At 41.5% G+C, this 144179-nt stretch overlaps 1 protein-coding gene and 1 long non-coding RNA gene across 7 annotated transcripts; one reads left to right on the top strand and one right to left on the bottom strand.

Annotated features, from left to right (window-relative positions):
- Positions 1-26409: 26409 nt before the first annotated feature.
- Positions 26410-132771, bottom strand: znf827 (zinc finger protein 827). Of its 6 annotated transcripts, XR_010017726.1 has the most exons (17): positions 132338-132771; positions 114760-115770; positions 113997-114169; positions 110754-111240; positions 85425-85640; positions 72320-72553; positions 66729-66773; positions 62870-62927; positions 53491-53582; positions 44897-45034; positions 44570-44741; positions 44259-44425; positions 40654-40899; positions 36098-36275; positions 35011-35127; positions 29972-30061; positions 28877-28918 (listed from the first exon to the last, which is right to left on the bottom strand). XR_010017726.1 is itself a non-coding variant. In XM_063046441.1 (16 exons), the coding sequence occupies exons 1-15, from the start codon at positions 132381-132383 to the stop codon at positions 35040-35042; spliced, it is 3351 nt and encodes a 1116-aa protein (XP_062902511.1). In that variant the 5' UTR covers positions 132384-132771; the 3' UTR covers positions 28787-28918; positions 35011-35039. The 6 variants fall into 6 exon arrangements, 4 of the variants coding, with proteins under 4 accessions (XP_062902508.1, XP_062902510.1, XP_062902511.1 ...); XR_010017727.1 differs by lacking the exon at positions 35011-35127 and having other exon boundaries at positions 28781-28918; positions 132338-132770; XM_063046441.1 differs by lacking the exon at positions 29972-30061 and having other exon boundaries at positions 28787-28918.
- LOC134345575 (uncharacterized) lies at positions 132491-134389 on the top strand. Its single transcript, XR_010017728.1, has 3 exons — positions 132491-132627; positions 133499-133593; positions 134003-134389. It is a non-coding gene; the product is annotated as an uncharacterized LOC134345575 (long non-coding RNA).
- Positions 134390-144179: the final 9790 nt, after the last annotated feature.

Genomic DNA, 144179 nt, shown 5'->3' with positions numbered 1-144179 from the left:
TATCAATTTGGAAACACCATCAGTAACTTCTTTTCCCCTAAAGTCAATTTGCTTTTCAGGTATTTTATCTTTTACGCTAAGTAAAAGGTAATAGAACTTATTTGAGATTATTCATAGAATTGTACTGCACCGAAACAGGATAGTTGTCCATGGGACCATTTGGTAGCCATTGTGCCAATTCTATTTACCTGCACTTCCACGACATGGCAGTTCAAATGGTCAGCCAGGTAAGTACCTGTCTCCGTCACCCATGAGGGCAGTGCATTCTAGAGTCCAAACACAATCTTGGTGTAAAGTTTCTTCCAAACAGCAATTATATCAATAAAGTGGATATCCAGGAATCACGTGGCCCCCATGACAACTGACGACAGTAGGTGCTAACTACTTTGCCTCAGTATTTACAGTAGTGGAAGAAGACAAATAAATGAAGAAAACTAATAGTGGACAAGGAGACATAATTTTCACAATTAATGAAAGCACATTGAAAATAATGAAGAAAATAATGGTATAAGGGATGAGAAGTACCCAGGATTAGATGGTGATTTCCATCCTTTGTTTTTGAGAGATACAGTATTATCAAGGATCCCACCCATCCATCCAGCATCCTCTTTGACTTTCTGCCATCAAGCAGGAAACTATGATGCATAAAGACAAGAACAGTCAGGATGGGAAACAGCTTCTTCTCTCAGGCTATTAGGCTTCTGAACTCCCTGCCACATCATATTCAAAGTTTCACCAGATTTTTACTGTACCCTACAATATTTAATCTATGCACTTCATTTTGTTAATCTATGCACAATTCATTTGTAGATTTAATTCTTACTTTCCAAAGTTATTGTGTGTTATGTGAACTACTGTGCTTTACATCCTGGTAAATATACCTATACATGTACACAGTTAAATGACAATAAACTGGACTTGACATCACGGATGTTTGAAATAGAATTATCCAAGTTTCCTTTCACTCTGGATGTATTCCTGGTGGCTAAAACAATTTGTGTGTGATTTTTCTACCTCAGAAAGGCGAGAGAAGGAAAATCAGAGCATTTTAGAAGACATCCATTATCAGGAAATTATTAGAGTTTATGGTTATGGAGAGAGTGAAGGATCATTTTGAATGAACCAGCAAAGAAATATAATGTGATCCTTGCTTACATTGCCCATTTTTATACACTTTTCTTGGCAAGGTTGCAAACATCTTTCAGATTTCTCTTATGTTCTTCACCTTAGATTTGAGATTTTGTCACCAGTTGACCATTTCATTCATCTTAATTGAGAGAGAGAGAATTTTTGTGTAAGTGGACCAACTCAGAAGGCAAATATGGAAGATGAAGATAAAAGTAATTGTGCTGCCCCTATCAATGTGTATTGATATGTGTGCATCACGTATACAGCTATTTGATCTGCTTCCTTCTCATTCATCCACCAAACCTTGCTGTAGGCTTATGGCTCGGCCACTAATTCCATCGTTCTGCATTTCTCTGTGTGAAGATGCTTACCTTGTTACATTTTATAAATCAGTCTTTCTTAATCTTCATGCTTCTCACCTGCCAGGAAAAGAACAGTTGTGTTTATTCCATAATATATGTTCATAATTTTCAATACAAAGCAGAATACTTGATTATTGAAAGATACATACAGTAATTGTAAAATTTCCAACATATTGCTTGGTGAAAACCTTTATATACAAGGAGTTGGTACTCTAATACAAATTCTAACCCTCATCTTTAGTATTGAATGAACTACATGGTGGCCTTAGTACAAAGTACCCTGCTTACAAATTCCTTCCATTGACTTCAGGTGTAACGTTAATTGCCTCTATGTAACAGGGTGGGACAGTGGCACAGCAGATGTTACTGCTCCAACAACCTGGATGCAGTCCTGACCTCTGCGTGGAGTTTGCAATATTGTCTGTAATCATCTGGGTTCTTCAGTTTTCTCCCACATCACTGCTGCTTCTTGCTGAATTAGATTCTGTAACTTATCCCCAAGAATGGAGTTGATGAGAATAAAGCAAGTGAGAAAAATGTAAACACGTGAGGAAGTGAGAGTGACGGGGTTTTCCTGAGCCTCTCTCTCACATGGCACAAGTAGAGTGCAGGACAGTGAAATGCTCCTCTTGCAGGAGGTGGGAAGACAGGGAGACCTCCAGTGTCAAGAAGTGCATCCTGAAGCTGGAGCTGGAACAAGCTCTGGGTCATTCGGGAGGCAGGAGGCTCAGGGGATGATTGACAAGAGATACTGGGAAGCAATTACACCTAAGGTGCAGGCCACAGGGACCATCAGCAGAGGCAGAGTGGATAAGGACCCAGTGCAGTGTACCGTGTGTGTGTGTGTGTGTGTGTGTGTGTGTAAAAATGACCTGGCACAGGAAATCCACAGCAGTCAGGTCTCCGGCATGGAGTCTAGCTCTGTGACTCAGGAGGGGAAGTGGAAGGAGAGGTGAGCAGTTAGCAATAAGGGATTCATTGGTTAGGTGAGAAGACAAGAGGTTCTGTGGAAAGGTGCCACAGTCAGGGACGTCTCAGATCAAGGCCATAGCATCTGTAAAGTAGAGGGTGAACAACCAGAGGTCGTGGTCCAGATCGGTACCAAAAACATAGGCAGGAAGGGTAACAATGTCCTTCAAAGTGAGTTCAAGGAGGGACAGTACCTCCAGGGTTGTGATCTCAGGACTGCTACCTGATCATGTGTTAGTGATGCAAGAAATAGGAAGATAATACAGTTTAACACGTGGCTGTGGAGAATATACAGGAGGGAGTTTCAGGTTTGGATCGTTGGACTGTCATTATTCGGTAAGATATGGCGCACTTGGTCGCAGCAGCCTCTCTGGGTCTAGCCAATCGTGTAATTTCATTGTTATGATTGCAAGACACTACTGGATATTAAGACGACCAAGTATTGCAGGTCTATCCCAACAGCAAGTTACTCAGCATGGGCTTGTTGCGTATAGCGTCATCACTTGTTTCAGCCACCCAGGGAAGAAGGCATTGGGGGTGGTGCACAGTCCAACAAACAGTGCAAGTGATTGTCTTGGATGTTTTTCTTGTGATCGAAAGACCCTGTTGAATATTGGTAGACTACCAATTCATTGGTGAGACTGGTGGCTGGGTAGCTGAGTGTCCTCAGTTACTGCACAGACCAGGCCCTCATGCCATCGCCTGTGGTGGTGCCCGAGGAGGGAGAGGCTGGTGGCAGTGTGATGGAGAGCAGAGGTGTAGCAGGCATGCTGGAGTCTGTGCTGGGTTGCATGCTGGCCTATCAGTCAGCGCTGTCTCCAGTGTTTGCTCAGTGGAAGATCATCTGGACTGTGTTCATCTGCGGCTGCACTAGTGCGTGATGAGGAACTGCTGCGTGCTCGTTCTTACAGAACCGTGGCTCCAGGACAATATCCTGTGCACCACCATTCTACAGGTCATGACACTCAGGGACTTGGGCTATATATTTTTCTGTTTTTCTGCCATGGTAACCATATGCTCTGTGTGCTGTGTGCAATTGTTGGCACTCTGCTTTGCACCTTGACCCTGGAGGGACACAGTTTCATTTAGCTGTATTTATACAGTACATGTGTGTGGCTAAATGACAATTAAACTTGAACTCTTCCAAAGAAAGTGGGATCTGTACAGACAGGATGGTCTGCACCTGACCTGGAGGGTGACCATTATCTTTGAGAAGGGTTTGCTAGTGTTGTTCTGCGGGATTTAAACTAGTCTTGCATTGGGTTGGGAGCCAGGATGCCAGGGTAGATAGTGGAGTGGTTGTGAGGGTTAGATGATGTTAAGCCAACATACAAAGACAGCAATCGAAAGGGTGAGCATGGTGGAAATAATGCTGACAGCTGCATCCATGTTAGTGCAAGGAGTACTGTAGGTAAGGCATACGAGCTTAGAGCATGGATCGCCAAGTGGCATTGTGATTTTGTAGCTATTTCTGAGATTTGGCTGCAGGAGTGGCAGGACTGGCAGCTTGACCGTCCAGGGTTCAGAGTTTTAGACATGATAGAGGGGGAAGTGATAAAGGGCGAGAGGTGGCATTACTAGTCCGTGAAAATGTCACAGCAATGCTCAGACAAGGGCTCGCCCGGAAGGCTTGAGAGCACACCTACTGAGGCTGTGTGGGTGAACCTGAGGAATAAGAAAAAGATGGCCATACTAATGGGATTATATTATAGACCACCCAATGGTCAGCAGGACTTAGAGAAGCAAATTTGTAGAGTGATAGCACACAGTTGCAAGAAAAATAAGATTGTGACAGCAAGTGATCTTAACTTTTCATATTTTGACAAAGACTCTTATTCTGTAAAGTGACTGGATGGGATAGAGTTTGTCAAATATTTTCAGGAAACTTCCCTTAATAGATATATAGAGGTCCCAACTAGAGAGAGTGCAATACTGGATCTCTTATTAGGGAATGAGACAGGGCAGGTGACAGAAGTGTGTATATAGGGGATCACTTTGGATCTAGTGATCATAATTCCATTAGTTTTCAAGATAATTATGGAGAAGGCTAGGACTAGTCCTTGGGTTGAGATTCTAAATTGGAGAAAGGCCAATTTGGATAGCATCAGAAAGGATTGGTGTAGTTTAGGATGGGTCGTTTTCTGGCAAAGGTATACTCGGTAAGTTGTAGGCCTTCAATAGTCAAATTTGAGAGGACAGAGTTTGTTTGTTCCTCTTATAATAAAAGGCTAAGTTACAGGTTTAGGAAACTTTGGTTTTCAAGGAATTTTGAGGCTCTGGTTAATAAAAGGAAGGATGTGCATAACAGGAATTGACAGCAAGGAACTAATGAGGCACTTGAGTGTAAGAAAGGCAAGGGAACACAAGAGGGAAATCAGGAGGACTTAAAGAAGGCATGAAGTTGTGCTGGCAGACAAGGTGAATGAAGATACAAAGGATGTCTACAGCAACGTTAAGAGCAAAAAATTAGCAAGGGACAACATTGGTCTACCTGAGGATCAAAGTGGTCAACTATGTGTGGAGTCAAAAGATATGAGGGAGATCCTAAATGCTTTTTTTAAAAACTTATGTACTTGCTTGGGAAATGGACACAGAGACCATCGAACTGAGGCAAAACAGCAGTGAGGTCATGGACCGTATCCAGATCTGAGAAGGCAGGTGCTTGCTGTCTTGAGGCAAATTAGTGTAGGCAAGTCCCCAGGGCCTGTCAAGGTGTACCCTTGTACCTTGCAGGAGGCTGATTCAGAAAATACAGGGGCCCTGACAGAAATATTTAAAACAACTTTAGCCATGGATGAGGTGCCGGAGGACTGGATGATAACTAATGTTATTCTGTTGTTCAAGAAAGGCTCTCAGAATAAATTGGGAAATTATAGGCTGGTGAGCCTCGCACAGTAGTGGCCAAGTTTTTGGAAAGTATTCTAAGGGACCAGATTTATCAGTATTTAGATAAACAGGACCTGATTAGGGATAATCAACATGGCTTTGTGCATGATAGGTCATGTCTAACCAAATGTTTTCAAGGAAGTTACTAGGAACATATGAAATAGGAACACGAGTAGGCTATCTAATCTGTCTGGCCTGCTCTACCCTTCAATAAGATCATGGCTGATCTGGCCATGGACTCATCTCCACCTACCTGCCTTTTCCCCATAACCCTTAATTCTCCTACTATGCAAAATTCTATCCAACCTCGTCTTAAATATATTTACTGAGGTAGCCTCTGCTGCTTCATTGGACAGAGAATTCCACATATTCACCACTCCTTGGGAAAAGCAGTTCTACCCCATCGCCATCCTAAATTTACTTCTCCAAATCTTGAGGCTATGTCTCCTAGTTCTAGTCTCACCTACCAAAGGAAACAACTTTACTGCCTCTATCTTATCTATCCTTTTCATAATTTTATATGTTTCTATAAGATCTCCTCTCATTCTTCTGAATTCCAGTTAGTACAGTCCCAGGTGACTCAATCTCTCCTTATAGTCTAACCCCCTCAGTTCTGGAATCAACCTGGTGAACCTCCTCTGCACCGCCTCCAAAGCCAGTATATCCTTCCTCAAGTAAGGAGACCAGAACTGCACACAGTACTCCAGGTGCAGCCTCACCAGTACCCTGTACAGTTGCAACATAACCTCCCTGCTCTTAAATTCAATCCCTCGAGCAATGAAGGCCAATATCCCATTTGCCTTCCTGATAGCCTGCTGTACCTGCAAACCAACCTTTTGTGATTCATGTACAAACACTCCCAAGTCCTTCTACACAGCAGCATGCTGCAATCTTTTACCATTTAAATAATCTGATGTTCCCTTTTTCCTTCCAAAGTGAATAACCTAGCATTTATCAACATTGCACTCCATCTGCCAGACCCTTACCCACTCACTTAACATACCTACAACTCTCTGCAGACTCTCTGTTGGTGAAGGTAAAACAGTGGATGTTTTCTCTGTAGATAAGGCCTGTGACAAGGTCCCACATTGGAGATTGTTCAAGAAGGTTCCGTTGCTTGGCAGTCAGGATGAGGTAGTAAATAGGATTTGACATTGGCTTCATGGGAGAAGCCAAAGGATAGTAGTAAATGGTTGTCTCTCTGACTGAAGGCCTGAGGCTAGTGTGTCACAGAGATCGGTGCTGGGCCTGTTGCTGTTTGTCATCTATATCAGTGATCTGGATGATGTGGTGAACTGGATCAGCAAATTTGCATTTGATGCCAAGATTGGGATGAAGGCTTTCAAAGCATGTGGTGGGATCTGACCAGCTAGAAAAATGGGCTGAAAATACCAGATGGGATTTAATGGAGACAAATGTGAGGCGTTGCAGTTTGGGAGTACAAACCAGGGTAGGACGCATGGTGATAGACAAGGCACTAAGTGTGCTAGAACAGAGAGGTCTAGGAATATAGATCAATAATTCTTTAAAAGTGATGTCACAATTAGACAGGGGCATAAAGAAAGCTTTTGGCACATTGGCCTTCATAAATCAAAGTATTGAGTACAGGTGTTTGGGTGTTATGTTGAAGTTGTGTAAGACCAAATTTTGGGTATTGTGTGCATTTCTGGTCACCTTCTTACAGAAATTATATCAATAAGTTCGAAAGAGTATAGAGGAATTTTACAAAGATGTTGCTGGGACTTGATGACTTGAGTTATAGAGAAAGACTGAATCAATTAAGACTTTATTTCCAAGAAGGTAGAAGAATAAAGGGAGATTTGAAAGAGGTACACACAATTATGAGGGTTATACTGTAGATAGGGGAAATGCAAGCAGGCTTTTTCCACTGAGGTTGGCTGAAACTGGAACTAGAGGTTATTGGCTATGGTGAATTGTGAAGTATTTGAGGGGAACCTGAGGGAGAACTCCTTCACTCAGATGGTGGAACAAGCTGCCAGAGGAAGTGGTGGATGCGGGTTTGATTTCAGTATTTGAGAGAAGTTTGGATAAATATATGAAGGGGGGGGGGTATGGAGGGCTAAGGTCGAGGTATGGGAAGAATAAGGGTCTGTTTCTGTACTATATGTTCAGCATTACTGGCTGAGAACTCTATTTTATATATTTTGAGATACAACGCAGAACAGGCCCTTCTGCCCTTCAGCCCTGCCACCCACAACTCTCAATTTAACCCGAGCCTAATCACAGGACAATTTACAATGACCAGTTAACCTACCAAACAGTAGGTCTTTGGACTGTGGGAGGAAGCGTGGAGAAAGCCCATGCATTCTGTGGGGAGGACATACAGACTCCTTACTGATGTAATCAGAATTGAAACCTAGAAACATAGAAAATAGGTGCAGGAGGAGGCCATTCGGCCCTTCGAGCCTGCACCGCCATTCAGTATGATCATGGCTGATCATCCAACTCAGAACCCTGTACCAGCCTTCTCTCCATACCCCCTGATCCCTTTAGCCACAAGGGCCGTATCTAACTCCCTCTTAAATATAGCCAATGAACTGGCCTCAACTGTTTCCTGTGGCAGAGAATTCCACAGATTCACCACGCTCTGTGTGAAGAAGTTTTTCCTAATCTTGGTCCTAAAAGGCTTCCCCTCTAACCTCAAACTGTGACCCCTCGTACTGGACTTCCCCAACATCGGGAACAATCTTCCTGCATCTAGCCTGTCCAATCCCTCTAGAATTTTATACGTTTCAATCAGGTCCCCCATCAATCTTCTAAATTCCAATGAGTATAAGCCTTGTCGATCCAGTCTTTCATCATATGAAAGTCCTGCCATCCCAGGAATCAATCTGGTGAACCTTCTTTATACTCCCTCTATGGCAAGAATGTCGTTCCTCAGATTAGGGGACCAAAACTGCACACAATACTCCAGGTGTGGTCTCACCAAGGCCTTGTACAACTGCAGTAGTACCTCTCTGCTCCTGTACTCGAATCCTCTCGCTATAAATGCCAGCATATCATTTGCCCTTTTCACCGCCTGCTGTACCTGCATGCCCACTTTCAATGACTGGTGTATAATGACACCCAGGTCTCATTGCACCTCCCCTTTTCCTAATTGGCCACCATTCAGATAATAATCTGTTTTCCTGTTTTTGCCACCAAAGTGGATAACCTCACATTTATCCACATTCAATTGCATCTGCCATGAATTTGCCCACTCACCCAACCTATCCAAGTCACCCTGTATCCTCTTAGCATCCTCCTCACAGCTAACACTGCCGCCCAGTTTCGTGTCATTCGCAAACTTGGAGATGCTGCATTTAATTACCACGTCTAAGTCACTAATATATATTGTAAACAACTGGGGTCCCAGCACTGAGCCTTGCAGTACCCCACTAGTCACCGCCTGCCATTCTGAAAAGGTCCCGTTTATTCCCACTCTTTGCTTCCTGTCTGCTAACCAATTCTCCATCCACATCAATACCTTACCCCCAATACCGCGTGCTTTAAGTTTGCACACTAATCTCCTGTGTGGGACCTTGTCAAAAGCCTTTTGAAAATCCAAATATACCACATCCACTGGTTCTCCCCTATCCACTCTACTAGTTACATCCTCAGAAAATTCTATGAGATTCGTCAGACATGATTTTCCTTTCACAAATCCATGCTGACTTTGTCCGATGATTTCACCGCTTTCCAACTGTGCTGTTATCACATCTTTGATAACTGACTCTAGCAGTTTCCCCACCACCGATGTTAGGCTAACCGGTCTATAATTCCCCGGTTTCTCTCTCCCTCCTTTTTTAAAAAGCGGGGTTACATTAGCCACCCTCCAAGCCTCAGGAACTAGTCCAGAATCTAAAGAGTTTTGAAAAATTATCACTAATGCATCCACTATTTCTTGGGCTACTTCCTTAAGCACTCTTGGATGCAGACCATCTGGCCCTGGGGATTTATCTGCCTTTAATCCCTTCAATTTACCTAACACCACTTCCCTACTAACATGTACTTCCCTCAGTTCCTCCATCTCACTAGACCCTCGGTCCCCTAATATTTCCGGAAGATTATTTATGTCCTCCTTGGTGAACACAGAACCAAAGTAGTTATTCAATTGGTCTGCCATGTCCTTGCTCCCCATAATCAATTCACCTGTTTCTGTCTGTAGGGAACCTACATTTGTCTTAACCAATCTTTTTCTTTTCACATATTTATAAAAGCTTTTACAGTCAGTTTTTATGTTCCCTGCCAGTTTTCTCTCATAATCTTTTTTCCCTTTCCTAATTAAGCCGTTTGTCCTCCTCTGCTGGACTCTGAATTTCTCCCAGTCCTCAGGTGAGCCGCTTTTTCTGGCTAATTTGTATGCTTCTTCTTTGGAATTGATACTATCCCTAATTTCCCTTGTCGGCCACGGGTGCACTACCTTCCCTGATTTATTCTTTTGCCAAACTGGGATGAACAATTGTAGTTCATCCATGCGATCTTTAAATGCTTGCCATTGCATATCCACCGTCAACCCTTTAAGTATCATTTGCCAGTCTATCTTAACTAATTCACGTCTCATACCTTCAAAGTTACCCTTCTTTAAGTTCAGAACCTTTGTTTCTGAATTAACTATGTCACTCTCCAGCTTAATGAAGAATTCCACAATATTATGGTCACTCTTACCCAAGGGGCCTCTCACGACAAGATTGCTAATTAACCCTTCCTCATTGCTCAATACCCAGTCTGGAATAGCCTGCTCTCTAGTTGGTTCCTCGACATGTTGGTTCAAAAAACCATCCCACATACATTCCAAGAAATCCTCTTCCTTGGCACCCTTACCAACTTGGTTCACCCAATCTATGTGTAGATTGAACTCACCCATTATAACTGCTGTTCCTTTATTGCATGCATTTCTAATCTCCTGTTTAATGCCATCTCCAACCTCACTACTACTGTTAGGTGGCCTGTACACAACTCCCACCAGCGTTTTCTGCCCCTTAGTGTTATGCAGCTCTACCCATATCGATTCCACATCCTCCCAGCTAATGTCCTTTCTTTCTATTGCATTAATCTCCTCTCTAACCAGCAATGCTACCCCACCTCCTTTTCTTTCATGTCTATCCCTCCTGAATATTGAATATCCCTGAATGTTGAGCTCCCATCCTTGGTCACCCTGGAGCCATGTCTCTGTGATCCCAACTATATCATATTCATTAATAACAATCTGCACTTTCAATTCATCCACCTTGTTACGAATGCTCCTTGCATTGACACACAAAGCCTTCAGGCTTGCTTTTACAACACTCTTAGCCCTTATACAATTATGTTGAAAAGTGGCCCTTTTTGATTTTTGCCCTGGATTTGCCGGCCTGCCACTTTTACTTTTCACCTTTTTGCTTCTACGCTCATTTTACACCCCTCTGTCACTCTGCACTTGTTCCCATCCCCCTGTTGTGAACTAACCTGCTCTCTCCTAGTCTCTTTAATTTGATTCCCACCCCCCAACCATTCTAGTTTAAAGTCACCTCAGTAGCCCTCGCAAATCTCCCCGCCAGGATATTGGCCCCCTAGGATTCAAGTGTAACCCGTCCTTTTTGTACAGGTCACACCTGCGCCAAAAGAGGTCCCAATGATCCAAAAACTTGAATCCCTGCCCCCTGCTCCACTCCCTCAGCCACGCATTTATCCTCCACCTCATTGCATTCCTACTCTCACTGTCGCATAGCACAGGCAGTAATCCCGAGATTATTACCTTTGCAGTCCTTTTTCCTCAACTCCCTTCCTAACTCCCTATATTATCCCAAACTCCGACGCTCCGAGTTATAGTAGTGTCGTGCTAACCACTACACTACTGTGGCTGGAACAGTAAACTGTATAACAATACTTTCTTTTTCTGGACTGTACCACAATACAACTACATTTATGGGTTATTAATTTAATAATGTAACAGGTTGTTAAAAATAGCTATTCTGATGCAAGTATCGAAATGACACAAGTGCTAATTAGGCACAGGTTTTGCAGGACAGTAGATCTGGGCTTCTCCCACTCACTCCCTCTGGGAATGTTAGGTGATGTGACTGACATTTTCACAATGGTTCACAGAACACATGAAAAGAAAACACACAATGTCTCAATCATTAACCTTGCTTCTACCAAGGCCATGTTGGAGAAGTTGTGGGATGTTGTGTACACACAAGGTGGAAGTAGTCTACTTTGTCCCCTCCCTTATTGCAACTAATGCTTCTCTATTCTTTACTATTTAGAACAACTCTTCCAATTGTTCTCAAATGCTTTCCAGCAGTACAGCACTTACTTCCCTGATTACCTCTTATCAATGAGTTTCATAATGTGCAACATATTCTACTCTGAGTGATCAATTGCAACCGTGAAAAATTGTGTAGAATGGTGGTCCTGTTAATTTCTATCAGCTATTGAGAGAATTAGAGACCCATCATACAGAGGAGGCCATGGAGCATTCCCTGTGGAAAGCAGAAAGTAGGAAGAGAGGGAAAGATGTGCTTGGTGGTGGGATCCCACTGAAGATGGCAGAATTATGTGCTGGATGTGGAGGCTAGTGGGGAGGTAGGTGAGGACAAGAGGAAGCCTATCCCTGTTGTGACAGCGGGAGGATGGGGTGAGGGCAGATATGTGTGAAATGGAAGAGATGTGGGTGAGGGCAGCTTTGATGGTGGAGGAAGGGAAGCCCCTTTCTTTGAAGGAGGACATCTCATTGGCTCTGGAATTAAAAGTCTCGTACTAAGAACAGATGTGGTGGAGATGGAGGAACTGAGAGAAGGGGATGGTATTTTTACAAGTCACAGGTGGGTAGAGGTATAGTTATCCTCCCGCTGCCACACCAGGGATAGGGATCCTCTTGTCTTCTCCTATCACCCCAATATCACTTTCCGTGGGGTTCACTCCCTCTGCACGCCCTTATCTACTTGTCCCTCCCACTGATCTCCCTCCTGGTACTTCACCTGTCAGTCTGTTGGAGTTATCTGCTGTATCTGGTGCTCTCAGTGTGGCCTCCTGTGTATTGGTGAGACATGACGTAGATTGGGAGATCGCTCCACCAGAAAAAGTGGGATCTCCCGGTAACCACCCATTTAGTTCTACTCCCCATTCGCATTTCGATATGTCAGTCCATGGCCACCTCTATTTTTGCGATGAGGCCACACTGGGTAGCCTCCAACTTGATGGCATGAACATCGATTTTGCAAACTTCTGGCAATTGTCCCTTCTCCCGTCATCATTATCTATTCCTGTTTCCCTCTCTCACCTTACCTCCTTACCTGTCCATCACCTTCCTCTGGAGCTCCTCCTCCTTCCCTTTTTTCCATGGTCTTCTACCCTCTGCTATCAGATTCCCCTTCTCCAGCCCTTTATCTCTTTCACCAATCAACTTCCCAGTTCTGCGGGTTCAACTGTACTCTTTTCCATAGATGCTGCCTGGCCTGCTGAGTTCCTCCAGCATTTAGACAGATTTATCCACTTGTCCTACTAGCTTCTAAGGAGTAAATTCATCCACTTCCTTCCATGCCCTGGCTTATTAGGTTAAGATTCTCAAATTCCCACTGCTTTAGCTTACATCTTCAACTTCTTTCTTCAGCCATTTTCCCTTTTGGATCTTGCCATGTCCAGGAGACCTGCCTGGTGCTTTGTTGACCAAGTTCTAACAAACTATTGGCCATTCAACTTTCTTTGCCAGGACCATGTTAGCTGATATTAGTGTGATTTTCTCTCTGGAATTACTTCCCTCTTTCAAATGATCTAAAAAAAAATTTACTACATGGATCTTCTGATGAATTACCATCCCATCTCAACCTCTTTAATGTTCTTCTTCACATTGTCAAATTCAAAATCTGTGCCCTTCTTTCCCAGAAATCCACAATTGAATTCACTCAGTCATGTTTCTTCTAATCTGACCATCAATAATGGCCTCTTGTGCTGTTTGTGTCACAGCTCTTCTGACAGATTTCATCTGTGTTGTCCATGTGGAGTTTGTAGGGTCTATCTGTGACCACGTAGGTTGCCAGTTTCGATCCATACCCCAAGGACATGCAGATTTGTAAGTTAATTGATTGCCATAGACTGCCCTCAGAGTGTAGGCAAGTGGTAAATCTGAGGGAAGTTGTTGAGAATGTGGGGAGAATAAAATGGTTAGTATAGTGTTGTTATGAATTAGTGTTTGATGGTCAGCTGAGACATGATGTGGCAATAGGTTGTGTTACAGGCTCCCATATAAAATTAACAAATAAAATCCTATTGACTGTGATTCTGGGAAGCTCATTCTCATCTGCGGATCTCCCAAAAGACTGAATTAACTTTACCTGTCATACGTACATAGTGAAATGTGTCATTTGTGTCAATGACCAACACATCATGCTCTGGGCAGCCTGCACGTGTCAAAATGCTCCCGGTGCCAACATTAACTACCTACAACTTACATGTGGAATGTGGGAGGAAACTGGAGCACCCAGAGGAAACACAAGCAGTCATGGGGAGAATATAGAAACTCATTACAGACAGCTGCGGAAACTGAACCCAGATCTTCCAGTGGATGGCAGGCACGGTGTAGAGTGTTATGCCATCCGCTGCACTCCTGTACCACCCTTCTCTGTATCCTTTCTGCACCCTTTTATGCTGCTAATCAAACAAAGTTTTTTCTCTCATTGAGATGGGTTCGATTCTTTTTCCTTTACCATCGGCAACTAGAAACTCATTCCTTGTTGCAACAGTGTTTGCTTAAATCACACAAAACTCTATCCTCTTCTTCCTTTTACGTGCTGTGCCTGGATGAATTAACACAAACACATGGGGTTAGTTCTCAACTGTACATTGACAACCCACCTTTGATGCTTGCACTGTCCAAATTGTCGCACTGCTTTATCCATAGGTTTATCAAAGAGCCTGAAGCCAATGTCTTCAGTTCCTGCTACAACCTCCATTCCTTAATCAATAACACATTCCCCCTCACAGGGTACAGTGTCAAAGACTGAACAAGACTATTCTCAACACTGGAATCCTACTTCTTGAATTAAGCTTCAAATCTCATATCTGTTTTATTATCACAGCAGATTACTTTCACCTCTATGGCACTACCAATCTTTATTTAATATTCAGTAACAATTTGTATGTGTCACTTGTATTTTCTGTTGATAAACATTATTGAAATAAGGATTCGTTCAATTAGCTTTCTCTCTAACTACAATATTTACTGCAAGTCACCCCTGGAGAAGCTTTTACAAACATATCCAGCAGCTTCAAGATTACTATTACTGCAATTAGTAATTTTTTTCTCAAATTCATCACTTATTTAATTACTTGCATTTAAGTTCCCCAGCTGGTATAATACCCTAAGAGACAGGAGCAGAATTAGGCCATTGACTCTGCTCCACCATTCCATCATGGCTGATTTATTATCCCTCTCAAACCCATTCTCCTACCCTTTCCCCGTTACCTTTGACACCCTGATTAATCAGGCACCTATCTACCTCTTCTTTAAATATACCCAATGACTCGGTCTCCACGGCCATCTGTTGCAATGAATTCCACAAATTCACCACCCAATGGCTAAAGAAATTCCCCCTCATCTCTAAATGTACATCCCTCTATTCTGAGGCTGTGCACTTTGGTCCTAGATTCCCCCACTACAGGAAACATCTTCTCCTCATCTACTCTATCGAGGATGTTCAATAATCGATAGGTTTTAAAGAGATTCCCCCCCATCCCCCAGTCTTCTAAACTCAAGCGAGCACAGGTCCAGAGCCATCAAATGCTCCTCATAACCTTTAACCCTTTCATTCATGGAGTCATTCTCGTGAACCTCCTCTGGACCCTTTCCAATGCCGGCTCATCTTTTTCTTAGATAAGGGGCCAAAACTGCTCACAATACTCCAAGTGCGGTCTAACCAATGTCTTATAAAATCTCAGCATTAATTCCTTATCTTATATTCTAGTTCTCTCGAAATGAATGCTTACATTGCATTTGCCTTCCTTACCACTGACTCACCTTTTGGATATCCTCCATGAGGACTCCCAATTCCTTTGCAACTCGGGTTTTTGAATTTTCTCCTCAGTTCTAAAATAGTTTATGCCTTTATTCTTTCTATTAAAGTGCATGGCCATACACTTCCCTGCACTAGATTTCATCTACCATTTCTTTGCCTATTCTCCCAATCTGAATACAGACTCCCTGCTTCATCAACACTACCTGCCCATTTGACCTATCTTTGTATTGTTGCAAACTTGGCCACAAACCATCAACTCTGTCATCCAAGTCATTGATATATATCATGAAAAGAAGCGGTCCAAACACAGACCCCTGCAGAACACTAATAGTCACCGGCAGCCGACTAGAAAAGGTGTTCTTTATTCCCACTCTTTGGCAATGTGGGATCTGAACACATATCATCAGATTATTAGTCCAGAACTCAGGTTACCAGTCAAACAACTTAATCACTAGGCTTCAGTCTGTTTGCCGTGCTCCCTCTTGAGGAGACTCATCTTCAATTGCCAGGGAAATTCTGGAAATTCACTCTTTATGTCTCTCCATCCCTTTATCCCTCCCTCCACCTGCAAGTGCTCCTTAAGTTGTTCCAAACTTTTGCCTTTAGTTTTCCTTTCTCTTTACAGAAACCAAGGAAGTGGAACGGCTATTGAAAACTCCTTCTAGTAGCAATCCTCGAAATGTGCAAGTGCAAGGTCCTCGTTTTCAGCTTGCAAACCGCGCATGTGTCTGTGAGGCGATTTCCAAACCATACGCCGATGATTATCAAATACACCCAGAATGGGTGACCCAACCCTGGCACACTCGGTACAGAAAAAAACAAACATGAACTGGGTATAATTCTAGATGTCATAAAGAATTAATTTATAATCAAAATTTATGAAAGGAAAAGTTATTAATTAAATTGTTTATAATTTTTGTCCTGTAATTGAATGCAATAAAATTCTCATAAAGCTTTTTTTAAGCAGTGATTATTGATGCCAGCCATTTGCTAGTTTGAGAATATTACTAAGCTCAGGAGTGTGAAAGCATTTAATTTAACAGTAGCACAGATCAGGGCCATAAACTTGGCATGCTTCAGCCTTAAAGATATAATGTACTTCATATTCTTCCAATTCTCATGCAATTGTACTACAGAATATGAGTCACTCAGCAGCGAATTAGACTCTTAAGCCTATTATATCCATTAAATATTTCCACGTAGTATCTTAATGCCTTTGCAAATTAAATAGCACTTGATCTGCACAAGGACTCCACTATCAGAAACTCTTCAGTATCAACAGTCATTTTGCTCTATTCCGGTTGATTATGTAAAAAATGTTAACATGTTATTAGGCATTGTCCTAGAACCCCAACTGAAAATGCAGAGGCAAAATTGAATATTAATTCTGAATCAGTATTAGAACATAATTGTGTTGATGTTTTATTAATGTTAATATTAATTCAATTTACTCTTCAGTGAAATACTTTACCTGGTGTCTAAATATTCCAAGACTAAGGCAGTGTCCCATGAACACAGATGAACAGATTTCAGTTCTGGCCATCAGTCATTATCCATTCCAGGTACCAATCAATTTCTGTCTCCACTATGTGGAAAACTTACCTTCCAGATACCTGGAATGCACAGGAGCACAAAAGGCAAGGTTTGAATCATTTTCACAAGAAAGTCTGCAGATGCTGGAAATCCAGAACAACCCACACACAAAACGCTGGAGGAACTCAGCAGGTCAGGGAGCACCTATGGAAATGAATAAACAGTCGACGTTTCAGGCCGAGATCTTTCATCAGGACTAGAGAGGAAGGGGGAAGAAGCCAGAATAAGAATGTGGGAGAGAGGAAGGAGTACAAGCTAGAAGGTGATAGGTGAAGCCAGGCGGGTAGGGGAGGTGGGAGAATAAAGTAAGAAACTGGAGGGTGACAGGCACAAAAGGTGAAGGACTGGAGAAGACAGAATCTGATAGGAGAGGAGAGTGGACCACGGGAGAAAGGGAAGGAGGAGGTTGCACCAGGGGGAGGTGATAGGCAGGTGAGGAGAAGAGGAGGGGTGAGAGGAGGGCCAGAGTGAGGAATTGAAGAGGGAAGGGGGAAATGGAATGGCTACACCTTGAGTTTGGAGGAAGTGGGAAGGGCCGAAAGAGAACTTTTGGAGAGTGAGGCAGAGTTCCAGACAGAGGAGACTGCTGGTGGAGGGCAATTGGTTGGGTCTATTGTCGAGAAGGAAACGGAGAGCTTTAGGGCCTTCTTGATGGGGGATAGAAGTGAACAGAGATTAGGCATTCATGGTGAAAATGAGGCAAGCAGGGCCAGGAAAGTGCAAGATTTTGAGGAGATCAAAAGCATGTGAAGTGTTGTGGATGTAAGTGGAAGGGACTGAGCCTAGGAAGACAAAATGGAGTTGAGTTATGCAGACACTATTTCAGTGGGGCAGGAGCAGACAGAAACAATAGGCCTACTCAGTCAGGCAGGTTTGTGGATCTAACAAACTGTTGGCCATTCAACTTTCTTTGCCAGTGCCACATTAGCTGATATTATTAGTGTGATTTTCTCTCTGGAATTACTTCCTTCTTTCAAATGATCTAAAAATCATTTACTACTTGGCTCTTCTGAGAAATTACCATTCCATCTGTCATGGTTCTGTTTGGCTGTTCCCCTTTAATGCTCCTTTCTCCCTGATTATGCCCTAATTTCAGTCATTAGATTTCCAATTGCTGCTAGTTTATTTAATTACAGTACACCTGGTTTTCATCAGAGACTGTGAGATAAGTACGATGGCCTCACTATCACCGGTTGCCAGTTTGTTGGTCTATTCTCATGTGATACTTTGTTCTCTTGTCTGATTAGAACCGTTAGTTCTAAGTTCAGCTCTAGTTTCAAGATAGTCCCTGTAAATCCCGTCTCCTTGTCAAGATTCTTCTGGTTTGCTGTTCTACGTTCACGTCTACACCAGCATCCCCAACTCAATCGACGTGCCGGTGTCCTGCACTTGGGTTCTCCTCAGTCGCCCCATGCAACACCATCTCAACCTCTTTAATGTTCTTGTCCACATTGTCAAATTCAAAATCTGTGCAGGAGGTAGAAACGAGCATTGTGGGGTAAGGGAACGATGAGGTTCGTGGCAGTGGATGGGGGATCTCCAGCATAGGCCCCAGCAATGCTTGCCTTTTCATTGGTTATATGGAACAGCCCAGTTTTTAAGAGTTCCCTGATAATGCTCACCAACTCTTTTTGCATTACATTGACAACTGCATTGATGCTGTTTCATGCACCAATGCAGAGCTCAATTTCATCAACTTTGCCTCCAACTTCCACCCTGCCCTTAATTTCATTTGGTCCATTTCTGACACCTCCTTCCCCTTTCTTAATCTTTGTCTCCATCTGTGGACACAAACTGTCTACTGAATTTTTGTTTTTATAAACCTACTGACTCTTATGGCTACCTTGACTATACCTCTCCCCACTAAAATCTCTCTTTGCTAGTTCTGATGAAGGATTTCTCAACCTGAAACATTAAATATTGCTTCTCTTACCACAGATGCTGCCTGGCCTGCTGAGTGCCTCACCATTTCCTGCTTTTGTTTCAGCTTTGCAGCATCTGCAGTTTTATCAGTTTTCACTAAGGAAGAAATGGTGTGCTTCAGTTAGGGTGCTGGGTATGGGACATGTGGAATATTGTGCATAGTATTGGCCTCCATATTCATGAAAGGATCTTGATGTTTTATAAGCAATTCAGGAATTCAGGGAAGGTTTCCTACTTCAATAACAAGAGTAGCTTCAAAGCGAGAAGGGATTTGATTGAAAAATACAAGAATCATAGAGTTATACAGCATGGAAACAGGTTCTTTAACTCCATCCTGACCAAGATCCCAATCTTTGCTAATCCCATATCCCTTCAAACCTTACCCCACCATGTACCTGTCCAAATGTCTTTTAAATGCTGTTATTGTACTCGCTCTACAACGTCTTCTGATAGCTCATTCCATATACTTACAATCCTCTATGTGGAAACATTTCCCCTCTCATCTTAAACCTATGCCCTCTTCTCCTAAAATTACACTACCCTGGGGAAAAAAAACTGATCATGCACCCTATATAAATGTCCTGTAATTTAAAAAACCTAAGTAAGGTCACCCCTTCAGCTCCCGCTCACCAGGGAAAACAGTCCTAGCTTGTCCAATCTCTCATTTACGTACTTGTACTATTGAATAAGAATTCCCAGGGGCCTACCATTCACATTGTATGACCTAGTCTGGTTTAATTTCCAAAATGCATCACTTTGTATGTAAATTACAACAGCCATTTATTTGCTTACTTTCCTAGTTCATCTAGATCCTGTTGCAATAGTGGATAACCTTCTTTACTGTCCAATTTTGGTGCCATTTGCAAACTTACTAATACCACGCTTTTCCAAGATATTAATACACATGACAAACAATAATAAAGTACCCAGTATCAATCCCCACAGCACATCACTGTTTACAGGTCTCCAACCGAAGAACAAACCTTCAATGCAACTCTTTTCCACCTACTCCCAAGCCAATTTTTCTTTCAATTTGTTGTCTCACTTCTAACCTTCTCCACAAGCCTATCATGCTGGATTTTATCAATGATCTTGATAAATCCACAAAGGCAAAGTGCATTGCCCTGCCCAGTCAATCCTCTTGGTCACCTCCTCCAAAAACTCAATCAAATTTATGAGATACAATTTCTCACAAACAAAGCCATGCAGATTATATTTAATCAGTCCTTGGTTTTCCAAATCAACTGCATACTAACCCTTAGAATTCATGCCAGTAGCTTTCCCATCACTGCTGTTAGGCAGAATGGCCTATAGTTCCTTGACGTGCAGTTACTGCTTCAATTAAGACAATTTGGCTATCCTCAGTTCTTCTGGGATCTCACCTGTGGCTAACCAGTTTACAAAAATCTCAGTCAGGGCCTCATCAATTTTCTCCCTTGCTTCCCACAGCATCTTAAACTTACTTGGTCAGATCATTGGGATTTATCCACTCTTATGTTGTTCAAGAATGGCAAAATGCTTCAGGATATCACTGTTGTTATCCACAAAATCACTAGCTTCCATGTCCTTCTCTACTGTAAGTAAAGACATTTTCTGTGGTTCCACACATAGATGACTACATTGATCCATAAAGGGATCTGCCCTCTCCCTAGCTACTGTCAGTATATTTAGAGAATTTTTTTACAATTCTCCTTTGCTTTATTTATCTCATAACCTCTATTTCCCTCCTAATTTCTGTAAGTGTAAACCTATATTCCTTATACTCAAGGTTGATCTCAGCTGCCTACACCCGCCATATGCCTCCTTTTTCCTGACGGGAGGTACAGTAGCCTTCGTTATATCGGTTCTTGAATCCTGCCAGCCTTGTCCTTGAACAGGAAAATGCTGGTCGTGAACTCTTCCAATCTCACTTTTAAAAGTCTTGTACTTGCCAGACATCCCTTTACCTGCAAACAGCCTCTCTCAGTCAACTTTTGAAATCTCCTGTCTAATCCTGTAATCATTAGCTTTGCCCTAATTTAGGACTTTAACTTGTACAACCAGAATCACAGGTGCATGCAATCCTCCAGTAAGTATAATATTCTTGGGGTCCTGAAAATACTTGCTTGCCCTGCTTTTACTATCAGAAGGGCAAACCCCATTCATGATGAGCTGTAGATGCAGCAGCAGGAGCAGAAGAAATGTTTGGGAATTAGTGATGATTCATCCCTGATTGGACATGTCCATTACCTGGAAATTCTCCTGTGGATTCCACTCCATTGGTTCCATGCTCAGGCAGGGAAGGACAAGCTCAGGCAATGATGTATCTTGACACTAGAGATTTGGGACTCCCATAGCATAAACAGTTCTCCATCGGTGATGATCTTCATCAAGAGCAGTAGAAACACATTCACTTGTTTACCAACAACATGAACAACATTGAGACTACATTGTACAAGCACTTTGGAGGAACGTACTATCAGGCAATAATATCTATAGAAATAAAATCAAAAAATACTGAAAACTACTCAGCAAGTCAGGCCATACTTATGCAAAGAGAAACTGAGTCTGTATTTCAGGTCAAAGTCCCTTCGCCGAACAGGAGGCTGTTGGTGTCCATTTGGACACTGGTTTTTTTGTTGATGCTGATAGAATTTTTGCATCAGATTCAAAGTTTGTCATTCCGTCCATCAAGGAGGTCAGCAGTGCTGACATAATTTGCGTCTTTGACAGCAACTTAGGACATATATTGAAACATTAATTCTGTCAGCTTGAATGCTGCTCTCACCTACACTTGGCTGTCAGATTACTGCCCACGATATGAAGACCATAGGTGTACCTCACTGAGGCAGACTATCCGACATAAACATTTTCTCTGATTAGCTGTTCAATGGCAAGCACTTTTAGACTTGTATTGCGAAAGACAGGTTCAGAAAATTTCTTTGTACAGCAGCATTGCTTGATTTGCCAAAATAAATGGTGGGAGCAGAAACCACTGTATCTTTCAAGGATAAATTTGATAAATATTGAAGTTGAGGAAGATCTGCAGTTAGTTTAGTGGCTGGTTTAAAATAAGAGACAGCATAATGGCTTTGAATTGCTCTACTAGAGCAGCTACACACTTGCAAAGGGCTAAATGATACCGTAAAACCCTTTGGAAGCTTCCTTGTGATCATGTTTTCTACGGTGTTCAATTCCAGACTGGTGCCGAGCCAACCTAGAGCATTCAGAATTGGCTTTTTGGCTCTTGTTCCACCTCCTTTATTCAATGAAATTATGGCTGCCATGAAACCTCTTCATCACATTCCTGCACTAATACCATATTGCTGCATTTCCAAGAAGTTAGAACAGAACAGTACAGCACAGCACAGGAAAAGGTCCTTCGGCCCACAATGCTGTGCTGAACCAAATAAATTAGTAATCAAGTAGCCAACTAATCTTTCATGCCTGCACAATGGGCACCAATGTAGCGTAGTGGTTAGTATGACACTATTACAAGATCGGGGAGTTCAGCGTTTCAATTCTGGCACAGATCTGTGAGGATTCTCTGTACGTCCTCCCCATGGAAAGTGTGGGTTTTCACCTAGTGCTCTGGTTTCCTCCCAGAGTCCAAAGACATACCAGGTAGGTTAATTGGTCAATGTAAATTGTCCCGATTAGGTTAGGGTTAATCAGGGATTCCTGGGATGGCGTAGCTTAAAAGGCTGGAAGGGTCTACTCCACAATGTGTCGCTAAAATAAATAAAATTTTAGAATGTCTACCACCACAGGCAACACATACCAGGAACCCAGCACTCTGTATAAAAAACTTGCCCCTCTCACCTTCAATGCATGGCCACTGGTATTAGACATTTCAACCCTGGGAAAAAGATACTGTCTCTGTCTACTTGATCTATGCCTCTCATAATCATATAAACCTATATCAGATCTTGCCTCAGTGTCCACTGCTGCAGAGAAAACAACTCAAGTTTGTCAAACCTCTCATTATAGCACATGTCCTCCACCAGGCAACAGCCTGGTCAACCTCTTCTGCACCCTCTGCAAAGCCTCGACATCCTTCCTATAATGGGGCAACCAGAACTGTAAGCAATACTCCAGACATGGCCTAACAAGAGTTTAATAAAGCTGCAACACAACTTCCTGGCCTTTGAACTCAATACCTCGACTAATAAAGGAAAGCATGCCATATGCCTTCTTAACCACCCTATCAACCTGTGTGGCCACTTTCATAGAGCTATGAACTTGGACTCCAACATGCCTCTGCTCATCAACACTGATAAGGGTCTTGCCCTTAACAGTGTACTGCCCCTTTATATTTGACCTACCAATTGTAACACTTCACATTTAGCCAGGTTAGACACCCTCTGCCCATATCTGCAACTGATATGTAATCTTTGCTAATCTTCAGTGCTATCCACACCACCAACAATCTCTGTATCATCTGCAAACTTACCAACCCATCCATTTACATTTTCATCCAACTCATTTACATACATGTACGTCACAGAACACCACTAATCAGACTTCCAGCTAGACTAAGTCCCTTTGACCATTACCCTCCGTCTTCTAAGGGCAAGACAGTTCTGGATCCAAATGGCCAATTCACCATGGATTCCATGTATCTTATCTTCTGTTTAAGACTCTGATGAGGGACCTTATCGAACATCTCACTAAAATCCATGTAGATAACATCCACAGCTCTACCTTCATCAATCACCCCACCATCTCGTCAAAAAACTCAAAACAAGTTAGTAAGACATGACTTACCCTGCACAAAGCCATGCTGGCTCTCCCTAATTAGGCCGCGGATTTCCAAAAGCTCATAAATCCTATCCCTAAAAATTCTCTCCAGTAACTTCCCTACCACTGATGGGAATCTCACTGGTCTATAGTTTCCAGGATTAAACCGGGTTCCCTTCTTGAATAAAGGAACAAAATACACTGCCTCAACAACTCTTCAGGACCTCGTCCGGAGAACACACAGATATTGGTCACCGCCCCAGCAATCTCTTCTCTTGCCCATCTTAATAACCTGGGATATATCCCATTAGGCCTTGGGGACTTAATGCTCTTTATGAGACCCAACACTACTTCCTCCTTTACCTTAAACTGCCCTAGCATATCAATACACTCGGTACCAATCTCCCTACCCTCAATGTCCTTCTGCTTGGTAGATACTGATGTAAAATTCTCATTAAGAGCCTCACCCACATGCTACCACCCAAGCAAATGTTCTTCCCTTTATCCTTGAGTGGTCCCAACCTTTTCCTAGTTATCCTCTTGCTCCTGATGTACATACATAACACCTTGGGATTCTCTTTAAATCTACTTGCCAAGGATGTTTCATGGCTTTCCTAATTCCCTTCTTGAAATCTCTTCTGGCTTCTTTATAAACCTCAAGGGCACTGTTTGATTTTCCTTTCTTCTTAACTAAATTCAACACCTTTCTCGACATCCAAGGTTCTCTTACCTTGCCATCCTTCTGACTGGAACATATCTGTCCTGTTCTCTGTGCAGTTGTTATTTAAGTAGCTTCAACATGTCGGATACCTATGTGCCCATAAACGGCTGTCCCACCTAAAACTCTTGCGCTAAGAACGCCCCGCTTTATATTAGGGAAGTTGAGATACCCCATGACAACAACCCTATTTGTTATACACCTTTCTTTATCTACCTGTTTCTCAATGTTCCAGTGGCCTTTGTAAAGTCTGCAGCACACTCCCATTAGTAATTACACCCTTCCTATTTACCCATATAGACTCAGTGGATGAGGCCTCTATTATGTCCCCTGTCGGTGCAGCTGTGATATTGTCCCCGATTAGTAGTGCAAATCCCCCACCTGTTTTAACTCACTATCTTTTCTTAAACATCAAAACCCTGGGGCATTAAGCACCCATTCCTGTCCCCCTCTCAACCAAGTCTCCGTAATTGCCACAACATCATAGTTCTATGTCTTGATCCATTCTTGAAGTTGATCACCTTTACCCATAATATTCCTAGCATTAAAATCCACACACTTCAAACTATTGGTCCTATTATATCTATTACATTGCTCCCACCTGTTTTACTGGCCCTGACATCTATCCACCGTCCTCTGCATCTGTCTATATGCTGACTTCGTGCTCTGGTTCCCATCCCCCTGCAAAATCATCTTTGTCTGAAATATACTTGGAAGACGAGCCTCACAGCCCTCTTTGGTCGAGTATTCTAAAGAACCATGAGCCTTGGCTGAAGAACTTTTTTCTCATCTGTCCTGAATGGCTAACCCTTATTGAGAGAACAACTAATAGTTCTTTTGGCAAAGGATGGAAAACTATGCAAGGAGAAATTGGAACGGGAAACATGAGTAGAAACAAAATGTAGGAAGGAAAAAGCAAATGATGTCAAGAGGGACGAGGTATACTTTAAAAAAAAACAAGCTTTACAAGCCTTTATCTTAATGCATTGACAATAAGTTGAATGAATTAGATGTGAAAACTATTAAGTACTGGTCACCCTCTGTGCACAAATACACCCGAATCCTTCGCTCTCGGCTGATTTTATATTATTTTCTACAAATTATGTATCTTTCATCTGTATTACCTCCTTGTACAATACAGACTTTACCAGAATTAAATGCAATTTGTCATTGCTTAGCTTGAGAACAATTAAGTTCACCAGGCTAATTTCTAGAATGGTGGTTTAGTCATATGAGAAGAGATTAAGCAGATTTGGGTCTATTCTGTCTTCAGTATAGAGAAATGAAAGGCCAGCTCATTGAAGGTTTTAAGAATGCTTTTTGAGTTTGACAGGATAGATGTGGAAGTGTAGTTTCCCCTTGCTATAGTGTCTAGAACCATTGGTCATGCCCTCAAAATAGCTGGTTGACCACTTAGAACAATGATGAGTACAAAAGAGCAGGAAAGTCACAGTGTATTTAAGACAGATCAGTAAGTTTTTAAGATATTGATGAATTGAGGGTATAGAGTTTGTGTGGGAAAGTGTTCTTGAGATAAAAGCCATGAGTTGAGTCAAATGCAGTATGGGAACAAGGGACAAAATAACTTACTCCTGTTTCTATGTCCTTATATAAATCTGGAAAGGATTTATGCCCTGTTCATTACCAAGCTTGTTATCTCACAGTTATGGTCCCTAGGATACCCACAAGTGGAAACATCTCTCTGCGCCTATCCTATTAAATCCTTCATAATCTTAAATATTTAAATTCAGTTACTATTTTGCTGTCTCATTTCTAGAACAACATTTTTCAGCCTTTCCTTATGGGTATAACCTCAGATCTTCCAACTTCTTTCTTCTAGCAACTCTAGTTAAATATTATCATTTACAGGACAATGAGTATGCAGAATGGCAACTCAAAGTACATTTTTGATAAATTGAAATGGAACCATGCAGGAAAAGCTCGTTGGGAAAACAGAAGATCAACTTGTGAATTATTTGACAGTCTGCTGTTGATTCAGGACCATGGACAAACAAATCTTCACAGGAGTCAGCAATACAAATACTTCTGTTTGCTTTGTATGGGTCTGGGGACAATTGGCCAATATAGGACCAGAAAATTTCCCAATGGTGCAAAATGTTTTATTGTAAGTTAGAAGAATAAAGAAGAATAAACTGTGGCTACACAAATCAGAATCTTTGATACACAGAAGTCACAAGTTATTGACCCATAACAGGTCATAATAGGTAGGAATTTATTTCAAAGAAATATTTGAAATAGTTGTATTATTTATTTTCTGATAGCAATTACTTTTTTGGTGCCATATTCAATGCAATCTGAATTATAGTTATCAATGGAGGCTGGGTAGCTCAGTCTGAAATAGATCAAAGTGCAGGAATTTAAAAGCAGACAAATAAGTCTTATAACATTCAGAAAGCTAATATTAGTCTGCTGTGTTTGATACTACCTACAAGTAAAAGGCAGTTTAAAATTGTTCATACCATAAGTCATGTACAAATCATTTCTACTTGGAACAAAACTATTTCTACATTAGATATTATTCTTCTGGAATGAACCGTTTTTCCTTCCTCAATTTTCACCACATTCAAAATATCAATTATACAAAGCATTGCCACAAATTATGTAGAACGAAGGGAAAGCAGTTTATAACTTTCAGAATTCACCAGTTGAACAGGGTTTGGCCACAAAGAGTAGCACTAACTGAAAGCAAAGGTAATGTTTCTGTGAAGAAATCTGGATGCCATTTTGATGCACGAATGATGTCAAATATGCAGGCAGAAGGTAGGAAATCATCATTCTCCCCATCACAGATCGTGTCTGCCAAGAAATTTAACAGACTCAGCAGCATTAATTCAACCATATGATTCAAGAGGAACAAAAAGGAAAATATACAACTGGCACCCTGGCAGGATCAAAACTAAGTACTAGGAAACCAAAATAATGCAGATTTATTTTGAATATACTGCAGGTTACACTTAGTAATGCAACTGAACAGGAAATAGAGCAAAAAATCTAAGTGCCAATCACTGTCACAAACAGCCTTTTAACAGCTTTTTTTTAAATGCAGCAAAGCATAATCAAAGCAAAATATATAAATATATATTATGTACATACACACAATAATATATATAAATATATATTATTATATATTAGTACACACACACACACACACACACGCACGCACACACCCACACACAATCTACACGGTTCAAAATACTGAAAACAACAATGTTGCATTTTGAAAAAAAAACAAAATACTGGAACTCAGTTGTGTGATTGAGGATGAACTCCATAGTGCAGGGATCATTTCTACTGCATTGAATGCAAAAATGTCAATGTGCCAGTCCAAAGCTTGAAGATGAAAAATGCTGAAAACTCAGCAATGCCATGCATCTTTCAAAAAGTGCCAATGGTTTCACTAAAATTAATGGGGGCCGATCACTATCATCACGCTGATCAAATTTAATCAACACACTGCTGTTCTGAAATTAGTAACACTAGGTAGAAAATGATACTACTTTAAGTAACGCAAAAATGTGCAAGACTAAGCATTGTGCAAAATTCTGCCTCATCACATAACTTCTCCTTTTTTTTAGACTGGGCGTTTTTCAGCCCAGAGTTCAACTATCCCTTTCCATTACTTGGGCTTCCATACAAATATGGACATATAAGTATTTATATATAATTCAAGCAGCACTTATAGGAATACAAGAAGCATTTACAGCCACTTCTACGCATTCTACTCTTCTACAATAATAAACATTTCTGAAAAAAAATCTTATATTGCAGCAATGACCACGATTTGCTCTGTGGCTAAAACCTAAACGGGGTTTGTCTGTTCAGTTAAGCCAAGGTAGGCTAGGAACGAGTTTTTGGGTGAAACAGTATCTGCGGGTGCAGTCTGCTGCTGTGACGAATGGAATGTAGTTTCACATTTGTTTTGTGGAAAAAGTGTAGTCAGTGGAATAAGGTGGGTGAGATCACAGTTCCTGTATTTACTGAGATGTGCAGAAATGCCATTCAAGCCAAATAAGCCAAATGATCCCGCTGAAATTCCATTCTTGCCAGTCACTGACAGTGCAACAGATTGCAAAGCCTGTGATGCTGACATAACTGAAAGTGGTGAAAGGAGCTTCCTAGGACTGCCCCTGTTTAATACAGAGTTACTTTCTTTCCCAGGCACAGGTTGGACCTTCTTTTCTCCTTCCAAATATTCGCCATTTTGATGTTTCTTTACGTGCCGGCTGAAGACAAATGGATGTGTGGTTGTAAAGAAGCATTCTTCACAGCATAGAGTCTGCCTGGGAGAGTGCTTCAACTTTTTGTGCAGATTTAGATTGTCTTTGCGCTTGCAGCTGTAACTGCACTGGTCACAATGGAAAGGACGCTCTCCTGTGTGGACACGCACATGCTCGATAAGCTTATTGGCTGTCTTGGAGAGATAACCGCATTGATCACATTTATAATGATTGCCAAGGCGATGTTCACGGATATGAATCTCCAGCTCCAGCTGGTTTGCTTTAACCACCTGACAGATTCGACACTTGAATTCCATTTTGTAGTGGGTCCTTAAATGGCATTCCATGGCTGAAGGACGGTTTGTGGCGTAAACGCAAAATGGGCACCTAGTGTACAATTAAAAACAAAGAAGTAGTTTAAAACAGATTTAATAATGGTATAATACTGTGTGTCATAACATGTTTGACACGAAGACTGTGACTAAATGAACTAAACTGCTCAATAGTAAAAGATGATACACTCACTGAAACACCACTGACTTGGTTTCATGTCCATAAATCATTAGGTCAACAATAAAAGTTCAAATTAAGCTTTAGGTAGAGGAGAGGAAGTAATGATTTCAGCAATAAACTATACTTATAGTTTATAAGTTTGTAATATAGACCAAAACTTATTTGTTAGAATACTCCCAGAAGGGGACTAACATAGGCTCCCACATCAAATGCTATTCCTCAAGTTACTGGGAATTAGAGCACTCTTCAGTCCCACCGTATATGTACGAGAAACACATAATTGAGAGGGCATTACAAGTACTTGCTCCTCTGTAGTGATAAAAGATGTCAACAAGATTGTGCAATTGTGTTAGGCGTTACCTTTTATTTAGGAATTTTCTAAATTTAACATTTCAAATGATATTTAATACTGCAGCATTTTCACTAGCTAGAACCATTTTTACTCTTAAAAGGATTTTCTTATCATACTTTATATAAAATGGTATAATTTCAAAATTCAAATCATTTATAAATTCCTCTTATTACTGGCCACCCTTCTTTTGATACAACTAATTTTCAACTCACCCCACTCCATTATTATTGACCACTATGGCCCAACATTCTGCAATGTCCTTCCCAAACCCATTTGCATTACAATATTTCTTCCCACCTTAAAGCTTCTGAAACTCTAGTTCTATGTCCATACCTTTGGCACCTCCACTAATTTCTGCCTGTGTGAGATAAGCCCTTCAACGAAGTGAAGTTGGAAGTTCTGCTATGAAAGAAACCCTAAGCAAGCATAAATTTGTTAAAATTCAGCACCATTAATGATTAATTTGGCATAATCTCAAACGAGAATGAGATTCTATGTTTCATACTAAAGTTTTATGTACAAGAGGATATACAACAAGGCTTAGTGGTTTACCAAAAAAAGTTTTTGCAACTCACCAATGCCACAGTAAACCATCAAGTCAAAGTTGTGCATCCGATTTATACCACATCACTTTAGAGAAATTGTAACTTCATGGTTCAAAGTATCTGTTCAAATAAATATTTAGAGAAATGAATAAGGAGACCAAGGACTTATTAATTTTGGAGTTGGGTAGAAGGAAAGGTGGCTGCATAGAATAGGCTGATAAAAGATTTCCAGCACAAAAAATGGCTGGTTCAGATAAGTTCTGGAAGTGTGTGGTAAAGCTCTAGACATGGACACCAGATGGATTAGTGTAAGTGATGTAACCTGCAAATATTGATGCAGCAAGCTGAACAATAGGTGAGCACAAATAGACAGACGGAGTTAGGAAATCAGTCAGGGTCATAGCGAGAGTGAGGATATTAGGAGATTTGGGCCGGTTACACAATATTACAGCTACAAAAGACAAGAGATGATGAACTAGCTGACTGCTATTGTTTAGCAACAGTATGAACAGTGGGCAGAATGGCCTCCTATGCCGTAAACTTTGTGATCTATAGCAGAAAAGCAGAAGTTTGCACAAGTAAATGCTGTATAATTTAAATAAGGAAAACTTTGTATTGCTGCTAATCAGAAATCCTCATATAAGCCACAGTGAAGAGAAAAACTTGAAAGAACACAAAGGTAACTTTAAAATATGGGCAAAATGAATGCTGACAAAGTACACTAAAAGTACAAAACAAAGTCAATCCCCAATTATATCATTTAACTAAATTAGTATAAGAAAGTAAATCTTATACTAATTAGCACACAGCAGGAGTAAATATATTTTCATGTGCTATAGCCATGAGGAATCTACAGGGACCAGTCCAATTCAGTTGAACAGACTGCAAACATGAGCACAGTATACTTAAAGAGAGGTTATAATCCAACATATATCAAACTTTTTCATTTTTATTAAAATTCAGTGATTTAAAACTTCCTTTCTGAAAACTTTCCTTGCTGCATTTCTCCTGCCCCAAATTACCACTGTGAACACTAAAAGTAAATGTCAGTGATTATTCGGTATATCTGATCTTGCTGCTAAAACTAGTTCAGACATGCCCATTTATATCAAGAGATATCAGCTACAGGCAACAAGAGGGAAATCTGTCAAATCTTCCCCTCTAAAACAAGGTGCTTTCACAGCAGAGTCAAAGCAGGATTATTCATTATTACAGTTATGTTTCAATCCACATTCTTTAAAACAAAATCAAGTTAATTCAGCAAATAAAATTCTGTAAGTTTCAACTCCTTGCATTGTGCATTGTACTCTGCACGCTGCATTCCTGAGCATCGCTTGAACATTTTACATTTAGGGAAGAAGGAAGAAATGAAATGAAGATATTGTAGGAGGATTTCTGTCTGAAGCCCAGTTTCGTACTGTATCCTGTCCAAGTTGGTATTCCCAGCTGAAGTCTCAGCTTCCAGCATTGGCATGAGCCTAACACAGTACAGGTTGAATACCCTTATCCAAAATGCTTGGGGCCAAAAGTGTTTTGGATTTTTGAATATATAATGAGATTGCTTGGGATCACCATTACTCCTGACTCTGAATTTATGTGCTACCGGCAGTCTTTGTCTTTCACTTGTTCATCACACATACAGTATGCAGGGATGCAGTTGCTCAGTGTGTAAGATTTTCATCAGCGATGATCTTCACAAACTCATGAATGGGTTTCTCTGCTGCTTTGTGATCAGCAGACAACATGTTTAAAAATGTAATGCTGTGCCTGTTCTTAAATTTCTGCAACCAGTCTGCTGAGTATTCACAATTACCGCAATTTTCAGTTCATCATGATAGATCTTTGCTCGTTTCACGTTCAGCGTAATATTAAGCAGCATATGTTCACTCCCAATATTGACGAATCCACTCTTTCAGTACACTTTCAAGATCTTCATTTTTTACTTTATGCAGTTATTTATATTTATTCATTAACTTCTGTCATTACATATATATCTGTAGTTACTTCTCAGAACAGTCTATGGTGTGCAGAGACCTGTACCATCTGGGAACTTTCCCAGCACCTTGTAGAATTTTCCTTTTGTGACATCATATCAGTGCTCTAAAAAACTTCTGGATTTTGGAGGCTTTCGGATAAGGAGTACTCAACCTGCAATATCTTCTCCCCGCTGCTGCTGGCTGCAGCTACTCCTGTGGATTCTCTTCATAGAGTCTGAGAGGGCAGCACGAACTTTCACAGTTCTCAAGGTGGGAAGCTACATCTAAAGCCTTCCCAGTTTAATAATGTAAATACAGCATTTCTCATTCCAATGAAAAGGAGTCAAGGCCTACTAGGTGTCTGTGTTGCACTCAGCCATGCTGCAGCATTAGGAATGAAGCCTTGGAGCAAGTGGTCAGTGATTTTGCAACTACAGAAAGTCTGCGTCATTATTTAATCTCCCCTATTCCCATTTTATCAGTTCCTCTGGCTGATCTTCTTCCCCAAATATGCTGATTCCCAGATTTCTTGGAATAACATTGAGGAAATACCTTTTACTAATTAGCATCCATTTTTTATTGGCTAAGTGTCCAGCTTCTGGCTCCCATTTTGTACAATTTTTTTAGTTGCTGATTTGTGCAAACTTTTTTCTCTCCTATGCTCTTGCCTCTAAGGTAAACCTACAAAACTCCTATTTCAATTGTTCCCCCGGTCTGGCGAATCTTGTTTATTCATCCGTTGGTCATAGATCTGAATGTTTCTGCTTCAAAACTACTTTAATTATTCAGGGCCATATCTTGCTGGATCATATCAAATATGTCAAGCCTATTCCTTTCACTCCACATTGTTCACTTCACTTCAAGGTCAACCTAGAGAGCAAGACCTCAACTACTTTTCTCCAAAGCTGGCAATGTTTAAATTTCTCCTCTTTGTGCATTCCTTCCCCATTTTCATGCACAGGGAACTCACGGACAACTTCAGCACCAAATCTGAGGCATCATTTTCAGCTACACAGCTACTTGCCCTCCTCCTGCTGTCTAATAAGCCACACCTCTCTCCTGCTGTGCTTAACTGTGAACCTGTTTCTTTCCCTATTTCTTGTTACTCTCTTTCATAACATAAAAGCCAAGTGATCACCACCGTCTTCTTGGACTTCATTCCATCTAAACTGATGAGCACATCATTTCTTATTCTGGGTCTCATACCTGTCACCATTGTTGAAGATTTCCTCTAAACTACTGAGTTGTCCTTTCAAAAATGCCAGCATATTTCAAAAAAAGTTATGCTCAACCTCCTACCAATACTTCAGGGTGCTAGAGGCACTTGATAAAATAGGCCAAAGTCAGCAGGGAAATTCTTACATGACAAATCTGTTGGAATTCTTAGAGCAAATAACAGGCAGGATAGTCAAAGAAGAATGGATGTTGTTACTTGGATCTTCAGAAGGCCTTTCACAAGATGCCAACGTGAAGCCGCTAAACAAATTAAGAATACTGGCTGACTGGCAGGAGGCAAAGAGTGGGAATAAAAGGAGCCTTTTCTGGCTGGCTCATAGTGACTAGTGGTGTTCCACAGGGGGTTGGTGTTGGGTCTACTACATTTCACATTATATGTTAATGATATGGATTCATGGAACTGAAGGTTTTGTGGTCAAGTTAGTGGACGATAAAAAGATATTGGATAATACAAAGGGGCAGGTAGTGTTGAGGAAGCAGGGAGTCTGCAGAAGGAGTTTGGAAAGATTAGGATAATGGTCAAAGAAGTGGCAGATACAGTACATGATTATGCACTTTTGTAGAAGGAATACATTTTCTAACTGGGGAGTAAAGTTAGAAATCTGAAGTGCAAAGGGACTTGGGAGTCTTAGTGCAGGAATCCATAAAGGTCAGCTTAGAGGCTAGGTTCAGTAGTAAGGAAGGCAAAAGCATTGTTATCATTCATTTCAAGAGGACTAGAACATAAAAGCAAGAATATAATGCTGAGGTTTTATAAGTCATTGTTCAGACCACATTTGGAGTATTGTGGACTGTTTTGGGCCCCGTATCTAAGAAAGAATTTGCTGGCATTGGAGAGGGTCTAGAGGAGGTTCATGAGAATGATCCCCATGATTGAAAGGGTTAATGTATGAAGAGTATTTGATGTCTCTGGGCCTATACTTGTTGGAGTTTAGAAGAATGAGGGGAGTTTAGAAGAATGAGAGGAGTTTAGAAGAATAGAGGGGAATTGCTTCGAAACCTACAAAATATTGAAAGGTCTAGATAGAGTGGATATGAAGAGGATGTTTGTAATAGTGGGAGAGTCTAGGACCAGAGGGCACAGCCTTGGAATGGAAGGGCCTCCTTTTAGAACAGAGGCGAGGAAGAATTTCTTTAGCCAGAGGTGGTGAATCTGTGGAATTTATTGTCACAGACAGCTGTGCAGGTCAAGTCATTGGGTATATTTAAAGCAGAGGTTGATAGGTTCTTGATTAGTAAGGGTGTCAAAGATTATGGGGGGGGTGGGAGGCAGGAGAATGAGGCTAAAAGTAAAAATACACCAGCCATGACTTGATGGGCTGAACGGCCTAATGCTTTGACACCTCATCTTTCATGCAAGCACTACTTTGAAGGCCTTTGATTAATTTTCCATCCCTATCACAGTATTGAAGCATTTCTAATCATAGCATTAAAGGATATCCCAGTTTTATCATTTTGGCACAGCATCCTCCTTTAATTTCTCTGCAGCCTCTGGCAAAAGCAGCGACACTATCATATTTTAATACAAACTCCATATTTCATTTCATCCTGTCCTGGTTGAACTATATTGGCTCCTGGTCAGGTGATTCAGTTTAAACTTTACATCCTTTTGTTTAAATCTTTTTAGGTTTCTCCAAGCCACTACCCACATACATTAACATAATTCAGTCTTACAAACTTTCCCTCCTTTTTCAACTCAGTTTCTCTTACTTTTTACTGGTGTGCATTTCCTCTTGCCCTCATCCATACTGGAAGAACTGACTTCAACTGCCAAGATCCATTCCTCTAAAAGTCTCTCCCTAAATCTCTCTGAAACCCCACCTTCATCTCTCCTTGAAGGCCCTCCTTAAAACCCACCTGTTTGACCAATCTTTTGTTCAACCCTCTTAATATCTCCTTTGTTGGCTTGATGTCCACTTTTGTCTGTGTATGCCTCCGGGAAGTGCCTTGAGACGTTTTTCTACGTTAGAGGGACTACATAAATGCAAATTATTGTTATTGCTGTCATTATTGCTTACCCTTTGCATTCCATTCTTTGTAACACTATGCAGTAAAATCTGGACTAAATGTGATTACCTATGATACAACATTGAATGAATCAAAGCACTCAAATAGAAAAAATATTTAAAAAATTATAATTCTCAAGATCAAAGGATATCAAAGTGACGAATGCTACGCAAGTTTCACCCAAACCTCCATAATAAAGTTCAATACAAAAATTCTTCTCTTCAAAATCTAGTCTAGTTAATTAGTCTAGCTAGTTTTTCAGCACTGGACACACTGTAACTACCTTTGGGGATGGAGAAAATAAATCAACAAGGCTCTATTCACTTCATTGTTACAGAACCTCACTGAAATTTGCAAAGGTAAGGCAGTTAGATGAGGACAAGATTCAATTTAGCAATGATAATTCCCACTTCAATCTTAACTTTCTACTATCTCACTGGAATCCCAATACTTTGTATGCAAAAGTCAACATTTTTCTTAAGTTTCTACCTGTTCTAAGTAAACTAATTACTGTGAGGACATCACGGTGTTCACTATTTAACAGTAACATCAACAGTTGATATTAAAAATAAAAAGGAAATGCTGGAAACCCTCATCAAATCAGACGAAGTGTGTAGAATAGGGAAAAAGTAGTTTAAGTTTCAGATCTCTGATTTTTTGTCGGAGGATAGTGCTGACACAAATCATTATGCCAACATTTTTTCTTTATGGAGATTGATGTCTGACATGCTGGAGATTTGCAGCATTTTCCATTTTCCTGTATTTTTGTAGTTCTGACCAAAACTGGCTAATTTTCTCAATCAATACTGGAACAATTTTCTTAAAGCCAGTCTAGATTTAGCTGCTTCAAAACCAAAACTATGCAAGGAATTAGTGCAGAAAAGTTCCTTAAAAGTCAGATCCCAAGAATGGTAGTCTAGATTCCAGCTTTCCTTACTTGAGTCCTCCGGTGGAAACATTATGGCATTTTTTGTGTTCCAAAAGCTGCTCAGATGTTTTCAAAAACTTGTGACAGATGTCACATTCATACATCCTGGTGATGAGGTGGATCTGCAGATGTCGTTCATACATCATCTTTGTTTTACACACAAAGTTACAGAAGATGCACTCAAAACCTAAGGATTAACACAAGCACCACAATTATAAACTACAAATGAACACAAGAAGACAGAATGGATTTAAAAAATCTTTAAACAGTCAGTACATACAATAACATTGTTCTAAGTGAGTGACAAATTACAAAACAGTAATTAGGTTAATTATGAAGTAGGACCACCCTTGGTGACACATAGCACAAGGAAGGTGTGAGCACTACCCCAAACAAAGATTAGCCACTGGTTATAGTACAGTACAAGTATTGATCCCAGCCATGCAAGTCTCGTCCACAGGGAGCAATCGCAAAATAATCTTATCAATTCATCTCATTTGACTTCATAGGTGAAGGGTGTCACTATGCAATGTCCCACAAAAACAGGGATTGAATACAAAAAGAAACAGGTGTTGAAGATGCTGTCCTTTCCAACTCCTCTTCAAATGTATTTTATGATGTCTGTGTCAAGTACAGTTTCAGGAGGCAACAGATGAAATGGACCTACATACACTCCTGCCATATTGGTTACTAGAATGCAATGCAAGCATCAACTCTTCTCTAAGTATGAATTGTTCACATTCCTCTGCTGGCACTTTTTAAAGTTCAGGCACCATACTGCAGGATCACAGCATGTAATCTAATATCTCCCAACTACATAGTGCCTATAAAATACTCTGGGTGCTCTGCTAGATTGTTCTCTAACAAAGATTAAAGGCAGAGTGTGAAAAGACTGATAACCAATTACTCAATCAATGAGGGAAGCTTTAAGGTTTTCTAACCAGCAGAAAGAGGGAGAAAAACAGAGCAAGAAGATTTAGGGAAGGAGTTTTAGGGTTTGGCAGCTAAAGTTTTTGAAAGTTGGGAATGATTAAGAGGATCTGATCAGGGGAACACAGATATTTAATGGTAATAGGGCTGAGGAAGTTACAGGAAGGCAATGGCAGATTTGAAAACTAGGGGGAAAGCTTTAAAGTTAAACACCCTTTATCAGGGACCCAATGCTGGTCAGTGAGCACAGGAGTATTGGCAAGTTAAGATAACATTCATGAGCAGAAAGATAAGTTAGATCAAAAACAGAATATAACTAAATTTAAAATATACAAGAGTAGGCCTGCTTAAAGAGGCAATATGGTTGCAAATCAGTTACTATTTATGGACAGCGATAGATCTGGGATCTCTGGCGCTGAGCTTCCACTGCTAACCAATAAACAATTCCTTAATTAACAAATTATGAGGATCCTTCAAATGTCTCCCATGCCACAGAAGTCACAGAACGTTTTCCTGGATTGAGGATGAATGCTATGTTTTCCTTCACAAAGTCTTTTCATTATTTAAAACATAATGAGTATGTTTCTATATTTATATCAAGTGTTGCAAAGTACTGTTTCATGCTGAAATCCCAAATGGGCCCATAACTCCCACTGCATGAATATGTATGCAAAGTTATACTGTGTTCACATACACTACTGATGCCAGAGATACACTTATTAAGCCTTGTAGACATGGTTCTTATTGCTTCCCATAATAAATATTTAGAAATAGGTTGGCTACAATGGAGGAATATTCTTTGTCCTCTAATTGCTTGGAGCACACAAGTTTCACTGTGAAACACATGGTGAGTTTATAAAGGCAATCAAGGACATTTCTGGCTTTATATTATGCTGCTTCATATAATTAAGACAAATATAGCTCAGCAACACATAAATAAATGAATTCATAGAACAAGAATCCGTTTGCTCTACTGCAAGACATGCAAGAAGCTGCATGATCGTCCTGCGACTGCATAATTTCTCCCAGGTGTTCTAGTTTCTTCCCACATATCAACAGGCTAACAGGCTGACAGGTTAAACAATTACTGAAAAATCTGGTTAGTGCAGGTAGGTGGCAGGAAAATTGGAGTTAATGGGCATGTGAAGAATAGGTTTTAGGGAAATAAGTCTGGGAATGGGACAGATAGGACTGCTCCGAGAGCTGGCATGGACGCAACGGGGTGAATAGCCACTTCACTGGCATAATGAAATATAAATAAAAATAAAAATAACTTATTATATTCTAAAATAAACTTAACATAAATTATTTTGTTTGTTCCATATGCATTGAGCCACATGAAGTTTTGAACCATTAGAGCAACCAACATTGACCAGTGCTGAAGAGAACGCAATTTAAACAAAAGTAATGAAAAAATGTCTTTCATTTGTTTAATATTTTATCATCTCCCTTACAATTATAACAAAGTACTCTGCACACTTACAGTGGCATGCAAAAGCTTGGACACACCTGGTCAAAATTTCTGTTACTGTGAATAGCGAAGCGAGTAAAAGGTGAACTGATTTCCAAAAGGTATAAAGTTAAAGATGACAAATTTATTTAATATTTTAAGCAAGAAAACTTTTTTATTTCCATCTTTTACAGTTTCAATATAACAAAAAAGGAAAAGGACCTGAAGCAAAAGTTTGGGCACTCTGCATGGTCAGTACTTAGTAACACACCCCTTTGGCAAGTATCACAGCTTGTAAAAGTTCTATTTTAACTTCATCAGTTCACAGGACTTGTTTCCAAAATTCATCAGGCTTATTTAGATGTTCCTTTGAACCTTCCGAATACAACTTTTTGGCCGCAATCAGCAAAAGTATGTTTGGAGAAAAATGGGTGCAGAATTTCATGAAAAGAACACCTCTCCAACTGTTAAGCACGGGGGTGGATCGATCATGCTTTGGGCTTGTGTTGCAGCCAGTGGCACGGGGAACATTTACTGGTAGAGGGAAGAATGAATTCAATTAAATACCAGCAAATTCTGGAAGCAAACATCACACCGTTTGTAAAAAAGCTGAAGATGAAAAGAGGACGGCTTCTACAACAGGATAATGATCCTAAACACACCTCAAAATCCACAATGGACTACCCCAAGAGGCTCAAGCTGAAGGTTTTGCCATGGCCCTCTCAGTCCCCTGACCTAAACATCATTGAGAATCTGTGGATGGACCTCAAAAGAGTAGTGTATGCAAGACGGCCCAAGAATCTCATGGAACTAGAAGCCTTTTGCAAGGAAGAATGGGTGAAGACCTCCTAAACAAGAATTGAAAAACTCTTAGCTGGCTACAAAAGGCGTTTACAAGCTGTGATACTTGCCAAAGGAGGTGTTACTAAGTACTCCCGTGCAGGGTGCCCAAACTTTTGCTTCAGGCCCTTTTCCTTTTTTGTTATTTTGAAACTGTAAAAGATGAAAATAAAAAAGTTTTCTTGCTTAAAATATTAAAGAAATGTGTCATCTTTAACTTCATGCCTTTTGGAAATCAGTTTATCTTTTACTCGCTTAGCTATTCACAGTAACAGAAATTTTGACCGGGGTGCTCAAACTTTTGCATGCCACTGTATTACAAGTGTGGCCCCTACCACAGAGGCATTTGCTCATATTCAATGCTATTCCATGAAAATGGTTAAAATCTCATTTCTTAAGGCATTAGGTGTATTGAACTACTGTTACATTTCCTCAGGGGGAGAAAAACGCAAGTAATAAGAGCAAGTCTCAATACATTAATTGATAGCAAATCTAACAATGCAAATCCAGAAATGAATTAGTTTGCATCATCAGTACACTCATCATGAAAGTTCACCAAGAAACAAAATAAGTTTTTCAAATTAAAAGATGCTCACTACCTGTGCTAACTTCTGGACAAATTTTGTGTGCAAATTATAAATTCACATATTTTCATTAGTCACATTATGCGATTTTTTTCTATTATTTAAGTCATTTATATAGTCTAGCTGTTTCGATCTGAATATGTGAACTGTTTGCATTTCCAATGACATTTACACCATAATTATAAGTTATTATTAAATCTAGGTCATTTATTCCATGCAGTATACATGTAGATTGAGATCTCAGATCCTGATAGATCTGGTGTGTTTACTGAAAATTAACTACTATTCGTTATCATAAAGCAGTAAAATTCTAAACTTTAATACCATAGAACATTGGAAAAAATATTTAATATTTAGAATTGGTGGATTTGAGACACATGAACCAGTTATGCACTTTGATATATTTAGTAACTGGAAATCAAGTTTCCAAGTTGCTCACTGCTCACTTCATTGCTTTTACTAGCAATTCGTGAAATTTAGTACAGATTATTTTTATTTAGACACTTAATGAAAGTCAGCTTCTAACTAAATTCTGACTAATCATGACCCACTTGGACTTTTCATACATAGATGGACATTTGCATCTGAATATTCAGCTTTATGACATCAATGACAGGGTCTCAAGATAATTAGCATCAACTTCAGACTACGATGCCACTCTAATTTGACATAAAGGAAGTAAAAAAGAAATTAAGTACAATAATAGAAAAAAAATTTCAGTTGGATTATTATCATTAAGGCAATAAACAGATCCACCCTACCTTTATCATTTTTTTCTTCAGATCCTGATGTAGATGACCCACTGAGTGCCACTGGAGGGTTGAAGGAAGAGCTTTGCTCTTCAGTGGTCACGTCCGAGTGGGGGGTTTCAGATTCAATGACAGCATCGCAAAGTGCTGAAGATGAAGACAACGATGATGAGGACGATGATGATGAAGAAGAGAATGTGGTAGCTGCCTTGGATTCACTGGAGGGGCTATGACAAGAGGATGTTTGGACTTTATCATCTGTAGAAATGTCAAAAGCAGAGTGAAGACGTGAGGAAGTTCTTCCATTAGTTGACAGCATCTATTTTTTGACAAGTACAACCATAAGCCAAAGCAATAGTTTAATTTGACATGAATTCTAGGGCTTTTCTCTGGCTATTTGGGCTAGAAGCACGTATCCATGATAAAATGTTGAAGGGAAATGTCTGAAAACATCCATCTAAAGATACTCTGGGATTTTGGATAAAAACTTTAGAAAATGATGGCAATTTTTCAAATTGATTTATTATGGATACAAAAGGGCACTTGATTATAAGTCATAGAGTCATAGAACAGTATAGCACAGAAACAGGCTATTTGGCCCATCTAGTCCATGACAAACTATCTATACGCCCATTCCTATCGACCTGCAGCCAGACTATAGTCCTCCGTACTCCTTTCATCCAAGTATCTATCCAAGTTTATTTTAAAAGTTGAAATGAAGCCCAATTCCACCATTTCCACTAGCAGACTGTTCCACTCTCACTACCCTCTGAGTGAAGAAGTTCCTACTTATGTTCCGTTAAACAATTCACCGTTAACCCATGGCTTCTAGTTCTAGTTTCACCCAACCTCAGGGCAAAAAGCCTGCTTGCATTTACCCTATCAATACCCCTCATAATTTTGTATACCTACATTGAATCTTCCCTCATTCTCCTATAGGTCTAGAGAATTAAGATACAACCTATTCGACCTTTCCCAATAACTTAGATCCTCAAGTCCTGGGAATATCCTAGTAAATTTTCTCTGCACTCTTTCAATCTTATTGACATCTTTCCTGCAGGTAGGTGACTACAGCTAGACAAATTAGGCCTCACCAACATCTTATACAACATCAACATAATATCCCAACTCCTGGACTCAATACTTGGACTTATCAAGGCTAATGTGCCAAAAGCCCTCTTTACAACTCTTCCTACCTGTGACGCCACTTTCAAGGAATTACTTGACTTCTCTGTTCCTCTGCACTCCTCAGTGTCCTGCTTACCAAGCCAGTCCTACCCTGTTTCGTCCTCCCACGCTGCTGTCACCCTTACACCTGTTTGCATTAAATGCCATTTTTCAGCTCATTTACCCAGCTGGTCCAGATCCTGCTACAAGCTTTGAAGGCTTTCCAAGCTGTCCACTATACTGCCAATTTTGGTGTCATCCACAAATCTGCTGATCTAGTTTACGATATTATCATCCAGATTGTTGACATGGATGACAAACAACAAAGGACCCAGCACTGATCTCTTTCGCTCACCACTAGTCACAGGCCTCCAATTAGATAGACAACTACCTACTAACGATTCTATGGCTTCTCTTGTGAAGACAATATCTAATCCAATCTACTACCTACCAAGTGACTGAACCAAATTCCTACTGGTACATTGTCAAAGGCCTTGCTAAAGTCCATGTAGACACCATCACTGCCTTGCTTGCACTGACTTTTCTGGTAATTTCCTTGAAAAACCAAGATTGGTTAGACACAACCTACCAGCACAAAGCCATATTGATTATTGCTAATCGGGCTCTATTTATCCAAATGCTGATATATCTGGTTCCTTAGAATAGGTAGTGTTGAGGAAGCTGGGAGGTTGCAGGAGGACTTGGACAGTTTAGGAGAATGGGTAATGAAGTGGCAGATAGAATACAGTGTCAGGAAGTGCAAGGTCATGCACTTTGGCAGAAGGAACAAAAATATAGACTATTTTCTAAAGGGGCAGAAAATTCAACAATCCAAGGTACAAAGGGACTTGAGCATCCTCAAACACGAGGAAATTTGCAGATGCTGGAAATTCAAGCAACACACACACAAAATGCAGGCCAGACAGCATCCACAGCACAGTTGACGTTTCAGGCCGAGACCCTTCGTCAGGACTAACTGAAAGAAGAGATAGTAAGAGATTTGAAAGTGGGAGGGGGAGGGGGAGATCCAAAATGATAGGAGAAGACCGGGGGGGGGGGGGAGAGAGATAGAGCTAAGAGCTGGAAAGTTGATTGGCAAAAGGGATACAAGGCTGGAGAAGGGAGAGGATCATGGGACGGGAGGCCTAGGGAGAAAGAAAAGGGGGAGGGGAGCGCCAGTAGAAGATGGAGAGCAGGCAAGGAGTTATTGTGAGAGGGAGAGAGAGAGAAAAAAAAGGGGGGAAAAATAGATAGAGAAATAAATAAATAAATAAATAAATAAATAAAGGCATGGGGCAAGAACATTAACAGAAGTTAGAGAAGTCAATGCTCATGCCATCAGGTTGGAGGCTACCCATACGGAATATAAGGTGTTGTTCCTCCAATCTGAGTGTGGCCCCATCCTGACAGTAGAGGAGGCCATGGATAGATATAACAGAATGGGAATGGGATGTGGAATTAAAATGTGTGGCCACTGGGAGATCCCACATTGGCAAAAGGGATACAAGTCGGTGGTGAGGAACGCAAATTGTAATGTTAGCATTCATCTTTAGAGGACTCGAATATAAAAGCAAGGAAGCAATGCTGAGGCTTTATAAGGTACTGGTGAGGCCTCACTTGGCGTATTGTGAGCAGCTTTGGGCCCCTATCTAAGAAAGCACATGCTTGAGATTGGAAAGGGTTCTGAGGAAGTTCACAAGAATGATTCTGGGAATGAAAGGGCTAACATATGAGGAGCATTTGATGGCTCTGGGCCTGTAATCACTGAAGAATGAGGGGGATCTCAATGAAACATATCAAAAGTTGAAAGGCCTAGATAGAGAGGATATTTCCTATAGTCAGGGAGTCTAGGACCAGAGGGCACAGCCTCAGAAAAGAGGGACATCCATTTGTATCTATTGCAACACACACAAAATGCTGGAGGAACTCAGGTCAGGCAGCATCTATGGAAATGAATAGATAGTCGACAGTTTACGCAGAGACCCCTCTTCAGTACTGAAGATGCTGCCTGACCTGCTGAATTCCTCCAGCATTTTGTGTGTTGCTTTGAATTTCCAGTATCTGCAGACTTCCTCTTGTATCCATTATCTCCTGTACATTTCAAACAAAGCCCAACAGAAGCTAATGAAATAGCTTTTGACTGGGCATTTTAGAGCATACTGAACAAAATTCTTTTACTGTGTGCTCCTTTATTCCTTGTTCATCTCCTTTCCCCTACCTCTCTGTTTAATTAAAACTTGTCATATATCTAATTTTTTCCTTTTCAGATGAGGTCATCAGCCAGAAATATTTCCATTTCTCTCCCGAACTGCTGTGTATTTCCAGAACTTACCACTTATATACTTACGTGGTTATTGCAATTTATTAGAGAAAACTACCTGAAAAAAAATTAAAAACATACTAAACCAAATAAGCCAGCACCCAGAACGACAGTTAATTGCCTTGGTTACCTGCATGTGTTGCATGTATGTGTGCTTTCATTTCTGTTTCATCCATGCAGGAAAAGTTGCAAGTATTGCAGCACAATGAAAACATCCACTGCTCCTTATCTACATGTAATGACATGTGGCTGACAAACTGCAGATTCACCTCGGTCTCAAATCCACAAACATGACAGCTAGATAGAAAATTAGGCAACATGAAAATTATTACTTTTCATCTTTTTTATTCAGTGCTCAGTATTTTAAAGAAAGTAACATCAGCCGAGCGTGACCTTGAACTGCGGTGAATTAGCATTCTGCACAGCAGAAACATAATTTACCTGTAGTAATAGGGGCTGTTCTTACGATCACAACTGTTTGAGGTTACAGCAGTAGCTATTTCCTCAGAATCTCCACTCACTAACTTCACTGAATGGATTGTCAAATGCTGGTTTAAGTTTGCTCGGCACTTGGCAGCATACGGACACAAATGACACTTGTACCTTCTTTCTTCTATGAAAATAATATTTTGCAGTGGTTAGTTTTTATACACCCTTGCAAAACAAATAATCTCTGACAAGAGAAGCTCTTTCAAATTTAGTGACAGCAATGCGTGTGTTTAGTTTATATACAACTATAACTGACAGTGCTGTTGCATTATCGCTTACCTGTGTGCAAAGAAAGATGTCGTGACAACGTTTGCTGTCGACCAAAAACTTTCCCACAAACCTTACAGGGAAAAACTTGCTCACAGAATTTCCATGGCGGATTTACAGTCCCCGACTCAGTTGGTAATTTTCCTGATTCTGTAAATGGATAACAGTTCTTTAATAAGTTCTGATATCAGTATTATTCCGAAAGCTGGAAAGTATAACAACATAACCAATATTGGTTCTATAAAAAGTGGAGCTTCTCCACTTCAATACATTGAAGATATTCAAAATCCTTCACATATTTTCAACTGATATTTCCTTCTAACAATAATATTTTTTCCTTTTCATCAGGATTACATTTATGCCTCTACAATGCAATGAAATAAAAAAAATAACCACTGCAGATATTTCAGTGACCTACAAAGGAAAGTAATATCAACATTCTTAGCAGATCTTCAACAATTTTCACTTGCATAGCACAAACTTGGTAAAACTTTCCATTTCATTCCACAGAATGTCACTAAACATAGAAAAAACCTGGTCAAAGACTGTGAGTCTTATTAGTTGAGAGAAGCAGAGTGGTTTAGGCCAGAGAACGCCCAAGCCTGTGCCCTTGGCAGCTGAAGGTATTGCATCTAGCAAGAGAATGATTAAACCGGGGCTTACAACAGACACCCTGGAGGATTGTACTGGCCTGCTGCACAGGTAACAAAACTCACATAGGAGCCAAATAGCAAAAAGTGAGCAAAATATATATTAACAAGAAAGAAAAACATTTCTAACATTCTGATGTGATAATCAGTAATGCACAATATTCTGATATATTCAGTCATTGCAAGGTTTAAATGTTTTACTAAGCCTTATGTTTTCTCCTCTCCTCTCTTGAAGGTACCAAATCTTGCTGGGGTACAGGTTTGACTGCTAACCGTTACCCTGGATCAGAGCCTTAAACAGTCTAAACTTGGTAGAATCATATGGCAAATAAAATGATCCACCTCACCCTTGCTGACTGTGATGTCTATCTACACCAGTGCTGTTTATCTGCATTAGACCAGCATTGAGCTATTCTTATCCAATTATCTGTCCAAATGTTTTTAAACATTTTAATTGTATCTGCCACTATCACATCCCCTGGCAGCTTGTTCTGGATGATCATCATTCTCTTTGTGAAAAATATATCCCTCCTTTAAACTGTTTTCTTCTCGCCTTAAATCAGTGTCCTCTAGTTCTCAACTTCCCTGCCTGGGAAAAGACCACAAGACATAGGAGCAGAATTAGGCCATTTGGCCATCAAGTCTTAGATAGATAGGTAGATATACTTTATTGATCCCGAGGGAAATTGGGTTTCATTACAGCCCCACCAACCAAGAATACAGCATAAATATAGCAATACAAAAACCACAAACAATCAAACAACAAAATGCAAACTGTGCCAGATGGCAAATAAGTCCAGGACCAGTCTATTGGCTCAGGGTGTCTGACCCTCCACGGGAGGAGCTGCAAGTTCGATGGCCACAGGCAGGAACAACCTTCCGTGCTGCCCAGTGTTGTATCTCGGTGGAATATGGCTGAAGTCCAACAGTAAAAAGTTCAATATCCGGTCTACAAACACGTTCCTCAATCGTCATATGACCTGGATTGCACCATCTGTTGTTAACCAGAACAGTAAGCACCCAACTCCTTTACGCTTACCGCTCTCAGTGCACTTCCGGTCAGCCCGAATGGTCTGGAAGCCGTCCATGGAAAAGTTTTGATTGGGTATGTCCTCGTGCAGCCCCGTTCCAGTGAAACACATAACACTGCACTCCCGAAATGTTCTCTGACGCCTGGCTAGCGCCATGAACTCGTCCATTTTATTACCCACCAAACTCCTCTTCTCCATAAGTCTCTGTTGTCTCGACCTGGTCCTCTTTCCTCGACTTTGAGACCCCTCTCTGCATCCTCTGCGTTTTCCTCCAGATTTCAGCGGGGGTGTCCGCCACTCTGCTCGCTAAACTGGCCCGCATAAGCGCAAGCAGCTGGTCCCTGGAATAAACAATGCGACCATGCTTCTGTCCCGCTAATGAGACGTGTCGGAATGTAACTATTTCCAGCGCAACTATTTCTTCTCTGCCATTCAATCATGGCTGATTCTTTTTTTTTCTCCTCAACCCCAGTTCCTGGCCTTCTCCCCATAACCTTTGATGCCATGTCCAACCAAGCATCTATTAACCTCTGCCTTAAATACACCCAGACCTGGCCTCCACAGCTCTACGTGGCAACAAATTCTACAAATTCACCAGCCTTTGGCTAAAGAAATTGCTCTGCATCTCTGTTTTGAAAGGGTGGCCCTTCATCCTGAGGCTGTGCCCTGTTGTCCTAGACTCACCCACCATGGGAGACATTCTTTCCACATCTACTCTGTCTAGGTCTTTCAATATTCGAAAGGTTTCAATGAGATCCCCCTCATCCTGGACTGCAACGAGTACAGACTCAGAGCCATCAAACGTTCCTCGTATGATAACCCTTTTATTCCTGGAAGCATCCTTGTGAACCTCCTCTGGACCCTCTCCAATGCCAGCATATCTTCTCTAAGATGATGGATCTAACTATCTATCCTATCTGTACTCTTCATAATTTCATAAATCCTTATGTCACCCTCAGCTTCATTTGTTACCACATCGTTCTGTACTTTGGTGAACCAAAACTGTACACAATATTTCAAATGTGTTCTAACCAGTATTTTCTACATCAACAACAGGACATTACTCAATACCTTGGTCTATGAAGGTAAGCATTCCAAAGTCAATTCTTCATCCATGTTGCCACTTTCAAGGAGCTATAGGTTTGCATTACAAGGTCTCTCTGTTCACCAACACTCCTGTGTCCTTGCTAATATGCCCGACAAGTATTTGGTATCACATTATTCCTTTTGTTTTTTCATGAGTTATTTTGTAATTTATAATAATTTTTATGTCTTTACACTGCACTTCTGCCACAACACAAATGCCACGTCACCTAAGATTGTAATAATAAATCTGATTCTAATTTCCCAAGTGCATTACTTCATATTTGTCTGGATTAAATTCTGTCTGCCACTGCTCTACTCAATTTTCCAGATGATATATGTTCTGCTGTATATTAGACAACAGACTTCACCATCTATGACTCCACCAGTTTTCATATTACCTACAAATTTATTAATCAGATCACCAAGATTCTCATCCATGATTTCTGTACATACAGTAATATACAGTACATTACAAAATCCTTGCACTGATCCCGGCAGTACTCCACTTGTTACAGACGTCCAGTCAAACACCCATCCATCACTACCTTTGCCTCCTACCACTTTTGGATTCAGTATGTCAACAAAGCTCTGTGCTGCAACGCTCCTGTCCACCCTACAATGTGACCTTGTCAAAAGCCTTGTAAACCATGCTTTGCATGGTCTGCCTTCAACTGTTTACTTAGTTACTTCCTCAGCGGTATGAGACATGATCTCTCCTGCACTAATTCAGCCTTTCCAAGTGAACATAAATTCTGCCCGTCAGCATTCTTGCCCTCAACTTCCCCAAGGACTGATGGCATGGTTCACTGGCCTGTGGTTTCCAGGTGTATTATTACTGCCCTTTTGGGACAAGGGGACAACATTAGCTACTTCACCCAGCGGTAACAAAGATGCAAAATTCTCGGTAAGAGCCCCAACAATCTGTTTCCTTACCCCCCTAAGCATACTAGGATATTGTCAGGCTGTGGGGGTGGGGGGGGGCATTACTCACCACAATGCCTTACAATATCTCTAACACTTCCTTCTTCTGATATGGACATTCTCTAGAATATTAGCAAACCTGTCCCTTAACTGTCCAGCTTTCACATGGTCTCTCGGTAAGAAGTATTTAATTCACACCTTGTTCATATATCTTTGTTCCACACATGCTAAGGGTAGCTGCTCTTTGCTTACCTAACATTTTGTTTCTAATATAATTATAACACGTTTAGGATTTGCCTTAACTCTACTTGCCAAGATCACTTCATGGCCCTTTTCTCGCTCTTCTGATTTCTTTAAGTTTACTCCTATATATTCTAAAAACCTCAAACAACTGCAATTGGTACTAATTTCCTATCCCTGACATAAGCTTGTCTTTTCCTTGATCAGACGTTTAATATCTTCTGTTAACTAAGGCTCCCTAAGAACAAAGTCATAGCACATACTGGTAGGGTGCCAACGACTTTTGCACAGTACTGTAGTCATTTTATGTATTGCACTGTACTGCTGCCACATAAAAAACAAATTTCATTACATACAGTGGCATGCAAAAGTTTGGGCACCCCGGTCAAAATTTCTGTTACTGTGAATAGCTAAGCGAGTAAAAGATGGCCTGATTTCCAAAAGGCATAAAGTTAAAGATGACACATTTCTTTAATATTTTAAGCAAGATTACTTTTTTATTTCCATCTTTTACAGTTTCAAAATAACAAAAAAGGAAAAGTGCTCGAAGCAAAAGTTTGGGCACCCTGCGTGGTCAGTAATTAGTGACACCCCCTTTGGCAAGTATCACAGCTTGTAAACGCTCTTTGTAGCCAACTAAGAGTCTTTCACTTCTTGTTTGGGGGATTTTCGCCCATTCTTCCTTGCAAAAGGCTTCTAGTTCTATGAGATTCTTGGGCCATCTTGCATGCACTGCTCTTTTGAGGTCTATGCACAGATTTTAGGCCATAAGACAAGACAAAGGAACAGAAGACGGCCATTCGGCCCATTAAGTCTGCTCCACCTTTTTATCATGAGCTGATCCATTCTCCCATTTAGTCCCACTCCCCTGCCTTCTCACCATAACCTTTGATGCCCTGGTTACTCAGATACCTATCAATCTCTGCCTTAAATACACCCAATGACTTGGCCTCCACTGCCGCTCGTGGCAACAAATTCCATAGATTCACCACCATCTGGCTAAAAAGATTTCTTTGCATCTCTGTTCAGAATGGGCACCCTTCAATCCTTCAGTCATGCCCTCTTGTACTAGACTCCCCCATCATGGGAAATAACTTTGCCACATACACTCTGTCCACGCCTTTGAACATTCGAAATGTTTCTATGAGGTTCCCCCCGCACTTCTTCTGAACTCCAAGGAATACAGTCCAAGGGCAGACAAACGTTCCTCATATGTTAACCCTCTCATTCCCAGAATCATTCTAGTGAATCTTCTCTGTACCCTTTCCAATGTCAGCACATCACATTCTCGATGATGTTTAGATCGGGGGACTGTGAGGGCCGTGGCAAAACCTTCAGCTTGCGCCTCTTGAGGTAGTCCATTGTGGATTTTGAAGAGTGTTTAGGATCATTATCCTGTTGCAGAAGCTGTCCTCTTTTCATCTTCAGCTTTTTTACAGACGGTGTGATGTTTGCTTCCAGAATTTGCTGGTATTTAATTGAATTCATTCTTCCCTCTACCAGTAAATGTTCCCTGTGCCACTGGCTGCAACACAAGCCCAAAGCATGAGCAATCCACCCCCCATGCTTAACAGTTGGACAGGGGTTCTTTTCATAAAATTCTGCACCATTTTTTCTCCAAACATACCTTTGCTCATTGTGGCCAAAATTCAGCGTCAGAAGTTTGCAAAGGAACATCTAAACAAGTCTGATGCATTTTGGAAACAAGTCCTGTGGACTGATGAAGTTAAAATAGAACTTTTTGGCCGCTGTGATACTTGCCAAAGGGGGTGTTACTAAGTACTGACCATACAGGGTGCCCAAACCTTTGCTTTGGGCACTTTTCCTTTTTTGTTATTTTGAAACTGTAAAAGATGGAAATAACAAAGTAATCTTGCTTAAAATATTAAAGAAATGTGTCATCTTTAACTTTATGCCTTCTGGAAACCAGGTCATCTTTTACTCGCTTAGCTAATCACAGTAACAGAAATTTTGACCAGGGGTGCCCAAACTTTTGCATGCCACTGTATGTGAGTGATGATACACCTGATTCTGATGTGGGTCTCTATTGCAGCCTGAGAATGGGAAAGGGGCAGGGAGAGGGAAATCATGTTTGGGAAAAGGAGAGGGAGCAGGAAGCACTAGGGAGGCATTCTGTAATAAACCAATTGTTTGGAATCAAATGACCTTGCCTGGTGTTTCAGGGCTGGGTGTGTCTGCACTAGCACCACCCCCTGACCCTGGCACTTCTTCTTTGTTACGTGTCTCACACCCCTCCCACAGCGCTCTACCCTTGCCAGTCCCAACATCTTTTGCTCCTACCAGATTTACAAACTGGCACTGGCTCTCTGCTCCATGTTGACAAGTACAATATTATGCAAAAGTCTTAGGCATGAGAGAGAGAGAGACAGATAGAGAGGTAGAGAGAGACAGACAGAGAGACAGAGATAGAGAGAGAGATAGATAGATAGAGATACACACACATACATATATATACACCCCCACGACTTTTGGACAGTTCCGTATAATGTTTGTTTCTTACCATAACAGGGACACGCCGATTCATCTTATAACATCTAAAATCTGCTTTCCCCCAGTTTTGGGCCCAATCCAAGCCTGTCTTTTTCCATGTCTACGTTAAAGTTTACCAAGAATGGTCACTAATCCAATGGCCCCCTCTACAGAAATCTCTTGCCAATCCTCATTCCCCAAACATCAGTAAAGCCCTAGTTTTACTCCCTAGATAGTAATACTTTCACTTTTTAAAAAAAAACCCTCTTGGATACATTTTACAAATTTCACCTTATCCCAGCCCCTTTCACAAAGGCAATTTAGTCATTATTACGTTATGACTTCGTAATGTACCAGCAGCAAGAGATGACAAATTGAGTTGGGTTTTAATATTAAAACCACTATATTTATTCACATCTACTCAAAAATATAGAAAATTAAATAAACTACTTTCTTAAACAGAAGTTAACAGTGTTATGCGTCTATAGCTCCCTTACAGTCAAACTTAGAACCCGTTCTTAACTAATCTTACTCAAGTACAGTCTTACAGTGGCAGTTCAGAGTCCCAGTAATTCATGAAATAGGTGAGATGAGCGACTTGTGGATTCACAATACAGCGATGAGGCAATCACGACGAATTCCAAAGATTCCACGGCTAGCGAACGAAGAAACAGTCACCAATCCCAGCCGAGGAATACTGTTCTGAAGTCCACGAAAAGCGACTTCACAAAGTGACTGTCACGAAATCCACACCCATGGATTATATGAAGGACAGACGTGTCTCCACAATGCATAGTGCGCCGCTGATTAACCCATTCCTTTGGGTATGGGTAAGCATTAGACTTTACCCTTCTCAATCGTGAGCTGTTCCTGGATAGCTCGAAGCCTGCACTCTCTCTCTCTCTCTCTCTCCTTTTACTCCTTCTCAGCACTATGCCCACATTTCTTTTATACTGTCGGCATACGTCATAAGGTAATGCTCACAGAAACGAAACTGCGGACCCCCAGTAAAACGAAACTGGGGACACGTGACGCCCACAGTAAACGAAACTTGGACTCCCAGGAAAACGAAACTGTGGACATGTAACAATTAGTAGAGTTAAAATCTCCTAATACTACGACCCTATTGCTTTTATACCTCTGTCTGCATATCTGTTCTCCTAATACCCACCTAACTATTTGGAAGCCTAAAACACAACCTGAAATAAATACCCCACTTTTGTTCCCAAATTCTATCCATATTAACCCATTTGGCCAATCCCTCCAGATATTCACTCTGAAGTACTGCTGTAATGCTAATTCTGATCAGCAGCACAATGCTTTCCCTAATCAGATTCTCGGCACTGATACGACTATTTCAAAAAGTTCTTTACTGTGCTAACTGGCAATTTATGATAGCACTGCAGTGATTACATTTTCCCTCAATTATCCATGCAAAATACCCAGAGATAACCTATCTCGAATAAATAGAGTGATTCTTATGAATGCATCAACATAAATTTCATCTGCAGAAAGGAAGCATGTTGGATATCTCGACCATAAGATAATGCTCAATTAATAGAGAGGGAGGAATAACACTAAATCTATGAACGGTTGGCATCACGTGATAGTTATTTCACTCATTATCTTATATTCTTTGTTTAAATTCCTAATATATTGTCAATGTTTGAATGCTTTAGCTTTAAAAGAGCTCTAAAGCCAAATGAAGTTCTTCTTTCTCGTATTACAAAGCCAGCAATAGACATAAACTTGCAGAAGAATTTTGACACCTCCAAATGTATCACAACTGCAGCCATTTTTATAGCTTACAGCTTGAGACCATTCTTATTGCATATTGTGGACAGACTCCCTGTGTTAAAAACTGAAAGCTACCCATTTTTCTTGGGTAAATTAACTTATGCTTTGTGGTAGCAAGGAACTATATATGTGGAAAATTATATCAGAGAATTACATGAGTGGATCAGAGATACAGTTATAGCAATTTCTGTTACCCACATAATTTGATGTATGCATGCACATCTTTTCATTTTCAAATTTGCACATTTTAAAAACACCATTCAAGTATTCAATACAAACAAGGAAACTGCATTTTAATAATCAAATTCCTGGTGGATTAATGTAAAGCACACCACCATAACATGTAAATAACATGAAATAGGCAGAAAATGAAACAGTACAGAACATCTACCTTGTGATGATGGTCTTGCATGGAGATTAGATAAAGAATCTCTCAAGTTTGAAGCAAATGGTGATTGTCTAAATACCTCTTCACATGAAGAACTGCATCAAAAGAATACCAACCCCCAAGAGTTAATTTTAATGAACTTTCTAATATGGACTATTTTACTTAACTACACACTTAAAACATTACTTTTTAAATTGCAGTTCAATGATTAGCAGCAAGTTCAAGGAAACTGGGTGGTAGAGGAACACATAAGATTATCCTGTTTCATCAAGGGTCAGAGTGTGAATCTAAACTTGGTTAAAATTAACAGAGCACTTCACAATTTCACACAATGATTTCATATAAATAAGAATCTATGATTGTTCAAGAGTTCAATAAATTAAACTTTACATGCAAACCAGTCAGCTGGTTATTTGACTATCTGATGCATAAAAGCCAGTTTAATTCACTCCTGCCAGACATTCTATCTTCATACACTTGCACAAAAATTACAGATAGAATTACTAAAGCAACACACATCAAAGTTGCTGGTGAACGCAGCAGGCCAGGCAGCATCTATAGGAAGAGGCGCAGTCGACGTTTCAGGCCGAGACCCTTCGTCAGGACTAACTGAAAGAAGAGTGAGTAAGGGATTTGAAAGCTGGAGGGGGAGGGGGAGATGCAAAATGATAGGAGAAGACAGGAGGGGGAGGGATAGAGCCGAGAGCTGGACAGGTGATAGGCAAAAGGGGATATGAGAGGATCATGGGACAGGAGGTCCGGGAAGAAAGACGGGGGGGGGGACCCAGAGGATGGGCAAGAGGTATATTCAGAGGGACAGAGGGAGAAAAAGGAGAGTGAGAGAAAGAATGTGTGCATAAAAATGAGTAACAGCTGGGGTACGAGGGGGAGGTGGGGCCTAGCGGAAGTTAGAGAAGTCAATATTCATGCCATCAGGTTGGAGGCTACCCAGACGGAATATAAGGTGTTGTTCCTCCAACCTGAGTGTGGCTTCATCTTTACAGTAGAGGAGGCCGTGGATAGACATGTCAGAATGGGAATGGGATGTGGAATTAAAATGTGTGGCCACTGGGAGATTCTGCTTTTTCTGGCGGACAGAGCGTAGATGTTCAGCAAAGCGGTCTACGCTCTGTCCGCCAGAGAAAGCAGGATCTCCCAGTGGCCACACATTTTAATTCCACATCCCATTCCCATTCTGACATGTCTATCCACGGCCTCCTCTACTGTAAAGATGAAGCCACACTCAGGTTGGAGGAACAACACCTTATATTCCGTCTGGGTAGCCTCCAACCTGATGGCATGAACATTGACTTCTCTAACTTCCGCTAGGCCCCACCTCCCCCTCGTACCCCAGCTGTTACTCATTTTTATGCACACATTCTTTCTCTCACTCTCCTTTTTCTCCCTCTGTCCCTCTGAATATACCTCTTGCCCATCCTCTGGGTCACCCCCCCCGTCTTTCTTCCCGGACCTCCTGTCCCATGATCCTCTCGTATCCCCTTTTGCCTATCACCTGTCCAGCTCTCGGCTCTATCCCTCCCCCTCCTGTCTTCTCCTATCATTTTGCATCTCCCCCTCCCCCTCCAGCTTTCAAATCCCTTACTCATTCTTCCTTCAGTTAGTCCTGACGAAGGGTCTCGGCCTGAAACGTCGACTGCGCCTCTTCCTATAGATGCTGCCTGGCCTGCTGCGTTCACCAGCAACTTTGATGTGTGTTGCTTGAATTTCCAGCATCTGCAGAATTCCTGTTGTTTGAGATAGAATTACTAGCTAGCAATTGGAAAATAAAACCCCACGAAGTGAGTGGTGCCTGTCAGGACTTGATTGCAGAATGGGAGAACGCAGGGAGTGTCGGAGACAGCTCCTTGCAGAGTTTACACGTGAATTTTAAAAAGTAAACGATGCCTGTTAGGACATAGAGTGAGAGATCACAGAGAGCATTGGAAATAGATCCTTGTGAAGTTTACTTGCCGGTTTCAAAAACTAAGCGGTGCCTGTCGGGACTTGTCTGCAGTGCAAGAGATCGCTTGGGTTATTAGTAACTTAGCAAAGGCCAATAAAAAGAAGTTAGGTTCAAGCTGAGCAGCCATTGTGGGAGTGGGCCAATGTTAGAGTGGTCAGGCTTTGGTTCAAAAGGCTTCAGTGAGAACAGGCAGAGGTTAAGGATGCTGATTCTTTCAGAGTTATTTATTTGATTATATAAGTCAGAGCCAAAGTCATTGTATAACAAGAGTAGGCAGGATGGTATTAAGGCAGTGGAATGCTCCTCCGATAAGACCATAAGATATAGGAGCACAATTAGACCATTTGGCCCATTGTGTCTGCTCTGCCATTTCATCATGACTGATCCATTTCCCTCTCAGCCCCAATCTCCCACCTTCACCCTTCATGCCTGACTAATCAAGAACCTATCAGGTTCTGCCTTAAATATACATAAAGACTTGGCCTCCACAGCTGCCTATGGCAAAGAAGTCCACAGATTCACCACTCTCTAGCTAAAGAAATTCCTCCTCATCTCCCTAAAAGGATGCCCCTCTATTTTGAGGCTGTGCCCTCTGGTCCTAGACTCCCCCACCATAGGAAGCATCCTCTCCACTTCCACTGGAGGCTTTTCAAAATTTGATAGGTTTCAATGAGATCCCCCTACCTCCTGATTCTTCTGAATTCCAGTAAGTACAGGCACAGAGCCATCAATTGATCCTCATATAGTAAGGCTTTCATTCACAGAATTATTCTTATGAACCTCTTCTGAACCTTCTCCAATGTCAGCATATCCTTTCTTAGACAAGGGGCCTTAAACTGCTCACAATACTACAAGTGAGGCTTTACCAGTGCCTTATAAAGCCCCAACATTAAATGTTTAAGATACGGTATTGCAGGTTACATAATGGTCTCTCTAATGACTACACCTGCAGAAGTGCACCCAACTTCAGCACCAGACTGACAAGGTGAAGGAACTGGAGCTGGAGCTGAATGTACTGAGGACTATCTGGGAGAACGAAGCCTCATAGATGAGACTTTTACTGAGGTGGTCACACCCAGAATGCAGGCTTCAGTTAGTAGATAGATGACCACTAGAAGTGAGGGGACTATGCAGTCAGTGCAGGGTTCCCCTGTGGCCATTCTCCTCAGCATCCCCTTGGGTACTGCTGTGGTGATGATCTATCAGGGCACAGCAGTAGCAACCAGGCCAGTGGCACTGTGGCCGACTCTGCCTTACCCTTCTTGGCTGAGTCTCAGAGATAGGTAGGAGGACAGAAAGGATACTCTGGGGCCGTGAAAGATAAGCCAGGATGGTGTGTTGACTCCCAGGTGCTAGGGTCCAGGAGGTCTCAGAATAGCTGCAAATAGTCTCAGAATATTCTCAAGAGCTGGGTGAGCATCCAGAGGAAGTGGTGCACATTGGTATCGTTTACATAAGTAGAAAGGGGGAAGAGGTCCAACACAGTGAGTATAGGGTGTTAGTAAAGAGGCTGAAGAGGAGGACCTCCAAGGTAGCAATGTCAGGATACTCGGTACTGGTCAGAGCAGGAACAGAATGATAGTACAGATGAATGACTGACAAAGGACCTGGTTCAGGGGAAAATTTTCTGGGGTAGTGGTGACCTGTACAAGAGGGTCAGGTTGTACCTAAACTCGAGGAGAACCAATATCCCCGCTGGGAGGTTCGCTAGTTTGTCAGGGGGATGGGAACCACAGCACCAGATAAGAAAATGAAGGGTTGAAAAAAGGGAGATGTTAGAGCCAGTAAAAACAGGCAGAAGTAATAGATATGATAAGACAGACAGTTTTAAGAGTGTAATGTTAAGATGCTAGGATTTCTATGGGTAAAAGTGATGACCTCAGAGCATGGATCATTACATAGAACTACGATGTAGTGGATGTTACAGAGACTTGCTTGAGAGAGAGAGTCAGGAAAGGGTGCTTAATGTCCCAGGGTTTTGAGGGAGGTAAAGGGGTGGAGTGGGCAGTTGCATTACTATTTAGGGGGAAGAATCTCAGCTGCACTCAGAGGAGACATAATGAAGGGCTTGTCCTCTGAGTCTACATGGATAGAATTGAAAAAATAGAAAGGGTGCAATCACTCTGATGGGACTGTACTACAGACCCGCCCCCCCCCCCCCAAATAACCAGCTGGACATTGAGAAACAAGCATTCAGACAGATTAAAGCGATAAGGAGAAGTGTGAAAACAATACTGCAGTTATCATGGGGGACTTCACCTTCTCTAATATAAACTGTGGGATATTCTTAGTGCAAGAGCTTTAGGTGGGACAGAATTTGTTAGGTGCACCCAGGAGGGTTTCTTTAATCAAAATGTAAATAGTCCAACAAGAGGAGAGGCTATAATGTACCTGGAGTTGGGTAATGAACCTGGAGAGGTTACTGACCTTCCAGTGGGCAAACAGTTAGGGAACAGTGACCACAACTCCTTAAGTTTTAAGATTGCTATAGGTAAGGATAAGTATGGACCTTGCCGGACAGCATTAAATTGGAGCAGGGCAAATTACGAGAGCATTAGGCAGGAACTAGGGAAGCCGTTTATGGGCACGTCCATATCCGACACGTGGAGGGTATTTAAATAACAACTGCACAGAGTACAGGACAGACATTTTCCAGTCAGAAGGAAGGACAAGGATGGCAAGGTAAGAGAACCCTGGATATCAAGACAGGTGATGAATTTAGTTAAGAAAATCAAACAGTGCCCTTGAAGATTATAAAGAAGCCAGAAAAGATTTCAAGACGGTAATTAGGAAAGACAGGAGAGACCATAAAAAGTCCTTGACAAGTAGATTTAAAGAGAATACCAAGGCATTCCATACATACACCAGGAGTACGAAGATCACTAGAGAAGATTGGGACCACTCAAGGATAAAGGGAAGAACACTTGCTTGGGTGCTAGCATGTGGGTGATGTCCTCAATGAGTATTTTACATCAGTATCTACCGAGCAGAAGGACGCTGAGGTTAGGGAGATTGGTACCGAGTGTATTGATATGCAAGGGAATTTCCAGGTAAAGGAGGAGGTAGTATTAGGTCTCATAAAGAGCATTAAGGTGAATGTCCCTAAAGCCTAACAGGATATATCCTAGGTTAAGAGGCAAGAGAAAAGATTACTGGGGCCTTGATCAATATCTTTGTGTCCTCTAGGCAAGGTCCTGGAGGACTAGTGAGTAGCCTGTTTTGTTCCATTATTTAAGGGAACCAAGGATAATCCTGGTAACTATAGACTGGTGAGTCTCATGTCAGTGGTAGGAAAGTGACTGGAGAGAATTTTTAGGAATACGATTTATGAGCTTTTAGAAATCCATGGCCTAATTAGAAAGAGCTAGCATGGCCTTGTGCTGAGCACGTTGTATCATGCTAACTTGACTGAGTTTCTTTGACAATAACAGGTGATTGTTGAAGGTAGTACTGTGGATGTTGATAACATGGATTCTAGTAAGATGTTTGATAAGATTTCCTCATGGAAGGCTCATCCGGAAGATGAAGATACACGGAATCTTAATTGGCTGTTTCGATTCAGAACTGGTTTGTCCACTGAAGACAGAGAGTGATGGTCGAAGGGACTCATTCAAGCTGGAGTGCTTGATTAGTGCTATTCCGCAGGAACCTGCACTGGGACCTCTGCTGCTTGTGATGCATGTAAACCAGCTGGATGAAAACGTAAATAGGTGGGTTGGTAAGTTTGCAGATTGTTGATGCTGTGGATAGCGTTGAAGATTGGCATAGATTGCAGTGGGATATAGATCAGTTGCAGATACAGGCAGAAAAATAGCAGTTAGTGTTTAACTCAGCTAAATGTGAAGTGTTGCAGCCTGGTAGGTCAAATGTAAAGATACAGTACACTGTTAAGGACAAGATCCTTAACAGTGTTGATGAGCAGAGGGATCTTGGAGTCCAAGTTCACAGCTCTCTGAAAGTGGCTATACAGGTTGACAGGGTGGTTAAGAAAGCATATGCCACGCTTGCCTTTATTAGTTGAGGCATTCAGTTCAAAGGTCAGAAAGTTACGTCGCAGCTTTATTAAGCTCTAGTTAGGCCATGTCTGGAGTATTGCTTACAGTTCTGGTTGCCCCATTATAAGAAGGATGTCGAGGCTTTGCAGAGGGTGCAGAAGCAGTTTACCAGGCTGTTGCCTGGTAGACAATATGTGTTATAATGAGAAGTTGGGCAAACTTGGTTACTTTCTCTGTAGCGGCTGAGACGAGATGAGAGACATAGATAGAGTAAACAGAGACAGTATCTTTCTCCCAGGGTTGAAATGTCTAATACCAGTGGACATGCATAGAAGGTGGGGGGAGGGCAGGCAATTTCAGAGGAGATGAGAGGAGCAAGTTACTTTTATGTAGAGAACACGGTGTGCCTGAAATGCACTGGCTGGGGTACTGGTACAGGTAGAAACATTAGGAACTCTTAAGAAAAGCTTAGATAGACATATGAATGAGAGAAAAATGGAAGGATATGGCCATTGTCCATAAGAAAGATTAGTTTAATTTGCAATTTGATCAATAACTTAATTGGTTCAGTACAACACTGTGGGTTGAAAGGCCTGTTCCCAGTACTGTACTGTTCTATGATATAGTATTTGTCTTTGCCTAAAACACCAGCCAGGAAGCAGCTTTCAAAGGACAGAGATCTTGCCGACTCTATATTAAGTTGTTACAACGAAAAAGCAATCCATGTATGGCTTTAAAACTGTATGGGCAAACAGTTGACTAAGCACAAGTGAAAGCTCCATGTGAGCAAATGTTGAATCATTATAATAAATGGATGGGGTATGCACAGAAACACATTATTGCATTGCTATGCTGAACTGTGAATCAAATATAGGCAGATAGTATACTGCAGGTAATTTATCAAACTTGATTTGTGTTTATATTTAGATACTTACTGCAAAGCCTTATATAAATGTAGCGTTCTTTTTGGAAGTGCCAAGGTCGCATTAGGCCATTTGTTTGTTTTGCTGAGTCTAACTGAGGCACAAAGCATGACAGCTGGGCAGTCAGTGTTTTTCTAGGTCTCAACCAGGATCATCCTGAATCTTCCATTTTTTATTATTTCTTGAAACATAGGAGGAAGTCATTTGGCTCATCGCTCATCGAGTAAATGCCAGCTTTTAGCACAATTCCACTTTCCCATTTTACTTCTGGTAATATTTTATCTGACACAAGTTCATCAACTTGATCCTAATTCTACCATCAATGTTAGAGGATTCACAGTAGTTAAATAACCTACAACTACCTCATCTCGGAATGTAGAAAGAATCCAGAGGGTACAGGAAAATTCCTTGTGCAGGGTTACAGATGACCTGTGTAAAGTTCTTCTAAGCATTTTTAAAGCATTTTTCAAGATAGTAACAGTAACAAAATATTTTGTGGTATGCATTAATGACGATACAGTTTAATTAAGGGTAGTATTAGGGTGAATATAAAATGAAATTAAATAATTATAGCATACACAATGGACACTTCAGACTTGAGAAGACATCAGCTTAAAGACTATTCTCAGGAAAGGAGCCCTTACATAACCCAGGAACTGCCAGTACACACACTAAGCATGTGCAATATATACACAGATAGCACCAGAGATCGGGAATGAACTTAGTTCCCTCGAGTTGTACAGTAAGTTGTACTACCAACTGCTGTGCCATTGTGAACAGAATAACTTGCCATGCAGCTCTGTTTCAATGTAAAATTTTACATACTTCTCTCTTTTTCCCTGCCTTTCAAAATAATGTTTTGGTTTCTATCTGTGCCACGGCTTCAAAAAAATGCTGCCATCAAATGTAAAATGGGAGAAAGCAAATGATAGGAGGTAGTTGAATAGCAACAAGCTTGCCTTTGTAGTATCAAATTTAGCTGGAGGAAAAGAGTAAGAAAAATGCAGTTTCGCAATTCCACTGAAATGTAACAAAAACTGAGTTTAATTCCATTGCAATTTTCAAGTGACATTCTCACAGATAATACAGATTTTATGCCTTTTCATAAGAGGTCTAAATCACTGTGAGATAAAGGCCAGTTTTAAGCTTACCCTTTGCTAGTAGACACATGATGTTAAATAGTGCCTTAACAGTTACTGACTAAAATCTCCATTTCTTCAAGATTCAATCAAATTATTGATCAGAACTCAGGATGCAGTACCTCTGCCATCCTGTACCATTTTTCAGACAAGACAATGGACCACTAAGCTCCTGTTAACTTCATTAAATGACACTAAGTTAGAACTCATCGGAACCAGTTCCATACCATTGATACATTACTACTGGAAACCGAACGGAGCCCAAGGTTTCACAAATAACTTTACCTATTTCTAGCATTTAAAGTTTCTAGCACTTTCCCCCCTCCTCTGATCTCATTCATCATATTTACATTTCTTCCACACAGATCAGCTGTAATTATAAGTCCTAACCACCTTCTCATAGCTACAACCATCATCTCTACCACTTGTGTCATTCATTCTCTTGCTCTCTACCTTACTACAGACATTTGCTTTGTTCTCTCCATCCTACTTAAAACAATTGATTTTCAACCATTCCTAGTCCGGATTGTTGTTCATTTCCACACATCTGGCAGCTACCCATTATTTGCCATTCACCGAGACATGAATACTCATGCATACAGCCCAATGAAAACACCATTCTTCCGGGGTCAAGATGCTAAACACAGTACCAACAGTCATACACAGCACAAGGCACACAAGGTAGCAGTAAACGCACAGTCACAGAAAAAATAGGTAATATACTGTAGCTTAAGTCCCTGAGTGATACGTTCTGTAGATTGATGGTGCAAGGATGTCATTGGCAAGAACAAGTCGTCAGGAGTCTGTAGATGAACGCACACATGCAGACAAGCAAGCAATCTAGCTCATCATCCACCAAGCACTTTTGGGAGGGAGCAGCCACGCCACACTGCCTCCGGCGCCTCCCCTCCTAGGTGGCTGCAACAGGTGACACCCCAACACCCCAACGTGGCCAAATCCTTGCAGCTATCCCAGTGAACCGGACTTGCAGTATTCTACATTGTTGTTCCTTCCTGCACCTTGAGGCACATCGGGTGGCAACCTTGCTATTTCTTTAGCATTTTTGTCTGTGTTTTTTTTAAAATGAGGCCAGACTGCTAGCTCAACACTCAAGCATGCAAGCAGCTGGCCTGATTTGAATCCAGGACCACTCGCCTCAAAGTCCAGTGCAGATACCACAGCATCACTGGCCAGCTCTAGTCCTGATTAAAGCCAACAAACTGAAGTATTAGCTCTATTTCTCTCCATAGGTGCTACCAAGCATTTCCAGCAATTTTATTACAGTGGAAAGACTCTGTTAATTAGCAATTTTGCCATGCAGATAGAAGTGCACTGAAACTGGAATAAAACAATGATACTTACTTGCTACTACTCAACTCTGAAGCTTCCTTTCCTTGTTCTTGTGCTTTGCTTACTTTTTCTACAAAGGGACAAAACAGAACCAAAGCATTACAAAATGCATTTGATTTTGAATAAAAGTTAAAGAAATTACTTTTTGTTTGCCGCTTGTGACTTAAAAACACAAATACAAATTTTAAGAACATGCCAATTCAAGATCAGAAATGAGAAGTGATTTAACCCTTCTACTGTCCTGTTATTTAGTTTAATACCATCTCTTTATATATTGATAGAGGCCTTTACCCATCCAAAAAAAATCCACCAAGGTCTTGGAAAATTTTTAATTAAATCAGGCGTTCACTAGAATTACAGTCCTTACTGATTTAAACTCTGAAAGACCTACCTTCTGTTCTGAATTTAAGTCCTAACAAAATTCCAGTTTCTTTCTCGTGTCTCTCCCCGCCCAACCTTCCTTTTCAGTCCTGAAGAAGGGTCTCAGCCCAAAACATTGACTGTTTATTCATTTCCATAGATGCTGCCTGACCTGCTGAGTTCCTCCAGCATTTTGTGTGTGTTGCTTTGGATTTCCAGCTTGTACAGACTTCCTCGTGTTTAAAATTCTACCTTATCACTTCTAAGGCTATCATATCTTTCCTAAGTTGTGGTGAACAAAACTGAGCATGTGGGGTCTGATAAAAGGCTCTGACTAAAACATTACTTCCTCATTTTTATATTCTGAACAAATCTTCATTCCACCAGCTTTTTTAATTTGTGCAATGCATTCCCAAGTTCCTTTTCTCCTTCCTAATTTCCTCTAAGAAAATATTTTAATTTCTTTCTCAGATGCAAAGAGAATGCCTCTTGGTTCCCCACAGGGAACACCAATTTTGCTTACTTTCATCTAAACATGTCTCTTTTCACCTTATGCATTTAATTCTCAATTAAGCCCTGTAGATAGACACATAGGGCCAGATCTTTCAGGTTTACTGTCTGGAGTCACTACCCATGGACCCTGCACAGCCCTGGGTTTGATGCAGCGTGTCGATCCCAGAGTTCACCTCACCCTGGAATTAGTGGACAAAGTCTCAGCAACAAGGCATCAGTTGGCAGAGAAGCCCAGCACAGAAATGCTCCTAGAAAAAGATGGTACGTTACCTTCTGTTATACCTACATGGCATTTGAACAGCATTTTTAAAAGCTTCTGACACTGAATTTAAACAGCTGAAGGATGGCAGTTCTGTTTGGCACCACCATTTCCAGACTGAAAAACTCGCTCCATTCGGCCACGTGTTACAAGAGCAGCACAGCGTCTACACCTCTCTGCTGACTCAATTTCTACACACTACATATATTTATCTAACGTATAAAAATAAAATTGAGTATGAAGATGCTATAATACAAGCCATTTCTCAAAGTCAGTGATAACTCTGGCTACCCACGTTCTCACAAGAAAGCAGCAGTGTATCTTATGGCATTGTTCTGTAGCTGTACGCCATTTAGGGTTATTGGTGCCTTCTGGATGAAGTCCTAGGCTTGTGGTGCTCTTGCCTGTTTAGGGTTGGATGGGTTGATTGCCCTTTTGGTGAAATGATAACGAGCAAGGTTTCTAACACTTCCTTGGAACTGGCTGTTGCAGGCACCAAAACTTGCATTTTTCTCCGGGTTCAGGGTGGTGGTTTTCCATGTGCTTGTCTAGCTAATACCCGTTTATCATGTGTAGATTTTTCCAAGTGGACATTATTATATGAATCTCAGAAGTTAATAAATATAACCATTGATGTCACTTTATTCTTAAAATCAGCTTAAACATATTGCATAAGATTAAGCACCTGGTCAGCACATGACTTACCTTATTGGAAACTAACTTGCTTGAGAATGAGTCATTTTTCAAAAACAGTGACAGCCAATTTAAAAAAAAAGCAAAGTTTGCCAGTAGTGGCAAGGCAAAAAAAAAAAATCGGACGAGGGCTCTTTGGAATGGAAGACACTTCATATAAAGTACAACACATACTCATGTCCAGATCCTGGAAATATGATCAGATTTTGCACAAGTGCTGAACAGTTTCAACGGCTAGTCATTTGTTGCTAGCCAGAACTTCCACTCAGTATGCATGACATCAAAGTTGATAGTTTATCCAGTACTTATGACATTGATAGCTTTTCCCATTTCACCGGTTGTGAAGTGACTACTGAAATTGCTTTTTGTAGATTATTATTCAGTTTAATTTTTGACCAAGTTCTTTCGTCATTACATCATGTTTGCTTCTTCAAAGTTTCTGTCATGTCTTGTTCTTCTACCAGGCCAGAATTTATCCCTTCTACTTTTACAATTGTGTCTTCTACAAAAGGATCAGTTGTGAAACTGAAAATGTCACTGTTCTTTGTGGAGGCAAAATTCCAACACATAACTTGTTCTGCAAGCTACATAACGGGATCTGGCCTCCACAAATAACAACAACATTCTCAGGTTCTTGCTTATAGAATGTGTTTTCTACCAGTATGCTTTATCATGTTTAGAAACTGTTCAAATTTCTGGAGAAAAGTGGGTGTTTATCATTGTTATACCTTCACTGTAGTATTGCCACATAACAACAAGTTCCATGACTAATGACAGTGACAACAAACCTCTATTGTGATGCTCTGTTGGGTTAGGTTGAGAAATTCTGCCAGCTTAACCATCTGAATTTGGGCTAATGAAAGAATGGTATCATTTTTAGTATAAAACTTGATGGACTGTACTCCATTGAATAGTTGTGACAATCTGGGATTGGTTATGTTGCAGCTATATGCCGTGTTTCCGCATTTCTGTTCTTTTTCTGCTGAAGTGAGAAAGCTCATTTCTCAACAGTCCCACATCTCCCATTGTTGTATATTCACTCAGCCTCATCGCTAGCCACATTCTTACTTAGTATTGCACATCAAAGAACTTGGAAATATTAGCTTCAATCAATATAGATTGCAAATAGTTAGGGTATGGGCACCTATCCCTGCAGTACTACACGAGTCACTGCCTGATCATCTGAGAAAAACCTATTTATTCAATCTCTCTAATTTCAACCCATTAACAAATTATCAATCTGTGCTGCTACAGGACACTCCTTCCACATACTCTAATCTTGTTCAACAGCCTCATGTGTCGGACCTTCTTTCAGATTATAAATTTGCCACGTCCATTGCAAAATCTTTTTTCTACCTTACTAGATACATCCTTATAGAACTCCAATAGATTAGTCAAACATGATTTCCCTTTTATAAATACACATTGACTCAATTCAACTGTAATGTTATTTTCTAAGTCTCTTGCTAGCACTTATAAATTCTAGCATTTTCCTAATCACCGACAAGAGGTCATTTGTTCCCCATTTTCTCTCTCTCTCTCTCTTCTCAAACTTGTCTACCTACAATCCGCAGGAATCATTTTAGAATCTGTACAATTTTGGAAGATATTCAGAATATCTACCATCTCTATAGCCAACTCTTTCAAGAATCCGGGGTGTCCAATCAGGTTTCTGGAATTTTATTAGTTTTCAGACTCACAACAAGTATTTTTCCACTAATACCAATTTTCCTTGTTTTTTCATTTTCACCAGTGGAAACCCTCAAATCTCCACTATTGCCACACAGTTTTTTTTAATGAATTTTCCGATGAAGAACATGTTCAGTTCCCCTGACACTTGCTCATTCCCCAGATTGTGTAAGAGCATTCAACAGTCTTTCCCTTTCATTATAGCTGTAAACACTTACAGTCCATCACATTTCTTACTAGTTTACCTTCATGTTTTACTTTCCCTACCTTTATTAATCACTTGATCATTTCAAATCCTCAAACTTACTTCCCCCACCCCAACATTTAAAAAAAATTTTTCTTGAGGTTTAATACTACCTTTAATTTCTCCCTTATTCCATGGGACCACTTTCTGTGTTGTGTCTGTGTGGCATAAAGGAACACAAATTTGTTAGAAATTAATTAAGTCAGTCATTGCCTATCCACTGTTATATTTTTTAATGGAGCTTCCCAATTTATCACAGTCATACTAATTTACAACCTAAGCACAGGAGTGTGTTATTCAGTCCATCAGTACAGTTTGGCCATTTCACAAGATCTAATTGTAACCTCATCACTGCATTTTGACTACATACAGTAGTCTTTCTCCTTCACTATACTGCTTCCACTGCGTTAATAATCTTCCTTAAATAGGAGCCCTGTGCTGTTAATTGAACTTGAGATGTGTTTTCAACAATGCTCTACATAACAGAAACATATTTCCTTACTTTTTATTCAATTCACCTTGCAACTTTGTTAGTTTTCCTAATTACTTGTGATATAAGCATACTAGCCTCTTCTTAATATTTACCAAGACTGCCAGATCCCTCTGCATCTCAGAGCTTTTCAAGTTCTCACCATTTAGATAATATCCCTTTTTCATTTTTCTTGGCAAAATGAACATTCACACGTTTTCTATCACTATGCTTCAATGACTGACTTAACAATGACCCTTCTCATTGCAATGGTACATCAGGCATTCTCACTTGATAATGGATTAGGTCATAAATAGTAACAGCAGGCTTAGCAGTCAGGAAGCCTTCCAGGATTATAACATGAACATGCCTGCTGTGGTGGCAGCAGGAGTCTCCACGTGGTAGCCATGAGACTTTCCAACTGCCAGCCTTGCAATTAATCATTCACTGAATGGGCAGTATCACTTAGTCTTGTTTCTGATCGAGTTGAATGTCACATTAAAGGATGCTGGTTCTTGAACACAGGAACAGAGTTCTACATACAATTTCAGACATCTCCAGTATCCTACAGACAGTCCTTTGAAAATAAATTCAATGGGGATACTTGTGAAAAAATGATCCAGGAGCAGATTCACAAGTGAGTAAAAGGTTACAACTGAACTAAACAGAAGCATTAAAACCACATCAAGCCCAAGGGTTTGTTCTCGAGAAATAGAATTCAAATGCTGAAAGTAATGTTACACCTGCATACTGTCCTAGATAAGCTAGTACAGTAATCGTTAGGCAGCACTGCGATGATTATTTTCAGCATCGCGTCATCCTAGAATCTCAAAGGTTTCAAAGGTACATTTAATGTCAGAGACATGTACACAATATACATCCTGAAATGCTTTTTCTTCACAACCATCCACGAAAACAGAGGTGTGCCCCCAAAGAATGGACAACAGTTAAAGGTTAGAACCCCAAAGTCCCCCCCCAGCTCCCCTCCCTCCCACGCATAAACGGCAGCAAGCAACAATCCCCCCCCACCAGCAAGAAAAGCACTGGCACCCGCCACCGAGCACTCAAGCGTGAGCAAGGCATCAGCAAAGACACAGACTTGCAGTTACTCCAAAGACTACATTGTTCACCTGGCATTCGACATACCGCAGGCTCTCTCTCTCTCTCCCTAATAAGCGAGAAAGAAATGTCTCCGTTTTACACCGAGAGGGGAGACATAACAAACAACTCGCTGGTATACGATGTTAAAAGTCTGTTTGGTTGCTTTTTCCAAGCTCTGTGTCCAAAGATCTTGGGTCTCTGGGCACACAGCCAGAGATCTTCTTTCTCCAACGACACACGGATCCACTGCAAGGGCACTGACCTCCAATTCCCCCATCTCCAGAGCCACGCGATCCCGGGCCTCTGAAGCTGAGCGGAGCTCTTAGGCTGAGCCCTTGTCGTGCCAAACAACGCCCAGTTGTGAAACCCCGAGAGCAGGTCCCATTCCCACAAAACTGTGTACGTTAATCTATTTTGTTATCTACTGTTTGATGAAAATAAAATTGTAAACTCTTGTTCACAAATAAAAGCTATATTTCTATCACATGCCACTCAAAATGTAACCAAGGAAAAGCTCCGAGGATACCATTTTATTTAGCAAACAGATGTATAATTTCTATTGATTAATACAAGTAAACTGATTATTCCCTTTAAAACTTGGATACATCTTCTCCTTGCTATTTTTCTTCTAATCAACTGTACGATAGAACATCAACAACCTACAACTTACCCCTATTCTGTTATCTGCTACCTTGATAAAAGGAAATTAAAACTTTCTTCATACTTCATACAAAGTCAACTGTCACTACATAAATTTGCATCAGTCCCAAAAAGAATGTCTCACTATAAATGATGAACAGATGTTACCTGTTACTAGCCTAATGCCCTGGTTGTGCTGTGGGTATTTCATTTTAGTAGTTTTCTGCAAAAGCAGTGTGTCCTGGTGGCAGAATGTTTCAGTTTCGGCTGAAGATAAAAAGTCCTTTTATTCAACTTGGGAACCTTGTGTCAGCCAATCAGGCTGGAGGGATCTGGAGAAGGTTCTAGAGAGAGCGGGACGAAGAGAGATTTGTGATGGACAGTAGTCTGGTTTGGAGTCTTTTGGCAGGAGGTGCAGAATGCCTTTGGAAGGACAGTCCCTGTTGCAAGTGCTCTGTGCAGATGAATGGCTCCAAGGAGGAAGGGATAATACTCCTAAAAGAGAGCCAGTTTATTCAAGAAGAACTTTGAGGGAAATTCGGACTATGGCGGATGCTTTCACGTACTCTGTGGGTTGGGCATCATTATGGTCCTACCCAGCTTTTGGAAGAGGTGAGCTCCAATGGTCATGTGCACACTAAGACTGGTTTAATTGTAATGAGCCCTTTTATCCCCTTCCTTTTAATAACTATTTGATAAAGTTGAAACAGGCAAACATACTTGTTTTATAATCTTATGCAGTGTACGATATTATTTCTTGCCAACCGATAACTGTGTTTGGGCAGTATTTACACCAGGGTTTCTCAACAGGAGTTCCATGGAACTATAATGTTCCGTGAGAGGCCACTAGGGGCTTTGCAAGAGATCATGATTGAAAAAAAAAGTTTCTTGAACTTGACGCAAAACGCGATGCTAGTGCTCGCGGTGCTGGGCAGTGACTGAGCAGCCCCGTTATCAATCTCGTTGGTGGTCTCTGAACCCAGTATAGCAGTGCACAGTAGGACCGTGTTTACTTGCTTGAGTCCATTCTCAGTGTCTGATGTGAGATAGGGAAGGCAGCTGATAATTGGTGAGCGCTGTATTGCACAGAGAGGACCCAAAGTGAATTGAACAGTTTGGTAAGTATGGTAATAAATATCTTTACGCAATTCCCATTTTTTGTCTTTTATAAAATATATTTAAACATTCTGATTTATGTTCCTTTCTCTTTGGCATCTTATAGAAAAACATGACAGAAGAACATATTCTTCCTGCTCTTTAAACTTTTCTAATAATATTGAAGGATGGTTGAATTGAAGCAGAGACCTTTCCAAATCCATTCTGTTAGCTTCCTTTGTAAGACCCTGTATAAGGCTGGAAATAAAATCAGGGGTCACTGTGGCAATATTCCAATGTCTTCCCCTCCCTTTGCATGATAACAAGAGGGAAATTTTAACACCAGGAGGTGTTTAAGTATGCAAATCTACAGTATTTCCCATCATTTATGTTGCTCAAAATTTAAGTTTTTCTGATCTCAAACCTCTTTTGCCTTGTGGTTATTCCCACTCATCAGGAAGGCTTTGGAAGTAAACCCTAAGGAAAATTCCAGAGATGGAATCCCTAACGCAGTCCTTCAGTGAGTTCAACGCTGGCTGGTAACTCCTGTGATGCCGCTGGTGCCAAACTGTATCAGTCCGTGCCGTTCCTTTGGATTCATCAGCTGCTACCTGGGCAACAGCTTGCTCTCCATATCATAGAGCAGCTAGGATACAACATCCATGGTCAACCCCAACCAATAGAGGGCCTTAAGGATATGTTGCTCCATTGATGGCTTTGGTGCTTCCAATAAGTCATAATATTCATAGGATTTCCTTGTGGACCAGGCTAAACTATGAACTAATAGCTTTGAGCAAATTGGTCTAGAATATAGCAATATGCTAGTTACTGTAGGACTTTTCTCTCTCTCACACTGGTACAACCTCTTTACAGACATACGCAAATAAAATTCACGTAAAAACGTAGCTAAGAACAAGAGGCATTTCAGTGTTGCATCTTAATTAAGGTAGCAGTGATGAAAAGCTTATGACAGCATTTGAAGTAGGGAGAGGCATGCTAATGTTTCAAATCAATTCTTCATCAGCATTCAAAATTGAAAGACAGCCTAAATGCATCAGGGAAACCTATGTTTTGAAAAAGCAGTGTATTATAAAAAATGATATCCCTTTACTGGAAAAGGAATAGGAGAGATAGAGATAGGGTAAAGTATGTGTGTTTCCTCACTACCCTCTCTCACATATTTACATCTTTACAACAGTTGATTCCAATGGTTCACATCCACATGGAAGGTGCTCATATGAAGCATACACTTTCCTTTTATTTGTTTCTTTGCTCCCTTTTCCCCACAACCCTTAAGTGCCTCTGTGCCAGACTGATAGAGAAGGCAGATGAAGTTGCAACTAAGGATGATATTTGTTGCAGATCTAGCTGTCAAAATATCCCTGAAAACAAGTTGTGAACATTAGAGCAATTAGTACTGTACATACAGTAACTGTATGATCAGAAAGCCAATAACTAACGAAAATATGGTTTTACACTGGCTGAACCAGCCCGAACAGACATGTACAGAGTGAACCAACAGGGTTTCTGGAACAAGATTTTAAAACTTTTTTATATATAAAAGTAGCAGTCACCAGTTATTTATAAAATGACTTAGTGAGTAAGTGAAATACTATACCAATTCGGCTTTTATTCTGGTTTTGAAATTATTTGTTTTGACATTTTTATTTTGCAGAGGTAAAACACAATTTAAATGTTCATTCCAAAAGGAACACAGTAGTTTCCATCACATCACCCGCTACCACCAAGCACCCTCAAAAGATTTTTCTCTCTTCCTCTTCTGATATCACTATGTGCTGAGGTGCCATTCATATTTGTTTCAATTGGAATCTGCATGCCTTAAATAATTGAGCAGAGGAAATAAAGAATTAATGAATGATCGGGATCTATAATGATTCAGATGAAAAAATAACCATCAAAGGAAATGTGAAAATATAATCACTGCAGAATATACCAGCAACAATCTGTAGATGGTAAGAAAATCTGAAAACTACTGCAAAAGCCAAAGAAAAATACTCACTGATGCTTATGTATTCTAAGAGGATTGGTGGTGTCAGCAGCAATGAATAATCAGTTAAGCCTTTGGATCAGGTCCCAGCTAAGCAACTCAGCATAGTTGATTCCTATGAATTCATGGAAGCAGCTATGTTTTAAATGGTACTCAACCTTTTTAGTGATAGCAGCACCTTTTAGTGCAAGTGATCATGAGGTACTGGTCATAATTTACGATAATCACTGTATTCTTACTGACTGAAATCATATTACAATATCAAAATAAAGAGAATCTGAAAGGCATACAAGTTAGAAAATAAATGTTGGCACATTACTCTCTTCACAGTACACTTCAATCATTATTCTCTGGCACAAGATAGTACATTTATTGAACAGCAATACAAATACCTGAGAGTTGATAAAGAAGCTCTGATGCCATCTTCACTGATATGTCTTGAGTGAAAAGCTTAATTTCTGTGAGAGGTACAACTTCAGGTGAATTCTGCGACCGTTCACTTTTTACTGCCTTGCAATTAAATGAAAGATTAGGAAGTCGTGACAACGTGGGATCGGGTATTTCCAGTTCCATTGGCTCCTCTTTTATTATTACGGCTTGTGTTCCCTGTTCCTTTTTATTTTCAGCTGTGGCAGATCAAGAAAGAAATAAAAAAGTGCTAGAAATAAAAATAGATTTTGTACAAGTAATATAACTGCACAAACAATACTGCATCCTGTTTGAACTGAAGCAGGCCATTCAGCCCATCATGGCCGGCCATATAAGGCCTAAGTATTGCTTTTTTAAACTCCCAATTTCACATTCAATTCTTATTTGTAAGTTCCTGTTAAATCTGCTTCTATCAACCTTTCAGCTGTAATCAGTAGTATGTATTGTTTGTTAAATCAATAGGCTGATGCAATTGGTGACATTTCAGTAATGGTTACAATAGGACAGGTGTCTCAGGCAGAAGTTTTAGTATCTGGTTTCCAACTAAACAGAAAACACAAACATATTATGCTTATGATCATACAGATGTTGAGTGATAATAAAGCAACAGGCAAAAGGTGAAAATACAATTGTAGGAATTTAATGTGGGCTTATTTACAATTTTAGTAGTAATTGAATTTTATAGTTTCATCAGAAAATGTACAGTACCAGTGAAACCTGCCAACATCTCAAAAACCGGAACTAGCTCAGTCCAACAAGATTTTCTATGAATGGTTTGCTTTGAAGTGTTTTGAAGTTTGTTGATTTCTGAACATATGCTGATCAAAAAGACTAAGGACTCAAAAGATGACATTACAGAATTCTACAGGTTTTTGAATGTTGATTAACATGCTTCTAGCTTGGTATGACAACCTAGGGCTTGATATTTTGGCTGAGAAAAGAAGAATGTTTATGAAGAATGCTGAAAAATACAGCAAGTTCATACAGTTGAAAATGGGCTCTCCCCAAACAATTCTACAATGCTTACAATACTGCTGAGTATTATCATTACTTTCCAGAATTAACATTGCAAACAAGAAAACAGTGTCTGGCTTTAAGCAAAATAAGGATTGTCTTACTGTCCTCACTTATACCAATGTGGAAGTATATAAGGTTTGATTCATAGAAAATACGACAAAGTAACTCCACTTCAAAAAGTAACTTCATTCACATCCCTTCTCTGCTCGTTTCTTAAAGTGATGACCGTGCCTTTAAGACATTAACTTCTAGTTGTAATATACTTTCATATATTGGTACTGTGCCCAGATAATAAACACGAGATTTTGCAAATCAAGAGCAACACACACAAAATGCTGGAGGAACTCAGCAAGTCAGGCAACAACTATTAAAATGAATAAACTGACGATGTTTTAGGGCGAGACCTTTCATCATGGGGGTGGGCAGGGGAAGGAAGACAAGCTAGAAGGTGACAGGTGAAGCCAGGTAGATGGGAAAAGTACAGAGCTGGAAAAGTCATCTGACAGGAGAGGAGAGTGGACCACGGAAGGAGAGACACCAGGGGAGGTGATAGGCAGTTGAGAAGAGGTAAGAGGCCAAAGTGGGGAATAGAAGAGGAGGAAAAGGGGAAGGAAGAAGGAAAAAAAAAAGAAAAAAATTACCAGAAGGAAAAATCAATGTTCATGCCACCAGGTTGGAGACTACCTAGACAGAATATGAGGTGTTGCTCCTCCACCCTGAGAGTGGCCTCACTGTGGCAGAAGAGGAGGCTGTGGATCGATGTGACGGAATGGGAATAGAGATAGGAATTAAAATAATTTGCCACCAGATAATTCTGCTTTTGGCGGATGGAGCGAAGATACCTGACAAAGCAGTCCCCCAACTTATAATGTGTCTCACCGATGTAGAGGGGGCCACATCAGGACCACTGGATACAGTAGATAATCCCAACAGATTAACCGGCGAAGTCATGCCTCACCCGGAAGGACTGTTTGGGGCTCTGAGTGCAGGTAAGAAAGGAGGTGATTGAGCATGTGTAGTATTTGTCAGTTGCAGGAATATGTGCCAGGAGAGGGATTAGTGGGAAGGGCCAAATGGACAAGGGAGTTACAGAAGGAGCGATCCCTGCAGAAAGTGGAAAGTGCGAGAAGACGGAAGTAAAGATACGTTTGGTAGTAGGATCCCATTGAACATGGGATCTTCCCCCTTCCTTTCCAGTCCTGAAGAACAGACTCGGCCCGAAACATCGACTGCTTATTCACTTTCGTAGCTACTAGATGACCTGCTGGCTCCGGAATTTTGTGCGTGTTACCTTGACCTGTTATTTTTTTCATATTGTAAACATAGGTAAAACTGTTGCCAAGCTAGTAGGACTGTTGAGTCTGATTCTCATTCTCTCATTCACTTTCACACATGCAGTCACATGGGATTGCTGGATAATGGTCGTCGAACTTTTGGCCAAGCCTTTCATTGCTGCTGTTAGCTAACAGAGAGACAGGATATCAAGTTGTCTAAAGTAATAACTTGAAAATCACTCCAATGAACCAAAAACAGTAGCATATTTTACAACTCATTCTTTCTTGTAAGGCTAAGGAATATTTTAGAACTAAATAATATGCAATTAAAATCCGGAAACCAAACACAAACAGAAAAACCGAAGCTGGAGTATGCCATCTGATCTTGAACCTGTTCCAACACTACAACCATACCTGACCCTATATCCCAGTCTCATAGACCTGTTCTCTCCAAATATCTTCAATGCCTGTTGTGATGAGAAATTCATCTACTTCTTAAATACGTTTAGCAATTTAGTTTCCTTAGCCTTTGTGGTAGAGAATTCCATAGGTTCAATCTTAACCCATAACCTGAGCCTCTTCTGGCTCTGAAACCTCCCATCCACCTCTCAGCCAACAGAAACATCCTCCTCACATACAGCCTGTTAAGATCTGTCAGAATTTTGTACATTCAATTAGATTTACTTTTATTCTTCTAAACTTTAGCAAAACCTGCAAAGTTAAAACTTGTTTATGACATGAGTACCAGAACCTTCAATTTTGATGTTTTATAATTCAGTTGCTGCCACTACATTGTTGGATTAAGGTTCATCATCTACTTCTATAATGACACAGGATTTCTGTGGAGTGAAAGAAAGAAATGTTTAATGCATAAAAGCCATCAAACATTTAGTTCTCCAATCCTGTAAAATGCTCTTTTGTATTTATCGTTAAACTATTACAAGGATTAATGATAGCCCGTGCCACGTAAATAACTATTTTAATCTGGAGTATTATACTCCAGTAGAAAATTCAAATTATGAAGTAAATGGCAAAGATATTGCTGGAACAAGGAGAAAGGCCACGTAATTGAATAATTTGGTCAAACAGAAAATCAAAGTAGCTCAATAGCTGGTTTCTGCCACTAGAGGTCAGAAGAAGGTTTACAAAGTCAAATGACAATTGTTCTCTGCCTCTAAATCTTGGACTGCGGTTCACCCAGGAACAAATAGGCTTAAATTTCACAATGGCAACATCATGAGGCTGTGCTCCTTTGAGTGTATAATTTGAACAAATCCTTTGCTTTACAACCAGCACCTTACTTATCAGTTTTAAGTATTATTTTTAACAATTTTGTGAATAAGTGGGTGCAAATTCAATTATCTGAAGTTCAACATGTTATTTCAACAAGAGTGTGAAATTGTATTCAGGAAAAAAACTAATAAAAATGCATGAAAGCATTAACAATTTGCAGAAATTCATCAACTCCTTTTAAAGTAGGGAGGAAGAAATTATAAAGAGCAAGGCAATAGAGATTGTGTTCAAGACGTTGAACATCTGGATCCATGCAGTATTGTTACTCAGAAGGGTACCCAACAAATGAACACTTACATCCTGGCGACCACAAATAACTCAAGCACCTACTTCAAATGATTTATTTTGTGCACAAAAGAAAGTTCCACATAAAAAGAGCAAATCTACATGAAAATAATTACACTTTACGAAGAAACTTTTTAAAAATTATTCTAGCAGCTGTGAGTTCTTTCTTATAAAGGTAGATTACACACAAAGGTGGTCATAGCTTGTTGGATATTGGGTACCTTGTTTTTCCTCAGTCTATTTCTTTTACTGAAATGACTCCAAGGACTTAAAACATGGTAGTTTATCTCAGATGGTACTTGCCTTGTGGGCTAAATCACCAAAAGCAATTTGACCACATAATCCAAGTGAGCAAAGCAGAAGGCTGTCATCCAATGTAACTTCAGGTCCTGTAGCCACCTATTCAGATGGATATTAAAGATTTTTTTGGCAGTGTTCAATGTAAGTTTCAGAATAGGCAACATTACCTTAGGAAAACAGATATTTATTGGTAGAGATGTGTTTCAAAAGGTTTTCTGGTCTGCTTCCTGCATTGTTGCCTCATTCCAAAAAGTAATTTAGTGTACGTGAAGGACTTCATGTATTAAATAAATAACTTGTGCTTTAAGAGTTGCAGAAATAACCAATGGGAAGTATTTCTTCTGACCTTGTCATGCAAGGAAGCATACCCTCTAGAGTAAAACACTGAGAAGGTGAGGTGGTGAGGAAAGTGGAAATTTAAGAATTAATGGAACTTTGTCCAGGAAGGGAGAAAAATTACAAAACCCTGCATCTAAATGCAAACAATCCAATATTTTAGCTAAAGCTGGTTGTCATCTTTTATTCAATCACCTCTTTGGTGAAAAAGAGATCAATTACAAATCAATTCCACAGCCAACTTGTCATCTTGAATTAACGTACGGTTTTAGTGAAAGTACATCCCACTCTAGAAAACTAAAGAAAGCACAATGTACAAGTACTTTACCTGGCAAATTTAATGGCTACATAAGAAAGCAACACATTTCAATGGATATTGCTTATCTATACGTGAACAACTGGTAACATTCTTTATTAAGTGAGAGTAAGAGATTGTCCTTTGAAAAATAAGTGAGTAAAGGCATAACAACGTGTGGTCAACAGAGTAGTTAAATTTGCCACTCTGCTTAGTTATCGACTGCAACAAACAGGGCTGCATAGTGATTTCTTAATGATTTGGTTACATGACTAAATCCAGAAAGTGTACATTTGAGAGTTTAAAAAAGCTTGGAAATAATCCAACTGGATCGCTAATATCCTGAGGGAAAGAGTGCTGCAAGCCCGACCCAGTCTACCTTCCATATCATTCCATCGCACTCTTAATTGCTCAGTTACATCAAATAGCTGATATGAACAGCAACAGTCCTATAAGTATAATGGCCACCCCCACTATCTGCAAATGAATAATGAGGAATCCAAAATAAATATATGGCTCAGTCAGCAAATCACAGCTCCTGAGTGAGAATAGAAAGAACACTTGTGCATTATCTCCTGGAGGCAGAGGTAAGTAAAGACAAGAGAAATAGAAATCATTTGGCAAGCTGTCAGTGAAGATCAGTTTGCACAGCTGTCGATCGTTTGGGATTTCCCATTCAATTTTCAGTAAAAACACAAATCTGGAGGCAAAACTAAACAATTTTCTGAAACAAAATAACTTTTATTCCAGTTCTGAATACTTCTGAATATTAACTAACATGGTGGGTCACAGTATGGGGTATTAATATTTATTAATAGATAGATACTTTATTGATCCCAAAGGAAATTACAGTGTCACAGTAGCATTACGTGTGCAGAAATACAAATATTAGAAGAGAAATATATATTAATGACTTGGATGAGGGAATTAAATGCAGCATCTCCAAGTTTGCGGATGACACGAAGCTGGGTGGCAGTGTTAGCAGTGAGGAGGATGCTAAGAGGATGCAGGGTGACTTGGATAGGTTGGGTGAGTGGGCAAACTCATGGCAGATGCAATTTAATGTGGATAAATGTGAAGTTATCCACTTTGGTGGCAAAAATAGGAAAACAGATTATTATCTGAATGGTGGCCGATTAGGAAAAGGGGAGGTGCAACGAGACCTGGGTGTCATTATACACCAGTCATTGAAAGTGGGCATGCAGGTACAGCAGGCGGTGAAAAAGGCGAACGGTATGCTGGCATTTATAGCGAGAGGATTCGAGTTCAGGAGCAGGGAGGTACTACTGCAGTTGTACAAGGCCTTGGTGAGACCACACCTGGAGTATTGTGTGCAGTTTTGGTCCCCTAATCTGAGGAAAGACATCTTTGCCATAGAGGGAGTACAAAGAAGGTTCACCAGATTGATTCCTGGGATGGCAGGTCTTTCATATGAAGAAAGACTGGATGAACTGGGCTTGTACTCGTTGGAATTTAGAAGATTGAGGGGGGATCTGATTGAAACGTCTAAGATCCTAAAGGGATTGGACAGGCTAGATGCGGGAAGATTGTTCCCGATGTTGGGGAGGTCCAGAACGAGGGGTCACAGTTTGAGGATAGAGGGGAAGCCTTTTAGGACCGAGATTAGGAAAAACTTCTTCACACAGAGAGTGGTGAATCTGTGGAATTCTCTGCCACAGCAAACTGTTGAGGCCAGTTCATTGGCTATGTTTAAGAGGGAGTTAGATATGGCCCTTGTGGCTACAGGGGTCAGGGGGTATGGAGGGAAGGCTGGGTTCTGAGTTGGATGATCAGCCATGATCATAATAAATGGCGGTGCAGGCTCGAGGGGCCGAATGGCCTACTCCTGCACCTATTTTCTATGTTTCTATGTTTCTAAATAGAAAGAATAAAAAATAAGTTACTACAAACAGTCTAACAGGAGGGGGTCATCACTTCCCCAGCTATTGATTGACTCTATTATAGAGCCTAATGGTCGAGGGTAAGAATGACCTCATATAGTGCTCTTTGGAGCAGTGCAGTTGTCTTAGTCTATTACCAAAAGTGCTCCTCTGTTCAGCCAAGGTGGCATGCAGATGGTGGGAAACACTGTCCAGAATTGTCAGGATTTTTTGTAGGGTCTTTCATTCTACCACAGCCTGCAGCGTGTCCAGTTTGACTCCTATAACAGAGCCAGCCTTTCTTAACAGTTTATTGAGCCTGATGACATCATCCGTGTTGATGCCATTGCCCCAGCACACCACACATTGAAGATTGTACTGGCGACAACAGACTGGTAGAACATGTAAAGGAGAGACCTGCATACTCCAAAGGACCTCAGTCTCCTCAGGAAGTAGCGACAACTCTGGCCCTTCTTGTATACAGCCTCTGTGTTGGTGCTCCACTCAAGTCTGTCATCCAGGTGCACCCCCAGGTACTTGTAGGTCCTCATCATCAATAGTAACAGGGAGCAATGCAGGCTTAGTCTTCCTAAAGTCCATCACCATCTCCTTTGTCTTACTAACATTGAGCTGCTGATGATTCAGCTTGCACCATTTGACAAAGTCCTCCACCAGAGTCCTGTATTAATCCTCCCATCCTCCCTTTATACACCCAACTATTGCTCAGTCATCAGAGAATTTCTGCAGATGACATGACTCAGTGTTGTATCTACAGTCTGAACTATACAGGGTAAACAGGAAGGGAGCCAATACAGTGCCCTGTGGGGCCCCAGTGCTGCTTATAGCCATGTCTGACACACAACTCCAAAGCCGCACAAACTGTGATCTGCCAGTCAGGTAATCCATTATCCAGGATACAATGGAAGTGCAACCTGCATTGAATGTGGCTTTTCCTCAGCAATGAGGGCTGTATGGCATTGAAGGCACTTGAGAAAGCAAAACACAGTACTGTCCTGCTTATCCAAATGGAGCAGGCTCTGTCAGCAGGTAGCAGTGAAGAACTCTATTGTACAAGGAGATAATAAATCTTCCACAAGACCATTAGTCAAATGTGAAATAGTGACTAATTGGTGGTAGTTTCTTAGACTTATGATTGCTATATGCTCTCACAATAATTCTCCTGTCAAATATAATCAGTCATAGTAGTATAAATTAGCAGGATCATTTTAACAAGCAAGCTGGATTGTCATATCTCATGACAGGCATTAAAAGAATTGTTCTTGTATTAAATGCAAAACATTCTCCCTTATGGGTTTCCTCCAAATGATCCACTTTCCTCCTACAGCCCAAAAAAATGCAGCCTGACAGGTAAATCGGGCACTGTAAATATTCTCTAGTGTGTAGGGGAGTGGTAAAATCCTCAGGGAATCAAAGAGAGTGTGGGGGAATAATAAGACCTTAAGACAAAGGAGCAGAAGTAGGCCATTTGGCTCATCGAGTCTGCTCCGCCATTTTATCATGAGCTGATCCATTTTATCCTATTTAGTCCCACTGCCCCGCCTTCTCACCATAACCTTTGATGCCCTGGCTACTCAGATACCTATCAATCTCTGCCTTAAATACACCCAATGACTTGGCCTCCACTGCTGCCCGTGGCAACAAATTCCATAGATCACCACCCTCTGACTAAAAAAATTTCTTCGCATTTCTGTTCTGAAAGGGCACCCTTCAATCCTGAAGTCATGCCCTCTCGTACTAGACTCCCCCATCATGGGAAACAACTTTGCTATATCCACTCTGTCCATGCCTTTTAATATTCAAAATGTTTCTATGAGCTCTCCCCTCATTCTTCTAAACCCCAAAGAATACAGTCCAAGAGCGGACAAACGTTCCTCATATGTTAACCCTCTCATTCCCGGAATCATTCTAGTGAATCTTCTCTGTACCCTCTCCAACGTCAGCACATCCTTTCTTAAATAAGGAAACCAAAACTGCCCACAGTACTCCAAGTGAGGTCTCATCAGCGCCTTATAGAGCCTCAACATCACATCCCTGCTCCTATACTCTATTCCTCTAGAAATGAATGCCAACATTGCATTCGCCTTCTTCACTACTGACTCAACCTGGAGGTTAACTTTAAGGGAATCCTGTACGAGGACTCCCAAATCCCGTTGCACCTCAGAACTTTGAATTCTTTCCCCATTTAAATAATAGTCTGCCCATTTATTTTTTCTGCCAAAGTGCATAACCATACACTTTCCAACATTGTACTTCATTTGCCACTTCTCTGCCCATTCTTCCAATCTATCCAAGTCTCTCTGCAGACCCTCCGTTTCCTCAGCACTACCGGCCCCTCCACCTATCTTCGTATCGTCAGCAAACTTAGCCACAAAGCCATCTATTCCATAATCCAAATCGTTGATGTACAATGTAAGAAGAAGCGACCCCAACACTGATCCCTGTGGAACACCACTGGTAACCGGCAGCCAACCAGAATAGGATCCCTTTATTCCCACTCTCTGTTTCCTGCCAATCAGCCAACGCTCTATCCACGTATGTAACTTTCCCGTAATTCCATGGGCTCTTATCTTGTTAAGTAGCCTCGTGTGGCACCTTGTCAAAGGCCTTCTGAAAATCCAAATATACAACATCCACTGCATCTCCCTTGTCTAGCCTACTGGTAATTTCCTCAAAAAATTGTAATAGGTTTGTCAGGCAGGATTTTCCTTTAAGGAATCCATGCTGAGTTCTGCCTATCTTGTCATATGCCTCCAGGTACTCTGTAACCTCATCCTTGACAATCGACTCCAACAACTTCCCAACCACTGACGTCAAGCTAACAGGTCTATAATTTCCTTTTTGCTTCCTTGCCCCCTTCTTAAATAGCGGAGTGACATTTGCAATCTTCCAGTCTTCCGGAACCATGCCAGAATCTATCGACTTTTGAAAGATCATCGCTAATGCCTCCGCAATCTCCACAGCTACTTCCTTCAGAACACGAGGGTGCATTCCATCTGGTCCAGGAGATTTATCGAGCTTTAGCCTATTCAGCTTCCTGAGTACTTTCTCTGTCGTAATTGTGACTGCGCACACTTCTCTTCCCTGCCACCCTTGAGTGTCCGGTATCCTGCTGTCTTCCTCAGTGAAGACTGATGCAAAATACTTGTTCAGTTCCTCTGCCATCTCCTCATCTCCCATTACAATTTCTCCAGTATCATTTTCTATCGGTCCTATATCTACTCTCACCTGTCTTTTACTCTTTATATACTTGAAAAAGCTTTTAGTATCCTCTTTGATATTATTTGCTAGTTTCCTTTCATAGTTAATCTTTTCTCTCTTAATGACCTTCTTGGTTTCCTTTCGTAAGGTTTTAAAAACTTCCCAATCTTCTGTCATCCCACTAATTTTTGCTTCCTTGTATGCCCTCTCCTTTGCTTTAACTTTGGCTTTGACTTCTCTTGTCAACCACGGTTGCATCCTTTTTCCACCCGAAAATTTCTTCTTTTTTGGAATATATCTGTCTTGCACATTCCTCATTTCTCGCATAAGCTCCAGCCACTGCTGCTCTGCCGTCTTTCCCGCCAGTGTCTCTTTCCAGTCAACTTTGGCCGGTTCCTCTCTCATGCCACTGTAATTTCCTTTACTCCACTGAAACACCGACACATCAGATTTCGGCTTCTCTTTTTCTAATTTCACAGTGAACTCAATCATGTTATGATCACTGCCTCCTAAGGGTTCCTTCACCTCAATCTCTCCAATCACCTCCGGTTCATTACACAATACCCAATCCAGTACAGCCGATCCCCTAGTGGGTCAACAACAAGCTGTTCTAAAAAACCATCTCGCAGACATTCTACAAATTCTCTCTCTTGAGATCCAGTGCCGACCTGATTTTTCCAATCTACCCGCATGTTAAAATCCCCCACAATTATCATAACACTGCCCTTCTGACAAGCCTTTTCTATTTCCAGTTGTAATTTGTAGTCCACATCCCTGCAGCTGTTTGGAGGCCTATAAATAACTGCCATCAGGTTCCTTTTACCCCGCTATTCCTTAGCTCAACCCATAAAGATTCTGCACCTTCCGATCCTATATCACCTCTTTCTAATGATTTAATATCATTTCTTACCAATAAAGCCACGCCTCCCCCTCTGCCTACCTTCCTATCCTTCCGATACACCGTGTATCCTTGGACGTTCAGCTCCTAGAGACATGCATCCTTTAGCCAGGTCTCAGTGATGGCCACAATGTCATACCTGCCAATCTGTAGCTGTACAACAAGATCATCCACCTTATTCCTTATGCTGCGTGCATTTAAGTACAACACCTTAAGACCAGTATTTGACACTTTTTGCTTTGATTTCACTGCAACTTTATTGCACTGCAACTCATCCCAATGGCTACACATTTGCCCCATCACCTGCCTGTCTTTCCTGACATCTTTACTGCTCACAATCTTAGATTTATTTCTGTTTTCCCCTTCCTCCGCTCTATCATTCCGGTTCCCATCCCCCTGCCAAATTAGTTTAAACCCTCCCTAACAGCTCTATTAAACTTTCCCGCCAGGATATTGGTCCCCTTCGGGTTCAGGTTCAATAATAATTGAAACGAATGTAGGTTTACAGTAAAATGGGTGATTGGTGCCAACTCAATGGGCGTTTTCATGACTCGACTTTCATTTAACACAATACAATTGTAAAATAGAGGCAATGCAGATTTTGACCAGATAGCTTGAGGGAAGAAAACAAGCAGGGAAATGATTCTTCATCACACTTGTTTCCACATATCCTATTAAATACACTCTGCACTCCTTTTCTGCTAACTTCAAAGTTAATTGATTATCAATTAATTTTTATATAAGTACATATAACATCACCAGATACAACCCTAAGATTCATTTTCTTGCAGGCATACTCAATAAATCCATAATAGAATAATAACTATAACAGAATCAATGAAAGACTATTTGTCTTTTGTTCAACCAATATGCAAATACAAAAATAAATAAATAATAATAAATAAGCAATAAATATCGAGAACATGAGATGAAGAGTCCTTGAAAGTGAGTACTAACTTGTGGGAACATTTCAAAGCAAAGTTATCTCCTTTGGTTCAAGAGCCTGCTGGCTGAGTGGCAGTAACTGTTCCTGAACCTGCGGGTGGGAGTCCTGAGACTCCTGTACTTACTCCCTGATGGCAGAAACAAGAAGAGAGAATGTCCTAGCTGGTGGGGGTCCCTGTTGATAGATGCTGCTATCCTGCGATGCCACTTTGTGTAGATGTACTCAATGGTGGAGAGGGCTTTATTCGTGATGGACTTTTTGTAGGATTTCCTGTTCAATGGTGTTTCCATACCCATCAGTCAATATACACCCACTACACATTCATAGAAATTTGTCAAGGTTTTAGATGTCATGCTGAATCTTCATAAACTTATAAATAGAGGCACTGCTGTGCTTTCTTTGTAATTGCATTTATGTGCTGGGCCCAGCACAGGTCTTCCCAAATAATAACATGGAGGAATTTTAAGTTGCTGACCCTCACCAACTCCATCCTTCCGATGAGGACTGCCTCATGGATCTCTGGTTTCCTCCTCTTGAAGTCAATAATTAGCTATTTAGTCTTGATGGCATTGAGCATGAGGTTGTTGTTATGGCATCATTCAGCCAGATCATCAATCTTCCCTCTGATATGCTGATTCTTCACCAGCTTTGATTTCGTGTCCATCAGCAAACTTGAATATGGCATTGGAACTGTGCTGAGCCACACAGTCACAAGTGTAAAGCGAGTAGAGCAGGAAGCTAAGCACACAACCTGGTGCTGTAGTTGTTTTGATGGTGATCACGGAAATGTGGCCACAACACTACTGATCAGCTAAGTATCCTACATTACCAATGTCCAACAGGGTCTTGCGATCACAAAAAAAATGTCCAAGACAATGACTTGCATATTGCCTTCATGCCCCCACTCTGACAACTTTCTGTAGCAGACAGCAACACGGTCCACACCAAGGGCAGTTCCTCCACTAACCAGCAACTCACTGATGGGGTAGACCTGCAGTACTTTTAAGTTCTTAATGTCCAGCAGTTTTGCGATCATAAAAAAAAACATTTAAAAAAGACAAAAACACCTCTAGTTTGCCTCAAAGAGACCGCTGCATCCAAACACGTTGCTGGACTACTGGAAGCTGAAAATGCTTCACAATATGACTTAACCAGGAGCTCAAAGTTACACACCCTCTGCTACAGTAGTAAATTTTAGCTCCAACCTTTAAAAGCAACTTTTCATAACATACCAAACTAATTTGTTCAAACCAAACATTTTGCTCAGTATTAGAAAAATAAATTGAGCAGTTACACAGTTGCAATCCAAGTCAATGGACAAGTACCTGATAGTTTAAACAGGAGTTCTGATGCCACCTTACAAGACATGTCCTGGTTGAACAGCTCTGAAGCAGGAGGAACTTCGGATAACATCTTCGCCGGGGTCTCATTCCCAATAAAATTACCTGATCGTGGTGACTGAATAGGATCAGGTGTTGTCCTCTCTTTAGGCTCATCTTTCACTTTAATCTTTGGAATCAAGGGCCCCTTTTGATTTGTAGCTGTAATTTTAAAAGAATAAAACACATTAGAACAACACTCTATATGGACCATAATTCTGCTTTATACATACAGGGCATTTACTATTTCACTACCCACTCTGTTAGCTATCTTATTATGAACATTACTTCTGTTGCATATGAAAACAATTTCCAGATAGTTCCATTGGGATCAGACACCCCTAAATACTTTCACTAAAAATAACTGTTGCTCTTTTCCCCATGCATAAACAAAGAAAGTCGTGTTGGTGTCGGCTGTTTTTAATGCTTTTAATAAGGTATTAGATGAATTAATGCAAGACTAAAATTGTATATTTTACTAACACACTTCATATTTTTAACTTGTGGCAGCTCGCCCACATGGCAAGCGACCCGGCTCCAGCAGTCGCGGGCGAGTCCGCAGCCAGCAGCAACCGAGAGGGCTCTGAGTGTGGGGCAGACCTTGGCCCGGAAGCCGACGTCACTTCCGCCCCGCAAAGAGCGGGGGATGCTGGGAGCGGGCACTTAAGCACACGCGGAATTAAATAGTAAACAGTTCAACCAGACCCTGCTCGACTCAGGGTGTTGCTTTCACTCGTTGCGTATCAGCACGACCACATTGGTGACCCTGACGGCCCAACGGCATTGGGACCCAGCATGAACGACTCGGCTCTGAAGAATGCAGTTTCCCTTAAACTGCCAACCTTCTGGACCACTCAACCCCTGGTCTGGTTCGAGCAAGCAGAGGCCCAGTTCCAGGTCAGGCAAATTGTCTCAGACATCACCAGGTATTACTACATGGTGGGCGCCCTCCACCAGGAGACAGCAGACCACGTTATCGACTTTCTGCATCAGTCCCCCGCAACAGACAGGTACGAGGCACTCAAGGCCTTGTTAATGCGCACATTTGGCCTCTCCTGCCGCGGGTACTGCATATGGATGGCCGAAGCGACCTCGCGCCATCAGCCCTGATAAGCGACATGTTAGCACTGGCAGACGGCCATAAGCCTTGCCTGCTTTTTGAACAGATCTTCTTGAAGCAAATGCCAGAAGACATCCGCCTCCTGTTAGCAGATGAAGACTTCAGAGACCCGCGCAGAGTGGCTGCCCGCACGGACGTGCTTTGGCATGCCAAACAAAATGGCGGAACCACCATAGAAATTAGTGCTGCTGCACAGCTGGAAGCCCAAACCTTCCACACCCCAGCAGCGGAGCACGTAACACCCACACCAAGGGACGGCACCACTTCTGAGTCTTGGTGTTTTTATCATCAAAGGTGGGGCTCCAGGACCCGCCACTGCCAACTGCCATGCTCATTCCAGGGAAACGCCAGGGCCAGCTGTCGCTGATGGCTACAGTGGCTGGTCACCGTGATAGCCTCCTCTACGTTTGGGACAAGCACTCCAGGTGTAGATTCCTGATGGACATGGGGGCGGAAATCAGTGTCCTACCCCCCTCGAGCCACGATACCCGAACTAGAAGAACAGGACCAGAACTTATGGTGGCCAACAGCAGCACCATCCACACCTATGGCCCAAGAACCATCCCCTTGCAGTTCGGTTCCAACCGCTTTACATGGACACTTACGCTGGCCGCAGTATCACAGCCATTGCTGGGTGCAGACTTCCTCTGTGCGCACCGCCTGCTTGTGGATTTGAAGGGACGACGATTGGTTGATGCAAAGACATACCAGACTTTCTCCCTCGGTGAGGCCAGGTTACCGGCCCCGCACCTGGACTCCATCATTTATTCCGACAATGTGTTCGCCAGAGTGTTATTGGAGTTCCCATCTAACATCACGCCGCAGTTTTCCTCAACAGACCCCAAGCACGGTGTGATGCACCACATCCCCACACAGGGACCTCTCCTTCATGCCCAGGCCCGCAGGCTACTGCCCAACAAGCTCCCCCTCGTGAAAGAAGAATACAAGAAGATGGAGGAGATGGGGATTGTGCGGCGTTCTGACAGCCTGTGGGCCTCCGCACTCCATACGGTGCCCAAGTCTGCGGGAGGGTGGAGACCGTGCGGCGACTATAGGAGGGTGAACGACACCACCACGTCCGATCGTTATCCAGTACCACGCATCCAGGACTTTACGGCCAACCTGCATGGGACACGCATCTTTTCAAAGATTGACCTGGTCCGAGGGTATCATCAGATCCCAGTCCACCCGGACGATGTGCCCAAGACGGCCCTCATTACTCCATTGGCCTGTTCGAGTTCCTTAGGATGCCGTTCAGGTTCAAAAACGCGGCGCAGATATTCCAGTGCCTGATGGATGCAGTAAGGCGAGGTCTGGACTTTCTGTTCATCTACCTGGATGACATACTTATCGCCAGCCGCTCCCACCAGGAACATCTAGCACATATACACCTGCTCTGCTGCCGCCTAAGTGACTACGGCCTGGCTATCAACCCCTTCAAGTGCCAGTTCGGCCTATCCGCCATCGACTTCTTGGGACACCGGATCAACCGCCATGGAGCTGTTCCTCTGCCGGCGAAAGTTGAAGGCATCCGCCAATTCGCCAGACCCAGCACTGTTAAAGGCCTGCAGGAATTTGTTGGGATGGTTAACTTTTATCACCATTTCCTGCCCTAGGCGTCCCGGATCATGTGGCCCCTTTTCGGCTTGATGTCCCACAAGGTCGAAGAGGTCACCTGGACAGAGGAGGCGACGGCGGCTTTTAAACAAGCCAAGAACATGCCAGCAAACGCTACGCTCCTGGTCCACCCCTGGGTCGACGTCCCCACTGCCCTCACTGTGGATGCCTCCGATGCAGCAGTTGGCGGCGAGCTCAAACAGCTCATCGAAAGCCAGTGGAAGCCGTTCGCTTTTTTCAGCCGACACCTACAACCCCCGGAACTTAAGTACAGCGCTTTCGACAGGGAGCTGCTGGCCCTGTACCTTGCCATCCGGCACTTCAGGTATTTCCTGGAAGGGAGGAAGTTCACGTTCTTCACAGACCACAAGCCCCTCACTTTCGCATTTGCCAAAGTGTTGGACCTGTGGTCGGGCTGCCAGCAACGCCACCTGTCGTACATCTCGGAGTTTACCACCACGATCAAGCACATCTCTGGGAAGAACAATGTGGTAGCCAACACGCTGTCACGCACTTCCATCCAATCAGTGCACTCTCTGTCTCTGGGGGTGGATTATGCGGCGTTAGCTAAGGCACAACGACTGGACAGCGAGATGCTGGCGTACCGAACCACAGTCTCAGGACTCCACCTCGAAGACATACACATTGGGCCCGAAGGTAATGAGCTCCTTTGCGATGTATCCACCGGGCAACCTCGGCCCATAGTCCTGACCGCTTGGAGGTGTCGCGTTTTCAACGCCTTGCAGAGTTTAGCCCACCCTTCCAGCCGGGCGACCATCTGGCTTATCGCAGACAGGTTTGTGGGGCACGGCCTACGCAAGCAGGTTGGGAACTGGGCAAGGACATGCACACACTGTCAAACCTCCAAAATCCAGAGGTACGTGAGGGCCCCACTGCAATCCAGCCAACACATAGGGGGTTTGAACATGTCCACGTGGGCATCATCGGCCCACTGCCGGTTTCGAGAGGAGCGAGATACCTGTTCACCACGGTGGACAGCTTCACGAGGTGGCTGGAAGCTATTGCACTTGCTAATACGGCCACGGAGACATGCGCCAGGGCCCTGATTACCACCTGGGTGGCACGGCTCAGACTCTCAGCCCACGTCACTTCAGACAGGGGTGTGCACTTCACATCGGCTTTGTGGACTGCACTGGCACAACTCCTCAGAACCCAGCTCCACCCGTAATCCAATGGCCTGGTGGAACGTTTCCACAGGCACTTGAAGTCAGCCCTGATGGCACGCCTCCGAGGGCCAGACTGGGTTGACGAACTCCCCTGGGTGCTGCTTGGCATCCACACGGCACCCAAGGAGAACCTGGCTGCTTCATCCGCCCAACTTGTTTACGGTGCCCTGCTCACAAATCCTAGTGAGTTTGTGCCAGCACCCCGTGGCCAGGAAGACACACCTGCTGGGGTCCTAACTAAACTCCGGGAACGGCTTGGAACACTTGCACCAGTCCCGACATTCCATCACAGAACAACACCCTCTTCCATGTCCAAGGACCTACAACAGAGCAAGTATGTTTTCATTTGCCGAGGCGCGCACAGACCACCCCTGCAGCGACCATACGAGGGACCCAACAAGGTGCTGTGCCATAATGGGACGACCTGCGTTCTCGACATCGGCGGTCGTGAAGAGACTTTTACCATTGACCGTCTCAAACCGGTACATCTAGACCTTGAACGCCCAGTTGCAGTGCCACCCCCACGACGATGAGGCCAGCCATATAACCATATAACAATTACAGCATGGAAACAGGCCATCTCGGCCCTTCTAGTCCGTGCTGAACTCATCTCACCTAGTCCCACCGACCTGTGCTCAGCCCATAACCCTCCATTCCTTTCTTATCCATATAGCTATCCAATTTAACTTTAAATGACAACATCGAACCTGCCTCAACCACTTCTGCTGGAAGCTCATTCCACACAGCTACCACTCTCTGAGTAAAGAAGTTCCCCCTCATGTTACCCCTAAACTTTTGTCCTTTAACTCTCAACTCATGTCCTCTTATTTGAATCTCCCCCACTCTCAATGGAAAAAGCCAATCCACGTCAACTCTATCTATCCCCCTCATAATTTTAAATACCTCTATCAAGTCCCCCCTCAACCTTCTACATTCCAAAGAATAAAGACCCAACTTGTTCAACCTTTCCCTGTAACTAAGGTGCTGAAACCCAGGTAACGTTCTAGTAAATCTTCTCTGTACTCTCTATTTTGTTGACATCCTTCCTATAATTTGGTGACCAGAACTGTACACAATACTCCAAATTTGGCCTCACCAATGCCTTGTACAATTTCAACATTACATCCCAACTCCTATACTCAATGCTCCGATTTATAAAGGCCAGCATACCAAAAGCTTTCTTCACCACCCTATCCACATGAGATTCCACCTTCAGGGAACTATGCATCATTATTCCCAGATCCCTCTGTTCTACTGCATTCTTCAATGCCCTACTATTTACCATGTATGTCCTATTTTGATTAGTCCTACGAAAATGTAGCACCTCACATTTATCAGCATTAAACTCCATCTGCCATCTTTCAGCCCACTCTTCTAACTGGCCTAACTCTCTCTGCAAGCTTTGAAAACTTACTTCATTATCCACAACTCCACCTATCTTAGTATCATCTGCATACTTACTAATCCAATTTACCACTCCATCATCCAGATCATTAATATATATGACAAACAACATTGGACCCAATACAGATCCCTGAGGCACACCACTAGACACCGGCCTCCAATCTGACAAACAGTTATCCACCACTACTCTCTGGCGTCTCCCATCCAGCCACTGCTGAATCCATTTTACTACTTCAATATTAATACCTAACGATTGAAGCTTCCTAACTAACCTTCTGTGTGGAACCTTGTGAAAGGTCTTACTGAAGTCCATATAGACAACATCTACCACTTTACCCCAGTCAACTTTCCTAGTAACCTCTTCAAAAAATTCAGTAAGATTTGTCAAACATGACCTTCCAGGTACAAATCCATGTTGACTGTTCCTAATCAGACCCTGTCTATCCAGATAATTATATATACCATCTCTAAGAATACTTTCCATCAATTTACCCACCACTGACGTCAAACTCACAGCCCGCTAATTGCTAGGTTTACTCTTAGAACCCTTTTTAAACAATGGAACAATATGCCATCCCCGTTTCTAATGACATTTGAATTATTTCTGTCAGAGCCCCTGCTATTTCCACACTAACTTCCCTTAAGGTCCTAGTGAATATCCTGTCAGGACCCGGAGACTTACCCACTTTTATATTCCTTAAAAGCACCAGTACTTCCTCTTCTTTAATCGTCATACTTTCCATAACTACCCTATTTGTTTCCCTTACCTTACACAATTCAATATCCTTCTCCTTAGTGAATACTGAAGAGAAGAAATTGTTCAAAATCTCCCCCATCTCTTTTGGCTCCACACATAGCTGTCCACTCTGATTCCCTAAGGGACCAATTTTATCCCTCACTATCCCTTTGCTATTAATATAACTGTAGAAACGCTTTGGATTTATTTTCACCTTACTTGCCAGAGCAACCTCATATCTTCTTTTAACTTTTCTAATTTCTTTCTTAAGATTCTTTTTACATTCTTTATATTCCTCGAGCACCTCATTTACTCCATGCTGCCTATATTTATTGTAGATATCTCTCTTTTTCTGAACCAAGTTTCCAATATCCCTTGAAAACCATGGCTCTCTCAAACTTTTAACCTTTCCTTTCAACCTAACAGGAACATAAAGATTCTGTACCCTCAAAATTTCACCTTTAAATGACCTCCATTTCTCTATTACATCTTTCCATAAAACAAATTGTCCCAATCCACTCCTTCTAAATCCTTTCGCATCTCCTCAAAGTTAGTCTTTCTCCAATCAAAAATCTCAACCCTGGGTCCAGTCCTATCCTTCTGCATAATTATATTGAAACTAATGGCATTGTGATCACTGGACCCGAAGTGCTCCCCAACACACCTCCGTCACCTGACCTATCTCATTCTCTAACAGGAGATCCAACGCTGCCCCTTCTCTAGTTGGTACCTCTATGTATTGCTGCAAAAAACTATCTTGCACATATTTTGCAAACTCCAAACCATCCAGCCCTTTTACAGAATGGGTTTCCCAGTCTATGTGTGGAAAATTAAAATCTCCCACAATCACAACTTGTGCTTACTACATGTATCTGCTATCTCCTTACAAATTTGCTCCTCCAATTCTCGCTCTCATTAGGTGGTCTATAATACACCCCTATAAGTGTTATTACACCTTTCCCATTCCTCATTTCCACCCAAATAGCCTCCCTAGGCGAGTCCTCTAATCTATCCTGTCAAAGCACCGCTCTAATATTTTCTCTGGCAAGCAAGCAACACCTCCCCCTCTTGCCCCTCCGATTCTATCACACCTGAAGCAATGAAATCCAGGAATATTTAGTTGCCAATCACACCCCTCCTGCAACCATGTTTCACTAATAGCTACAACATCATATTTCCAGGTATCAATCCATGCTCTAAGTTCATCCACCTTTCTTACAATGTTCCTAGCATTAAAATAGATGCATTTAAGAAACTCTCCACCTCTTACTCTCTGTTTATCCCTGATGCTACAAACAACTTTGTTATCTTTTTCTTCCTTCTCCCCTACATCTTTGGTCTGAGTGCTCCTGATCTCTGTCCCCTGCCTATCCTCCCCCACACACTGTCTACTAGCTTTCTCTATTTGTGAACTAACCACCTCTCTCCTAGTCTCTTCAATTTGATTCCCACCCCGCAACGATTCTAGTTTAAAGTCTCCCCAGTAGCCTTCGCAAATCTCCCTACCAGGATATTGATTCCCCTAGGATTCAAGTACAACCCGTCCTTTTTGTACAGGTCACACCTGCACCAAAAGAGGTCCCAATGATCCAGAAATTTGAATCCCTGCCTGCTGCTCCAATCCCTCAGCTACACATTTATCCTCCACCTCATTCCATTCTTACTCTCACTGTCGCGTGGCACAGGCAGTAATCCTGAGATTACTACCTTTGCGGTCCTTCTTCTCAACTCCCTTCCTAACTCCCTGTATTCTCCTTTCAGGACCTCTTCCTTTTTCCTCCCTATGTCATTGGCACCTATATGTACAATGACCTCTGGCTCCTCACCCTCCCACTTCAGGATATTTTGGACGTGATCAGAAACATCTCGGACCCTGGCACCAGGGGGGCAAACTACCATCCAGGTCTCCTGGCTGCATCCACAGAATCGCCTATCTGACCCCCTAACTATTGAGTCCCCTATCACTACTGCCCTCCTCTTCCTTTCCCTACCCTTCTGAGCCACAGGACCGGACTCTGTGCCAGAGGCACGGCCACTGTTGCTTCCCCCAGGTGAGTTGTCCCATCCCCCGCCCCCCCCCCCTCAACAGTACTCAAACAGGAGTACCTACTGTCAAGGGGCACAGCCACTGGGGTACTCTCTAGTACCTGACACTTCCCCTTCCCCCTCCTAACTGTGACCCACTTGTCTGCCTCCCATGGCCCCGGTGTGACCACCTGCCTGGAACTCCTCTCTATCAACTCCTCACTCTCCCTGACCAGACGAAGGTCATCAAGCTGCAGCTCCAGTTCCCTAACACGGTCCCTAAGGCACTGCAGCGCGGCGCACCTAGTCACCTAAAATACTGGGGGGGGGGTGTCATGTGGCAGCTCGCCCATGCGGCAAGCGAACTGGCTCGAGCAGTCACGGGCGAGTCTGCAGCCAGCAGCAACCAAGAGGGCTCTGAGTGCAGGGCAGACCTCGGCCTGGAAGCCAATGTCACTTCCAGGAGCGGAGGATGCTAGGAGCGGGCACTTAAGTGCGCGCGGATTGAAACAGTAAACAGTTCAACAAGACCCTGCTTGACTCAGTGTGTTGCTTTCACTCGTTGCGTATCAGCGCAACCACAAACTCATATTTTTCACAATGTGGTGTTTGTCCCCATCTACTGGTGGTACAGCAGTATAGTAGTTACATAACAGTTTGTCACCTTTTCATTTTTTCATTGGCTAAAGGCTGATTTATACTTGTGCATTAAATGTACGCCGTAGCTGCAAACCCTACGCAATATCTATGCTGAACCCTACACCGTAGCCTAACGCGCACCTCTCCCAAAATGTAACTACGCGTCGCAACAACACAGACCACAACAACTGTGATTGGTCCGCTTGGTAGCATTGCATTTCCTCCTACACTGCAATAGTTTCCCATTGGGCAACTGAAGGGCAGGGAAGGAACTCTGGCTGCAATGCTTTCCATAATGCTTTATAGACTTCCGAAATTATGGAGGACCCTGTGCTTGACGCTAGTTTGTAGCTAACTGCTACAGCCTGTTGACTTCCACCTGAAGCTAAAACTCGATGGTGATTGCCAGTCTCTGAGTATACTGTGGCTCTGACATCAATTGCTATGAAGTGCTTCGAGAGATTGGTTATGGCACATATCAACCACAGCCTACCAGTCAACCTCGACGCTTTGCAATTCGCCTACCGGAGCAACAGGTTAATGGCAGATGCCATCTCTCTGGCCCTACATTCCTCCTTAGAACACCTGGAGAATAAAGACGCATACATAAGGCTCCTTTTCATTGACTACAGCTCTGCCTTTAATACCATCATTCCAAATAAACTGATTCCTAAGCTCCGGAACCTGGGCCTTAGCACTCAGATCTGCAGCTGGATCTTCAGTTTCCTCACAGACAGGACCCAGGCTGTAAAAATAGGGGACGAGCTCTCCTCTACAATCACTCTGAGCACCGGTGCCCCATAAGGCTGTGTACTCAGCCCCCTGCTGTACTCACTGTACACCCATGATTGTGTTGCCAAGTTTCCATCAAACTCAATATATAAGTTTGCTGATGACACAACAATTGTAGGCCGTATCTCAGGTAATGATGAGTTTGAGTACAGGGAGGAAATTAAGAACCTGGTGGCATGGTGCAAAGACAATAACCTATCCCTCAACGTCAGCAAGATGAAGGAATTGGCTGTTGACTTCAGAAGGAGTAGCGGACCGCATGACCCAATTTACATCAGTGGTGCGCAAGTGGAGCAGGTTAAAAGCTTTAAGTTCCTCGGGGTCAATATCACAAATGACCTGACTTGGTCCAACCAAGCAAAGTTCACTGCCAAGAAGGCCCACCAGCGCCTTTACTTCCTGAGAAAGCTAAAGAAATTTGGCCTGTCCCCTAAAACCCTCACTAATTTTTATAGATGCACCGTAGAAAGCATTCTTCTAGGGTGCATCACAACCTGGTATGGAAGTTGTCCTGTCCAAGACCGAAAGAAGCTGCAGAAGATCGTGAACACGGCGCAGCACATCACACAAACCAATCTTCCGTCCGTGGACTTACTTTACACTGCATGCTGTCGTAGCAGAGCTGCCAGGATAATCAAGGACACGACCCACCCAGCCAACACACTTTTCGTCCCTCTTCCTTCCGGGAGAAGGTTCAGGAGCTTGAAGACTCGTACGGCCAGATTTGGGAACAGCTTCTTTCCAACTGTGGTAAGACTGCTGAACGGACCCTGACCCGGATCTGAGCCGTACCCTCCAAATATCCGGACTTGCCTCTCGGTTTTTTTTGCAGTACCTTACTTCCCATTTTTCTATTTATGATTTATAATTTAAATTTTTAATATTTACTAATTTTAACTATTTTTAATATTTAAATATTTGTAATCCAGGGAGTGTGAAGCACAGAATCAAATATCGCTGTGACGACTGTACGTTCTAGTACCAATTGTTTGGCGACAATAAAGTATAAAGTACTCTGCGAACACGGATGCGAAATAAATGGTTGAAGACGATAAACCAAATCATCAACTCTAGCTGACGTCATCCGAAAATATTTCAAATGCATTTCCTCATCCATGTCTCTCACTGGCCGGACAAGCACAGAAAATTCACCCTCCTTCAGTTTCAGTCGCCATTGTTTGAAGTTTGAGTTTTCTCGTGTTGAAACACGAAGTAACTCAACACAGTGGCATAGAAACCCCACCACCAACTAGCGTTTTGGCGGTGAATTGCAGACCGACGCAGACACACCAACGCACAAGTATAAATGCTCACAGCGGTGTAACCCACTTGCATAGACTGCGGCATAAGCTAGTATGCACAAGCATAAATCAGCCTTAAGTGTTAGCACATGACACACATTGTGACTGTGTAGCTTTTAACTGGTCCTTCCCTATCTCAGGAATTTGTCTTATCTGTGTATGTAAGTATCAGGCTCTGCAAAAATCGCCATCTTTGATCTTGTCTTATGCCTTCGTCTCAGTTCATATGCTCCGTATCTGTTCCTTTGTTTAAACTTTAAAATAAACAATCACGAAGCAACAAGTTTTCATTCATTCTTGGACTCCTAAAAGAACCTGGGGATCAGAAAAATCACCAGATCCCACAGTTGGCTTACAGATTTGTCCATCAGCGTGCATATCAGAAATCACGGCAAATCCTCATAATTCGCAGAAACATTTTAATTATACAGACAAAGGGGAGTAAATTCCTCAAAATCAAAATATGCAGATATTGGGAATATGAAAAAAGACATTGCTCAGATCAAACTGCTTTCATTGTAGACATTTTCTGACAGTCAAGAACTCAAGAATAATAATGTCAGACTACAAGAACAACATTGGAATTGACTTCTTGTTGTGAACTTTGGAATTCTCTACTCTCGAGACCTGAAGATGCGCAATCACTAAGTACCTAAGATATGTTGATTAGATAAGAAATTGCACTGAGGTAGCAAATCAACACAAATCGTGAAGAATGGTCTAATCATGGTCTAATCCTGTAACTCTCAAGTTCTTCTTTCATATCTGACGTCTGACCCAAACCAATATATCTACTTTTACCTCGTTGTCTGTTGATTTCTGGTTAATGAAAGGTATTATCAAAACTGGACTGGAATTTAATAATCAATCCAGCATTAATTAAAACTTCTAATGCTATATGCATGAAGTACTCCCTAACTTCACTCCTAAAATCACAACTAATTTTTAGAAAGAGATCCTAGTAATTGTCCAATTAGAACACAATAAAATAGGAGGCTTAAACCACCATGCCATTGTAACCTGCCATTCAATACAATGGCTGATCTAAGCTAGCTTCAATCCTGCACCAATTTCCATTACCCAAAATTCCTCAATCTTTCATATATTTATCCAACTCCACCTTAAATGATCTGGCCTCCACCACCCTCTGGGACAGAGTATTTCAGATATCCTTTTACTTCACCTTATTTTGAAACTGCGACCCTTTGTTTGTGACTCTCCCATTCATGAAAACATCTCAGTAAATACCTCTTAGGATGTTACATCTTATAAGCTCATTTTTTATTCTTGTGAACTCTAATGAATACAAACCCAAAGTGTCTAGCCTCTCGCATCAGGACAACTTTCACAAAGATAATTCCTCAGACTAGAATCTCCTTTGGACCACCTCTAATGCTACTATATCCTTATTAAAGTAAGAGGTCAAACTGTGTATAGTATTCTAGATGTGGGATCCACCACACGCTGTACAACTATAACAAAAACTCACCATTCCTCAACTACAGCCCCTTAGCAATCAAGGCATAAATGCTGTTTTGCCTTCTTAACTATTTACTAGACCAACCTGCTAACATTTGGTAAATTCATGTACGAGATCATTTAGTAGATTCCCTGAATATTCATTTACAGTCTCTATTTAGATAATTACCTTTTGATTCTTCTTGGCATGCAAGAATTCAGATTTCCCCACCTTAAACTTTATTAGCCAGGCATTCACTCAGTCACTCTGTACATTGTTACAAACATCACAATGCCCTCAGCACAGTACCTCCTTCCATCCATTTCTGTATCATCAGCAAACCTGGAAACATTACATTTCATTCCCTCCTCCAGATCATTAATGTAGATAATGAACAACAGAGCCAAGAACCGATTGCTGAAGTACTCCACTAGTTATATTCTTCCAGATTGAAAAAGACCCACTTATTCCAAATCTCTTTTCTATGCAAGTCAGTTTTCAATCCATGTTAATGCTATTCTTTAAATATCTTGGGCTCTTAATTTATGTAAACTCTTGTGTGGCATTTAATTAAATGGCTTTTGGAATTCTAAATACATTACACGCATAGGTTCCCCTCTATCAATTCCTCTTACATCCTCAAAATAATTGTGCAAATTTGTCAAATACTATTCACCTTTTGTGTTGACTATATTCAGCATACCTAAACAATTGCTTAATTCCTCCAGTGATTACTGATGAGCATTTTGCCAACACTAGATGTTATCCGAACTGAACATTCCGAATTGTTCCTTTTCAATAAGACATCACATTGTCTATTTTCCAGTCTTCTGGAACACTCCTGAAACTTAGAAAGTTTTGAAAAATTTCATCTGTTGGGTCCACTACTTATTTTAAATTATTTGGGGAAGGCTATTGGGTCTCAACAATTTATCCACTGTAGCCTTGTTAGCTTACCTTCTACAAATCCTAATCACAAGATCCTCCATGTTATTTAAAATTAGCCCACCTGTTTTCTGAGAGAGCAACATACACAAAATACTTAAAGAACCCAGCAGGTACCTCCAGCATTTCGTGTGTGTTGTTCAAGATTTCCAGCATCTGCAGAATCTCGTGTCTGTGCTTTCTTAGAGGTATTTGGAATGTTCTCCATGATGAGGCAGATGCAAAAATTGATTTAATATATCTACCATTTCTTTCTTCCCTGTTACTAATGCACTCTCCTCATTCTCAAGTGGACCAACATTTCACTTAGAACATTTATTCACAGAACACGCCATTCGTTTTGATATTACACAGAAGTTTCTTTTTAAAATCATTTTCTTCTCTAGTTCCTAAAAACTTCCAAGTTGCCTGGCCTATGATCAGCCCTCGTTACTTCATACCTTTCATTTTATTACATTATCACCCACGACCTTGATTGTTAACCACAGATCATGCCCCTTTCTCACCAAATCTGTCTTTTTAATTGGAATTAACTCCTATTGGAAACTGTGAACACTGTTTGAGTATGTGCCATTGTTCATCTACTGACCCATCTCTGAGCTTAGACACCTCCATCTCATTATAACCGCCCTTATTCAAGCTGAAAACAATGGTTCTATGGTGTCCATCCTCTGAGTGCATCTGGAATTCTATCATATAGAACAAGCCCTTCAGCCCATGAAGTCTATGTTGAATTACTCTAAATAAGGAGTTCCCATTATTTATTCCTATTACGTAGAGGGCAGTGGACCCCAGGTTGGGAACTCCAGCTCCAAATCCTTTCTGCCTATACTTGATCCTTACCCCTCCATTCCTTGCTTATTCATGTGCCTATCTAGTAGTCTCTTAAATACCACTATCGTAGCTGCTTCTACCCCTGCTCCTGGCAGCCTGTTCCAGGCGCCTACTAATCTGTGTAAGAAAAGTGTCCTGCACCTTTCCCTTAAACTTTCTCCTTCTCACCTTAAATACATGCCCTCCAGTACTTGTCACTTCTACCCTGAGGAAAAGAGTCTGTTTATCCTATCTACACCTCCCAGAAGTTTATAAACTTCTATCAGTTCTCCACTCAGCTCTGCCACTCTAGAGGAAACACCCCAAGTTTGTTCAACTTCTCACAGCACCTACCCTCCAAACAAGGTAGAATGCTGGTAAACAACTTCTGCATCCTTTCCACAGCCTCTACATCCTTCTCGTAATGGGGCAACCAGAATTGCACCCAATACTCAGCTTTGCCTGTTGCTTGGTGGCCGGGGCGGGGTTGAAGTGCTCAGCAGAGATGGTGCTCGGTGTCGGAGGGCTGGTCGGAGGCTCGAAGTTTTCGGACAGACTCAGAGTCAGACTGTGGTCGGGTGCTTCCAGGATGCTGCATCGGTAAGTTTGTGGCGCTGGAAGCTCATGGCAAGGAGAGTTTCTCCCTTCTACCGTCCACGTGAGAATGATGGGCTATCGGGACTTTGAGACCTTTTTTTTTTACCGTGCCCATGGTCTGCTCTTATCAAATTACTGTATTGCTTTGCACTGTTGTAACTATATGTTATAATTACGTGTTTTTTTTTGTCAGTTTTAGTCTTCGTCTGTCTCGTGTTTCTATGATATCATACTGGAAGAACATTGTATCATTTTTTAATGCATGCATTTCTAAATGACAATAAACGAAGACTGAGTGTCCTCAAAATCTAATACTTCTTGTGCAACCTAACCTAAGTTTTATATAGTAGAAATGAAGGCAAGCATACCATAAGGCTCCTTTAACATCCTCTCTATGTACATGGCCACTGTCAGGGAGCTATGGATATAAACCCCAAGATCCCCCTGTGCTTCATTGCTATCAAGGGCCCTACCATTAATTGCACGTGTTCCCTTTACATCTGACCTCCAAATGTGAAATACCTCAATCTTGCTTTGATTTAACTCCATCTAGTATTTCTCTGGCCATATCTATAACTGATATATATTCTGTATCCTTTGATAGCCCTTTACACTATTATGCTGGTGCCACCTAGCAAATCTTTAATCACAAAATCCTTTATTTTGACCAAATGTAAAATCATTTGTTCTTTAGTAGATTCCGTAACAGACTGTACAAAGAAGCAAACCCTGATGCACTCTACGAATTCTTCTACAATATTCTTGCTGATTTGATTCTTCCAATCAATCTATAGTTTAAATTTGTCCAAAACAATTGCAATTCCTTTCAATCACACTCCATTTATGCTTCATTCTATAGAAAGATTACATTTTGGGGGTGCAATAGCCCACTGTCACCTCTGCTAATTTTGCTTCCAAGCCACACTGATCCCCCATTACTATCAAGTGCCTCTATACACTAGTCAAACTGCTCTGAAAACTTTGCTCAGTAACAATGCCACCCCTCGGTCTCCTTTCCCCTTTGGCCTGCTCTTTCACTGATCACCCAGCCCTGGTTACCTTGCAACCAAATCTCTGTAACATCTATTACATCATGTTCATATGTGCCTATCAATTTATCTATCTTATTGAAAATGTTACACGCATTCAATGTTACACGCTCTTGGACTGTATTCCTTGGAGTTTAAAAGAATGAGGGGAGACCTCATAGAAACATTTTGAATGTTAAAAGGCATGGACAGAGTGGATGTGGCAAAGTTGTTTCCCATGATGGGGGAGTCTAGTACGAGAGGGCATGACTTCAGGATTGAAGGGCGCCTTTTCAGAACAGAAATGTGAAGAAATTTTTTTAGTCAGAGGGTGGTGAATCTATGGAATTTGTTGCCACGGGCAGCAGTGGAGGCCAAGTCATTGGGTATATTTAAGGCAGAGATTGATAGGTATATGAGTAGCCAGGGCATCAAAGGTTATGGTGAGAAGGCGGGGCAGTGGGACTAAATAGGATAAAATGGATCAGCTCATGATAAAATGGCGGAGCAGACTCGATGGGCCGAATGCCCTACTTCTGCTCCTTTGTCTTATGGTCTTACGGTCTAAATACATGCTGCTAAGTTTTGAGGGTTTTTTTTAGAAACAGTTTTTTTTTTACTAACTTTGAATTTGTTGCAGTTTTCACATTTTCTGCCACGGTTTGTCAAACTTTGTCAGTTTCCCCCTCACGACTCACTGCCACTGCTTTTTCATACCCTCTTGTTCAGTTTAAAACCCTGATTTACAATCGGAGCATTCTCCTACAAAGAAAGACTAGATAGGCTGAGCCTTGCTTTGGAAGGCTGAAGAGGGACCTAGCTGGTGTACAAAATTATTAAGGACATAGATAAGGCAGATAGTAAGAAACTTACCACACAGCAGACGTTTGAAACCAGAATACACAAGGTTTTGGATAAGGGGTAACAAATCAGGGGAATTTAAGGAAGAATTGTTTTCAATCAGAGAATGGCTGGTTGAAACCTGGAATGCATTGCCTGTGGATATGATGCAGGTAGTTACAATCACAGTATTTAAGTAGTATTTAGATGAGTACTTGAAACACATGACATAGTGCTGAGAAGTGGAATTAGTACAACAGGTAATGGCTAGTGGAACTGAGGTTTTCTTTTAGGAGTTGAATTAGAATCTGTAATTTTTTTGATTCAGAGATAAGGTGTTATTAATTTACAAAGGAAAATTTGACTAAGATCCCTAAGATTTTGAAGAGCTACAGAAACTTTACAAACATGGAATATTAAACAAAGAGAGAAAGAATTAAAAGTCAGAGCCCAGTATTTCAGGAGAAAGGTTAGGAAATACTTCAAAGGTTGCTGCTAAAGTGAACTTCTCTACTACAGAAAACAGTATGTGATAGCTCATGTGTTATTTTGAAATTATGAGGTTGATATCCTTGGCTTTCTAAAATCAAATAAATGTGTTTCCAAAGCAACTAGATGAATTTGAGAACAGTCATAATCTCACGGAATGACAAAACAGGGTTCAACAGTTTACTACTCTGTTTGATTTTCTTTTTTTTTTATATAAATCACTAACCAACCTAGATGGCAACTAGGAAATTACTGCCTTTCCTTACCAGACTATAGTTCTTCATATTCATTACATTATCTATAATCCAATACCCAGCAAAGCTTCTGCAAGACAAAACCTTTGGATGTCTCCCTTTCCAAGGTAAAATCAACTGCCTGTCTGATTCAATTTCAGAGCCAACAAGAAATAAAATTTGTCACCAAGCACTATATTCTGTGTTACTCTTGCACCAAGGCAGCAGTTCAGTGCAATACATAAAATTACAAAAACGCTGTGTAAAAGTTTTAGACATCCTAGCTATATATACACTTTTGCACAGTACTTTATCTTAGTTCAGATATATTCAAAATGTATTTTTGAATTCAAGATGACAAATTAAATCTCACATCAATCTTTCCCTTCTCCCTCTTCTCAACCATAACTCTTAACTCCTCGGAAACTAATTGAATTTCAGCACAGTAGGAGATGGATTTTAAAAGATTTAACTACCACTTGAACACCAATGTAATCTTGTAAACTGCAGTAAAATTATAGGAAATCTATAGCTCAAAGAATACTGAAATTGGTAACCACTATTCCAAGCTTCAAGCATAATATTTTTTTTTAAATCAGAACTAGCTCATGTGAACGTGCCTGTAGTTAGCTTTCAACCCACTTTAATTTCAACTGATGTAGATGTAACAATTACCATTATCGCCTATTGTCCAGTAGAACTCACATCTATGGTGATGAAGTGCTTTGAGAGGTTGGCCATGGCTAGAATCAACCCGTCACAGCAAGAAACTGCCATTTGCTTATCGCTACAATAGGTCTACACTGGATGTGATTTCATTGGCTCTTCATGTGGCCGTGGATCACCTGGACAATACTAATACCTATGTCAGGCTGCTGTTTATCGACTGCAGCTCAACAGTTACAATAATTCCTACAGGTCTGATCAAAAATCTCCAAAACCTGGGCCTCTGTGCCTCCCTCTGCAACTGGATACTTGACTTACTTACCAGAAGACCATAGTCTGTGTGGATGAGAAATAATACCTCCACCTTGCTGATAATCAACACTGACGCATCTCAAGGTTGTGTGCTTAGTCCACTGCTCTGCTCTCTCTACACCCATGACTGTGTGGCTAGGCACATTTCAAATGCCATCTATAAATTTGCTAACAAAACACAATTATTGTTGGCAGAATTTCAGATGGTGACGAGAAGGCGTGCAGGAGCCCGACAGATCAGCCGGTTGAGTGGTGTCGCAGCAATAACCTTGCACTCAATGTCAGTAAGACAAAAGAATTGATTGTGGTCGTTAGAAAGGGTAAGATGAGAAAACACACACCAGTCCTCAGAGAGATCAGAGGTAGAAAGAGTAAGCAATTTCAAGTTTCAGGGTTTCAGCATCTCTGAGAATCTATCCTGGGCCCAACATATCGATACAGTTACAAGGAAGGCATGATAGCAGCTATATTCCATTAGGAGTTTGAGGAGATTTGGTATGTTACCAAAGACTGGCAAATTTCTACAGATGTACCGTGGAGAGCATTCTAACGGGTTGCATCATCGTCCGGTATGGGGGTGAGGGGGACACTACATGTGATTTAAATAAGTTGCAGAAAGTTGTAAACTCAGTCAGCTCCATCATGGGCACTAGCCTCCCCAGCATCGGGGGCATCTTCAAGGAGCAATACCTCAAAAAGGCAGCACCCATCATTAAGGACCCCCATCACCCAGGACATGCCCTTTTCTCATTGCTACCTTCAGGGAAGAGGTACAGGAGCCTGAAGGCACACAGTCAATGATTCAGGAATAGCTTCTTCCCCTCTGCCACCAGATTTCTGAATGGACATTGAACCCATGAACACTACCTCATTACTTTTTTTTTGCACTACTTATTTCTGCTTGCTTTATGAAACATCACAGCACAGAAACAGGCCTTTTGGCCCTTCTTGGCTGTGCCGAACCATTTTCTGCCTCATCCCACTGACCTGCAACTGGACCATATCCCTCTATACACCTCCCATTCATGTACCTGTCCAAGTTTTTCTTAAATGTTAAAAGTGAGCCTGCATTTACCACTTCATCTGGCAGCTCATTCCACACTCCCACCACTCTCTGTGTGAAGAAGCCCCCTCTAATGTTCCCTTTAAACTTTTCCCCCTTCACCCTTAACCCATGTACTCTTTTTTTTCCTCCCCCAGCCTCAGTGGAAAAAGCCTGCTTGCATTCAGTTTTTATATATATGCAATTATGTTATTATCTATACAGCTTTATTAGGTATTGCAATGTACTGCTGCCTCATGCTGGTGACATTAAACCTGAATTTGATTCTGAAAACAAAAGACAGATCATTCCAAAACATAGAATCAACAATTATACTACTTCATATACCATGTATATAGTGCAGGTTTAACATTGGAAAAATATATTCTAATGAGAAATAACTGATTCTACTTTTGTAAGATGTGGAAGAATTATTCTGACTACAAACTGTTGTCTTACATATGTATAAACAAACTATACTCAGCACACAATAACACTGTGGAACATGTATTTGCTATTTGAGGAGAGGGGCATTATGACTGTGAGGGCAGTTTGCTGTTCTCGGTGTCGGATGTGGGAGGCCCTGGAGTCTCCAAGCCTCCCGGACGTCTACATCTGCGCCAAGTGCATCGAGATGCAGCTCCTAAGGGACCGCGTTACGGAACTGGAGCTGCAGCTCGATGACCTTCGTCTGGTCAGGGAGAGCGAGGAGGTGATAGAGAGGAGTGGAAGGCAGGTGGTCACGCCGGGGCCACGGGAGGCAGACAAGTGGGTCACGGTTAGGAGAGGGAAGGGGAAAAGGCAGGTGATGAGGAGTACCCCGGCGGCTGTGCCCCTTAACAACAGGTACTCCTGTTTGAGTACTGTTGGGGGGGACAGCTTACCCGGGGAAAGCGACAGTGGCCCTGCCTCCGGCACAGAGTCTGGCCCTGTAGCTCAGAAGGGTAGGGCAAGGAAGAGGAGGGCAGTTGTGATAGGGGACTCGATAGTAAGGGGGTCAGATAGGCGATTCTGTGGACGCAGTCCAGAGACTCGGATGGTAGTTTGCCTCCCTGGTGCCAGGGTCCGGGATATTTCTGATCGTGTCCAAGATATCCTGAAGTGGGAGGGTGAAGAGCCAGAGGTCCTGGTACATATAGGTACCAATGACATAGGTAGGAAAAGGGATGAGGTCCTGAAAGAAGAATATAGGGAGCTAGGAAGGGAGTTGAGAAAAAGGACCGCACAGGTAGTAATCTCGGGATTACTGCCTGTGCCACGCGACAGTGAGAGTAGGAATGCGATGAGGTGGAGGATAAATGCGTGGCTGAGGGATTGGAGCAGGGGGCAGGGATTCAAGTTTTTGGATCATTGGGACCTCTTTTGGCGTAGGTGTGACCTGTACAAAAAGGACGGGTTACACTTAAATCCTAGGGGGACCAATATCCTGGCAGGGAGATTAGCGGGGGCTACTGAGGTGACTTTAAACTAGAATGGTTGGGGGGTGGGAATCAAATTAAAGCGGCTAGGTGTGAGGAGGTTAGTTCACAACAGAGGGATGGGAACCAGTGCAGAGAGACAGAGGAGTGTAAAGTGAGCGTAGAAGCAAAAAGTACAAAGGGGAAAAGTAAAAGTGGCAGGCCGACAAATCCAGGGCAAGCATTAAAAAGGGCTAAGAGAGTTGTAAAAGAGCGCCTGAAGGCTTTATGTGTCAATGCAAGGAGCATTCGTAATAAGGTGGATGAATTGAAAGTGCAGATTGTTATTAATGATTATGATATAGTTGGGATCACAGAGACATGGCTCCAGGGTGACCAGGGATGGGAGCTCAACGTTCAGGGATATTCAATATTCAGGAGGGATAGACACGAAGGAAGGGGAGGTGGGGTGGCGTTGCTGGTTAAAAAAGAGATTAACGCAATAGAAAGGAAGGACATAAGCCGGGAAGATGTGGAATCGATATGGGTAGAGCTGCGTAACACTAAGGGGCAGAAGACGCTGCTGGGAGTTGTGTACAGGCCACCTAACAGTAGTAGTGAGGTCGGAGATGGTATTAAACAGGAAATTAGAAATGTGTGCAATAAAGGAACAGCAGTTATAATGGGTGACTTCAATCTACATGTAGACTGGGTGAACCAAATTGGTAAAGGTGCTGAGGAAGAGGATTTCTTGGAATGTATGCGGGATGGTTTTTTGAACCAACATGTCGAGGAACCGACTAGAGAGCAGGCTATTCTGGACTGGGTTTTGAGCAATGAGGAAGGGTTAATTAGCGATCTTGTCGTGAGAGGCCCCTTGGGTAAGAGTGACCATAATATGGTGGAATTCTTCATTAACATGGAGAGTGACGTAGTTAATTCAGAAACAAAGGTTCTGAACTTAAAGAGGGGTAACTTTGAAGGTATGAGACATGAATTAGCTAAGATAGACTGGCAAATGACACTTCAAGGATTGACGGTGGATATGCAATGGCAGGCATTTAAAGGTTGCATGGATGAACTACAACAATTGTTCATCCCAGTTTGGCAAAAGAATAAATCAAGGAAGGTAGTGCACCCGTGGCTGACAAGAGAAATTAGGGATAGTATCAATTCCAAAGAAGTAGCATACAAATTAGCCAGAGAAAGTGGCTCACCTGAGGACTGGGAGAAATTCAGAGTTCAGCAGAGGAGGACAAAGGGCTTAATTAGGAAGGGGAAAAAAGATTATGAGAGAAAACTGGCAGAGAACATAAAAACGGACTGTAAAAGCTTTTATAGATATGTAAAAAGGAAAAGACTGATAAAGACAAATGTAGGTCCCCTGCAAACAGAAACAGGTGAATTGATTATGGGGAGCAAGGACATGGCAGACCAATTGAATAATTACTTTGGTTCTGTCTTCACTAAGGAGGACATAAATAATCTTCCAGAAATAGTAAGGGACAGAGGGTCCAGTGAGATGGAGGAACTGAGCGAAATACATGTTAGTAGGGAAGTGGTGTTAGGTAAATTGAAGGGATTGAAGGCAGATAAATCCCCAGGGCCAGATGGTCTGCATCCCAGAGTGCTTAAGGAAGTGGCCCAAGAAATAGTGGATGCATTAGTGATAATTTTTCAAAACTCGTTAGATTCTGGACTAGTTCCTGAGGATTGGAGGGTGGCTAATGTAACCCCACTTTTTAAAAAAGGAGGGAGAGAGAAACCGGGGAATTATAGGCCGGTTAGCCTAACGTCGGTGGTGGGGAAACTGCTGGAGTCAGTTATCAAGGATGTGATAACAGCACATTTGGAAAGCGGTGAAATGATCGGACAAAGTCAGCATGGATTTGTGAAAGGAAAATCATGTCTGACGAATCTCATAGAATTTTTTGAGGATGTAACTAGTAGAGTGGATAGGGGAGAACCAGTGGATGTGGTATATTTGGATTTTCAAAAGGCTTTTGACAAGGTCCCACACAGGAGATTAGTGTGCAAACTTAAAGCACATGGTATTGGGGGTAAGGTATTGGTGTGGGTGGAGAATTGGTTAGCAGACAGGAAGCAAAGAGTGGGAATAAACGGGACCTTTTCAGAATGGCAGGCGGTGACTAGTGGGGTACCGCAAGGCTCAGTGCTGGGACCCCAGTTGTTTACAATATATATTAATGACTTGGATGAGGGAATTAAATGCAGCATCTCCAAGTTTGCGGATGACACGAAGCTGGGTGGCAGTGTTAGCAGTGAGGAGGATGCTAAGAGGATGCAGGGTGACTTGGATAGGTTGGGTGAGTGGGCAAACTCATGGCAGATGCAATTTAATGTGGATAAATGTGAAGTTATCCACTTTGGTGGCAAAAATAGGAAAACAGATTATTATCTGAATGGTGGCCGATTAGGAAAAGGGGAGGTGCAACGAGACCTGGGTGTCATTATACACCAGTCATTGAAAGTGGGCATGCAGGTACAGCAGGCGGTGAAAAAGGCGAACGGTATGCTGGCATTTATAGCGAGAGGATTCGAGTACAGGAGCAGGGAGGTACTACTGCAGTTGTACAAGGCCTTGGTGAGACCACACCTGGAGTATTGTGTGCAGTTTTGGTCCCCTAATCTGAGGAAAGACATCCTTGCCATAGAGGGAGTACAGAGAAGGTTCACCAGATTGATTCCTGGGATGGCAGGTCTTTCATATGAAGAAAGACTGGATGAACTGGGCTTGTACTCGTTGGAATTTAGAAGATTGAGGGGGGATCTGATTGAAACGTATAAGATCCTAAAGGGATTGGACAGGCTAGATGCGGGAAGATTGTTCCCGATGTTGGGGAGGTCTAGAACGAGGGGTCACAGTTTGAGGATAGAGGGGAAGCCTTTTAGGACCGACGTTAGGAAAAACTTCTTCACACAGAGAGTGGTGAATCTGTGGAATTCTCTGCCACAGCAAACTGTTGAGGCCAGTTCATTAGCTATGTTTAAAAGGAAGTTAGATATGGCCCTTGTGGCTACAGGGGTCACGGGGTATGGAGGGAAGGCTGGGTTCTGAGTTGGATGATCAGCCATGATCATAATAAATGGCGGTGCAGGCTCGAAGGGCCGAATGGCCTACTCCTGCACCTATTTTCTATGTTTCTATGTAGCCAGAATGATGTAATTACTGCCCCAATGTCTATGTTATACATCATAAAGTGCAGCTGTAAATACATTCATGTACACAATTAGCAAAATGAATCTAGTAACTTATTAACTATGTTGCCCTTTTCAGATACTATTGTAAACTGAGTGACCAAAATTATAACCTCAAGATTGGTTCCATGATACACTTAATAGCTCTATTACTGTATTCTGTTGCTGTTCTATATTTAGCAATCTATATCAAAGTTCAAAGTAAATTCAACATTCAAAGTAAATTTATTATCAAAGTATGTACGTGCTACCATATGTTACCAAAGTATGTATGTTACCTTCAGATTCATTTTCCTGCAGGTTTTTACAGGAAAAATAAAGAAATTGAATAGAATTTACAACAACCAATGTGCAAAAGAAGAAAAGCTGCAAATACAAAAAAAACTGAGAACATGAATTGTAAAAGAGTCTTTGAAAGTGAGTCTGTAGGTTGTAAAATCAGTTCACAGTTGAAGTCAGTGAAATTATCGACATGGTTCTGGAGCCTGATGGTTGTAGGGCAATAACTCTTCCTGAATTTGGTGCTATAACATTCACAGCAAACCTATCATCATAAAATAAATCTATATCGTCAGCTATTGCATAACTCATTCAAACCTCTATTCTGGAATTAGTACCTCAAAAGAATATACTGAACACTCCAGAACATTACTTGACAATGCATTAAAAGTTTGGAATCAGGATACATCAATTTTTGTAACATAATAAAGGTTCAAATCTTATCTAGCTGCCTCACTCAACAGATATAGCATTTTACAGTGCTGACTAATCACAAATGCAAAACAGAACTATAGATTATCAGGTCTAGAATAACTCCTGATAAATCTTTGCAATACCTCAAAGAACCATAAACTTTCTCAGACGATTTGACAATATTTCACTTACGGAGGAGCCAAGTGAATGAGGCCACTTTTAGATGAGATCCATCTGATTAAGGGAAATATTTTAAATTTTACTAATGTAAAATACTTCCCCCAATATTTGTATTATAGATTAGTACCAAAACATATTTCTCAACTCTTTGATTACAAGGGAAAAAAACAATACTTTTTTAAAAGAAATAGTAGACTATCAGCATTGTTTATTTATATTGTTCCCATTGATATACTAAAATAATAAAAGGTTGCCGTTAATCTCAGACACAAAAAAATACAATTGATTCAACATCTGCAGTTATCAGTGGCCAATAATTCACAGTTTAACTACATTGTGTGAAAACATGTTTCAGATTTCACCCTCACATTACAGCATACAGAAATATACAAAACCATTGCTGCAAAACTCAAGAATAAATGACATATCCTAACTTTTCACGTTATCACAAAAATGCAGCAAGTCTTTAAGATATAAGTTACCATCAGTTTAAAGTAACAGGCAAAAAATGATACATTTTAAACAAACAAAAGTGAAATACCTGATAAATTCATAAGAAAATCTGTTGCAGAGATGTCTTGGCTGAAGAGAAACACTTTCTGGGTAGCTGTCAAGTCAGATGGCTCCGATGGATTTATAGTACCCTGTTGGATTGCTTCTGGTCTTTTGCCAAACCGATGACTATCTGGTAGTGACATACTGATGACATTCTCGTCAGTGGGTTCCTCTTTAACTGACTTCAGTGGAACAGCAGTTTCCTTACAATTATCTGCCGCGGTTTCACACAAAAGATGGTCCTGAATTTTTAACTTATTTCCAAGTAGTTGTGTTCCCTCGTCCTTATCAGCAGTTTCATGAGAAGGTAGCCTTTTGACCTCAGATTCAGTAATCTCTTCTTTGACCTTCACCTCTGTTCTGGGAAAGTGCTGATGACAGCGCATGTGGAGTTTTAAACTGAAATGGCGAGATGAGGTGAAAGGGCAAAGCTCACAGTGGAAAGTTTCTCCTCTGTCCTGGTGCTGATGAACCTGATGATTGACAAAGTTGTTTGTAAAGAGAATAAGATAACATAATAAAAGCTTTAAATCAGACCTTTACCCTTGTCACTCCCCAATTAAATAAACAGCACTGTTTTAGCAAAAGAAACAGCTATCTGAAGACAAAAGAAAAATCAAATCAGCCGGCTCAATCAACATAGTGCATTAAAAGCTTACAACTATTTTATGTCTCATCTTTCTCTACAAATTGATTATCTGTGACATTACCTAGCATCACTTCCTAAAACAGAACAATCCATTTGAAATGCAAATAGAACAAGGGGGCTTTGTGATGTCAACTAAACAAAAAGGACACGTCTATTATAGACAAAACAAATGAGCATGTAGGCTTCACACTGCAGGGGTTGAGCTGGGTCAAATGAACACAAGAGAATGCCAACATTTGATTATTATATAAAGATTTAGAAGAGGAGATTTTACCTGAAATACAATTTAATAAAGTTTTCTTATCATTTTTTTCCTCTGAATGTACATTTTTAAAATCACATCCAAAAGTTTGCAGTACATTATGATGCTGTAAGAAATGCTAATCCTGTCCCTAAATTTATTGGATTACTTATTGTTTCCATAAGACATAGAAGGCAGTCGTTTAGATACACTGAATTCACACAAATTAGTCTGACTCTCCACTACTCTCCCATGCTCTCTGCAACAATCTCCCACATTCTACCACTTGCCTGCCCACTAGAGGCAATTTACTTGAGCCAATTCACCTCACAACCTTCGTTTGGAATGTAGGAGGAAACAAGAGTACCCAGGGAAAACCTACACAATCATAGGGAAGAGTGTGGAACAGGAAATCAGGATCGAATCAAGGTCACTGGAGCCAAGAGGCAGCAGCTCTTATGCTGTGCCACTACAATTAGAAGAAAATAAAACTACAGCTTACTGGAACAAGCACTGTTTCGATATGCATAGAATATATGAAAAATCAGGACATTTACAGATGCTGAAAACTTGGGAACAGCGTCTGTGAAACAAGAAATAGTTCATAAACAAGAGAAAGTCTGCAGATGCTGGAAATCCAAAGCAACACACATAAAATGTTGGAAGAACTCAACAGGGTTAGGCAGCATCTATGGAAATGAATAGATATTCGATGTTTCGGGCCGAGACACTTCTTCACTACTGACAATAGACAGGGAACAGTTAATGTTTCAGAGATCGCTCTTCATAACTTATCTCTCAGACCTGAAACATTAACTGTTTCTCTTTCTACACGTTACCCAACTTGCTGAGTATTTGCAACGTTCTTGGTTTTAATTATGCATATGGCACAGAATGATAAATGCATGCATGAACCTGAAAAGGTTACCGAAAGCCAAGTGTAATTTCTTAAAAACAAGCATTTTGGAGACACTGGGGTGATTAAAGGCATGTCCACATTCTGCTGCATGAGTAAATGCAACATTCAGTAAGTACCCACAGCTAGTTGATCTGACTTCTTCTAACTTTCAATGTTATAAATGTTAAAAAGTTATCCTGCACAGTAAATTACTTCATGACTTTAGTACTTTAGGTCATGTGAATTAAAGGGCAGCTGACTTTCATAGAGATAATAACAGTAATTTCGTCACATTGGTAACAGAAGGCCACCTAGCTATTTCCATAAAATTAAATTGAAACATTTGAACCACCAATTTATTCCCAGGTTCATTTCATTTTGATATCTTTTCTGGCAAAATCATGAAACTCATCATTAAGTGGATTATAATTGCTGCAAAAAAACTGTAAGAACCAAGCAAAAATTACGATTTGAATATTTTCATTCTCATAATTTACAATTGTTTCTTACAAAACGACAGTTTTGATTTTTAGATCAAATTTTAACTGAATTGATGACTAAAAAAAATTATTTTTATTGCATTTACCAGCATCAAACATCAGCTGCATGCCCAGACTTATTACCCAATTAAATACACACCGTGCCATTACATTTATCAGCCCCTGCTGAGATGTCGCATAGGGATAGTATGCTTATATATAAAGGTGAACATAGAAACCAACTGCATGAATTCCCTGACAAAGCAAAGTTTTTTGACATTAATTGTACTTGGGATTTTAACTAGAAAAACGGTTACTTCTCAGGATACAAAATAACTAGTGTCTATAAGAAGAGGTGCAGTCGACGTTTCAGGCCGAGACCCTTCGTCGGGACTAACCCTGACGAAGGGTCTCAGCCTGAAACGTTGACTGCACCTCTTCCTACAGATGCTGCCTGGCCTGCTGCGTTCACCAGCAACTTTGATGTGTGTTGCTTGAATTTCCAGCATCTGCAGTTAGTCCTGACCAAGGGTCTCGGCCTGAAACATCGACTGCACCTCTTCCTGCAGATGCTGCCTGGCCTGCTGCGTTCACCAGCAACTTTGATGTGTGTTGCTTGAATTTCCAGCATCTGCAGAATTCCTGTTAGTGTCTATAAAACTGCTTTCAGGAGATGTTTGGATGGGAGAGGTAATTTTCTATTTTTTTAAGCATCTATAGTTTGCTAACCATCACAAATTTTTTGTTTTTAGGATGATAATTTATAATAAAACTGTCACCTCCTCTTAGCTGAACTTAATGGACAAATTAATTTCCAGCAATGAGATTGGTTCTATTTAGACATCTCATTAAGTAATTGTCAACAGTCACTTCAGTTATTTCTTCCTTTATTTAAATACTTGTACTACTCCACAATCATAACGAAAATGCACAGAGAAATGTAAAAAAATCACTTCAGGTACCTTCATGTGTGATTTCAGATTGTCCTTGCGTGCACAGCGGAACGGACAGAGTGGACATTGGTGACTCTTTAACCCTGTGTGAATCACCATGTGCCGTTTCCAGTAGCTCTTGCGTTTTATAACCAAACCACAAATGGGACACTGGAAGGATTTTCCTCCCTCTTCCTCAGAAACTGTAAAATATAATAAAGCTTCAAGTAATTCATCTAACTGCATATGTGTTCTCTAATACTGACTCAGCTCAAGATAATGGGGAATTAGACTAGTGTATAGAGAATTCATGTCAACGTAAGATGTAAGAAATGAATTAACTTAAGTGAATATTAGGGAAAAAAACAATCCAAACCTTCAGAGATGGCCCCAAAAATAAGAGATTTATGATTTTTCCAATAGTGCCAGCTGAAATTTGACAAAATCTAGAATGAATTTTGTATCAGCCTTCATAAAGGGAAAAATTAACTATGCTGCAGTTCTTTATTCACAAAATATAACATTCACCGTGGAGGCTCACACACACAGATATAGCTCACATTAAAAACAAAAGGGTTTCCTTTAAAAAAGCACTTCTTGGGAACCTCTGAATAACTTGAATGCAACTCCCTCCCCATCTTCAATATCTGAATATATGATATTGGATAAACATAGCCCATCAAGACATCTGAAAAGTACTTCAGAATAACATAGTGACAAGTAAATGTGATAAACACAAAAAGTCACGAAAAGGATAGACATCAAAATAAAAACACCAGAATTTAACTTTTACCTTGATTGGCAGGCTTCAGAGATTTCTGTTTGGGGGCAGCCAACAGCAATTCTAATGGAGCTGATGGAATCACTTTTTCTTGCTTCACTTCCATAGATTTTAAGGTGTCTCCTGGGATAAGTTGATCTTTTCTCTCAACCATCATATTACCTGCAGCTCTAGCTGCAACTTCTTTTAAGAGGGCAGCTGATGAAGTCATTGAGGCCAGAGAAAGGAAAGAACTTCCTGGACGCTTCTGATCTTGAGCAGAAGACTGACTTCTTTCACTAACTTTCTTTGAGAGAGCAGCCAGTGCTGAACTAGCTGACTGCTTTTGAATAGGGCTGTAAGCTGACGAGTATGGACTAAACCTCATAGGTTCCTCTACCCTTGAAAGACTTTTGTCCAGGCGAACTGCATTTGCTGCTGCTTTAAGTTTCTGTGTGGCTGAAGCAGGTGATAAACTACAAGCTGATGAACTCTGCAGCCAAATATCTTGGTCCCACATAAAGCTGTTACTTGGACTAAAATTATTACTTTGCTCCTGTTTAGCAGCTAACTTCCTAGCAAGAACACTTAACTGTAGTGCATGAGGGGAAGATGGTGACAGAGGCAAAGCCGAAACAAGACCATCTGCAGAACCCTCTTTTTCCTTAGCTCCCAGACCAGAGCTGCCACTGACTGGTCCAGCCTCCAGCAGTCGTCTCAAATTGCTACTTATTGGTTTAGGCAAAACAGGGGAGCCCATTTCATGTAACAATGGTGACGAGACAGGTGACAATACATCCTGTTTACCCACGATGTCTCCAACCTGATCATTTTCGGAGATTAGCAATTCCAGTGAGTTCCTAATGGGAGTTGTGCATCCTGAGGAGTTATCTGGAGAGGTTTCTTGTTCTTGCAGCTTTTTCCCAGGTGACACATTAAGGTCCTCTTGTACATCTAAATAGGAGACTTCGGAAGGAGTTTCAGAGGCATTTCCAAACCAATCTTCTTCTTCACCCAGTTCTTCTCCTGCTTCTTCATTTCCATCTTGAAAAGAAATTGGGGAATTTAGCAAAAACCAAGATATAGCAATATCATTGAAGGCACTATAATTACTTGTTTGATACACCTATTTCCTAGGATATCAACTATGAGCCAAAAATTTCCTGTCATCATAGAAGACTTACTGCAGTTCACACCTTAAAGAGCCATTTTCCTTTGATTTGTGTATCGCTACACTAAGTAATCAACCAATGATCATATTTAATCTGTGGTCTTTGTTTGACTTGCAGCTGTAATCAAACTTGTTTGAAAACAAGCATCTCAACATCAGACAATAGCTAAGAGTCTCAACTGGAGTAATGTGCCCAATTCTTACCACCTTTAGGAAAGATATTAAGGTCTAACAGTTGGGAAAAAAAGAAACTTAATAGAATAATCCAAGAAATAATGATTTTAGTCTAGAGAAGGCTTAATAAAAGTGTTAATAATTATGGAAGGGCTTTGAGTTAGTGTAAATAAGGAGATACAATTTCCAATGACTGGAAGATTTGTAACCAGAGGACACAGATAACTAACAAATAGAACCAAGGGGTAGATGAATAATTTATTTTACACAGAGCATTGTTATGATTGAATTGAATACTCAAAAAGGGCTAAATGGGAAGAAATGGAACTAAATGGGTCATTTTTTTCAACAGTTAGTATAGGCACAAAAGATAACATATTTCCAAATAACTGAACTACCGAGCAGTTTATTAATGTTTCCTAGGCGAAACAAGAATACAAAACACATTGCTAATGCCAAGCACAAATTACAATATTCACTAGCAATTGAAGAAATAACAAGGGAATTTTGATATTATTTAAGATAATGCTAATGTCCAAAATCTGACTTTCATGCAGATGGAGGTTAAAAATGAAAATAAATGCATCTTTATTTACGGCTGTAGAAGCATTGGGAGTTTTCCATATTTCAGTATTGTCAAATCCACATCACTGGAAATGGTCACTTTTCCATATATTCATTTGATGGTTAAAATAAGATCAGTTTGTGTGATTACCCTTCTGCTCTCTTCACAAATATCACTATTATTCTCTTCCCATGAAAGAACAATGATCACTCACAGCTGCCTCTGGATGGACACCAGCAAAACCCATGATTCAGAACTCCCACAAAGTGATTTTTTAATGCAAATGAATAGGGCTTTTCTAAAGGAAAAACATACTTCATAGAATGAACTACACTTTCACATCTCTCTCAAATAGGTACAGCAATATTGTGTTACTATAGATGTTGTAAATAATTGGTGCTTACAGGTTCCTCTTTCTGCACGCAGCTAGAGGTCACCGCTGAAATACAAAATGTCTTATTGACTATTATTAGAAGCTTCCTCACAACACAATCAAAAGGGGGTCTTATGTTCAGTAGCGCAGTGCTAAAACAAGTAGAAGAGACCAATAAGTAGCATGATGCTGATTGGTTGCATAGTAAAGCTATCATTAACCCTCAACAGTTACCTTGAGGTAAAGACAATGGAGAAGCCTTTTTTGCAGTGTCCATATCAATGGAGTGCCAAAGGTACAACTGTGCCACTTCATGCAATATTTGGACTTTTTTTTTTAACAATATAGGAGTGCACATCAGGTCAAGGAGAAACTTGGCTCCACTGTGATGCTGCACCAATAACCAGTGTGGATATTAGCAAAGAATATTTCAGAGACCATCACACACAAGATGCTGGAGGAACTCAGCAGGTCAGACAACATCCATGGAATGAAAAAGGTTGACATTTTGGACCAAGACCCTTCTTTAGGACTGGAAGGGAAGGGGGAAGTTGCTAGAATAAAAAAACGGGGGGAGGGGAAGGAGGACTAGCTAGAAGGTGATAGGTGAAGCCAGGTAGATAAAAAAAGACTAAGGGCTGGAGAAGAAGGAATCTGATAGGACAGAAAAGTGAACTAAGAGAGAAAGGGAAGAGGAAAGACACCAGGGACAGGTGATAGATAGGTGAGGAGAAGAGGTAAGAGGCCAGAGGGGGGAAATAGAAGAAGAGCGAAGAGGACGGGAAAATTACCAGGAGAAATTGATGTTCATGCCATCAGGTTGGAGGCTACCTAGATGGAATATGATTTATTGTTTCTCCACCCTGAGAGTGGCCTCATCGTGACAAAAGAGGAGGTCATGACCCAATCTGTTGCAATGGGAATGGGGGTAGGAAAATAAATGGAGCAGAGGTATTCAACAACGCAACCATGAAGAGGTCATGAGGAAACCATTGCAGAGACCGGACCCTTCACTTTGCCATTTTGAGTTGACATACTTCCAAGTTCCACATGAAGCTTTGACGGACTTGCAGTGGAAGGTTTCTGTTAAATGTATCACAGTTATTCATGGTGGTCTCAGCCTCATGCTTCAGATTCTCAGATTCTTCTTTATGCACCTATCAGTACTACCACTTTATGATATAAATTGCTGTCATATTGAGTAGTTCAATCTTTGACAGGAGCTATGGTGTTTTTTGTTCTTTTTCAGCAAATATTAACTTAATGGTTGGGAACTAATCTGTTCTTTAATGTATTAACCTGTGGGACAGAAGACGACTATTTGTCACACTATGGCCCCAAATGAGTTTTCTTTAGTCCCACTTCATTCTACTTAATGTTTTGAATACATATCCAAATTCTTCTTCAATCAATAGGCTTCTATAATCTTTGCAGGCACTGTTAGCTTCGGGTTGATCAAACTTATATTATTACATTCCTATAGTTTTCGGTGAATCTACCTTCCGTATTTGTCAATCTTCTTCAGGTATAAAACAGAACTGGTGAAAAGTCATTGACATGAAACATTTCCTTTTGTTTCTCTCTCCACAGATGCTACCAAACCTTCTGAGTATTTCTAGGACTTTGGATTTTATTTCAAATTAACAGCATCTGCAGTATTTTACTTTTCAAGCTCATTCATTCTTTGCTTGGCAGTTCCATACAGAATTCGAGATGCTTTTCGTACCTTCAAAAATTTATGTTCCATATACTAACATTCACTTAATTAACATTCTATCCTGTCCTGTGAACAATTCCATGCTTTTCAAATAATTTTTACAGTCTTGCATACCATTAATCTGTTGATTTGAGAAACTAAACAAACAAATTAGTTGATCTATAAACACTGGGTTTAATAACTAACATCAATTGAATCTACTTAAAATCCACCAATAAAATTCCAACCATATGAAAAAGAAAACTTTGTTATTGAGTTGAAAGATGGATTTAGAAACTCCAGCAAATCTGCAGATGCTGGAAATCCAAAACAACACATACAAAATGCTGGATGAAATCTCAAGGCCAGGCAACATCTATGGAAAGAGTAAACAGTTGGTGTTTTGGGCGGAGACCCATCGGCAGGACAGGAAAAGAAAAAGTCAGAATAAGAAGGTGGAGTGAAGGGAGGAAGATGTACAAAGCGGCAGGTGATAGGTAAAACCAGAAGAGGGGGAGGGGTGAAATAGAGAAGTTGATTGGTGAAAGAGATGAAGTGCTGAAGGAGGGGGAATCTGATAGGAGACGGGAGAAGACCATGGAAGAAAGGGAAGGGGAGGAGCACCAAAGGGAGTTGATGGGCAGGTAAGGAGATAAGGTGAGAGAGAAATAGGAATGGGGAATTGTGAAGATGGATCAAACCTTGGCACATCATAAGTGTGCAAAATGTTAGAAAGCAAATTAAAAAATGATATGCAACAGTAGAATCAAATAGGTATTCAGGTAACATCAAGAAGTTTGAACTGAGACCACACTACAAATTAAGTTTTCAGTAATACATCTTGCTCCCAAAAAATGGGATTGAGTTGGCTCAATGTTTGTTGCCTTTCTCCTATCTTATTAAACCATTTAAGCTTCTCAAAAATATAATTTGAATCACCTTCGATCTTTTATATTCAAGAGAAATGCAAACTTAATCCATTCAATTTGTACCAACTGTTCAGACTTTTTATCTAAAAAGAGTACCTGCATCTTTCTACTGTATATTATGCATTGTGTCCAAATTCCCAACCCAACATCTGAAAAATGTACTTAACTGTATAAAAATCAGAATTCGGAATTTTGTTTGACTAAAGCCCTACAAAACATTCTTTTAGATTTTTTAAATGTTAAAACCACTCTCTCTCTATTCTCAGCCGCCCCTAAGAACTTCATATTAACTGGATTACTTTTCCATTTATGCTACATAGCAAAATTTGTTTTCAATTGATGTCCAAGGTTCCTCAAAACAGCAAAAGAATTGCCGTGCAATTCCAGCTTGGAGGAGGATTGTTGATCAAGACAATTGGAAAGCTCTCTGTTCTTGAAATTGTTCTGTGGTATATCAACATCAACCTAAACAGGCAAAAGCACTTTTAGTTCAAGTTTAGTTCATATGCGGAAAACCCTCTTGCAATTTGTGTAGTTGAGTTCCTCCAGCATTTTGTGTGTTGAGTTTATTCCTCTCCATAAATGCAGCCTGACCTGCTGAGCTCCTCCAGCACTTAGGTGTTTTCCCATCAACTTTGTTTCCCACTTCTATTCTGCCCTCAAAATTACTTGGTCCATCTCGGACATCTCTCTCCCCTTTCTTCTTTTTCTCTGTCTATTGATATCTTTTATAAACTGACTGACTTTCACAGCTACGGCATCTTGACTATAACTCTTCTCACCCTATCACTCGTAAAAAAAAATTGCTATTCCCTTTTTCAGTTCCTCCATCTTCACCGCATCTGTTCTCAGAATGAGGCTTTCCATTCCAGAACATTTGAAATGTCCTCCTTCTTTTAAAAAAAAAAGGGTTTCCTTCTTCTATAATTAATGCTGTCCACACCTGGATCTCCTCCATTTCCTGGACATCTGGCTTCACCCATCTTCCCACTGCCATACAGGGATAGAGCTCTCCTTACCTACCACCCCACGAGTCCCCACATTCAGCACATCAGTCTATGCAACTTCTGCTATCTTCAACGGGATCCCACTACCAAACACGTCTTTCCCACCACCACCACTGCCCCACTTTCCACTTTCTGTAGAGATCACTCACGACATAACTCATTTGTCCACTTGTCCTTCCCCACTGATCTACCTCCTGGCACTTACCCCTGCGAACAGGACGTGCTACACCTCTTCCCTCACCACCATTCAGGAGCCCAGACAGGTGAGGCAACATTTCACCCCCATCTGTCCAGGTCATCTACTGTACCTGGTGCTCCTAGTGCAACCTCTGATGTAGACTGAGGGACCGCTTTACTGTGCACCTTCGCTCCATCTACCTCAAAAGGGGGAATTTCCATTTTAAATCTACTTCCCATTCATTCACAGTTTGACATATCAGTCCACAGCCTCCTCTGCTGCCATGAAGAAGCCACTCTCAGGTTGGAAGAGCAACACCACATATTCCGTCTGTGTGGTCTCCAACTTGACTTCTCCAGAAATGTCTCCCCCTCCCATTCTCTCCTTTTCCTATTCCCCATTCTGGCTCTCTTCTTACCCCTCACCTGCCCTGCTCACCTCCCTCTGGTGCCCCTCCTTCTTCCCTTTCTCCCGTGGTCTATGTTCCTCTCCTCAGATTTCTTCTTCAGCCCTTTAGCTCTTCTACCCATCACCTTCCAGCTTCTCGCTTCATCCCCCTCTCATAAGAACATAAGAAATAGCAGCAGGAGCAAGCCATCTGGCCCATCAAGCCTGCTCCACCATTCAATAAGATCATGGCCAATCTGACCATGTACTCATCTCCACCTACCTGCCTTTTCCCCATAACCCTTAATTCCCCTATTATGCAAAAGTCTATCCAACCTTGTTTTAAATATATTTACTGAGGTAACCCCCCATTGCTTCATTGGGCAGAGAATTCCACACATTTACCACTCTTTGGAAAAAGCAGTTCTTCTCATCTCCATCCTAAATTTGCTCCCCTGAATTTTGAGGCTATGTCCCCTAATTCTAGTCTCACCTGCCAATGGAAACAACTTTCCTGCCTCTATTTTATCAATCCCTTTCATAATTTTATGTTTCCGTAAGATCTCCTCTCACCCTTCTGAATTCCAGAGTACAGTCCCAATCTCACCTCATAATCCAACTGCTTCATCTCTGGCATCAACCATCAACCAAGTGAACCTCCTCTGCAGTGCCTTCAAAGCCAGTATATCGCTCCTCAAGCAAGGAGACCCGAACTGCATGCAATACTCCAGATGCAGCCTCACCAGCACCCTATACAGTTGCAGCATAACCTCCCTGCTCTTAAATTCAATTCCTCTCGCAATGAAGGCCAACATCCCATTTGCCTTCTTGATAGCCTGCCTTCCCACCCACCTTCCTCCTCATCTGGTTTCACCCATCCTCTCCTCCCAGCTTCTTATTCTGATTCTCCAGTCCTGCTGATGGGTCTTGGTCCTAAATGTCAACTGTTTATTCCTCTCCCTAGATGCTGCCCGACCTGCTGAGTTCCTCCAGCATTTTGTATATGTTGCTTTCGTTCAAGATCTCATCTGCTAGCATGTTTTCTAATGTAGCACACAAGTTTGGCAAACAATGTCTTATCCCTCAAGATCTCAGAGGCTTAGTAAGGGAACAAACATCACAAAAAGTATCAATGCTGGGAGAATGTATTAATCTTGTGCTGTTGTTTTTGGGGAGAGAGTAATGGGAATACAGTAAAACAAAATTGTAACAGAAGACAAAAACTAGACAGGAGAAGAGACTGCCAAAAAGAAAGTGAACCAATGCAAGAGAGACAAGAGGGCAAGATATTCAGAAAAATATCTCTTATGCTTTTGTTTTTCTCACCCCAATATCATTCTCATTTTTGCTATGGCTGATCTGTTTTAAAATGTCATTTATCTACTCTCTCCTTCAGCAATGATGGACTGAAGAATTTGCTGAAGCTTTGGTAATCTTGTTTACAGTATTCTTTATGGTGCTATAACTGCTACAATGTTAAATGAAAACTTTGAAGAGTTGGTACCATTTAAGTTAAAATGTATGTTTTATTCTTCAATATCTTAAAAATTGTTTTAGCCATGCATATGGCAGGTTGTTAAGGAGAATGAATACACATCTGCTTTGGTGCAAAATATGCATGAAGATTCACAGTAGTACATTTTTCAAATAAACTGCATACTTTTTAGTTTTCCTCGTTAAGTACTACAATGTCAAAACTTTCATAAATGTCTAAATTTCATAGCATAATTGTGTCAGATAATAGCAACTTGCCCACCTATCTGCCTGTCAAAAATTGATATTCAAAAGAGGTATTAAAGGAAACAATTCAAAAAGGGCATCTATTCTCACAAGTATAATGAATTAGCGATCTTGTCGTGAGAGGCCCCTTGGGTAAGAGTGACCATAATATGGTGGAATTCTTCACTAAGATGGAGAGTGACATAGTTAATTCAGAAACAAAGGTGCTGAACTTAAAGAGGGGTAACTTTGAAGGTATGAGACGTGAATTAGCTAAGATAGACTGGCAAATGACACTTTAAAGGATTGACGGTGGATATGCAATGGCAAGCATTTAAAGGTTGCATGGATGAACTACAACAATTGTTCATCCCAGTTTGGCAAAAGAATAAATCAAGGAAGGTAGTGCACCCGTGGCTGACAAGAGAAATTAGGGATACTATCAATTCCAAAGAAGAAGCATACAAATTAGCCAGAGAAAGTGGCTCACCTGAGGACTGGGAGAAATTCAGAGTTCAGCAGAGGAGGACAAAGGGCTTAATTAGGAAGGGGAAAAAAGATTATGAGAGAAAACTGGCAGAGAACATAAAAACGGACTGTAAAAGCTTTTATAGATATGTAAAAAGGAAAAGACTGGTAAAGACAAATGTAGGTCCCCTGCAGACAGAAACAGGTGAATTGATTATGGGGAGCAAGGACATGGCAGACCAATTGAATAATTACTTTGGTTCTGTCTTCACTAAGGAGGACATAAATAATCTTCCAGAAATAGTAGGGGACAGAGGGTCCAGTGAGATGGAGGAACTGAGTGAGTGTTAGTAGGGAAGTGGTGTTAGGTAAATTGAAGGGATTGAAGGCAGATAAATCCCCAGGGCCAGATGGTCTGCATCCTAGAGTGCTTAAGGAAGTAGCCAAAGAAATAGTGGATGCATTAGTGATAATTTTTCAAAACTCGTTAGATTCTGGACTAGTTCCTGAGGATTGGAGGGTGGCTAATGTAACTCCACTTTTTAAAAAAGGAGGGAGAGAGAAACCGGGGAATTATAGACCGGTTAGCCTAACGTCGGTGGTGGGGAAACTGCTGGAGTCAGTTATCAAGGATGTGATAACAGCACATTTGGAAAGCGGTGAAATGATCGGACAAAGTCAGCATGGATTTGTGAAAGGAAAATCATGTCTGAAGAATCTCATAGAATTTTTTGAGGATGTAACTAGTAGAGTGGATAGGGGAGAACCAGTGGATGTGGTATATTTGGATTTTCAAAAGGCTTTTGACAAGGTCCCACACAGGAGATTAGTGTGGAAACTTAAAGCACACGGTATTGGGGGTAAGGTATTGGTGTGGGTGGAGAATTGGTTAGCAGACAGGAAGCAAAGAGTGGGAATAAACGGGACCTTTTCAGAATGGCAGGCGGTGACTAGTGGGGTACCGCAAGGCTCAGTGCTGGGACCCCAGTTGTTTACAATATATATTAATGACTTGGATGAGGGAATTAAATGCAGCATCTCCAAGTTTACGGATGACACGAAGCTGGGTGGCAGTGTTAGCTGTGAGGAGGATGCTAAGAGGATGCAGGGTGACTTGGATAGGTTGGGTGAGTGGGCAAATTCATGGCAGATGCAATTTAATGTGGATAAATGTGAAGTTATCCACTTTGGTGGCAAAAATAGGAAAACAGATTATTATCTGAATGGTGGCCGATTAGGAAAAGGGGAGGTGCAACGAGACCTGGGTGGCATTATACACCAGTCATTGAAAGTGGGCATGCAGGTACAGCAGGCGGTGAAAAAGGCGAATGGTATGCTGGCATTTATAGCGAGAGGATTCGAGTACAGGAACAGGGAGGTACTACTGCAGTTGTACAAGGCCTTGGTGAGACCACACCTGGAGTATTGTGTGCAGTTTTGGTCCCCTAATCTGAGGAAAGACATCCTTGCCATAGAGGGAGTACAAAGAAGGCTCACCAGATTGATTCCTGGGATGGCAGGACTTTCATATGAAGAAAGACTGGATGAACTGGGCTTGTACTCGTTGGAATTTAGAAGATTGAGGGGGGATCTGATTGAAACGTATAAGATCCTAAAGGGATTGGACAGGCTAGATGCAGGAAGATTGTTCCCGATGTTGGGGAAGTCCAGAACGGGGGCCACAGTTTGAGGATAGAGGGGAAGCCTTTTAGGACCGAGATTAGGAAAAACTTCTTCACACAGAGCGTGGTGAATCTGTGGAATTCTCTGCCACAGGAAACAGTTGAGGCCAGTTCATTGGCTCAACTTAAGAGGGAGTTAGATATGGCCCTTGTGGCTATGGGGGTCAGGGGGTATGGAGGGAAGGCTGGGGCGGGGTTCTGAGTTGGATGATCAGCCATGATCATAATAAATGGCGGTGCAGGCTCGAAGGGCTGAATGGCCTACTCCTGCACCTATTTTCTATGTTTCTATTTTAATTACTAGGAATTAGTAGAGGTGAATTTGTGTATTGAGGGGAAGTGGTGGAAGCAAATATGACAGCAATGTTTAAAATGCATTTGGACATGCACCTGAACAGGCAGGGGATGGAAGAATATGGACCAGGTGCAGACAAATAGGATTAGTTTGGACTTGCATCACGACTGGCACAGATATCACAAACTTAAGGGCCTGATCCTTTGCTGTACTGCTGTATGCTCGATGGATTGTATGAAGTTAAATAGCCAGCAATTATTTCAGTTGTGCAAGATTGTTTTTCTAACAAGTACTTTGCATCAGTCTTCACTGTGGAAGACATAAGCAGTGTGCCAGAGGTCCATGAGTGTCAGAGAGTAAGAGTGACTGCATTGCCATTACAAAGGAAAAAGTGCCAGGCAAACTCAAAGGTCTTAAGGTGGATAAGTCACCTGGACCAGTTGGACTACATCCCAGAGTCCTGAGAGAGGTTGCAACAGTTGCATTAGTCATGAACTTTCAAGAATCACTTGATTCTGGCATGGTTCCGGAAGAACCATGGAAGACTGGAAATGTCACTCCACTCTTTAAGTAGGGAGGAAGGCAAAAGTAGGTACAGAGGAGATGTCAGGGTTAAGTTTTTTTTACACAGAGAGTGGTGAGTGTGTGCAAGGGGTTGCCGACAACAGTGGTGAAGGCAGATACAATAGGGTCTTTTAAAAGACTCCTGTATAGGTACATGGAGCTGAGAAAAATAGAGGGCCATGGGTAACCCTAAGTAATTTTATAGTAAGGACATGTTTGGCACAGCTTTGTGGGCCAAAGGGCCTGTATTGTACTGTAGGTTTTCTATGTTTCAATGTATGTTATGTTTCAAAAGAAAGGAAATTAGGCCAGTTCGCCTAACCTCAGTGGTTGGGAAAGTGTTGGGGTCTATTATTAAGGATGAGGTTTTGAGGTACTTGGAGACTAACGACAAAATAAGTCAAAGTCAGCATGGTTTCTGTGAAGGGAAATGTTGCCTGACAAATCTGTTACAGTTCTTTGAGGAAATAACAAGCAGGGTAGACAAAGGAGAGGCAGTGGATGTCATTTACTTGGATTTTCAGAAGGTGTTTGATAAGGTGTCACACGAAGTTGCCTAACAAGATAAAAATTCTATGGTGTTACAGGAAAGGCACTGATATGGATAGCGGAACAGCTGATGGGCAGGAGGCAGCGAGCAGAAATAAAAGGGGCCTTTTCTCATTGGCTGCCAGTGTCTGGTGGTGTTCTTCAGGGGCCAATATTGGGGCCGCTGCTTTTCACATTGTTTGTTAATGATTTAGATAATGGAATTGATGGCTTTGTGGCAAAGTCTGTGGATGACGTGAAGATAGGTGGAGGGGTAAGTACTGCTGAGGAAGCAAAGCATTTGCATAAGACTTAGACAAATTGGAAGAATGGGCAAAAAAGTGGCGGATAGAATACAGTGTTAGGAAATGTAATTTGGCAAAAGGAACAATAGTGGGGACCATCATCTAAATGGGGAGAAGGTTCAAACATTAGAGGTGCAGAGGGACTTAGAAGTCCTTGTGCAAGACTCCCAGAAGGTTAACTTGCAGGTTAAGTCTATGGTAAAGAAGGCAAATACAATATTGGCATTTATTTCAAAGGAAATAAAATATAAAAGCAAGGAGATAATGCGGAGCCTTTATAAGACACTAGTCGGGCTACACTTGGAGTATTGCCAACATTTTGGGCCCCATATCTCAGAAAGGATGAGTTGTCATTGGAGAGAGTCCAAAGGAGGTTCACGAAGATTCCAGGAATGAAAGGGTTAACACAGGAGGAGTGTTTGGCAGCTTTTGGCCTGTACTCACTGGAATTTAGAAGAATGCGGGGGGATCTCATTGAAACCTACCAAATGTTGAAAGGACTAGATAGAGTGGATGTGGAGAGGATGTTTCCTATGGTGGGGGTATCCAGAACTAGAGGGCACAGACTCAAAATTGAGGGGCAACCCTTTAGAACAGAGGCAAGTAGGAATTTTTTTTAGCCAGAGAGTAGTAAATCTGTGGAATGCTCTGCCACAGACTGCGGTGGAGGCCAAGTCCGTGGGTATATTTAAGGTGAAAGTTGATCGTTTCCTGATCAGTCAGGGCATCAAAGGATAAGACGAGAAGGCAGGTGTATGGAGTTGAGTGGGATCCGGGTTCAGCCATGATGGAATGGCAGAGCAGACCCGATGGGCTGAATGGCCTAATTATGCTCCTATGCTTATGGTCTTATGGCATTGAAAACCAATTGAAGCATTTGATTTATTTCGAGAGAAGGCTCAGAACAGGCCCTTCCGGGCCATCGATCCATGCTGCTCAGCAACCCACTCATTTTAACATTTGCCTGATCATAGGACAATTTACAATGGCAAATTAACTTACTAACTGATATGTCTTTGAACTGTGGGTGGAAACTGGAGCACAGAGGAAAGCCACATGGTCACAGGGAGAATGTAAAAATCCCTACAGACGCGTCAAATTGAACTCTGAATTCTGATGCACAGAGCTGTTGTGCTAACCACTACAGTACCATGGCAGTTATTTTGATAATCATTAACAATAAGAAATTAACATCTCTGAATAAATTTAATTATATTCAAAATGTTAGTAAAGCACTTTAAATGCAAAATGCAATATTTCTCACCATATCATGTTTAACAAGTAAACAGCTCGCTACATTGGGAATATTCACTTAAGAGGTATGACTAGACAGCACTTCATGGCAGATCTGATCCACACAACAGCTTGCTATATTAGATGAATGACATTGGCCAATTGTAAGTTGACTCCCAGTGTTATTTCACAACTAACAGTTAACCATGTTCATTATGTTCATTACAAATCCTCTGAGAAGCACTAATGCACTCCAATTTCCTCAACATCCACTGCTCTGACCACTAGGCACTTGACAAACAAGAAATGGGAGTTAGAATGTAATGGTAATTTTCAAAGGCATTGCTGAGCTTGCTCAGGAAATGAGTTTAATTCACACAATGCACACAAAAATTATAGCATACAATATCGTGTAAAGAAAATGTCAATTCTCTAAAATGCTTCAAAGGAGCCTATAGCAGAAGAGGTTCAAGGCTCCACCTCAAACTTTGCTAAAGTTGGCTTTAGTTGGCTAAACAGGGCCAAGATGTTAAAGGAATCAAACCAAGTTAAGGCAGAGTAAACTATCCCAGAGTTCTGGAACTCCTACTGTAATTAGCGATTTTTGCTATAAATTTATACACAAGATGTCACAACAAGGACAATGTCAGGCTTAACTGATACGTCTTAGTTGTGGGATAACCTGGTGAAACATGCCAACAGGGTTCACAAAGGTGCACCACCTAAACTGGCTAAGTAATGGAAGGCAATAAAGGAAACATGCTAGCAGTCTTAACAGATTCAGGAATGAGAGTAGTTAATGGTGGAAAACAAAGTACTGGCATTACTCAGAATTATAAAACTGAAAAGCCTGCATACTCTCCTATACTGCAAATCAACATGCATCTCTCAGCCTATCCTCTCATATATATGAACCTAGACAATCAATAACCTTCCAGTTCCATGGCAACTACCAAACAGATAGGTCAATGACTTGTACCCAACAGAACACCTGAAAGAGAAACACTGAATTTCAAAACAGAAAGATAGGAAGTTATTGCAACAGTTTTGAAATAATTCTACATTATTATCTTTGCGCAATGTTAATTTTAGTATAATTTTGACAGTTGGGAATAACATACAGCATACAGTCTAAATTTTATATGCAGTATCAGGATATTAAAAAGAATACCAGCCTGTTTTATCAACACATTATTTTTAATCTCACGTCAATAACTCAAAGTGATAATCAAAATAATTTAACTCTTATGTGTTAAATAATTTCTCGCAACTATCATGTGTGGCATTTTAGGATGAACTAATGGCAGTGGCTGACGTGAGCTAAGCATTCAATGGCAATCACTTTTTGCTAAGCTAATTTTAATGGGTAGATTGTTAGGAAGTAAAATACTAACTTACTGACAGTAAACTATTGATTATAACCTGAAATATATATCTCTGTTTCATTCCAATTCTTATTCGTTTGCACTGGTAACAAAAAGGAGTCGATCAGCTTTGTACCAACTCCCAGAGGAGCAATTCCATGAATCCCAATCCCACTCTCCATTTTTCCCCTATACCCCTGCAATTTATTCTTTGTCACGTGCCTATCAACTTGCATTTGATTCTTTATTGTTATTAACTTGTACTACAGTGTGACTTACAGGAGCCAACTAACCTTCTTGCTTATCTTTGGGACTTGGAAGGAAACTGGAACTCCCAGAGGAAATGCGTATGGTCAAAGAGAATGAGCACAGTCCAGAAAGTTTTACTCGCGGTCAGGGTCAAACGTGGGTCCTCAGTTATGCAGTAGTGCCATGTTGACGCCGAGTTGGGGATTTACTAGAATGGCCATCACCATGCAAATAAGTGACAAGTAGTTTGTCTGTTGTCAATACCTACCACATCTGTAGGGAGAATCGAGAGACCCACAACGGAATGAATGCAAACATGTAACCATCGCTTCTCTCCCTACTGTTTCCCCAACTCCATCGTCGAGTCAACCAGTAAGTAAATCATTTTGAACCAGAGCCATCACAATCACCAGGCCTACAGCATTAATGTCCATGTAAAAAATCCCCGATCTTTGAACTGTTGTTTCCCTGAAATGCTAATATGATACATAGTTCAGTTCCATCACCAATACTAATTTCATTAAGTTGCAGTGTTTTTCTTTCATTACTAATTCCCAAATTTCTTTACCCTCTCCAATTTTGCCCCATCTGCTCTGAAGACAATGATGTGTATTGAAATGGCATCCTGCAGGTGCAATCAAGAAATCTGATTGTCTATACATTAGTCATGCAGGCGGCAAACAATGAGTGCCATCTGACTATACGACATTGAGAGTCAGATAACTATTTGACCTGAAAGAGGATTTTGATCTATAAATTCATAAACACCTCTTGTGGTATAGTGATCTACCAACCTAGATTGAGGTTATCTGAGTGAGTCCAGAATACCAAAGGCATTTGAAATACCTTCCGCAATGCCCTCCCTGCCTAAAACCATGAGATCATGAAATCAGGGCCTTGCCTCGTCTGCATGGTTCATTAACACATGATAGTTGGACATTAAAATTTCCACACAGGTTCTCCAATCTCCTGCTCTAACATTAATTAAATCATCACAAGCTCCAAAAACTAAATGACAGAAGATTAAATATGCATTGAAATTTATGGACTAAGTATTTGCAGATATTTAAAATTAGTTCAACGTGCAGAGTTCTCATGAAAACTGTGAAGTTGAAGAGTACAACTGCAGCTATGGATCACCGTAACAAGCTTCCCAGATGTCAACAATATCCTGGAACAATTCTTTGCTAAAGTGCTAACTTAACAGAGTAAAAAGGCAACTTGTGACAACACAGCCCATCAATGATAGACTTGATCCCTGTTGCCAGATCCGAGTAACTATTCCCATAAACAGTCTATCTTTCACTCTCTGTCATCCAAGCTTTTAGTAATCATGGGTGAATCTTAAACTATAAATGTAGACTAAAGGAGACAAAAATTATTATGTATAATCAATACAAATTTTGCTAACATGTATTTGAGTCAGTTATTACATAACTCAATGTAATTAAGACTAGCCTCTCCATCAATAAGTAAGTCATTAATTTAACAAATCTCTTAATAGGTTTTACATAGACAAGTGCTTTTCGATAGTCACAATGCTGTGTTGTGCTTTGTCGGCTGCGGTGCAATGGTGGGATTGACCTTTACTGCACAGTCAGTAACCAGAACAGGAATCCTGGAGATGTTATGCACAAGGCACGTTTGCAACGCACGCCTATTGCCGCGCCTTTATTCACCATCATACCAATTAAAATAGGAGTTTGTCTGACTGAGTAACATTAGATGATTAACAGTAAACTAACATGCGTTTGCCGTGATAGCAGGCTTGGTTACCGGTGCCAAAGCACACGGTATACAGTGTAAATAAATACAAGGAGGGTGAGCACAGCACTGGAGGAAGGGTCACAATTTGATCCGGTGAACTGTATTTGTGGCAAAGGAACAGTAAAAGCTGAAGTGCTGCAGATCTGAAGGAGTTCACTCGAGTCTTGATGCGAGAATAAAATAAAGAATTAAATGGCAAAATGTCAGTGCGAGGCCGGCGCTCGGCCTCGACTGCCAGGGCGGCTCTGACCCGGAGCTGTGAACTCGGGCGTGATGAACGGCGGCCCCTCGGGTAAACCCAAGGCGGCGAGAAATCATCCTCCCCCCCACCCCCACCCGAGCAAGCCTGAACTCAAAGTTGCCGCTGAAATAAATAAGACAGAGAGAGAAAGTGCGGGACTGATGTGAGCAACTCCGAGTGGAAGAAGAGGAAGGAGGCTGCCGTTGCTGGGCCAGCGCCAGGAGCAAAGCTGGGGGCAGAGGCCGCGGCCTGACCTCTCGCTGGGCCCGGGGCGGGGGGTCCACCATCCCCTCCTTTGGCCTAGCATAGCCCCGGACTTTCCTCGCTCACTCCGTCCGCCACCCCTTCACCCCTCAGTGGGATTGGGGCAGAGGTTAAAAACGGAGGAGTGAAAAGCCACGCACAGTTCAGCTGGTGACCGGGAGGGGTGAAAAAGACGAGGGGGCAAACTCCGGCTCCACGGGAGCGGCTCGGAGGTGCCCCCGGACCCCCACCCCGCCCCAGATGATCGCCGAAAGCCCCATAAATTACACCCAGTCTGAGGTGCAGAAGGAGACTCTGAACGTCCCCCTTCCCCTCCCTCATCGCCACCAACATGGCGGTCTCCACCCGGCCGCCGTGTTAAAAGGTGAAGCGGTGCCTTTGTCAGCCTCACCCCGTCACCCCGGCCCGGCCGCCCGCCCGGATCACCCTCACCCCCGACGCCGCTCACTTACGCGAATAAGGCAGGCGCTTCGGCTGCTCCTGCTTTCTCCTGGGCATTTTCCTTCCTCTCCAACTCCTCTCTCTCTCTTTTAAATCATTTTCTCTTCACATTCTCCTTTATTGTCATTTTGTTGTTGTTGTTGTTGTTGTTGTTATTGCAGAGGCGCAAACACCGCCGAGGAGAATTCGTGGCGTGCGCCGAGAGTGAGTGACATGTAGCGCTTGCACTGCCCGTGTCCGTGTGTCAGCCGGTGCTGGGGCTCCGGCGGCGCGGTGCACCTGGCGAGCTGGCCGTGGCCCGGTGAGTGTGAGAGGGCGAGTGTGAGCCGGGTGTGGGTGTGAGAGAGGCTGTGCCGCTGTTACCCGGAGCTCCGCTCTGCTCTGCCCCAACCCTAACACTAATCCAGGGATCAAAGGGCAAGTGCGGGGACGCCAAGTAAAGGTGCCGCTCGGCTCGCAGGGAAACATTCGAGACGAGCTCCAGTCCGCTTCTCGCCGGAGCAATATAAAAAAATGCATTTATTGGTTGCACAGTGCATCTGCGGTCAAAAAGACGAGGTGATTTCAAACCTAAAGGTTGCCACATAGCGTGCCCCCTGCCCTGTATATTTTGGGGTGAGATTGGGGAATAATTCATTGTTGCTGTCTGATAAAAATCTGACTTTTCAAGCATTTATTTTCAGCAGCTGGCTTATTTTCCTTGAGAAAACCTGAGTGAATCTTGATAAATCCAACTTTGCTTTTTAAAAAAAACACAAGACCTCCGTGTTTGTAGGGTTTGTAAATTTGAATCTTAAGATTTTATTCACACTTTGTTAAAAAGAACAAGTACTGTATACATTTGGAACCTGTCGGAACCACAGCATTTGTAAACTAAAGGTGCTTCATCGGGCAACAGCTTCGAGTATTTCATTTTAACTTACAAAACATGTCTTTATGTCTATTCAACTGGTCAAAACTGTTTAAAAACTAATATCTGCTTCCTCCAATAACATTGGGAGTCAGTCCTTTTAAAAAATAATATTCTCCTTATCTATATACATAACTCTTTATTTCAAATGTAAATGATAGACAAAAATAGAAAAAATCTGATTGATATTTGCATACTTAAGTTAGTACTGTATTGTTATTAAGTAGTATTTGATCTAATAACTTTTGTATTTGTTTTCCAGATCAGCATTAGTTTTCTTGTAAAAGTACATAGGATTTCATCAAGATAAAAGAAGCATGTATTTCCAGCAGTTTTCTTTTTTAATTAAGTGGACATGTATGTTAGTATTTGTATTACTAATGGATTTAAACATACTTTCATATTTATTGTATGAAAAATATCAAAATAAATAATATTTCTGCACGATATATCCAAATGAAACAAACAGGTGTTTCTATATAAGGAACATGTTACCGTGTTAATTTATTTTGTAAGAGGAATGCACTAATTAGATACTGTAATTGTAAAACAGTTTTGGTCAATTGAGCAATCATTATGATTTAAAACACATGAAGCTTGGTACAGCTGACAATGCACTTACTGTAAGCATGCTTTATGTATCCTGTTCCTTTCTTTAGATTTCCAAAATCAACTGAATTTTGCTGTTATGATTTCAACGTTCAAAATAGATTTATTATTAAAGTATGTATGCAGTATACAACCCAGAAATTTGTCTTCCCCACAGACAGTCACGAAATAAAGTACCATAGAATCAACCTGTTCAAAGAAAAACATCAGACATCAACACTCCCTCCCTGAGCACAAAGAAATCTTGGAAAAGGCATCAAAAAAAAAGAGTATGAAACACAAAAGGCGTATTTCAGTACAGTTCAAATGTACACACGAATTTACAGTGGAAGGCAAAGAACACACTTGGAATTCTATAGAGTTATTTCCACATCTTCTAGATGTTTCGAATGCTGTAACTTCTCAGCCAATGAATTGACTTTAAGATGCATTCACCTTTGTTAAATAAACTAACAATATCATAGCAATCCAGCGAAAAAGCAAGTATTTTGTTTGAGTCATTTAATAGCAAAAGACTTGTCGTGGAGGAGTTAGGGAATTTGGGTACCTGTGTGACTAGTGACTAAAAGTTAATAAACAAGTACAAAAAGGAATCAAAAACATGAACAGTGTATTGTCTTTTATCTGAAGAGGGATGGAGTATAAATACCCCCGTCTCCCATGCTTTTCTTCATAACTCAGTATCTGACTTCTGAAAACTAGCTTTAAAGTTTATTATAAGAAATAAAAATAGAAGCAGGAGTAAGCCACTCACCCCAAGTGACTTCTGTGCCATTCAGTTAGACCTCATACCTCAGTGCTTCTTTCCAGCTGTAACCCTATATCCCTTGTTCCTGTAACAACTAGGAATCTATTGATCCTTTCTTGAACATACTCAGTAACAGAGTCTCCACAGTCATCTTGGGTGGGGAATTCCAAATTCAAATTACATACTGGGTGATAAAATTATTTCCATGATAAATAGATGACCCCTTTTCTTAAGCCAGAAGGTCATCCTGTAAAAAAAATTGTCTTTGACATTTGTTCTAGGTGCTTGTGAATGTGCTTCTTAAAATCGGTTCCCACCTGCTTCAAAAGTCATACCAGTGTCCAAGAAGAGCAGGGTGAGCTGTCTCAATGACTATCACCAAATTGCACTCCTATCTACAGTGATGAAGTGCTTTGAGAGGTTGGTCATGACCAGCATGAACTCCTGCCCAAACAAGGACTGGACCCACTTTAATTTGCCTATCACCACAATAGGTCTACAGCGGATGCAATCTCACTGGCTCTCCACTCAGCCTTGGATCATCAGGGCAACAGCAATACCTGCATCAGGCAGCTGTTTATTGATTACAGCTCAGTATACAAAACTATCATACCCTCATTACTAATTAATAAGCTTCAAAACCTGGACCTCTGTACCTCCCTCTGCAACTGGATCCTTGACTGCCTTATAGGGAGACCACACTCTGTGTGAATCGGAAATAACATCTCATTCTTACTGACAGTTAACACAGGCACACCTCAAGGATGCTTGCTTGACCCGCTACTTTACTCTCTGTACACTCATGACTGTGTTGCTAGACACAGCTCAAACGCCATCTATAAATTTGCTAATGCCGTTGGCAAAATCTCAGATAGAGATAAGGAGGCATACAGGAGTGAAATAGATCAGCTGGTTGAGTGGTTTCACAATAACAACCTTGCACTCATCATCAGTAAGACCATGGAGCCGATTGTGCTCTTCAGGAAGAGGAGGTCAAGGACACACCAGTCCTGATCGAGGGATCAGCAGTGGAAAGGGTGAGCAGTTTCAAGTTCCTGAGTGTCAACATCTCTGAAGATCTGTCCTGGGCCCAACATATTGATGCAATTACAAAGAAGTTATGGCAGCAGCTATATTTCATTAGGACTTTGAGGAGATTTTGTACATCACCAAGGGCCCTGGCAAAGTTCTACAGATGTACCATGGAGAGTATTCTAACTGGGAGCATCACCATCTGGTATCGAGGGGGCCAAGTCACAGGATCAGAAGAGACCGCAGAAAGTTGCAAACTCACCCAGCTCCATCATGGGCAATAACCTCCCAAGTATTGAGGACATCCCAAAAAGTCAGCATCCATCATTAAGGACACTCATCGCCCAAGACATGCCATCTTCCCACTGCTACCCTCAGAGAGGTGGTATAGGAGCCTGAAGACAGACACTTTTGGGAACAACTTCTTCCCCTCCACCATTAGATTTCTGAACAGACAAAGAGCCAACCCATGAACAATAAATTTCACAACTTACAGTATATCAGTGTTATCAAACCTGATTCTGTATTCATTTTTGCAATCTGTTAACTGGTTGCAAGGTCAGCATGTAATGCCCATCTCCATTGCCTGTGTGAAAGTGGTGTTGAGCTGCCTTTTCAATCATTGCAGATGTTCTTGTGGAAGTCCTCCTGTAGTGCTATTGGGTAGAGTATATCTGCACCCGGGACTTAAATCCTGCAATGTTAAAGAATTGGCAATATATCTCCAAGTCAAAATGCTGTTGTGAATTGGAGGGAAACCTGCAGGTGGTGGTGTTCCTATGCAACTTGGCTTTCTTGATTGTACGGATTGCACGCTTGGGAGATGCTGCTTGAGTTGTCTGGGCAAGCAGCTACAATGCATTTTCTCTACCCTGCGTTCTGCAACCACTATGCACCAATGCTGGAAGCTGTAGTTATTTCATCAACATAGTAACGCATTCATTGGATGTTTTATCATTGAGCAATAAGACTGCTTGATGTAGGAACAAAACAAAACGATATGTTATTTAAAGCAGACTATATTTCTTTCTTCCATAATAATGATTAACCTTTTATATATTTAGACCTTGCAAATAATCAGCAAAAACAATCAGCAAAGATTGGAGGGGCATGGAATTCCCCAATAAAACTATGAGGGGAATATTCCAGCTTCCCTTATCCTGAGAGTTATTCAATTAGGTCATGACTGATCTGTATACTGTATCAGTCTTTGTACCATAACATTTTATAGGTAACAAAAATCTGTCAATCTCTCTCTCTATTCAGATCCATAGTTTTCCTGCAGAGAAAATTCCAGATTTCTAAAATTATAACAGGAAATGTTGGAAACCCTCATTGGGTCAGGGAGTACCCGCAGAAAGAAAAATAGTTAATGGTTTATGTTTTAAGTCTGGGACCATTTGTCAGAACTATTCTGATGAAAAGTCCTGAAACTGAAACATAAACTATTTTTCTTTCCACAGATGCTGAATGACCTCTGGTTGTTCAACTGCACCTTCTACAGTATGCTATAATGTTCTATTCTCAACATTGCAAACTCCAGATAGACATTGAGGGACCTCCTTCCAGAACACATCTGTTATACTCACAAGGATGGTTCTTAGCTTCCTGGTACTTATCTCTTGCCCACAATGTACTTTCTCTTCCACTTCTCAGTCTTTTGCTTCTTACTCAGTTTCAGTGAAACTCAACATAAGTTCAAGGCACAGCATCACGTCTTCCCAAAGGGGTTCAACATTATATTAAACATTCAATCAGTCAACCTTTCCAACTTGAATCAGAACTGGCCTGGTCTATGAACGGTCATCAATATGTAGAACTTTTCTCTCTCCACAGTTGCTGCCTAACCTGTTAAGTATTTCCAGTCTTTTCATTGATTTCAGATTGCCAATACCTTAAGCGTTTTGTACCCTACACACCAGTATTTTATTTTTCAGATTTCTCTACTCTGTTATCATACGTGAATCATAGGCATTTGCCACCCACTTTCAACAGACACAACTGCCTTTTGTGATTTCAATATCTTTTGACCTCCAGTGACAAACAATCTGCTGGAGGAGCACAATGGGTTGAGCAATGTCTATGGGGGAAGGGTTGGAACCCTGTATTGGAAGGAGAAGAGCTTGACATCACAGTGAACCCAAAACTCATTGAGGTGGCTGCACAGGGCTGCAAAGATGAGGACTCTGGTGAGTACAAACCGCTTGGCGTCAAAGATAGTGAGGTTGTTTGCGGGGTAATGGTGAAGACCCAGCAGGGTTTGGATTTGGGCAAGGCTTAGAAGGGGGAGAAATGCGTAAGGGGAAGAGGGGCTTGGGAAGGAAAGTGGTGAGGGGAGGGCGAAGGGGGAGGTGTATTGTGGAGGCTGGGGGTCAGGTAATGGTTCAGAGGGTCGGAAGCCATAGTGAGAACAGTGGTGGGAGAAGGAGACCACACACAAATCACAAACCACACACCCCAATGGTTTCTTTATTTTTGCTGGCAATTTCAACCAGAATAACTTAAAAACAGTCCTGCCTGAATTGTATCAGCATGTTGACTTTGCTACCAGACGTGAGAACACATTGGACTTGGTTATACCAACATCCCTGGTGCATACAAAGCTGCTCCCCATTCCCACCTTGGATTCTCTGACCACTCATCTGTTATGCTAATTCCTGCATACCAACCCCTGAATAAATGTGTCAAACCAGTTCAAAGGCAGATAAAGACCTGGCCAGAAGGAGCAACGTCGGCATTACAGAACTGTTTGAAAAATGGACTGGAACTTGTTCATGGAGATGGCCACCTATGACCATCACATTAACGTCAATGAATATGAGAGATCTGTGACTGGCTGCGTAGAGAAGTGCTTGAGGATGTCACCATTATTAAACACATCTACATCAGGAGTCATTGCTGACAGCAGAGGTATAGACATGGCTGAGAAATCGGGATGCTGCCTTCAGATCAGGGGATAAGACAGCTGTCAGGTCAGCAAGAGCTTCGATTTCTCACACCATCGGGAAGGCGAAGTGAGATTATTCACAAAGAATACACAGCCATTTCTGTGACATCAGAGACATGAGGCTCATGTGGCAGGGCATTCAGACCACAACAGACTGCAAGCCCACCCTGTGCGTCAACGACAGTGACACTTCTCTTCCTGACAGGCTGAATGTCCTTCATGCTCGGTTTGAGGTACAGAACAATGTGTTGGCGAAGGAGGCCCCCCTTCCCCATGAGGTGCAGGCACTGTCTGGCCACAGCTGATGTGAGGAAGACCCTAGTTAGAGTCAACCACGTAAAGCTGTGGGGCCTGGTAACATATCTGGTGGAGTGTTGAGGGACTGTGCAGCCCAGTTAACTGAGGTTCTAATAGACATCCTCAACATCTCTCTGGAACAGCCCACTGTCTCCTCAGGTATGAGGGCAGCCATCATTGTCCTGGTGCCAAAGACAGTGACAGTAACCTCCCTTTGAACCCTTGGCAGGAGGCAATGAGTGAGTCGGCTGGGGTGATATACTGCGTCTGGTGCTCCCGATGTGGCCTTTTATATATTGGCGAGACCCGACGCAGACTGGGAGACTGCTTTGCTGAACACCTACGCTCTGCCCGCCAGAGAAAGCAGGATCTCCCAGTAGCCACACATTTTAATTCCACATCCCATTCCCATTCTGACATGTCTATCCACGGCCTCCTCTACTGTAAAGATGAAGCCACACTCAGGTTGGAGGAACAACACCTTATATTCCATCTGGGTAGCCTCCAACCTGATGGCATGAACATTGACTTCTCTAACTTCTGCTAATGCCCCACCTCCCCCTCGTACCCCATCTGTTACTTATTTTTATACACACATTCTTTCTCTCACTCTCCTTTTTCTCCCTCTGTTCCTCTGAATATACCCCTTGCCCATCCTCTGGGTCCCCCCCCCCCGTCTTTCTTCCCGGACCTCCTGTCCCATGATCCTCTCGTATCCCTTTTGCCTATCACCTGTCCAGCTCTCGGCTCTATCCCTCCCCCTCCTGTCTTCTCCTATCATTTTGCATCTCCCCCTCCCCTTCCAGTTTTCAAATCCCTTACTCACTCTTCCTTCAGTTAGTCCTGACGAAGGGTCTCGGCCTGAAACGTCGACTGCACCTCTTCCTAGAGATGCTGCCTGGCCTGCTGCGTTCACCAGCAACTTTTATGTGTGTTGGTTGAATAAAAGGACCCTTTTCTGTTTGGCTGCCCGGTGACTAGTGGTGTTCCACAGGGGTCTGTTTTAGGATCAATTCTTTTTACATTATATGTCAATGATTTGGATGATTGAATTGACAGCTTTGTTGCGAAGTTTACAGACGATATAAAGGTAGGTGGAAGGACAAGTAGTTTTGTAGGAAGAGGGAGACTACAGAGGACCTAAACAGATTAGGAGAATGGGCAAAGAAGTGGCAGATGGAATACAGTATCCGAAAGTGTATGCACATGCATGTAATATTGAGACTTTGTAAAGCACTGGTGAGGCTTCACTTGGTGTATTGTGTGCAGTTTTGGGCCCCTTATCTTAGAAAGGACGTGTTGAAACTGGAGAGGGTTCAAAGGAGGTTCAAGAAAATGATTCCAGGATTAAATGGCTTGTCATATGAAGAGGGTTTGATGGCTCTGGGCCTGTATTCACTGGAATTTAGAGGAATGAGGGGTGATCTAATTGCAACCTACGATGAAAGGCCTTGATAAAGTGGATGTGAAGAGGATATTTCCTATGGTGGGAGAGCCGAAGACCAGAGAACAGAGCCTCAGAATAGAGGGTTATCCTTTTAGAATGGATAAGAGAAGGAATTTCTTTAACCAGTGAGTGGTGAATCTGTGGAATTTGTTGCTGTGGAGGCCAAGTCTGTATGTATATTTAAGGCAGAGGTTGATAGATTCTTGACAGGTCGGTGGATGAAGGGATATGGGGTGGGGGGAGGCAGGAGATTGGGTCTGAAAGGAAACATGGATCAGTCATGATGAAATGGTGGAGCAGACTCGATAGGCCAAATGGCCTAATTCTGCTACTAAATCTTATGGTCTTATGGCTTCCTATGTCACATATCACTCAAATTAGTCCCAAAATGATGTCATAGCCTCTGCACTCCACTCCACCCTGTCCCACCTGGAAAACGACGCTTCATGTGCCAGGATGCTGGTTATTTACTTCAGCTGGGTATTTAATACAATCATCCCTCAGAAGCTGGTGGATGAACAGTCCTTGATGGATCTCAACACCTCCCTCTGTCATTGGATCCTGAACTTCCTGACAGAAAAACCACAGCCAGTGTGAGTCGGCAGAAACGTCTCCAGCTCCATCACGCTGAGCACTGGAGCTCCCCAGGGCTGTGAGCTCAGCCCACTGCTGACGCATGCTAGGTCCAGTTCAAACCAAATCATCAACAGTGGTTCTCCTCATCCGCAATGATGACGAGACAGCATACAGAAAGGAGTTAGAGCAGCCAGTAGAATGGTGCACGGCCAACAACTTGAGTTTCAGTGAGGACAAGACCAAAGAGATGATTGTGGACTTCAAGGAGGTGCTGGCTGACCACTCCTCACTGCACATACACAGCTCCTCCGTGGACAGAGTTAGGAGCACCAAGTTTCTGGGATCTCACCCGGTCCAATTTCCCCCGGGATCAATAAAGTATGACTATGACTATGTCCCTCAACACCACCTCCTTGGTAAAGAAAGCACAGCAGCATCTCCACTTCTTAAGGAGATTAAGGAGAGTGGGGTTCTTCCCCCCACCATTTAAAAAAAAATTCGCAGCACCATCGGGAGTGTCCTGACCCACTGCATCACTGTCTGGTACAGGAATTGATCACAATTCCCTATCTTTCTCATCCTTTAGAGATATTTATCAGGAGCGCTATGTACGCAGGGCCTCTGCATTGTTAATGATTCATCCCTTCCATCCAACAATCTGTTTGACCCCTTTCTATCAGGCAGGAGGTACCGTTGCATTAGCACAAGAGCTGTTAGAATGAGAAACAGCTTCCTCCCCCGGGGCCAAAAGACTACTGAACTCCCTGCCACCACCCAGGTCTCATCACGTACGATGCGCCAGTCATGTTATACTGTTTACTTTTAAACTTGTATTGTACATGCACCTTATCATTTATTAATTTATTTGTGGTAGTATTACTTCATACGTTATGTGTGTGAGTTATGTGTATTGTGTTGTGTGCCTTGGTCTGGAGGAATGTTGTTTTGTTTGGTGGCATACATGTGTATGGTTGAATGAAAATAATCTGAATTTGAACTTGAACCTGGGGAGAAAAGACCCTTCGAGTACTGTGAGCTTGAGGCTGGGAGGTAAAGCAATGTGGTAGCAGTAGAGCTTCAAAAGTTTTGGCCCCCATCCTATTAAAGCCATTTATTTGTTCCCTCCGCACCCACCACCCCTGCATACAGCATATTCAGTTTTTAACTTTGACACACAAGAGACTGCAGATAATCAGAATCGAGTTTATTGTCACTGTCTTATATGATGTGAAAAGAAGCATCCTGGCCCAGTGAGTTCCTCCAGCAGTTTGATTTGCTCCAGTTTTTAACATTTCTTTGTGTCTTATTGACTTGAAACATTAACTCTGCTTCTCCTGCCTTTAGGTGTTGTTTGACCAGCTGAGTATAGACAGCATCCTCTGATTTTATTCCAAACTGCAGTCTGACAGCCCGAGACTCTGCAATCGCCATCAGCCCCGTAAAGAGTTACCGTAGTGATCAACTGAAATCATCCAATTGAGAGGTAACAGCCATTGTTAGAGCTGGGAGGGAGATTGGTTGGCGATGGGGGTGGGGACTGAAATGAGAGAGGGCACTACCTAGATGTAGTTTGTCCAGCAGACCCGGTTGGAAAATTGTCATTAAGGGAACAGGCAAGGTTGATTCGTTCATACTATTGCCAGCATAGAAAGTTTCAATTTTAGTTAGGGTCATGAGATTAATACTCTTTAATCTGATTTGTGTACATCATTCTCACACAACCACTGAATGAAAAGTGTCGACAAAGTAACTTGAGAGACTTCAGAGAGATTGAACATTGCATGGTCCAGTGATCTTTGTCCATGTAACGTTAATTGACTGAATGTGTTTGAAAGCAGATACAGTACATTGTGGAGGTCTTCCTTTGTTCAATACATCCAAGGTCTAGAGACACCTTGACATTCCCCTTCAACTAGGAAATCAAACTGCTGCAGAAGTAAGATGTGTGATTCAGCAAGAGTGTGATATATCATCAGTTTGGTCATTACCAGTTGCCCACTTGAGTCAACATAGTTCCTTACTGCCTTTTTTTACTCTGACAACAGATTCCTTCAACTAATGCAGAGGAGGCTGATGGCCCTTTGTGAGAGCTTTCTGGAGCAGACAAAAAGTTATGTGGTCGAGATGACTGCTTTCTGAAGGCTATGAGCCATAATGTTTAAAATGAATCAAAACAATTAGATAGGTAGGCAATGTTTTTGCTGAAGTTTTGCTGAGCACATATTCTGAGGTTTTCCTCTTTATTAAAGGTCTGTTATTCATTTTGTACACATGAATGGATTCCTTCCTGAGGAATAAAATATTTCAATCAAATGTGCACCCTCCCTTGTTGATTCTATCTTCGGCTCTTTGACAAGTAAAGATGTGGACATAGGGTAATTACTACACTGCAGTCTGAAAATTGACTCCAAAGATGGCTGAGGGTGTTTTCATTAAAAGCATTCTGTACACCAGTAAAGGTCAAGATTTTGACCACCTGGGATTTACAATACTGTTTTTGCTATTGTGTTCAATGCGGCAGCATTGATTTGCCAGGATTTTGAAACAACATAAAGTACCTGACAGATACCCAAGAAATTCCACTCAATTCAACACTGGACCTCAATCGCAGAAATGGTTCAAAGGCTAGAAAGTTCAAGATGTTAGTAACCCTGACCTTCATGAGCAATTTTATCCAGGCACTGGGGTGGAAGGGGGGCTGGCAGCATAACTGTAGATCTGCCCACAGAAACTTAGAGATCTCTGGTCTCACCTAGAAAGCCTTAGCTTCCAGTTACACTACTCTGGAGAGATGGAGAGAAGAGGATAGTGTTCTGGACACACTAAAGGGTGTTGGAATGTAGGCATGGGTTCTACTTTCCTTCCTCCCTCAGTGTCCCCAGCAAGTCTTCCCTATCTACAATGCCCAACCTGCTGCAACCCATTCAACGCAAAAAAAAAGGATCTAGTGCTTCCTCTGGTATATGATGATGAATAATCTATTCTCAGATTTCCAGCTGGGTATAGGTATAGAATTTAACCTATATTTCGATGAGAAACTCTGCCACCTTCATCAGGGATGATGCCTGGGCACATCTAGTCCGGTGGTATTTATACCCCCATCATCCGTCCCTCCTGATTGGTTAGTCCTCATCCAATCAGGTTTCCGCCTTCCCACCTGGTTTACAATCAAATTCCAGTTCTTACATGGAGCAAAGCCTTTGTCTTTGTTAAAATTCTTTCCCTCTAGTTTAATTTCAGTGGTTTCCTCCACCATTCAATGCACGCAACAGTATCACTCCAGAGCA

This window comes from Mobula hypostoma, chromosome 4 (assembly GCF_963921235.1).
Source record: "Mobula hypostoma chromosome 4, sMobHyp1.1, whole genome shotgun sequence".
Taxonomy (NCBI): domain Eukaryota; kingdom Metazoa; phylum Chordata; class Chondrichthyes; order Myliobatiformes; family Myliobatidae; genus Mobula; species Mobula hypostoma.
Note: the sequence above shows the minus strand (reverse complement) of the source record. Positions and strands in the feature narration are given on the sequence as shown.

What these genes read in the sequence shown, in the direction of transcription:
- znf827 (XM_063046438.1), bottom strand. Translation starts at nt 132,383, where the DNA reads ATGCCCAGGAGAAAGCAGGAGCAGCCGAAGCGCCTGCCTTATTCGC. An exon ending in AACAGCCCCTATTACTACAG is followed by an intron (nt 44,426 to 44,569) that starts GTAAATTATGTT and finishes TTTTCTATCTAG; the next exon opens with CTGTCATGTTTGTGGATTTG. An exon ending in CATACATGCAACACATGCAG is followed by an intron (nt 40,900 to 44,258) that starts GTAACCAAGGCA and finishes ACATTTCTACAG; the next exon opens with ATGATAAAGTCCAAACATCC.